We start from the raw sequence: 128,741 nt of genomic DNA on the forward strand, positions 1-128,741 counted from the left end.
ATATTATGAAGTTTTACTAAATTAATTGATAAAAAAATTATTAAGATTCCCATATACCATGAAAAAGAGATTAAAATACATTAATACAATTGTAGAATGTGGTTAGAAATTTTAAAACATCAATAAAAATTATATGCTTCGGTATATAAAACATTTACTAAAAACTCAATATTTTCGTTAACATATAGATTTTGACAAAATTTCAAAAAATATGACAATATTGTTTTAATGCAAAGTTTCAACCTGTACTAACATATGATGACGTTCATAGGGGTTAGTAGTCTTTGTTGTCTCCGTTTTAAAAAAAATAGTGATTTTATAGAGGTTATTCTATCGATTTAGGGAGTATTATGAAGTTTTTCTATATTAATTGATAATAAATTATATTGATTCCGATATTCCATGAAAAGAGCTTAAAATACCTTAATAAATATGCAGAATGTGGTTAGAAATTTTAAAACAACACTAAAGATTATATGCTTAGAATATAAAACATTTACCAAAAACTCAATATTTTTGTAGGGGTTAACACATCGATTTTGAGAAAAATTAAAAAAAATATTATAATATTTTTTTAATGCATAGTTGCATCATGCACTAATATATGATAACGGTCAAAGAGGTTTGTAGCTTTTGTTGTCCCCGTTTTTCAGGAAAATAGGGATTTTATAGTGGTATTCCATCGATTTAGGGAATATTATGAAGTTTTACTAAATTAACTGATAGAAAAATTTTAAAGATTCCATATATCATGAAAAAGAGCCTAAAATACCTTAATACAAATGTAGAATGTGGTTAGAAATTTCAAAACAACACTAAAGATTATATGCTTAATATATAAAATATTTACCAAAAACTCAATATTTTTGTTGGGGTTAACACATAGATTTTGACAAAATTTGAAAAAATATGACAATATTGTTTTAATGCATAGTTGCATCCTTCACTAACATATGATGATGTTCAAAGAGGTTTGGAACCTTTGTTATCCCCGTTTTTCAGTAAAATAGTGATTTTATAGTGGTTATCCCATCGATTTAGCGAATATTATGAAGTTTTACTAAATTAATTGATAAAAGAATTATAACAATTCCCATATACTATGAAATAGAGCTTAAAATACCTTAATACAAATGTAGAATGTGGTTAGAAATTTTAAAACAACACTAAATATTATATGCTTAGAATATAAAACATTTACCAAAAACTCAATATTTTCGTAGGGGTTATGCATAGATTTTGACAAAATTTCAAAAAGTATGAAAATATTGTTTTAATGCATAGTTGCATCCTGCACTAACATATGATGATGTTCAAAGAGGTTTGGAGCTTTGTTTCCCCGTTTTTCAACAAAATAGTGATTTTTACAGGTTATTCCATCGATTTAGGGAATATTATGAAGTTTTAATAAATTAACTGATAAAAAAATTAAAAGATTCCATATACCATGAAAAGAGCATAAAATACCTTAATACAAATGTAGAATGTGGTTAGAAATTTTAAAACAACACTAAAGATTATATGCTTAGTATATAAAACATTTACCAAAAACTCAATATTTTCGTAGGGGGTTAACACATAGATTTTGACAAATTTCAAAAATATGATAATATTGTTTTAATGCATAGTTGCGTCCTACATAAACATATGATGATGTTTCAAAGAGGTTTGGAGCCTTTGTTGTCCTGTTTTTCAGGAAAATAGTGATTTTATAGTGGTTATTCCATCGATTTAAGGAATATTACGAAGTTTTTACTAAATTAATTGATAAAAATTTATAAATTCTCATATACCATTAAAAAGAGCATAAAATACCTTAATACAAATGTAGAATGTGGTTAGAAATTTAAAACAACACTAAAGATTATATGCTTAGAATATAAAACATTTACCAAAAACTCAATATTTTCGTAGGGGTTAACACATCGATTTTGACAAAATTCAAAAATATGACAATATTTTTTTAATGCATAGTTGCATCATGCACTAACATATGATGATGTTCAAAGAGGTTTGGAGCCTTTCTTGTCCCGTTTTTTTCAAGAAAATAGTGATTTTATAGTGGTTATTCCATCGATTTAAGGAATATTATGAAGTTTTACTAAATTAATTGATAAAAAATTATAAATATTCTCCTATACCATGATAAAGAGCATAAAATACCGTAATACAAATGTAGAATGTGGTTAGAAATTTTAAAACAACACTAAAGATTATATGCTTAGAATATAAACATTTACCAAAAACTCAATATTTTTGTAGGGGGTTAACACATCGATTTTGAAAAAATTTAAAAAAATATGATAATATTTTTTTAATGCATAGTTGCATCATGCACTAATATATGAAAAAGTTCAAAGAGGTTTGACCTTTGTTGTTCCCGTTTTTCAGGAAAATAGTGATTTTATAATGGTAATTCTATCGATTTAGGGAATACTATGAAGTTTTACTAAATTAACTGATAAAAAAATTATAAAGATTCTCATATACCATGAAAAAGAGCTTAAAATACCTTAATACAAATGTAGAATGTGGTTAGAAATTTTAAAACAACACTAAAGATTATATGCTTAGTATATAAAACATTTACCAAAAACTCAATATTTTCGTAGGAGTTAACACATAGATTTTGACAAAATTTCAAAAAATATAAAATATTGTTTTAATGCATAGTTGCATCCTGCACTAACATATGATGATGTTCAAAGAGGTTTGGAGCCTTTGTTGTCCTCGTTTTTCAGGAAAATATGATTTTATAGTTGTTATTCCATCGATTTAGGGAATATTATGAAGTTTTACTAAATTAATTGATAAAAAAAATTATAAATATTCTCATATACCATGAAAAGAGCATAAAATACCTTAATACAAATGTAGAATGTGGTTAGAAATTTTAAAACAACACTAAAGATTATATGCTTAGAATTTAAAACATTTACCAAAAACTCAATATTTTCGTAGGGGTTAACACATAGATTTTGACAAAATTTCAAAAAATATGACAACTTGTTTTAATGCATAGCACTAACATATGATGATGTTCAAAGCGGTTTGGAGCCTTTGTTGTCTCCGTTTTTAAAGTAAATAGTGATTTTATAGTGGTTATTCCATCGATTTAGGGAGTATTATGAAGTTTTACTAAATTAATTTAAAAAAATTATAACGATTCCCATATACCATAAAAAGAGCTTAAAATACACCTTAATACAAATTTAGAATATGGTTAGAAATTTTAAAACAACACTAAAGATTATATGCTTAGTATATAAAACATTTACCAAAACTCAATATTTTCGTAGGGGTTAACACATAGATTTTGACAAATTTCAAAAAATATAAAAATATTGTTTTAATGCATAGTTGCATCCTGCACTAACATATGATGATGTTCAAAGAGGTTTGGAGCCTTTGTTGTCCTCGTTTTTCAGGAAAATAGTGATTTTATAGTGTTATTCCATCGATTTAGGGAATATTATGAAGTTTTACTAAATTAATTGATAAAAAAATTATAAATATTCTCATATACCATGAAAAGAGCATAAAATACCTTAATTCAAATGTAGAATGTGGTTAGAAATTTTAAAACAACACTAAAGATTATATGCTTAGAATTTAAAACATTTACCAAAAACTCAATATTTTCGTAGGGGTTAACACATAGATTTTGACAAAATTTCAAAAAATCTGACAACATTGTTTTAATGCATAGTCACTAACATATGATGACGTTCAAAGCGGTTTGATCCTTTGTTGTCTCTGTTTTTAAAGTAAATAGTGATTTTATAGTGGTTATTCCATCGATTTAGGGAGTATTATGATGTTTTACTAAATTAATTGATAAAAAATTATAACGATTCCCATATACCATAAAAAGAGCTTAAAATACCTTAATACAAATTTAGAATATGGTTAGAAATTTTAAAACAGCACTAAAGATTATATGCTTAGTATATAAAACATTTACCAAAAACTCAATATTTTCGTAGGGGGTTAACACATATATTTTGACAAAATTTCAAAAATATGACAATATTGTTTTAATGCATAGTTGCATCATGCACTAACATATGATGATGTGCAAAGAGGTTTGGAGCCTTTTTGTCCCCGTTTTTCAGGAAAATAGTGATTTTATAGTGGTTATTCCATCGATTTAAGGAATATTACGAAGTTTTACTAAATTTATTGATAAAAAAATTATAAATGTTCTCATATACCATGAGAAGGAGCATAAAATACTTTAATACAAATGTAGAATGTGGTTAGAAATTTTAAAACAACACTAAAGATTATATTCTTAGAATTTAAAACATTTACCAAAAACTCAATATTTTCGTAGGGGTTAACACATAGATTTTGACAAAATTTCAAAAAATCTGACAACATTGTTTTAATGCATAGTCACTAACATATGATGACGTTCAAAGCGGTTTGATCCTTTGTTGTCTCCGTTTTTAAAGTAAATAGTGATTTTATAGTGGTTATTCCATCGATTTAGGGAGTATTATGAAGTTTTACTAAATTAATTGATAAAAAATTATAACGATTCCCATATACCATAAAAAGAGCTTAAAATACCTTAATACAAATTTAGAATATGGTTAGAAATTTTAAAACAGCACTAAAGATTATATGCTTAGTATATAAAACATTTACCAAAAACTCAATATTTTCGTAGGGGGTTAACACATATATTTTGACAAAATTTCAAAAATATGACAATATTGTTTTAATGCATAGTTGCATCATGCACTAACATATGATGATGTGCAAAGAGGTTTGGAGCCTTTGTTGTCCCCGTTTTTCAGGAAAATAGTGATTTTATAGTGGTTATTCCATCGATTTAAGGAATATTACGAAGTTTTACTAAATTTATTGATAAAAAAATTATAAATATTCTCATATACCATGAGAAGGAGCATAAAATACTTTAATACAAATGTAGAATGTGGTTAGAAATTTTAAAACAACACTAAAGATTATATGCTTAGAATTTAAAACTTTTACCAAAAACTCAATATTTTGTAGGGGTTAACACATCGATTTTGACAAAATTTCAAAAAATATGACAATATTGTTTTAATGCATAGTTGCATCATGCACTAACATATGATGATGTTCAAAGAGGTTTGGAGCCTTTCTTGTCCCTTTTTCTGGAAAATAGTGATTTTATAGTGGTTATTCCATCGATTTAAAGAATATTATGAAGTTTTACTAAATTAATTGATAAAAAAATTATAAATATTCTCATATACCATTAAAAAGAGCATAAAATACCTTAATACAAATGTAGAATGTGGTTAGAAATTTTAAAACAACACTAAAGATTATATGCTTAGTATATAAAACATTTACCAAAAACTCAATATTTTTGTAGGGGGTTAACACATAGATTTTGACAAAATTTCAAAAAATATGACAATATTGTTTTAATGCATAGTTGCATCATGCACTAACATATGATGATGTTCAAAGAGGTTTGGAGCCTTTGTTGTCCCCGTTTTTCAGGAAAATAGTGATTTTATAGTGGTTATTCCATCGATTTAAGGAATATTATGAAGTTTTACTAAATTAATTGATAAAAAAATTTATAAATATTCTCATATACCATGAAAAAGAGCATAAAATACCTTAATACAAATGTAGAATGTGGTTAGAAATTTTAAAACAACACTAAAGATTATATGCTTAGAATATAAAACATTTACCAAAAACTCAATATTTTCGTAGAGGTTATGCATAGATTTTGACAAAATTTCAAAAAATATGAAAATATTGTTTTAATGCATAGTTGCATCCTGCACTAACATATGATGATGTTCAAAGAGGTTTGGAGCCTTTGTTGTCCCCGTTTTTCAGGAAAATAGTGATTTTATAGTGGTTATTCCATCGATTTAGGGAATATTATGAAGTTTTACTAAATTAACTGATAAAAAAATTATAAAGATTCCCATATACCATGAAAAAGAGCATAAAATACCTTAATACAAATGTAGAATGTGGTTAGAAATTTTAAAACAACACCAAAGATTATATGCTTAGAATATAAAACATTTACCAAAAACTCAATATTTTTGTAGGGGTTAACACATCGATTTTGACAAAATTTAAAAAAATATGATAATATTGTTTTAATGCATAGTTGCGTCCTGCACTAACATATGATGATGTTCAAAGAGGTTTGGAGCCTTTGTTGTCCCTGTTTTTCAGGAAAATAGTGATTTTATAGTGGTTATTCCATCGATTTAAGGAATATTACGAAGTTTTACTAAATTAATTGATAAATAATTTATAAATATTCTCATATACCATTAAAAAGAGCATAAAATACCTTAATACAAATGTAGAATGTGGTTAGAAATTTTAAAACAACACTAAAGATTATATGCTTAGAATATAAAACATTTACCAAAAACTCAATATTTTTGTAGGGGTTAACACATCGATTTTGATAAAATTTCAAAAAATATGACAATATTTTTTTAATGCATAGTTGCATCATGCACTAACATATGATGATGTTCAAAGAGGTTTGGAGCCTTTCTTGTCCCTGTTTTTCAGGAAAATAGTGATTTTATAGTGGTTATTCCATCGATTTAAGGAATATTATGAAGTTTTACTAAATTAATTGATAAAAAAATTATAAATATTCTCATATACCATGATAAAGAGCATAAAATACCGTAATACAAATGTAGAATGTGGTTAGAAATTTTAAAACAACACTAAAGATTATATGCTTAGAATATAAAACATTTACCAAAAACTCAATATTTTTGTAGGGGTTAACACATCGATTTTGAAAAAATTTAAAAAAATATTATAATATTTTTTTTAATGCATAGTTGCATCATGCACTAATATATGAAAAAGGTCAAAGAGGTTTGTAGCCTTTGTTGTTCCCGTTTTTCAGGAAAATAGTGATTTTATAATGGTTATTCTATCGATTTAGGGAATACTATGAAGTTTTACTAAATTAACTGATAAAAAAATTATAAAGATTCTCATATACCATGAAAAAGAGCTTAAAATACCTTAATACAAATGTAGAATGTGGTTAGAAATTTTAAAACAACACTAAAGATTATATGCTTAGTATATAAAACATTTACCAAAAACTCAATATTTTCGTAGGAGTTAACACATAGATTTTGACAAAATTTCAAAAAATATAAAAATATTGTTTTAATGCATAGTTGCATCCTGCACTAACATATGATGATGTTCAAAGAGGTTTGGAGCCTTTGTTGTCCTCGTTTTTCAGGAAAATAATGATTTTATAGTTGTTATTCCATCGATTTAGGGAATATTATGAAGTTTTACTAAATTAATTGATAGAAAAATTATAAATATTCTCATATACCATGAAAAGAGCATAAAATACCTTAATAAAAATGTAGAATGTGGTTAGAAATTTTAAAACAACACTAAAGATTATATGCTTAGAATTTAAAACATTTACCAAAAACTCAATATTTTCGTAGGGGTTAACACATAGATTTTGACAAAATTTCAAAAAATCTGACAACATTGTTTTAATGCATAGTCACTAACATATGATGACGTTCAAATCGGTTTGTAGCCTTTGTTGTCTCCGTTTTTAAAGTAAATAGTGATTTTATAGTGGTTATTCCATCGATTTAGGGAGTATTATGAAGTTTTACTAAATTAATTGATAAAAAATTATAACGATTCTCATATACCATAAAAAGAGCTTAAAATACCTTAATACAAATTTAGAATATGGTTAGAAATTTTAAAACAACACTAAAGATTATATGCTTAGTATATAAAACATTTACCAAAAACTCAATATTTTCGTAGGGGGTTAACACATAGATTTTGACAAAATTTCAAAAATATGATAATAATTTTTTAATGCATAGTTGCGTCCTACACAAACATATGATGATGTTCAAAGAGGTTTGGAGCCTTTGTTGTCCCTGTTTTTCAGGAAAATAGTGATTTTATAGTGGTTATTCCATCGATTTAAGGAATATTACGAAGTTTTACTAAATTAATTGATAAATAATTTATAAATATTCTCATATACCATTAAAAAGAGCATAAAATACCTTAATACAAATGTAGAATGTGGTTAGAAATTTTAAAACAACACTAAAGATTATATGCTTAGAATATAAAACATTTACCAAAAACTCAATATTTTTGTAGGGGTTAACACATCGATTTTGACAAAATTTCAAAAAATATGACAATATTTTTTTAATGCATAGTTGCATCATGCACTAACATATGATGATGTTCAAAGAGGTTTGGAGCCTTTCTTGTCCCTGTTTTTCAGGAAAATAGTGATTTTATAGTGGTTATTCCATCGATTTAAGGAATATTATGAAGTTTTACTAAATTAATTGATAAAAAAAATTATAAATATTCTCATATATCATGATAAAGAGCATAAAATACCGTAATACAAATGTAGAATGTGGTTAGAAATTTTAAAACAACACTAAAGATTATATGCTTAGAATATAAAACATTTACCAAAAACTCAATATTTTTGTAGGGGTTAACACATCGATTTTGAAAAAATTTAAAAAAATATTATAATATTTTTTTAATGCATAGTTGCATCATGCACTAATATATGAAAAAGGTCAAAGAGGTTTGTAACCTTTGTTGTTCCCGTTTTTCAGGAAAATAGTGATTTTATAATGGTAATTCTATCGATTTAGGGAATACTATGAAGTTTTACTAAATTAACTGATAAAAAAATTATAAAGATTCTCATATACCATGAAAAAGAGCTTAAAATACCTTAATACAAATGTAGAATGTGGTTAGAAATTTTAAAACAACACTAAAGATTATATGCTTAGTATATAAAACATTTACCAAAAACTCAATATTTTCGTAGGAGTTAACACATAGATTTTGACAAAATTTCAAAAAATATAAAAATATTGTTTTAATGCATAGTTGCATCCTGCACTAACATATGATGATGTTCAAAGAGGTTTGGAGCCTTTGTTGTCCTCGTTTTTCAGGAAAATAATGATTTTATAGTTGTTATTCCATCGATTTAGGGAATATTATGAAGTTTTACTAAATTAATTGATAGAGAAATTATAAATATTCTCATATACCATGAAAAGAGCATAAAATACCTTAATACAAATGTAGAATGTGGTTAGAAATTTTAAAACAACACTAAAGATTATATGCTTAGAATTTAAAACATTTACCAAAAACTCAATATTTTCGTAGGGGTTAACACATAGATTTTGACAAAATTTCAAAAAATCTGACAACATTGTTTTAATGCATAGTCACTAACATATGATGGCGTTCAAAGCGGTTTGTAGCCTTTGTTGTCTCCGTTTTTAAAGTAAATAGTGATTTTATAGTGGTTATTCCATCGATTTAGGGAGTATTATGAAGTTTTACTAAATTAACTGATAAAAAATTATAACGATTCCCATATACCATAAAAAGAGCTTAAAATACCTTAATACAAATTTAGAATATGGTTAGAAATTTTAAAACAACACTAAAGATTATATGCTTAGTATATAAAACATTTACCAAAAACTCAATATTTTCGTAGGAGTTAACACATAGATTTTGACAAAATTTCAAAAATATAAAAATATTGTTTTAATGCATAGTTGCATCCTGCACTAACATATGATGATGTTCAAAGAGGTTTGGAGCCTTTGTTGTCCTCGTTTTTCAGGAAAATAATGATTTTATAGTTGTTATTCCATCGATTTAGGGAATATTATGAAGTTTTACTAAATTAATTGATAGAAAATTATAAATATTCTCATATACCATGAAAAGAGCATAAAATACCTTAATACAAATGTAGAATGTGGTTAGAAATTTTAAAACAACACTAAAGATTATATGCTTAGAATTTAAAACATTTACCAAAAACTCAATATTTTCGTAGGGGTTAACACATAGATTTTGACAAAATTTCAAAAAATCTGACAACATTGTTTTAATGCATAGTCACTAACATATGATGGCGTTCAAAGCGGTTTGTAGCCTTTGTTGTCTCCGTTTTTAAAGTAAATAGTGATTTTATAGTGGTTATTCCATCGATTTAGGGAGTATTATGAAGTTTTACTAAATTAATTGATAAAAAATTATAACGATTCCCATATACCATAAAAAGAGCTTAAAATACCTTAATACAAATTTAGAATATGGTTAGAAATTTTAAAACAACACTAAAGATTATATGCTTAGTATATAAAACATTTACCAAAAACTCAATATTTTCGTAGGAGTTAACACATAGATTTTGACAAAATTTCAAAAAATATAAAAATATTGTTTTAATGCATAGTTGCATCCTGCACTAACATATGATGATGTTCAAAGAGGTTTGGAGCCTTTGTTGTCCTCGTTTTTCAGGAAAATAGTGATTTTATAGTTGTTATTCCATCGATTTAGGGAATATTATGAAGTTTTACTAAATTAATTGATAGAAAATTATAAATATTCTCATATACCATGAAAAGAGCATAAAATACCTTAATACAAATGTAGAATGTGGTTAGAAATTTTAAAACAACACTAAAGATTATATGCTTAGAATTTAAAACATTTACCAAAAACTCAATATTTTCGTAGGGGTTAACACATAGATTTTGACAAAATTTCAAAAAATCTGACAACATTGTTTTAATGCATAGTCACTAACATATGATGGCGTTCAAAGCGGTTTGTAGCCTTTGTTGTCTCCGTTTTTAAAGTAAATAGTGATTTTATAGTGGTTATTCCATCGATTTAGGGAGTATTATGAAGTTTTACTAAATTAATTGATAAAAAATTATAACGATTCCCATATACCATAAAAAGAGCTTAAAATACCTTAATACAAATTTAGAATATGGTTAGAAATTTTAAAACAACACTAAAGATTATATGCTTAGTATATAAAACATTTACCAAAAACTCAATATTTTCGTAGGAGTTAACACATAGATTTTGACAAAATTTCAAAAAATATAAAAATATTGTTTTAATGCATAGTTGCATCCTGCACTAACATATGATGATGTTCAAAGAGGTTTGGAGCCTTTGTTGTCCTCGTTTTTCAGGAAAATAGTGATTTTATAGTTGTTATTCCATCGATTTAGGGAATATTATGAAGTTTTACTAAATTAATTGATAGAAAAATTATAAATATTCTCATATACCATGAAAAGAGCATAAAATACCTTAATACAAATGTAGAATGTGGTTAGAAATTTTAAAACAACACTAAAGATTATATGCTTAGAATTTAAAACATTTACCAAAAACTCAATATTTTCGTAGGGGTTAACACATAGATTTTGACAAAATTTCAAAAAATCTGACAACATTGTTTTAATGCATAGTCACTAACATATGATGACGTTCAAAGCGGTTTGATCCTTTGTTGTCTCCGTTTTTAAAGTAAATAGTGATTTTATAGTGGTTATTCCATCGATTTAGGGAGTATTATGAAGTTTTACTAAATTAATTGATAAAAGAATTATAACGATTCCCATATACCATAAAAAGAGCTTAAAATACCTTAATACAAATGTAGAATGTGGTTAGAAATTTTAAAACAACACTAAAGATTATATGCTTAGAATATAAAACATTTACCAAAAACTCAATATTTTCGTAGGGGTTAACACATAGATTTTGACAAAATTTCAAAAATATGACAATATTGTTTTAATGCATAGTTGCATCCTGCACTAACATATGATGATGTGCAAAGAGGTTTGGAGCCTTTGTTGTCCCCGTTTTTCAGGAAAATAGTGATTTTATAGTGGTTATTCCATCGATTTAAGGAATATTACGAAGTTTTACTAAATTTATTGATAAAAAAATTATAAATATTCTCATATACCATGAGAAGGAGCATAAAATACTTTAATACAAATGTAGAATGTGGTTAGAAATTTTAAAACAACACTAAAGATTATATGCTTAGAATTTAAAACTTTTACCAAAAACTCAATATTTTTGTAGGGGTTAACACATCGATTTTGACAAAATTTCAAAAAATATGACAATATTGTTTTAATGCATAGTTGCATCATGCACTAACATATGATGATGTTCAAAGAGGTTTGGAGCCTTTCTTGTCCCTGTTTTTCTGGAAAATAGTGATTTTATAGTGGTTATTCCATCGATTTAAAGAATATTATGAAGTTTTACTAAATTAATTGATAAAAAAATTATAAATATTCTCATATACCATTAAAAAGAGCATAAAATACCTTAATACAAATGTAGAATGTGGTTAGAAGTTTTAAAACAACAGTAAAGATTATATGCTTAGAATATAAAACATTTACCAAAAACTCAATATTTTGTAGGGGTTGTTAACACATCGATTTTGACAAAATTTCAAAAAATATGACAATATTGTTTTAATGCATAGTTGCATCATGCACTAACATATGATGATGTTCAAAGAGGTTTGGAGCCTTTGTTGTCCCTGTTTTTCAGGAAAATAGTGATTTTATAGTGGTTATTCCATCGATTTAAGAAATATTATGAAATTTTACTAAATTAATTGATAAAAAAAATTATAAATATTCTCATATACCATGAAAAAGAGCATAAAATACCTTAATACAAATGTAGAATGTGGTTAGAAATTTTAAAACAACACTAAATATTATATGCTTAGAATATAAAACATTTACCAAAAACTCAATATTTTCGTAGGGGTTATGCATAGATTTTGACAAAATTTCAAAAAATATGAAAATATTGTTTTAATGCATAGTTGCATCCTGCACTAACATATGATGATGTTCAAAGAGGTTTGGAGCCTTTGTTGTCCCCGTTTTTCAGGAAAATAGTGATTTTACAGGTTATTCCATCGATTTAGGGAATATTATGAAGTTTTAATAAATTAACTGATAAAAAAATTAAAAAGATTCCAATATACCATGAAAAAGAGCATAAAATACCTTAATACAAATGTAGAATGTGGTTAGAAATTTTAAAACAACACCAAAGACTATATGCTTATAATTTAAAACATTTACCAAAAACTCAATATTTTTGTAGGGGTTAACACATCGATTTTGACAAAATTTAAAAAAATATGATAATATTGTTTTAATGCATAGTTGCGTCCTGCACTAACATATGATGATGTTCAAAGAGGTTTGGAGCCTTTGTTGTCCCTGTTTTTCAGGAAAATAGTGATTTTATAGTGGTTATTCCATCGATTTAAGGAATATTACGAAGTTTTACTAAATTAATTGATAAATAATTTATAAATATTCTCATATACCATTAAAAAGAGCATAAAATACCTTAATACAAATGTAGAATGTGGTTAGAAGTTTTAAAACAACACTAAAGATTATATGCTTAGAATATAAAACATTTACCAAAAACTCAATATTTTTGTAGGGGTTGTTAACACATAGATTTTGAGAATTTTTTTAAAAATACGAGAATATTGTTTTAATGCATAGTTGTATGTTGCACTAACATATGATGATGTTCAAAGAGGTTTGGAACCTTTGTTGTCTTCGTTTTTCAAGATAATAGTGATTTTATTGTGGTTTTTTCATCGATTTAGAGAGTATTATGAAGTTTTACTAAATTAATTGATAAAAAAAATTATAATGATTTCCATATACCATAAAAATAAATTAAATACATTAATACAAATGTAAAATATTGTTAGAAATCTTAAAACAATACTAAAAATTATAGACTTTATTATATAAAACATTTAACAAAAACTCACTATTTTCATAGTTCGTTCCTCGTATGTTTGTTTACTGCAAGGAAGGAGCCACTAATCCTACTTTTCTCTACTTAGCCTTTGGCTTGAAGGAGATCAAGTGTTGAATTATTTTTCTCATTATTTTTCCTCTTCAGAGCTACAATATTTTTGAATGGATAAATATTGAGAGATCATACTACTTATAGATTTTACGACTTAATGCAACTTCTTTTAGTGTTAGAAGACTACACTTTTATGAAATTTCTCACAAACACAATTCTCAGAGAGTAAATGTGAGTAGATCATTTAAAAATTTAAGTTCTGCTTTTATCAGAAGAAAAAGAAGATGAACACAACTAAAATGTATTTCGATAAAAGATTCACGAAAATATGAAAATATCCAAATCCGAATGTAAAACTAGTTGAAAGATACAAGGCAAAGAGAGATTAGGCGTAGTAGTTCAAGCTTGCTTTCTTCTTGGCCTGGACTTGGATGATACCTTCATTGAAGTCCTCATGGTTCACCTGAGAACACGAGAGTGAACCCAATGTTCTAAAAAACCAGACTAAACTTCAATCATAACGTAACTAGAGTCTTGTATCTTATTATTACCTCTGTGGCATCACGACGAAGAGCCAACATACCAGCCTCTACACATACTGCTTTCAGTTGAGCACCATTGAAATCATCTGTTGATCTCGCAAGCTCCTCAAAGTTGACGTCTGGGTGGACATTCATCTTCCTCGAGTGAATCTGATTTCATTCAGTTTGGTGTTAGTTGAGTTATGTTGAGCTTTATAAACTACCAAGGGAGAAACAAACCTGTAAGATTCTGGCTCTTGCTTCTTCTGTTGGATGTGGGAACTCAATCTTCCTGTCTAGTCGACCAGAACGCATAAGTGCCGGGTCCAAAATATCTGCTCGGTTAGTGGCAGCAATCACCTGAAACATTTGAGAGGTTTGATTATCACTATTTCTTTGTGGGTCAATATACAGATAGAGAGAGAGACTCTCACCTTAATACGCTCATCACTACTGAATCCATCAAGCTGGTTAAGCAGCTCCAACATAGTCCTCTGCACTTCCCTGTCTCCGCTTACTTCACTGCACTCTCAGCCAAAGAATGTAGTTAATGAGCTGCTGACGAAAGTTGCATATATAGAAGAATCTGAATCAGTTACCTGTCAAAACGCTTTGTACCAATTGCATCGATCTCATCTATAAAGATGATGCACGGAGCTTTCTCTTTTGCTAGTTGAAAGGCATCACGGACAAGTTTTGCTCCGTCTCCAATAAACATCTGCACACAGTCAGATACAACATACAAACAATCATTACAAAGAATCCTAAAACTCTTGTGGATGCACAAGCTCACTATATAACATTCATATATACCTGGACCAACTGAGGACCTGCCAATTTTAGGAAGGTGGCATTGGTCTGTGCTGCACAGGCACGAGCCATTAGAGTTTTACCAGTCCCTGGAGGACCATACAAGAGCACTCCCTTCGGTGGACGAACACCAAGCTTCTCGAAACGCTCCTTGTGCGTCATGGGAAGCACAATTGCTTCTACAAGCTCTTGGATCTGTTTCGGAAACAAACTCATATCAGATTCAATACAGCAACACACTGAAACAAAGTCAATACGCTAAACAAACCTGCTTCTCCAGTCCTCCAATGTCATTGTAATCTTCGGTAGGTTTCTCATCAACCTCCATCGCTTTAACCCTGGAGTCATACTCTGATGGCAAGGTATCCAAAATGAGATAACTGTCTTTATTTACCCCAACCAAGTCCCCAGGCTTCAAGCTATCGGGGTCCACAAGACCAACAACTGGTAGAAAGATAGTCTGCACTCAAAAGGGGTATCTCAGAAATGAAATGTAAAATTAAAAAAAGGATATGGAAGAAGTCTCACCTGTCGTGTAGAGGTTTTCAAGACAACACACTTTCCCTTCCGTTGAGAGTCAAGATCAATATTAGCACCGTCTTCTTCAGCATCATCTTCCGGATTCATCTCCAATATCTCAACAATGTTGCCAACCAAGTAAGGAAGCTGCTTGTTGAGTTTAATCTTCTCCTGATTCTCTTTAATCTTCTCCTTGTAAGAATCGCATTCAAGATTTGTTCTTTGCGCGTCTTCCTGTATCCATCATTAAAGAAAAACACACAAAGATCAGCAACTTCAACACCATCATACTATACTACTACTGTGTTAAAAATCCAAACTTTGAGATTACAATGAACTCAAACCCTAAATTAGATACCAGCAAGATCTAATTCGAATTTTTTAAGCAATTGGTGAATCCAAAATTGTAACCTAAGGATCAATCGTGTAGTTACGAGGAAGCGATAGAAGCTAAAGGGAGATCGGGAGAGTTATTGGGTGGGGAACCTTGAGGATTCGAATCTCGTTCTCGAGGAGGCGAGTAGCTCTGACGATATCTTCGGTGGACATGGAAGCGAGCTGATCCTCTTCGAAGCTTGACGTGTCTTCTACCATCGGAGTTGCCATGTCGGTAGCCTAATCGGAGAGAGACAGAGATCGCCGGGAAGAAGAGAGGAGAGCGACTGTGAGAGCAAAAGGGGAGAGAAGACGAGAAAATAAATATTTACATTTTATTTAGGAAAACTTGTCCCCAAAGAAATGAATATGGCTAAAACTTCTGAAAGAAACAGAGTCTTTCATACCTTCTCTAATACGGCGCCGTTTAATAGTTTTATCTTTCCCTGTTTTTTTTTTTTTTTAAATCAAGAGTTTCATTCATAATCTCCAGAGTTATACCTCACATTTTTCACAAAGGTATTTCACCCATCAGAAACTATCAAATTGCATGAAAAGACAGTAAAATTCAGATATTACAAGCTGTAAAATAAGCTAGAGAGAATCGGAAAACATTCTCAAGAGCCCTTAAAAATAAATAGAAAACCACAAAGAGAGAGGGTTAGAAGTCTATTCTTGAGGCAAATGAGAAACATATAATAAAGAAGCAATCACAAAGTGCAGCAGCGAGGGAGAGAACAGAGATGTGGAGGTAAGTTCTGAGCAGCTTTCAGTCCGGTAGATACATTTAAAAGTTGTATCAACCACGGCCTCGACCTCCAACTGTTTTTTTTCAACAAGATACTAGTTTAGTTTAACCACAATCAAATATTGTGTAACCAAGACAATAGTAAATAATTTTATTGGGAGAGCCATTATTGATTGTATATCCCATGGAAAGGATGAATCATGTTAAGATTTGAGGGAAATGTACCTTTGTTTCCACCCAAATACAAATTTGTTGTCTTTGAATGTTGTGTCTGATCATTCAACAATTCCGATGTCGTCCAGCGGTTAGGATATCTGGCTTTCACCCAGGAGACCCGGGTTCGATTCCCGGCATCGGAGCTTTTTTGCACTTTTCTAAAATCCAAATATTTATCAGCACTTGTGTGTGTGATGGCTTTAGGAACTAAGTGAACTAAATTATTGGCAAACGGCTTTTTTTCCAATGATTCAACACTTGCATGCGGTTTGTACATTACATTACTTCAAAGGAAGGAAGAAATACACTCGCACCAGAAACAGTAAGGATTATACTTAACTTACATTATGGAATGGAAACACAGAAACTTGGTAACAAAATGGAAACAGAGGAGGCTGAGATTTGATAATTTAGTCTCACTTGCCAAGTCCAAGTTCTTTCTCTACCTCTCTGGTTAGGCTGAACTGTAAAGTGTTCTGCCATGGGAACAGAGTTCTTGTCACTGGTAGTTTCCTCCTCAGATCCTGCAAATATCCCATAACCAGATGGATGAGTAAAGACACACCTCCAGGATCCAAACATTAGGAGTTTCTAGATTTAAGTTGCAGCCATTGGAATAGTTACCTTGAAAGTGTTATCCGGTAGTTTAGAATATGCTACCTAATGATTGGGTCGGAAACAAGATTAGCAACACAAGAAACAACGGTAAAAGAAGGAGATTAAAAATAATGAGTAGCAAATTTGGAGACCTCTAGAGCGGCAAGGTACTCTGTCTCATGGTGCCTGATGATATTGGCTATGGCAATCGCGCAGTCATCCGCAGACTGAAAAAATGTAAACAAGAATTCAACTGCAAGTTTAGTATCAAGGGGTACATTACACATGGTATAGTACATGCTAGCATTGACTTCTTGTGAGATTATTGTATGTGGTATACCTGAAATATTGTCGAATCTTGGAATTCCTTCTTTGCATCTAACTCAACATTTCCTTCTTCGAAATAATGGGCTCCTACCTGAAGAGAAAGATATGATAGAATTTTGTAGAAAACGCTTATTGATATTCCGTTGGCTTTGAATAAGTCACATCCAGTGACAAAAAAAAAAAAGAATAAGTCACATCCAACTTACAGAGAGATAATTGAGTGGCGAATGTTACCTGCAATTTCCCTTTTATGTCAAGCACTTGAGATTCATCCTGAAAATCAATGTTCCATACAGATCTCCAACTTCCATTACTGCACAAAAATTGTCTTTTCAAATTGATTGTTCTTTCTGAACAATGGAATATAGCAGAGACCATATCTGATGTTAAGATTATTAACAATAAGAAGGAGAAGATCATTTTGTACACACCAGAAGTTCTGGGGACTGAGCTTCCTAGCAGTAATTATAACGACGAACTCAAAGTCCGTCCCTGGACCATCAACATCTTTCCCTTTCACACAGTTAACGGCAGACACACCTTTCGGATAAGATTCACTAACGTATCTCTGGATTTCAGCGTCAAGAGCACATCTGTAATGGACAAAACAACATTTTCAACATTTACTACATTGCAAAGTGCGTCTAATGTTTTCCTCTGCTGCCATAAGATCTTAGATGGGCCTATTGGAAATAGAATTTGTGTGGAGTCTGAAAATTTTAAAGTTAAAAGATTTTTAAGAGTTAAAGTAGATTTGATGAATTCTTGCTATATGTATTGTATAAATTGTCATTGCTTATTATTGATTAACATAGATTTCCATATATGTTTTTCTTGATGTTTTGAATTTGTCTTCTTCTTTTTTCTGTTTAAAGTTTTCTAAAATCAACCTATGATTTTTTTCATGATTCTCGATCATGTTAATATTTTTGTTTAAAGTTTTCTTTTTACAATTATCTTTCACATGATAATAAAAATGTAATACAATATTTTGTGTTTGTATATTTGTGTATTTTTGTTACACATATATTCTAAGAATATTATGAGTATAGATGATATTTGTAAAGTTGAATGTTATGAGTAAAACTACGGTATAACCTCTTTAAATACTCTAATCCTAGATCCTCCAGCTAGGTGTAAAACCATACCTGAATTCCTCAATATAGGAAGATGCAAGTTCTTCATCGTCAGCAGGTCGTACTTTCGTACAAATCTAGCCACAGAAAATAGATGCAAGATAAGTATTACATTCACAAATCACAGCACGCTATAACTCAGTATAAGTACAATCAGTAAGAGAACCTGTTGAACGTGATCAACAATGGCAACCTGAGCAGTTCTTGGATCAAGGTACTCATTCTCAGTAATTTCACTGTAAGATGAAACAATCACCTGAGACAACAACAACAAAAAAAATGCACTAAATCTCGCAGCTGATAAGCATTCAGGATTAACCTTAATCCAATAAACTAGAAGAGAGCCAGAAGTCACAGTACAATTCAACTCAGATTAAGAAGATAACTCACATCACCTGCCCTATTAGGCATTTCAAGGCAGATCATATGAGATTTATTGTACACTGGAAACGCCTCCATGGCTGCCTCGTTGTAGACTTCTTCATCGCTCAAAACCGCCTTTAAATCTGAAACAAAATGATCCTCGTAGTATCAATCTACGATCGCTTCAACGTAAATGTGTATGAGTGAGAGTACCTTTCGCGACGTAATTGATTTCGCCAGCTGGAGCGTTGAGGAGAAACCATTTTGCGATTTCCTTCTTCTGATCGTAGCTTAGTTCCGTCTCCGGTAACTCGTCTTCTTCGTCCGCCATAGCTTTCTATCTCTCTAAGCCAAGGGAAGACGGAGATGAGATCGTCGCCGGTTATAAATTGACGGGGCTATATTCGTCATTGTACTAATAAAACTTTAAGGGAAAATCGCATAAAAACACCTCAAGTGTCACTTACTAACACTTTAAACATTTAAGTTTTTCTATTAACACTTTTAATCTTTAAAGTGATATTTTTATCATAAAAAACCTATAAAGAAAAAAAATGACCAACTGAACAGATTACAAACAATTTTTTTTTTCAAAAAATAATTATTTAACTAATAAAATAAACAAAAAAATTAATAAAAATCAAAAAAATTAGCAAAAAACCTCTAAAGAAAAAAATGACCAGCTGAACAGATTACAAACAATTTTTTTTTTAAAAAACTAATTATTTAATTAATAAAATAAACAAAAAAAATTAATAAAAATCAAAAAATTTAGCAAAAAAAACTCATAAATTAAAAAATGAGAAAAATAAATAAAGATTTAAAAAATTAAATAAAAATAACAAAAAATTTCAAAAAATAAATAAGATCAAATTAAAATAGAAAAAACTAAAAAAAATCATAAATTTCAAAAAAAAAATAAAAATTCAAAAAAAAATCATTTTCAAATACATATTTTTTTATCAACATTCATTTTCAAATATAATGTTTGAAATTATATTTGAAAATGAAAAAAAAAAACCTTTTTTGAATTTTCAATTTTTTTCAATTTATTGTTTTCTGTATTTTAATTTGATCTTATTTATTCTTGAATTTTGAGTTATTTTTTATTTAATTTTCTAAATTTTAATTTATTTTTCTTATTTTTTTTAATTTATGAGTTTTTTTTGTTTATTTTTACGTTTTTTATTAATTTTTTTGTTTATTTATTAATTAAATAATTATTTTTTGAAAAAAAAAACTGTTTTAACCTTTTTTCAGTTTTTGGAGATTTTTTATGATAAAAATATCACTTTGAATGTTAAAAATGTTAGTAAAAAAACTTCAAAGTTTAAAGTGATAATAAAAATGATAGTAAGTGATATTTAAAGTTTTTTATGCGATTTTCCCAAAACTTTAATGAGTGGGATCGAGATTTAAATCACAACCGTTGGTTTGTGACTTGAATCCTAACAACGTCGTTTTGGTTAATAGTCTTTATACTAAGTCGTTCTAGTGGTTTATATATTCTTCATATACTACACGAATGCTGATCACACTTTTTTTCGATTTTACGTGTTCAATCACAGGATAAACAAATTAAGAAAAGCTTTTTACAATAATCCCGACGTAGATTTTACATTAGTTTGTGTTATTAAAACGAAAATTCATAGAAACAGAGGAAATAAAAAGACAAAGAAACAAAAGAACCAGCCAGAACCAGGGACAACTTGCTAACCAAGATCCGGTTCATATCAAACCAAACAACACACTACCAAACCCCTCCAAATCAATCAAGAGGATGAAACTCCACAGGCTTGGCCGTCTCAGCCTTCTCCTCGGAGAAAATCTTCGAGATCCTCTCCGTTGGAACCAACGGCATGTACGACGACACCCTGTACCCTTTCTCCGCCGCCTTCACCACCGTATCATTATACTTCTCAGAGCAGAAAGCAGCCGTCGGCACAGCGACTTGAGCCAGCCTCGGGAACAGAGGGAGCTGGTTCAGCTTCTTCCAAGCCGAAACGGCGCACTGCTCTGCCTTCGGCTCGTAGCTCGCGTACAGCTCCTTAGCCGCAGGCTCGTACTTGGTGTAGACGGATTTAGCCATCCCAGAGGCGGTTTCCACAACTCCAGCACGTCGAACCTCGGAGGCGAAGGCACGTGCCACGACGGGTGCGATCTGAGCAGCTGAGATGGCGTGGGCAGAGACTTGCTTGACCACTGGTGGGACGCGGCGGTCAAGTTCATTCACAGACATGTCAACCTGCAACATAACCAAGACGCTATTATTGTCAGCGAACATAACCTTCTACTTAGCGTGTAAAATCAAGAACTAGAGGAATCTTGTTGTACCTTCTGGTCCATGTATTTGAGAACCTCAACGGGTACGTCGTGGTACTTCTGGTAGACAGGACCGACAACAGTCTTGACAGCACCTTCGACGGATTCAACACCTGGCTTCAAAGGACCAGACTTGTCCTTAGCCTTGGCGTAAATGAGAGCAAAGCGAAGCACTGCTTCAACAGCAGCGGCTTGCACAAACTCCAAATACTTCAACCTCTCCTTCTCCTCCTTAGTCTGCAAAATTACAAAAATAGGCACATGCAAATTATTAGCCAATACAAAAAAAAAAAAAATTAAATCTCAAATTCGTTAATCTTCTGAACTATGATCCCTAAAATAAACAGTGTATTATATGAGAAACTTTAATTCTTTAATCTTAATCTTCTACACAAGATCCCTACATCAAACAACATACAATCAATGAATCTCTTCGGTGAGCAGATTGAATTACAGATTATCATCTAATCCTATGCTAATTGCACTGATTAGCGTTAATCAGATCCACAATCATACATGCATGCTCATGTATCTCAATAGCCACCAACAATCAAGAAACCAAAGATTCGAGGCCAAAAATCGATCTAGCTCGCGGAATTGAGATGAGGATGATTACCATATCGAGTTTCGGCTGATTGAGATCGGTTTGAGCCATGATCGCTGGGCTAATCGGGTGTGCAAAGAGGATATCTGAGAAGGCGTTCGTTTGAAGAGAAGAAGACGATTCTTCCTTTTTTTTTTTTTGCTTTTTAAATTGATTTTTGACGAAGAAAACGATGTGATGGATGGTGATGAGGAATTACTGAATTAGAGCTTAACCTAGAGTTGATTATTTATAGCAATGGTTTTTGGCACGTGTGAGGGGTTGTAGATTACGCGTGCGAGCGTGTGTTTCGATTGGGTCGGTTTCTTAACTATGGGCCGTTTACACTTGTGGGTTAAGTAATCGTACGTAGGTAAGAAAAGGAAATAATTAAATATTTTTTCCTGTAATTCCAAGAAAAATTAATAAAAGAAGAAGATTCCAGAAGTGTCAGACAGGGAGATACTGTACTAGTTATGCCAACACGTGACTTCGCTGGTTGAATTTATATTGGATTCTAAATTACACAATCGTATTGGGTTTCTCCATGATGGGTCTCTCCACAAATGTACAAGATACATCAAAAAAACAAGTGCATCATCTTTCTGTATAATGATAATAGAAAAAAGTTATTGAAGAGGATGCGAGTCTGCATGAAACAAAGGGAGCCTATATTAGAGATATAAGACAAATATGGGCTCATATTATATGAAACAACGGAGCCCATTATCTGAGTGGTATAAATTGTGACCTATTTGAACTTTTGAAGGTAGATTATACCAACTTAATCCGGTAATTATGAAGCCAATATTACTGAAAAAAATGCTCAGTAACACACCGATTACACATGCGCATGTTAGTGAGTGGTTGTTAAACGTTAATATGGACAAACAATTAGAACATGACACAAACAATGCAACATTCCAACATATATATCTCGATCAAATTCCTCAATTTTCTTATGAAAACATTTTACTGTTTGGTCAAAGTAAAGAATATTATTACCAAACATCCTTCTTAGTTTGGTCAAAGTAAAGAGTTATTACCAACTTCTTGGTTTAATAGCTCTTTCATTACTTACATTATGTATCCAACTTTTTTAAACTATGTGATCTAACAAATCACATCTTGTAACTTGTCTTTTTAAATTGAATGCCCTTTTTCAAAAAAAAAAACATTTTACTGTTAGTACTCAACATTTTGTATGTCAAATCAAATGTAGCAGGTGGTACATATAATAAATTCAACCATAGTGTATACAAATTCTATGGCTTTATAATTAATCAAAATAAATGCATATTAAATCATATCGGGATAAATAATCACAGCCATGAAAATAATACTATATGAAGAAAATGTTTGAAGTCAAGCGTGCTAGGCTGTTATGGTCCCATGAGTATGCCATCATCACCTTATTAGCCAACAAGCCACTAACAGCTATAAAGGAATTCTTTTTCAGTTTATAATTTTTTTTTACATTTACTTACACAATCAGAAGGTCATATTAATATAGCTCTATTCCAAACCTCATATTAATAAATTGAAATAGTTACTTTGTGAGTTTGTGTTAAGAAACTAAAGTTGTCACAACACAAAACTACGCATAGATCTCAATCACTTTTATCGGACTAATAAACCTATTTTTAATCTGCGCAACTTTGAAATATGTATTTACTGTATATGAATAGTCTATAGTTTTCAATGTGTAAATCAAACCAATCCCGGAAATAAACAAACAAATAAAATAAAAGGCCACCGATCACATACGTTGTGTTAGTGAGTTATTGTTCACATAGTTAATGTAGAATCTGGACAAAAGACTAGAACATGACTAAACAGACAAACTTTGTATTGGTGAATAATGTTCTATCTGTTATTCATTGTATAGGCTTTGCATATATATATATATGCATACAATGCTCCTTAAAAGGATATTCTCCAAATCTTAAGATGATATACACAATATGCTAAATATAAGGAACAATACCACACTCAACATATATCTCGATCGAATTCATCAATTTTCTTATGAATGTTTATTGTTAGTACTCTTGACATTTGTATGTCAAAATTTCTTATAAGTGTTAAAAGCAAACATAACATATTACCTCTAACGATCATGATGACAATCATGTGAAATTCATCACTCAAAAAAAGAATCCATCATTCTCTTCACAGTAACAACCAATTGTGAACTTCTCCTATACTCATGACATACACATATTTTATATGAGCTTTACTCGTCCGATCACTTCACCACCACTCAAAAGAAAGTATTCAAATAAAAACAACATCCCATAAGAGTGTGTATACATCATTTTGTCAAAAAAAAAGAGTGTAATAATCATCATGGTTAACTAGAAATTGCCATCACTTTAATTTTAGAACAACTGTTTTGACGATATACCATGCTATTTATAAAAAGAAACAAAGATTATCACAACTTCTCAAATATACTATTCTTAACAAATATACTATAGCATGGTACATACAGAATAGCAATGTATATGTTAGATAGACTACACGATGGTTGGAACCTAAAGTAACAAGAAGCTAGGGTCCAAAATCTTGTAAAGTGTAATAGTTGAGATAAACGTTTTTATTTGTTGACACAAAAAATTAAAACAAAAAAAAAACAATGCGATTTGAACAAAAAAAAACAAACAACAACAACAATTCTGTTTGACTACAAAAAAAAAAACAAACAACAACAAAAAGAATTTTTTATAATAGTTAGATTGATTAGGAAATACTTAGTGATAAGTGTTAAAAGCAAACAAAACATATTACCTCGTCTGACACGTCTGAACTTGTAAACAAACACTTTGCCACTTTTGATTTAAGATCATTAGCTACACTGTTAGAGGTTATGTCTGAAACGTCAACTAGTTAGCACTTAGCAGCTCGTTAAAACTTTTTCCTCCCCTGTAAATAAAGAAAAGAAACACAAAACAAGATTTAGTTAGGGACTTGAAAATAATAAAGGGTATCAACACGAAATGAAATAATTAAAATTTGCGGTACAAAGGGGACCTTTATTAGAAACAGAAGGAGCATGACTCTTTCGCTTTTTTGGTTATAGACTGACTGCTGTGTATTTCCCAACTCTGTTGCTGATGCTGGTATGAGACTAGGTGTAACGTGCGCTGGAAAAAAAAAAGTAGGACGAGATCATTCTATCTATATCTCATCTTTGAAAATGAGAACTCGCTCTGTATACAAAACAACCAAGTATGGCACAACAAAGAAACTTTAACCATAATGAACAATGAATGTTAAGACAAACTAACATAGTGAGCAATCCAGTTTGTAATAACCCAAAAAAACAAGTAGTAGTACCTGAAGAAGAAACGCCAAATGTTGTTTGGTTGACAAGTAGAAGCAACCATCCTGGAATAGATTTTGTACACGAGTCTCTTTCTCCTGATCAGGCATCGCTTTGTGCTCCTTGAGGCTGATGTATCCGTTTAAATGTGGTATCAAACTGCACGAAGCCTGAGTTATTTATAGATAAATTATTGTACCGTTGAAATAAATATCTCTTCCTTCAATAAATTATTGTACCGTTGAACTCAAATAAATATCTCCTCTTGCAATAAATTATTGTACCGTTGAAATCAAATAAATTTTTTTTTTTGAACAACTGAATATTAAATAATTTTTTTCTAATAATAGATTATCTATTATTTCTTTTTTAAAACTACTGTTATTTCTGTAAGAGAGATATTTCAATTTAAAAGAAATAATAGATGATCCTTTAAATTTTGTTTTTAAAAAAAATCTCTACAATAGTATTTTTTGGTGCGACAATACTCTTTTTTTATTTACAATACTTTGAAATATCATCTCCTCCTGCAATAAATTATTGTACCGTTGAAACATATCCTCCTGAATTAAATATCTCATTCTGCAATAAATGATTGTACTGTTGAACTTAAATAAATACTATCTCCTAATAATATGGTAAAAAAAAATCTCCTAATAATAGATAACTCTTTAAATTTGTTTTTTTTTCAAACTAGAACATGACTTAAACAATACCACACTCCAACATATATCTCGATCGAATTCATCAATTTTCTTATGAATGTTTATTGTTAGTACTTGACATTTGTATGTCAAATTTAGCAGAGGGAGCATATAATAAATTTAACTATAGCATATACAACATTCAATGGCTTTTAGATAAATTCATAAATCAAAACATCAACCGATACTAATTATATCGAAAATGTTTATAGTTTAAGTGTGCTAGGCTTAGGCTGTGATGTGTCCCATCGTCACCTTATTAGCCAACATGCCACCAACAGCTAATACGGGAATTTTTTCTGTTTTCATTCCATTCATATAGTTGATTAATTATACGGTCGATATATTAATACAACTTTATTCCAAAACTCAATCACTTATCGGACTAATAACTATTTTTAATCTTCGCAACTCTGAAATATGTATTTACTGTATATGAACAACCAGAAAAATAACTTGTTTTCAATGTGTAAATCAAACCCGTATATCCCGGAAATAAACAAACAAAAAAAAGAAAAAAAAAGAAGCATACAAGGGCAAAATAGGAATTTAAGTTACTCATGTTCTTCTTCAATCAACGCCTGCATCTCGTGATGGTGCTGCATCCACGGCTGTAAGGATTGGCCTGAGCGCCACGCTGGCAGTTGTAATACGAAGCTCCACGACGTGAGCAAGGCACACTGTTCTTCCTCATCGCACCGTAGCTTACGTACTTCTTCTGCGCTAAAATGCGCCTGCTGATATCCGAATCGAACTCCATTTCCTCTTCCTCGGCGATGCACTCAGCGATCGATCCTTCGCATCCAGAGAAGAGCGAAGAGGATCCGGTCCGTACGAAATCAAGCGAGTGTCCGAAACTGAAGCCGCTTGCGTCGACGGATGAGATTACAATGGCGAGGAGCGCGATGACGGCGTAGATGGCGCGAGAGTTCATCTTCTTCTTTGACCAAACCTTTTGGTTGAGTCAGGGACTTTTCAGATTTCTTTAGTCGCCTTTGTAGATTTGTTTGTCTCTGTCTTCTCTCTCTCTCTCTTTGGAACTTGATTCTGTACTTACGTGAAGACAACAAGTTAAGCATTGGTGTCTAGCTTCTTTATAACGTGATAAATTTATTACAACGAGCTTCTTTGTCGGTACATTAACGAAATTGCCATTGTCCGTTCGTCCATGTGTTTTTTGGTTTTGTTTATTAATTATGAAATTGACTTACACGCAATTGTTCTCATATTATTTGTATTAATACCTTTTTTCTTGTAACACATTTTGTATTAATACATATAGTATGGACAGTTTCTGAAAGTTTTAGATATGTTTTAGTGCACCCACGTCTTGTGACTTGTGTATAGGTGCTAATTAGGACGGCTTCAACTTAAAAACTTTGTAATTTGCAATTTGGTTCTATTGCAAATTGCGACATTCAACAACATGCTTTCAACCATAAAAAATCAACTTCATATACTTGAGTCTTGAGTCTTGAATATTTGTTCACCATAAGACGAAATCTTTGTTACATGATGTAGTCTTAGGTTAACTATCACGATAATTCGATTTTATTTCCTTTGTTTTTTAAAGAGACGAAAATTTAGGTAATGGCATTTGCTTAACTAATGGGTGACACCGTGGGATTCTCTAGGCAAGAGCTGGTTGATTGGTTTGTCTTTTTCATAATTATCGCTCTATCGCCGAAATGGTATGAGCTCAGGTTAGATGGCCATCTAAAATCCGTCCAACGTTCCGTTAAGTTTTCTCCTCTTTCCGATAATGATTTTCCCTTAAAAGTTACATTAATGCATGTCAACCATAACTAAACATTTTATTAGTTTGATCGTTCGGCAAAATGTACAATAAGTTGTAGATATAATCTTATCACGCTCGATAACTCCAAAGAAACATTTGATGTCATCACAACAAGCAGGGCCGTCTAACAGCAGGCGCAAGTGGAACGGTTGAACATAACCCAAAATATAAAAATAAAAAATTTAAGAATTTTAAAAAATATATAAATAAATTATGGTAATAAAACTTTAAAATTTTAGATTTAATGCTAAATTTAGAACTCATAATATATAAAATCAGACAAAGTTATTAGATTTTAAAATTACTTGATAAAATGTACAATTAATATTGTTTTTGAACAGGGTCTAAAATTAATTTGAGACGGCCCTGACAACAAGTGTAAGAGATGTATAAATGGTTTTTTTAATAAACCATGCAGTTTTATTAATTTCTTAACTGAGAGTTTGATTAGAAAAAAAAAGTGTTTCGAGTTTGAGTAACATAAAGGATTCATAAAATTTAGATAAGAGATCCATATGGAGTTTTTTAATTAAAAAAAAAAAAGAAGGTAAATTTAGCGTCTATCTCAGTTTCTTGCATACATATAGATTTGGTTGGTTAAGATCCAGCTTGGTCTTACGGGTGAAAAGCCTACGTGAAGACATGTAAACCGCTCTCCTAACTTTGTCACTGTTTTTTACAAACCACCATACCCATTCATGCATGGGTAGTACTAGCTATAATATTTCTTTCTCGGTACATTTACCGATACCCAAACTCATTTTTCAAATGGAGAGCAACGGCAGTTTGTCTTTTTCATTACAATTATCTCTTTGACTCTTTCCTTCAGGTAATAACATCGACCCCAACCTCTACACGGCCTTAGTGTGAGAGGCAGCGCGTAACGAGCGGCGAAACCGTTATGAACAAGGTGGGTCCAAATCACAGGTCACCAAGGACGGCGTTCATCAAAGTAAGAACCAGCTGGCCGCTTCAACCAATTTTTATATTCATTCAACATTATAATGTAATGTCTAGTCTCTGATGTTAAACATTTGGTTTAATCGATTGTTTTTTCTTGATAGATTGCTTACAAATATATCATATGGTAGTTGATGTTTATAAAATGTAGTAATGATTAGATAGGCGACGACAAGTCTTTTTATATTGTTTTGGAGCAATTTAGCACTAAGGTAAAAAATTATCATACGTAATAATTGATGGAAGGCGCGAAGAAGAGAATACATAACACGAAAACGTAAAGCTCATTTTTCTATGAGGCTATCACGAATAAGATACCAATTATAAGGAAATCAAACGAGAAGAGCAAAGAATCCAAGTTATGGGGACCATCTTTCATATTCTACATCTTTTATCAATTTGAAGAAATTTTTTATTTTCTAAAGAAAGAGCTTTCTTTTTTTTTTGAAATAATGAATGTAACCAGTTCCCAAAGTTCTGAATTTCTAAAAGATTGTAAAAGGATATGGTTATGCGATTGAAACACATGTATGAACACTTTGTTGTGTTTAGAGGTAAAGCAATGAGACAGATAACAAGAGCATGTGTAGATTAAGAGTTTCAAAGTGTGTTGGGATAATGTCAAGTTACAAAGAAAACCAAATAGATTACGGACAAAACATGAGTGAAAACACATCATGCACTCCATAAATGTTGCATGAAAGGGATCAAGTTTGATTATAATGGATGAAGCACCTAACACAACGTATATATATGACAAGAACCATCGATGATCTTTGTGATTGTTAGGGATTTTGGAACATGTTTGTAGAATATTGAGGAGGGTTAGGGGCTCATGCGTCTCTAACTGTATATGGAACTTTTTCTTGTTTTCTTTGTTCAAAGTATAGAGATGTTTTTGGTAGATATATATAGTTTAGTCAGCTGCATTTTTGTTTACTTAGATGTGCTATGTAAAGACAGAGCAACTCCCTTTAAGTTTTATTTTCATTTTCAATGTTCAGGCCCAAGAAAGTTGGATGAGTTAACATGAGTTTTTCTTATTTGAACATCAAATATAATTTCTGACTTCTTTTGCAATCGATATAATGAATTGTTAAATCTCTTAACCGGATAAATTTTTCTAAGTTTGTATCATATCATTCAAACATAGTTCAACTATGTAATTTAATAATTATGTTAAGAAAAAGAAAACTACTAACATTTTCAATCAATTTCAGGAAGAAATCTTCTTCTTGCCAAAGAAAAGAAGTATTACGCTTACAACTCATGTAATTTTTTTTTCTTGCCAAAGAAAAGAAGTATTACGCTTAAAACTGTAAACTTATTTCTTAATTTTTATACTTAAATAAAACTAACATCTTGTCTCCTTGAGTGAATTCTCGTCAATTCTCTTTTTATACTCTCTACCAGATTGAGGGAAGATAGATCAGCTTAAAGAGTTTGCTAATGCAATGGGGGATTTATTTTGTAGTGGGAGTTTTAGATTTTATATGACTTATTGGTCTTTACATGATAGTAATTCTCAAGCTTCCATTCCTATCCCTTATATACTAAAGCGCAAGTCGCACGATGAATCAGAAATTGCCATGTGTAAAAACTTTAAAAGAACAAAAAAAATAATTGCCACATGGAAAATTTTCTAAAAGCAATAAAAAACAATTCCGTTTAAAGAAAATATTAAATGCAAAAAAATAAAAAAATAAAGCTGTTTTGTTTCTTAAACTGTTTCTATTTGTTTTTAATATAGAATAAAAATCTACATCAAATAAAATCCCTTTTATTTCTCACACTACACCATCACGATCTTTGGAACTGTTAATCTTTCTGAGATTTTACTCACTATGGTATAAATTCAAATTTATCTTTACGTACATTCATTGCAGTTTCCTAAATTCTCATGATTCCACTTACTCTCTCTCTAAGTCTGAAGAAATTGCAATTTTAACTAGATAGATGGATTGGTTTCCGACGAGAGTACAATTCTGAATGGATATAATCTCTGGCTAAGCAGTTGAACAGCAATAGTTTTCGAGATAAGTTCTTTTCAAAGAAGACAAAAAACCCAGAATTTCTTTGGCGAAGGTTGCAGAAAAGTTGACGATGAAAGTTGAAACCCAGGTTAGTAAGACTTCGTCACTCATATCATAATTTGTGTAATGTTTTTTTTTTGCTAAACTGGTAATTTGTGTAATGTTAATTTGGTCATGAACCTTTTTTCTTCTATGCTCTCACCTACTTATAGTTTTATTTTTTTTTATCAAACACCTACTTATAGTTTCTATTTCATTTCTTTTGTTGTTCTAGATATTGGGAAATCTACGTATTTTGATGCAGTATCGTGATACAAAAGGTTAACCTAACCAATCAGGTTAATAACATTTGAAAAGTGGAATAAATTAATTCACAATTTACTGAAATATGTTTTTTTTTTGGTGGTGACAATTCAAATAATGAAAGTACAAAGCTCATCTTAATGCACACTTAGTTAGGAGTAACAAGGCCCCTGATAAATTTGAGAAGCACCAGAAGAAAAATTTAATGTGGTTCTTATTAAAAAAAAATAAGTAATCTGGTGTAAAATATGTGACTTAAAAACTTAGGTGGAGAAGAAACAAAAGAAGGGCCTATATCTGCTATTCAGATCAAGACCTTAGCCTCAAGTTCGTCTTCCATATTCATAATCTTATAAAACGTGGCTACATTAGTTTGGTATACTTTTGAATCAATATACCCGTTTGCGTTTTTATCTCATTATGTAATGTTAGCAATTTTTTATAGCAAAAATAAAAACTTCTTAGTAAATATATCACTGAAAATGAAGAAAGACAAAAAAACATAAGAGATGAACAGAAAGACTACAAGAAGTAATGACATCAATAGTCTGAACAAATTATTAACTTTCAAAATAACATTTTTTACATCAATAACATATTTATTGTAAATTCTATATATTATCAATACTATTAAAGCTGGAACATGTCCAGTTGATATTAGTTTAGTCCAATAATTATTTTTAATATCAATATTACATCTATTGATAACTGTATTTACATTAACTTAAAAATATTCTATAACTGTATTTACTTTAACTTAAAAACTAACCACGTTCTCTTTATATAAAGTTCTATAACGAAACCAGTTATGCTTCTTCCTGCAAAAGTCTAACAATCAATTTTTCATGATTTAATAGAGTTGCAGAAATTCAGCAAAAAAAAACAGTCATGTTCTCAGAAATTATTCATGCAGTTATTTGTAAACTATGAGTCTAAGTTTCCTATTGGCAAGAAATTGTGCTTCTCTTCAACTGCAATAGTTGGATTATTGATTAACCTATTTACATATATCGTTCAAAAACATTGAGTGCTAGGCAGTGAAATCAAGTTTATCAAAATCATTCAAGTTTTTGTGTGTTAAGATGTTTAAAACTGGATGATAATTAACAAATCTTCAATTTTGATGCATAAATGAAAAGGAAACATCAAAAAATTAGGTCGATTATGTTTGCGGCGGTGGAAAAAAATTGCAGAAAGATAGAAACCTTGATAAATGGAGAAGATAAAGTATTTACATATTTGCCATTAGCGAGAAAAAAAGAAATAAAAATCTAAAAAAACAGATCATGCTGCGAACCCATATAATCTTTGATAATAGCCGTGTCTTCTACCACTATACCACAATGGTTCATTGACTTTTGCATCAAGATATACATATATATATATACATATATTTTTTTGTAACAAAATATATAAAAAATTAATTTTTCAAACATTTTTCCGTTTTCGGTGTAGGTTGGGTTTGATATTGGTTTTCGGATATAATATTTTAAAAACTGTTTGAGTATATATGCTATTAGATTATGAGACTTTAATTTCCGGGATGATTTCGAATTGGTTCTTTTTATACGAATATTCTTAACTAATTATGATAGGTAACTATTAAGAAAATATAATATTTTGCAAATTTTTGGAATAAAATTAAAAAATAATTTCTAAAATGTATATGACATAAGTGTATAATTATGGAACTTGATATATTTAATATAGTTATCAAAAATTATATTAAATTAAATTATGATTACAAAAAAACATAAATATTTTTTCTAACGGTTTTACAAAAAACATAAATACCAAAATTAAATTTCTTAAAAAAATTAAAAAAAAGTATACCCGCCCTTCAGAAGGGCGGGTCAGAATCTAGTATAATTTTAAAATTAGTAAATAATAATGCCCGGTGCGTAGCACGGGAGACATACTAGTTTTTTATAAGAGATTATACATGTGCACTGGTCCATGCGTCAGTTAATTTTCAAACTCTATAATATAACAATAATCAGTTTGTTTAGAAGAATCAAGAATACAATATATTTCCCTTGTTATCAAAATAAACTATCGCTGATCTATTCAAAATAATTTATCATGATCAATCATCTTTGACCTAAAAAAAATATGGAAAATAATAAGCTATGGGAAATATTAGAAAAAAATGATTTCTCAAGCATAGATATCGCCTTCACAAGGAGCAGATGGCACATCTTTAATAATTCCCCAAGCTCCTAATCTACAATCCTCACAAACCCCAACATTACTATCCGAGTCACAACCGCTAATTTGTCCCTTAAAAACACTCCCAAAACTAAACCCTAAACATATACAACCCTTTGGTTTTCCAGACTCGGTAATCACCTGATAATCGATTTTGGTATGCTCAGTTATAGTCTTCTCTTCATTCAAGTGAATCAATTGCTTTAACGGTACGAAAAGTTTTCCAATAACTTCTGTAGACCCATAAAACTTCTTAACCTTGATTTGAAACACAAACACTGAGTCATTCCTTTGAATCTTGTCGTCTTCTATATAAAATTTCATACGATGGTTCCATCGTAAGAGTTTCTTCTCGCAAACAGCAGCTGGTGTGACTTGCTTGTCACGTGAACCACGTGTTACCGAGACGGAAACATAGACGGTTGGTCTGAACAAAAGGTTTATGGAGTCGAGATCTTGAGCCGAGACTATGTTAATCTCTACTGGTTGGTAGTAATCGATCATCGTTTGTGTGAAGAATCAATAGAAGAATGAACATAAAAGAGAAGAGAGAGGAGTACTTCGTTAGAAACATGAGATTTGATGAATTAATTAATATATTTATAATTTGTTATAATGGTTGTTTTGATTCTTTAGTGGATTAGGATTTATTCGTATCTTTATACAAAGAGAATCTAGAACTCTAGAATTTATCGCTTAAGTTATATGATGTAATTATTTCAATAGTATTTATTTATTATGTACTTGTTTTTCAAAAAAAGAAATAGCCCAGCAATACCGAAAGCTGGCTACGTTTGTTTGAAAAAAAAGAAAGTTGTATACAAAAATATTTTCTTATAAATACACTATTCTATCTAGTGATAAGTTGTATAACAGAGATATAACACGAATCATAAGTAACATAGAAAAAAAGGCTAATATAAAGCTCAAAAAAGGAAGGGTAATGAAAGATCTTACTGGAAGAAGAAACCAAAAAAAGAAAAATACAAACTATGGCGAATCATCATCCTTCTCCTGAGGGCTTCCAGCAAGCCAACCCCAGACACCACCGGAGCTCTGACGTTTAGCGTTCGTTGATGCTTGTTCAGAGGCAGCCTTTTGGCGTTGGAGGAGTTCCAGTTCCTTTTGTAGTGTTTCCAACGTTTGAAGCTTTTGCCTTAGCTCTGCAACATCAACCTGCACATTCAATAGTAAGGAGATCGAGTTAGGTTTTGCTAAATCTGCTTTGCTTTTTGCTCCTAATAGCCTGATGAAGCTTATCAAACAACAGATGACAGAGATTGATTCACATGGCTTTTACTTAGATTCTATCTTCTGTAAGTCATGGTATGAAAGAGATGTGGGTTATGGAATATATACCTCAAGTTTAAAACATCTTGATTGTTCCGCTTGAAGCTGACCACGATCAGACTGAAGTTCCTATAGCACAAAGATAAAATGTCAACAACAAACAATGGCTTATAAACAAACGGTTCACCAATTTATTTTTTTTTGTTTTTGGGCTTTTGTTTCCAAGAAGGGTGAAAATGTTATTTATTTATTACCTTGTGCAAATCTGCATTTCGTGATTCGGCTTCTGATAACTCTTGCCTTAGTTGTTGAGTCTGCAACTTCTCCTTGTTCAGTGATGCCTCCAGCTCTTCCTTCTCCGATTTAAGAGTCGCAATAATGTGTTCATTGTTTACTTCAACCTGAAGGAGATTCATTACCAAACATCAACATAAGAGAAAGAAATGATGATAATCTCGACTTGGGTAACTATATAATGTACGGTACAATCACTATCAGCAACCTATCAACAAGCTAGCTAACTGGATAACACTGATCAAGATTGAGGGAAGGTACCTTTGATCCAGGGCTAACATTGTCCATGGCAATTTCCCGTACTCTGCCTTCTTGGCTCACCTCTGACTCGATGTCTCTGGTTGTGGCGTTGTTAACAGCAGAAAGACTACCTGGCAAAGGCGCTTCTATAGTCTTTTGTTGCAGTGTTGATTTGTGGCTTGGTTTAAGTAGATTAATCTAACGCCAGAGGAGTAATTATAAGCAGAACTGAGGGTAAATTCAAGAGAATGGTACTCTTATGGTTTTACAACATAGTTCCCTACCTCATTGTTGTAACGTCCATTGTATCCACCAAAAGCTACTAGTACATCTTCACCGTTGTATGAACTCACCACTAAACTTAATCCCTGTCAATATAAAAGAAAATGAAGATTTGCCCTTTATTATAATTATCTGGAAATTAAAATTGATAAAGCCTATTCGTTTTACTACCTCGCTAGCTAGAGGTACACGTCCTTCAACTGAAGCAATTACCGACCATGAAAGAGTTGACATGTTTAGTACAACACTTTCAGATGCCCCTGCAGTGATTTATCAGGTCGCAGCACAATCAGTCAGCACAAACACGAATAAACAAAAAGCCAAAGTAGAAAAGAGAGAATCTCCGAGGAAAAATGAGTAAACCTACCGCTCTTGTTATCACCGCCACCAACAATAAACCAGTTCTCCCCAATTGTCACGCCAGCATGTCCAGATCGGGCAGTTGGTGCCTCGCCTTGTTGTGCTGGTCTTGACCACTCCATCTATATGTGATAGTTATGTCAGATGCTGATAAAGAATGTCCGAAAGGATGCTGATAAAGAATGTCCGAAAGGATGCTGAAACAATATAAGCTAAGCTTAACTTACAGTCTGCAAATCGAGGACATGCAGATCACCAAAACATGTAGCATGTGAACCCCCGCCAAATATAAGAAGGTAACGTTCTGCATGCACTGCAGCAGCATGATCAGACCTCGGAGACGGAGATACACCTCTGCAAGTTGACAACAGTTTAAACCCTGATTGCAAATCTTTCATTAACAATGTTAAAGGAGTAAGTGGTGGCTTTCTAAAATCTTTTGCTTGTTATATATCTAATCTTAAATGGGTTTGACTTCTTCGAAAGAGAGAAAAAATGCAGAAATGTTTTGAAACCTTACATGGAATCTACCTCATCCCAGGTCATAGTTTCTAGATCAAGTACATGCAAATCGTTCAGAAGTGATCTCTTTGCATCTTGTCCACCAAATATCACCAAGGTTTTACCCACGACTGTGACTGACTGGCCTCCACGTGAAACCTAAAAGCAAGAGAAAATGACAAACAAAGTTTCAGTTCAAGAAACCAAACAAATATTTGTTCACCAAGACTGGAATATTCCATGCAACGAAATGTGAAAAAATTGAAATAACATGAGAGAAGTGAAGATATACCGGTGGTTTCCCATATGTCTTCAACATTGACCATGTACAGGTATGGGCATCGAAGACCCTCACTGTGACAGGAAACAGTAGAAAATTGATTGTAATAATTAAGATCACAGAAAGCTCCCATAAGATATTTGCAAATAACAGTCTTGGAAGGTATATAAACGCTTACCTTGCATAGATTCTGAGGGATTCTTAGTATGACCACCGATAGACAGCAATTTGTTGTCCCATGGTATCTACAAAACAAACAAAGAAGGCATGAGAAAAATAATAGACCAAGTGGATTTCATGAAGAGTCAACTTTCCTTTATAGTTGAAACCGCTTTCCTGAATATTTCTAAGCCGCAAACCCAAAAGGTCGAAACCAATACAAAACGCAACGAAGTTAAAAAAAACTCACCAAAGAATGACCAGCACAAGGAGATAGTAGTGTTGGAAATGTTTCCTCTGATTCAGTTGCAACCTTGGTTTCACCTCTTGACCAAGTCCAACTTTTTAAATCTAGAACCTGTATACATTCCAGAGAAGATTGTTAGCGGGAACTAAAATGAAACTGAATACTTGAACTAAACCATCGGCTTATGTTTATGCATCATCTGAGTTGCTTACATGAAGATCACCAAGGTAACGGCCATTGTGATTTCCACCATATATATACATCTTATCTTGAATAACTGCTGCTCCATGCTGAAGCAATATGATAATCAATAGTTAGAAAGTGCAAAGGATTCATGAATGACAGACCTTTTACTTTTATTCCAAAACTGGGAGAAAAGTATTACCTCATAACGGGGTTTCGGCCGCTGACCTGATGTTTGGGGTGCAGTCCACTGGTTATATACAAAAACAGTATTTGGGTCTTCCGAGACTACATCTTTATCTTGGGTTTCTGCCAAATGCCCATTCTCAGCAGAAACTGTCTTTGTCTCGCTAAATGAGTTCCCGTTCTCAACAACAGGCTCATCTTTTGTTGTCTGCTACAGGGAACGATTGCACTTAAAGACTCAATATCTTTTCTTCCCTAAGGAAAGGACACAGAATCCCATGGAATACAAAACTCACACTGATCTGAACATCCACGACAGGATCTGGAATATCATTAGATGCCCTCGAATACCAGCTAGGATTTTCTTCCTGAAATAAAGTGAGCAATAAGAAAGAAAGTAAGCCTCTGCTCCAGTCAAGTCTAAAAACTTAGCCCATAGTCATTAGGCTCTGTCCGTTTACCTCCAGAACTTTCACAAACAGACGCATTGCCTCAATGGAGGGCATGGTTCCAAGCCCCTGCCAACTAAATAAATATGTAAATGATTTAGAACAAGCTCGGTGGTCCTAGAATAACGTTCCATGCCTGTCTCCCTTAAAACGATCCTAAGCAATAACAAGCTTAATGATGTAGAATTGTAACGAAATCATAGGTAGGCAATCCCAACCGATGGATGTAAATACAAATAAAAATTCTTCTACTTTAATAATTGATATTGATCACAAAGCTTCTTCCTAGAAGTATGATTCCAAACTCAAGCATATACACAGCAAAGAATCAAAAACCTTTGCCACTTGCTTTGCTCCACTGGTCTCCACGCACTAGGTTTCGGAGTGTTGCACGGTCCTACAGTAGCCTGTTTACATATTAATCACTTAATTAGCACAATACATAACAAACACTAATCAGCACCGATGATACAAGAACGCTACATAGTCACGTGTTATATAACCAATCAAGATCTAAGTAAACTACAATTCAAGGAGATCATCTGATTAATGAAAAAAAAATATTACGATCTCGTTTTCGATCAAAATCGATAATCAAATCTCAAGGCAACATTTAACTAAGCAGAGTAACTTGATAACATTTTGGATGAGATCAAACAACAGAGATCTCGTGAAAATTCACAATCGTGAGTGTGGCTGACCTGCTGGTAGAGCGCGTAGAGAATTAGTGAAGTGTCGTCGGAGAATTTCGAGCTGACGTGTTTCGCCGAGGAGTCAGATCCGTCGAAGCCGACGTAAGACGCGGCGGCGTAGAATCTCTCAGGGTAGGCGGGGCCAGACGTTGCCCTAGCCATAGCCATTTTGTGTGTCTCCTTCGGCCGCGGATTTGATCGGTGATTGAGAAGCCGAGGAGGAGGAGGAGAAATGCGCGTTTTTCTAAGAAATAATATCACTCAGAGTCACTTTTCATCTTTTAATATCATGATAGGTCACTTTCTTCTACAAGGACACTTTATTTCAACTTTGTAGTTCATTGTTAACTGATTCAATTTAATCTTAAAGACATAGTTGACTAACCTAACTACACATGTGGCGGGACTTAACCTCAGCCACACATCTCTCATACCTCTCAACGGCTAAGATCATCCATTCCACATCTTGACAAGACATATATCTGTCTAATTTTTCAACCATCAGATTTACTTTTGTTTTTTTAATATGAATGGTCAAGATAAATCCAATGATATTTAGTTAATTACTCTTGATTCATCTTCTTCGTCGTTACTTTTTTTTTACAGATGAATCCAAAATCTTATATTATTGTCCATAATCTCTTAGATAATTGTTTCTAGACTTGATGTGTAGTAACATAACAACGACGCCGCAGCAAAGAAGTCTCATCGTCACCAAATTCTTTACCGCCATAGACGCCATCTCTCCACTTGTGGAAGCTAAAGGCTACCGCCAAGTAGTCAACAGCACCGAAAACTTAGCAGTCTATGCTTACGGATAGTGTATGGAAGATCTTCACAAGAAAGAGTTGGACTTGTGTTTTGCTCAGATCAAAGTTAAATCCCTCGTTGCTTAATCGTGTGAACATGTTTAAAAATACATTTGTATGTGTACACCAAGAATATATATTTGTATGTGTACACCAAGAATATATATTTCAATATATAATCGTGTACATGTTACACAAATAAAATTGTGTACAGTATAACTATAACGATTGTACATATGTAGACATATGACATAGTCATGGATATTGTTATAAGGTTGTACATATGGATACCTTATAACAGTGTACATATAGATACTACTATATGGTTTTGTACATATTTGGAGGCTATTTCATTTTACAGTAAGTTTTATTTTTTTATCAGTATCAATCATTTTGTTTAGACAGCTTCATACTTAATAATTTATTCATATGTAAATTGATATTGACTAAGAAAACGTGTCATACAAAAATAATGATGCTTTCTGAAATATCAAATGTATCAAAATTGCAAATAGTGTACACAACTAATTCAAAAAGAAAAGTATTGAAATTGCAGTAGTTATTGCTATACATAGAACTTGAGGCACATTAACTTCACCTCCTCTTGAACAGTGCTAAGAGTGATTCCACTACTATCAACAACGTTTAGCTGATAACCAATCATGAGCTGGACTCAAAACAATCTGCATTTTCCATGAACTTTACAAGCACCTTTTGATTCTGTACACACATACACATAATATCATACAATGGTTGTACATGTGGATATCATTATAACCGTGTACACATGGATATTATTATATGGTTGTACATCTATTTTCACATATACTTATGAGACAAAGGTTTCACACAAAAGTAATGCCGCTTGCTAAAACATCATGGTACATATCAACACTCAAAAATGTCTACACACCAAGTTTTTTACATGTGTACACGCACACATACAAGCTCTAGTATACTGTTTACATATCCACACTCAAACATGCATGCCTACATACTAAGTTTTCTACGTGTGTACACGCAGACGCTACTAAATATGTACACCATCGCGCAGACACTATAATTTGAATATTAACAAAACAATAATACAACAGTCACTTTACAATTGCAGAAACACCAAAGGAAATTGAACTCTTTTATGCTAAGAGACTACGAGTTATAGAACCAACAAAAAACCAATAACTGACTTCTTCTACCTTAGTTGATAACAACAACTAGCAAGAGTGTTTTTGACCAAAGAATTACATAAGGAAGATCCACCAAAAAAAAACGAAGACAAAACTCTGCACATGATAAAACTTTAGGGACAAAACAAAAAAAGGAAGAACTTGAAGGACTAACGGTTAAATTATGAGAAAATTATCCATTGTCGCTGAGCTCTCGATCCAGAGAACCCGAGTGACGACGACTCTGGATGGCAACGGCGGTGGAGCTGGGCGCGGTGGAACGACGTGGAGGTATTGCTTGTACGGCGGATGAGGCAGCGACTAGGAGATCCCATGGTGGAGAAGTTTGCCATGGCAGATTGGCGCAGACGTGAGTCGGCGGTGAGAAGCAGGTCACGGAGGAGGGTCAGATAGCACGGCGAGTAGGAGCTGTGGTGTATACAACAGGTGGAACCAAGAATTGAAGACCATAGAGCTTGGCGTGGAGGAGCTATGGCGTAGACGAGAGAGGAATCAAGTAGACGAGATGTTATTATCAAACAACGTCTCCGTCGTCGTACTTTTGTTTCCGGCCGATAACTGCGTTTACATTCTTTGTCTTGGTAATTGTGATAAGAAGATAAGAATTTGTAGTTAAAAAAAATGTCGTGAAAATTAAAAAATTTATTATTGTTTTGGTTTCACCATTTTAAACAAATTCAAAATTCAAATTATTCTAACTGAAAAAAAAAAGTAAACCGAAAGTCATCATCTAGTTTCGCTTAGTTGAGGGCAAGAGGGTCAATAAACACTAAAAACTACCTCCGTAGTAATAAGTGTCTTAGAATGTAATAAAAAGACATAAAGTGTCTTAGAATGAAAATAACTCTTTTTCTAATTAGTTTATGTTTTTTTTTTTTAAAGATTCACATGTTTTCTAGACTTTAATATATATATATTCTTAATTAGTTAAGAAATCGACATTTAATTAATGGAAAATTAAAAAATAAGCTAGATGCAGTGTTTATATAGCGGCACGATTAATAAGACGACATGGTGATGGTCGATATATTTTTTTGTTTGAATAGAAAATATTATTTTATAGACAATTCTCTCAAATAATTTTTTTTTTAAGTTTTTGTCATAAAAATAAATTTAAAGAAAGAAATGACCAAAATAACTTCTTTTTATTTTAAAAATTTTAATTTTAATCTTTTAAAATTTGAAACTCTATACCCAAAACTTCAAAACTCTAAACCGTAAGTAAATATTAGTTAAAAATATATTGATAATTTTTTTATTGAATGTTACTTTTGTGACAAAATTTTTTAAAAAAACTATCCTAAAAAATTTATCTTATTTTCATTTCATGGTCGATATATTTCTCATGTCATTTTTCGACGTAATTATCCACAAGACATGATAATTAAGCTGGTTTAGATGTGATTTCTTTGGTTACATTTTCTGTGAAATGGAAAGAGAAGGAAGTGGAACCCGGTGAAAGGGATGGAAAGGGAGAGCTACGGAGAGGAAGTCGGGGAAAGGGTAGGGTGAAATGGGAAAGGAAGGAAGTGGAACGCGGTGAAAGGGGTGGAAAGGGAGAGCTACGGAGGGGAAATCGGGGAAAGGTTGGGGTGAAATGGGAAAGGAAGGAAGTTGAACGCGGTGAAAGGGATGAAAAGGGAGAGCTGCGGAGGGGAAATCGAGGAAAGGGTAGGGTGAAATGAGAAGTGAAAGAAGTGGAGCGCGGTGAAAGGGGTGGAAAGGGAGAGTTGCGGAAGGGAAGTCGGGGAAAGGATGGGGTGAAATGGAAAGGGAAGGAAGTGGAGTGTGGTGAATGGGGTGGAAAGGGAGAGTTGCGGAAGGGAAGTCGGGGAAAGGGTGGGGTGAAATGGGAAGAGAAGGAAGTGGAGCGCGGTGAAAGGGGTGGATAGGGAGAGTTGCGGAGGGGAAGTCGGGGAAAGGGTGGAATGAAATGGGAAGGGAAGGAAGTGGAACGCGGTGAAAGGGGTGGAAAGGGAGAGGTGCGGAGGAGAAGTCGGGGAAAGGGTGGGGTGAAACGGGAAGGGAAGGAAGTGGAGCGCGGTGAAAGGGGTGGAAAGGGAGAGCTGCGGAGGGGAAGTCGGGGAAAGGGTGGGGTGAAATGGGAAGGGAAGGAAGTTGAGCGCGGTGAAAGGAGTGGAAAGAAAGAGTTGCGGAGGGGAAGTCGGGGAAAGGGTGGAGTGAAATGGGAAGGGAAGGAAGTGGAACGCGATGAAAGGGGTGGAAAGGGAGAGGTGCGGAGGGGAAGTCGGGGAAAGGGTGGGGTGAAACGGGAAGGGAAGGAAGTTGAGCGCGGTGAAATGGGTGGAAAGGGAGAGTTGCGGAGGGGAAGTCGAGGAAAGGGTGGGGTGAAATGGGATGTGAAGGAAGTGGAGATGGCGGGTGGAAAGCGTGGGAAGCGAGAAGCCGTGCGGGAGTGGCGAAGAAACACCGTGGCGATTCGAAACATTTTGAAAAGTGGGGACAAGTTAGGTTTTCGTTGTCTTTTGATTAAAAAGATGAGTGTGAAAAGTTGAGTGTTACCTTATATAGAGGCAGAGAGCTAGTTCAACAAGTGGGATGCTCACTAGGATTGTGGGCTGAGCCATGGAGCAATGAATGTGGGCTGGGCTGCTTCTCAAGGACGCATCAAACTCGCCAGATTGTGGGCTGGGCCATGAAGTAATGATTGTGAGCTGGGCTGCTTCTCAAGGACGCATCAAACTCGCCAGATTGTGGGTTGGGCCATGGAGAATTGATTGTGGGCTGAGCTGCTTCTCACGGACGCATCAAACTTGCCAGATTGTGGGCTGGGCCATCAAATGATGGCCCATTGGGCTTCTTGGTGGATCGCGGGTCATAGGAGTAGGGTCATAGGAGTAGCTTTGCGGATCGCGGATCATCATAGGAGCAGATTGGGGAGCAAAAGAATCATATAGACACAAAGGAAAATAAAACAAGAACAACTCAAATTCAAAAAAAAAAAAAAAAAGAGGTGGAAAGGGAAAGCTGCGGAGGGGAAATCGGGGAAAGGGTGGGGTGAAATCGGAAGGGAAGGAAGTTGGGCGCGGTGAAAGGGGTGGAAAGGGAGAGTTGCGGAGGGGAAGTCGGGGAAAGGGTGGGGTGAAATGGGAAGGGAAGGAAGTGGAGCGCGGTGAAAGGGGTGGAAAGGGAGAGTTGCGGAGGAGAAGTCCGGGAAAGGGTGGGGTTAAATGAGAAGGGAAGGAAGTGGAGCGCGGTGAAAGGGGTGGAAAGGGAGAGCTGCGGAGGGGAAATCGGGGAAAGGGTGGGGTGAAATGGGAAGGGAAGGAAGTTGAGCGCAGTGAAAGGGGAGAAAAGGGAGAGTTGCGGAGGGGAAGTCGGGGAAAGGGTGGGGCGAAATGGAAAGTGAAGGAAGTGGAGATGGCGGGTGGAAAGCGTGGGGAGCGAGAAGCCGTGCGGGAGTGGCGAAGAAACACCGTGGCGATTCGAAACATTTTGAAAAGTGGGGACAAGTTAGGTTTTCGTTGTCTTTTGATTAAAAAGATGAGTGTGAAAAGTTGAGTGTTACCTTATATAGAGACAGAGAGCTAGGTCAACAAGTGGAATGCTCACTAGGATTATGGGCTGAGCCATGGAGCAATGATTGTGGGCTGGACTGCTTCTCAAGGACGCATCAAACTCACCAGATTGTGGGCTGGGCCATGAAGCAATGATTGTGAGCTGGGCTGCTTCTCAAAGACGCATCAAACTCGCCAGATTGTGGGCTGGGCCCTGAAGCAATGATTGTGAGCTGGACTGCTTCTCAAGGATGCATCAAACTCGCCAGATTGTGGGTTGGGCCATGGAGAATTGATTGTGGGCTGGGCTGCTTCTCACGGACGCATCAAGATTGTGGGCTGGGCCATCAAATGATGGCCCATTGGGCTTCTTGGTGGATCGCAGGTCATAGGAGTAGGGTCATAGGAGTAGTTTTGCGGATCGCGGATCATCATAGGAGCAGATTGGGGAGCAAAAGAATCATATAGACACAAAGGAAAATAAAACAAGAACAACTCAAATTCAAAAAAAAAAACAAAAAAAGAGGTGGAAAGGGAAAGCTGCGGAGGGGAAATCGGGGAAAGGGTGGGGTGAAATCGGAAGGGAAGGAAGTTGGGCGCGGTGAAAGGGGTGGAAAGGGAGAGTTGCGGAGGAGAAGTCGGGGAAAGGGTGGGGTGAAATGGGAAGGGTAGGAAGTGGAGCGCGGTGAAAGGGGTGGAAAGGGAGAGCTGCGGAGGGAAAATCGGGGAAATGGCGGGGTGAAATGGGAAGGGATAGAAGTTGAGCACAGTGAAAGGGGTGGAAAGGAAGAGTTGCGGAGGGGAAGTCGGGGAAAGGGTGGGCTGAAATGAGAAGGGAAGGAAGTGGAGCGCGGTGAAAGGGGTGGAAAAGGAGAGTTGCAGAGGAGAAGTCAGGGAAAGGGTGGGGTGAAATGGGAAGGAAAGGAAGTGGAGCGCGGTGAAAGGGGTGGAAAGGGAGAGCTGCGGAGGGGTAGTCGGAGAAAGGGTGGGGTTAAATGGGAAGGAAAGGAAGTGGAGTACGGTGAAAGGGGTGGAGAGGGAGAGCTACGGAGGGGAAATCGGGGAAATGGTGGGGTGAAATGGGAAGGGAAGGAAGTTGAGCGCGGTGAAAGGGGTGGAAAGGGAGAGTTGCGGAGGGGAAGTTGGGGAAAGGGTGGGGTGAAATGGGAAGGGAAGGAAGTGGAGCGCGGTGAAAGGGGTGGAAAGGGAGAGCTGCGGAGGGGAAATCGGGGAAATGGTGGGGTGAAATGGGAAGGGAAGGAAGTTGAGCGCGGTGAAAGGGGTGGAAAGGAAGAGTTGCGGAGGGGAAGTCGGAGAAAGGGTGGGGTGAAATGAGAAGGCTAGGAAGTGGAGCGCGGTGAAAGGGGTGGAAAAGGAGAGTTGCGGAGGAGAAGTCCGGGAAAGGGTGGGGTTAAATGGGAAGGGAAGGAAGTGGAGCGCGGTGAAAGGGGTGGAAAGGGAGAGCTGCGGAGGGGAAATCGGGGAAAGGGTGGGGTGAAATGGGAAGGGAAGGAAGTGGAGATGGCGGGTGGAAAGCGTGGGGAGCGAGAAGCCGTGCGGGAGTGGCGAAGAAACACCGTGGCGATTCGAAACATTTTGAAAAGTGGGGACAAGTTAGGTTTTCGTTGTCTTGTGATTAAAAAGATGAGTGTGAAAAGTTGAGTGTTACCTTATATAGAGACAGAGAGCTAGGTCAACAAGTGGGATGCTCACTAGGATTGTGGGCTGAGCCATGGAGCAATGATTGTGGGCTGGACTGTTTCTCAAGGACGCATCAAACTCGCCAGATTGTGGGCTGGGCCATGAAGCAATGATTGTGAGCTGGGCTGCTTCTCAAGGACGCATCAAACTCGCCAGATTGTGGGTTGGGCAATGGAGAATTGATTGTGGGCTGGGCTGCTTCTCACGGACGCATCAAACTTGCCAGATTGTGGGCTGGGCCATCAAATGATGGGCCATTGGACTTCTTGGTGGATCGCGGGTCATAGGAGTAGCTTGGCGGATCGCGGATCATCATAGGAGCAGATTGGAGAGCAAAAGAATCATATAGACACAAAGGAAAATAAAACAAGAACAACTCAAATTCAAAAAAAAAAACAAAAAAAAAGGTAGAAAGGGAGAGCTGCGGAGGGGAAATCGGGAAAAGAGTGGGGTGAAATGGGAAGGGAAGGAAGTTGGGCGCGGTGAAAGGGGTGGAAAGGGAGAGTTGCGGAGGGGAAGTCGAGGAAAGGATGGGGTGAAATGGGAAGGGAAGGAAGTTGGGCGCAGTGAAAGAGGTGAAAAGGGAGAGCTGCGGAGGGGAATTCGAGGAAAGAGTGGGGTGAAATGGGAAGGAAAGGAAGTTGAACGCGGTGAAAGAGGTAGAAAGGGAGAGCTGCGGAGGAGAAATCGAGGAAAGGGTGGGGTGAAATGGGAAGGGAAGGAAATTGAGCGCGGTGAAAGGGGTGGAAAGGGAGAGTTGCGGAGGGGAAGTCGGGGAAAGGGTGGGGTGAAATGGGAAGGGAAGGAAGTGGAGCGCGGTGAAAGGGGTGGAAAGGGAGAGCTGCGGAGGGGAAATCGGGGAAATGGTGGGGTGAAATGGGAAGGGAAGGAAGTTGAGCGCGGTGAAAGGGGTGGAAAGGAAGAGTTGCGGAGGGGAAGTCGGAGAAAGGGTGGGGTGAAATGGGAAAGGAAGGAAGTGGAGCGCGGTGAAAGAGGTGGAAAGGGAGAGCTGCGGAGGGGAAATCGAGGAAAGGGTGGGATGAAATGGGAAGGGAAGAAAGTTGAGCGCGATGAAAGGAGTAGAAAGGGAGAACTGCGGAGGAGAAATCGGGGAAAAGGTGGGGTGAAATGGGAAGGGAAAGAAATTGAGCGCGGTGAAAGGGGTGGAAAGGGAGAGTTGCGGAGGGGAAGTCGGGGAAAGGTTGGGGTGAAATCGGAAGGGAAGGAAGTTGAGCGCGGTGAAAGGGGTGGAAAGGGAAAGCTGCGGAGGGGAAGTCCGGGAAAGGGTGGGGTGAAATTGGAAGGGAAGGAAGTTGAGCGCAGTGAAAGGGGTGGAAAAGGAGAACTGCGGAGGGGAAGTCCGGGAAAGGGTGGGGTGAAACGGGAAGGGAAGGAAGTGGAGCGCGGTGAAAGGGATGAAAAGGGAGAGCTGCGGAGAGGAAGTCCGGGAAAGGGTGGGGTGAAATGGGAAGGGAAGGAAGTTGAGCGCAGTGAAAGGGGTGGAAAGGGAGAGTTGCGGAAGGGAAGTCGGAGAAAGGGTGGGGTGAAATGGGAAGAGAAGGAAGTGGAGCGCGGTGAAAGGGATGGAAAGAGAGAGCTGCGGAGGGGTAGTCGGAGAAAGGGTGGGGTGAAATGGGAAGGAAAGGAAGTGGAGTGCGGTGAAAGAGGTGGAAAGGGAGAGCTGCGGATGGGAAATCGGGGAAAGGTTGGGGTGAAATGGGAAGGGAAGGAAGTTGAGCGCGGTGAAAGGGGTGGAAAGGGAGAGTTGCGGAGGGGAAGTCGGAGAAAGGGTGGGGTGAAATGGGATGTGAAGGAAGTGGAGATGGCGGGTGGAAAGCGTGGGGAGCGAGAAGCCGTGCGGGAGTGGCGAAGAAACACCGTGGCGATTCGAAACATTTTGAAAAGTGGGGACAAGTTAGGTTTTCGTTGTCTTTTGATTAAAAAGATGAGTGTGAAAAGTTGAGTGTTACCTTATATAGAGGCAGAGAGCTAGTTCAACAAGTGGGATGCTCACTAGGATTGTGGGCTGAGCCATGGAGCAATGAATGTGGTCTGGGCTGCTTCTCAAGGACGCATCAAACTCGCCAGATTGTGGGCTGGGCCATGAAGCAATGATTGTGAGCTGGGCTGCTTCTCAAGGACGCATCAAACTCGCCAGATTGTGGGTTGGGCAATGGAGAATTGATTGTGGGCTGGGCTGCTTCTCACGGACGCATCAAACTTGCCAGATTGTGGGCTGGGCCATCAAATGATGGCCCATTGGGCTTCTTGGTGGATCGCGGGTCATAGGAGTAGGGTCATAGGAGTTGCTTTGCGGATCGCGGATCATCATAGGAGCAGATTGGGGAGCAAAAGAATCATATAGACGCAAAGGAAAATAAAACAAGAACAACTCAAATTCAAAAAAAAAAACAAAAAAAGAGGTGGAAAGGGAAAGCTGCGGAGGGGAAATCGGGGAAAGGGTGGGGTGAAATCGGAAGAGAAGGAAGTTGGGCGCGGTGAAAGGGGTGGAAAGGGAGAGTTGCGGAGGGGAAGTCGGGGAAAGGGTGGGGTGAAATGGGAAGGGAAGGAAGTGGAGCGCGGTGAAAGGGGTGGAAAGGGAGAGCTGCGGAGGGAAAATCGGGGAAATGACAGGGTGAAATTGGAAGGGAAGGAAGTTGAGCGCAGTGAAAGGGGTGGAAAGGAAGAGTTGCGGAGGGGAAGTCGGGGAAAAGGTGGGGTGAAATGAGAAGGGAAGGAAGTGGAGCGCGGTGAAAGGGGTGGAAAAGGAGAGTTGCGGAGGAGAAGTCGGGGAAATGGTGGGGTGAAATGGGAAGGAAAGGAAGTGGAGCGCGGTGAAAGGGGTGGAAAGGGAGAGTTGCGGAGGGGAAGTCGGGGAAAAGGTGGGGTGAAATGGAAAGGGAAGGAAGTGGAGCGCGGTGAAAGGGGTGGAAAGGGAGAGCTGCGGAGGGGAAATCGGGGAATGGCGGGGTGAAATGGGAAGGGATAGAAGTTGAGCACAGTGAAAGGGGTGGATAGGAAGAGTTGCGGAGGGGAAGTCGGGGAAAGGGTGGGGTGAAATGAGAAGGGAAGAAAGTGGAGCGCGGTGAAAGGGGTGGAAAAGGAGAGTTGCAGAGGAGAAGTCAGGGAAAGGGTGGGGTGAAATGGGAAGGAAAGGAAGTGGAGCGCGGTGAAAGGGGTGGAAAGGGAGAGCTGCGGAGGGGTAGTCGGAGAAAGGGTGGGGTGAAATGGGAAGGAAAGGAAGTGGAGTGCGGTGAAAGGGGTGGAGAGGGAGAGCTACGGAGGAGAAATCGGGGAAATGGTGGGGTGAAATGGGAAGGGAAGGAAGTTGAGCGCAGTGAAAGGGGTGGAAAGGGAGAGTTGCGGAGGGGAAGTCGGGGAAAGAGTGGGGTGAAATGGGAAGGGAAGGAAGTGGAGCGCGGTGAAAGGAGTGGAAAGGGAGAGCTGCGGAGGGGAAATTGGGGAAATGGTGGGGTGAAATGGGAAGGGAAGGAAGTTGAGCGCGGTGAAAGGGGTGGAAAGGAAGAGTTGCGGAGGGGAAGTCGGAGAAAGGGTGGGGTGAAATGAGAAGGCTAGGAAGTGGAGCGCGGTGAAAGGGGTGGAAAAGGAGAGTTGCGGAGGAGAAGTCCGGGAAAGGGTGGGGTTAAATGGGAAGGGAAGGAAGTGGAGCGCGGTGAAAGGGGTGGAAAGGGAGAGCTGCGGAGGGGAAATCGGGGAAAGGGTGGGGTGAAATGGGAAGGGAAGGAAGTGGAGATGGCGGGTGGAAAGCGTGGGGAGCGAGAAGCCGTGCGGGAGTGGCGAAGAAACACCGTGGCGATTCGAAACATTTTGAAAAGTGGGGACAAGTTAGGTTTTCGTTGTCTTGTGATTAAAAAGATGAGTGTGAAAAGTTGAGTGTGAAAAGTTGAGTGTTACCTTATATAGAGACAGAGAGCTAGGTCAACAAGTGGGATGCTCACTAGGATTGTGGGCTGAGCCATGGAGCAATGATTGTGGGCTGGACTGCTTCTCAAGGACGCATCAAACTCACCAGATTGTGGGCTGGGCCATGAAGCAATGATTGTGAGCTGGGCTGCTTCTCAAGGATGCATCAAACTCGCCAGATTGTGGGTTGGGCCATGGAGAATTGATTGTGGGCTGGGCTGCTTCTCACGGACGCATCAAACTTGCCAGATTGTGGGCTGGGCCATCAAATGATGGGCCATTGGACTTCTTGGTGGATCGCAGGTCATAGGAGTAGCTTGGCGGATCGCGGATCATCATAGGAGCAGATTGGAGAGCAAAAGAATCATATAGACAAAGGAAAATAAAACAAGAACAACTCAAATTCAAAAAGAAAAACAAAAAAAGAGGTAGAAAGGGAGAGCTGCGGAGGAGAAATCGGGGAAAGAGTGGGGTGAAATGGGAAGGGAAGGAAGTTGGGCGCGGTGAAAGGGGTGGAAAGGGAGAGTTGCGGAGGGGAAGTCGGGGAAAGGGTGGGGTGAAATGGGAAGGGAAGGAAGTTGGGCGCGGTGAAAGAGGTGAAAAGGGAGAGCTGCGGAGGGGAAATCGAGGAAATAGTGGGGTGAAATGGGAAGGAAAGGAAGTTGAGCGCGGTGAAAGAGGTAGAAAGGGAAAGCTGCGGATGAGAAATCGAGGAAAGGGTGGGGTGAAATGGGAAGGGAAGGAAATTGAGCGCGGTGAAAGGAGTGGAAAGGGAGAGTTGCGGAGGGGAAGTCGGGGAAAGGGTGGGGTGAAATGGGAAGGGAAGGAAGTGGAGCGCGGTGAAAGGGGTGGAAAGGGAGAGCTGCGGAGGGGAAGTCGGGGAAAGGGTGGGGTGAAATGGGAAGGGAAGGAAGTTGAGCGCGGTGAAAGGGGTGGAAAGGGAGAGCTGCGGAGGGGAAATCGGGGAAATGGTGGGGTGAAATGGGAAGGGAAGGAAGTTGAGCGCGGTGAAAGGGGTGGAAAGGAAGAGCTGCGGAGGGGAAATCGAGGAAAGGGTGGGATGAAATGGGAAGGGAAGAAAGTTGAGCGCGATGAAAGGAGTGGAAAGGGAGAACTGCGGAGGAGAAATCGGGGAAAAGGTGGGGTGAAATGGGAAGGGAAGGAAATTGAGCGCGGTGAAAGGGGTGGAAAGGGAGAGTTGCGGAGGGGAAGTAGGGGAAAGGGTGGGGTGAAATCGGAAGGGAAGGAAGTTGAGCGCGGTGAAAGGGGTGGAAAGGGAGAGCTGCGGAGGGGAAGTCCGGGAAAGGGTGGGGTGAAATTGGAAGGGAAGGAAGTTGAGCGCAGTGAAAGGGGTGGAAAAGGAGAGCTGCGGAGGGGAAGTCCGGGAAAGGGTGGGGTGAAACGGGAAGGGAAGGAAGTGGAGCGCGGTGAAAGGGATGAAAAGGGAAAGCTGCGGAGAGGAAGTCCGGGAAAGGGTGGGGTGAAATGGGAAGGGAAGGAAGTTGAGCGCAGTGAAAGGAGTGGAAAGGGAGAGTTGCGGAAGGGAAGTCGGGGAAAGGGTGGGGTGAAATGGGAAGAGAAGGAAGTGGAGCGCGGTGAAAGGAGTGGAAAGAGAGAGCTGCGGAGGGGTAGTCGGAGAAAGGGTGGGGTGAAATGGGAAAGAAAGGAAGTGGAGTGCGGTGAAAGAGGTGGAAAGGGAGAGCTGCGGAGGGGAAATCGGGGAAAGGTTGGGGTGAAATGGGAAGGGAAGGAAGTTGAGCGCGGTGAAAGGGGTGGAAAAGGAGAGTTGCGGAGGGGAAGTCGGAGAAAGGGTGGGGTGAAATGGGAAGGGAATGAAGTGAAACGCGGTGAAAGGGGTAGAAAGGGAGAGGTGCGGAGGGGAAGTCGGGGAAAGGGTGGGGTGAAACGGGAAGGAAGGAAGTGGAGCGCGGTGAAAGGGGTGGAAAGGGAGAGCTGCGGAGGGGAAGTCGGGGAAAGGGTGGGGTGAAATGGGAAGGGAAGGAAGTTGAGCGCGGTGAAAGGGGTGGAAAGGAAGAGTTGCGGAGGGGAAGTCGGGGAAAGGGTGGGGTGAAATGGGATGGGAAGGAAGTGGAGCGCGGTGAAAGGAGTGGAAAGGGAGAGCTGCGGAGGGGAAATCGGGGAAAGGGTGGGGTGAAATGGGAAAGGAAGGAAGTTGAGCGCGGTGAAAGGGGTGGAAAGGGAGAGTTGCAGAGGGGAAGTCGAGGAAAGGATGGAGTGAAATGGGATGTGAAGGAAGTGGAGATGGCGGGTGGAAAGCGTGGGGAGCGAGAAGCCGTGCGGGAGTGGCGAAGAAACACCGTGGCGATTCGAAACATTTTGAAAAGTGGGGACAAGTTAGGTTTTCGTTGTCTTTTGATTAAAAAGATGAGTGTGAAAAGTTGAGTGTTACCTTATATAGAGGCAGAGAGCTAGTTCAACAAGTGGGATGCTCACTAGGATTGTGGGCTGAGCCATGGAGCAATGAATGTGGGCTGGGCTGCTTCTCAAGGACGCATCAAACTCGCCAGATTGTGGGCTGGGCCATGAAGCAATGATTGTGAGCTGGGCTGCTTCTCAAGGACGCATCAAACTCGCCAGATTGTGGGTTGGGCCATGGAGAATTGATTGTGGGCTGGGCTGCTTCTCACGGACGCATCAAACTTGCCAGATTGTGGGCTGGGCCATCAAATGATGGGCCATTGGACTTCTTGGTGGATCGCGGGTCATAGGAGTAAGGTCATAGGAGTAGCTTTGCGGATCGCGGATCATCATAGGAGCAGATTGGGGAGCAAAAGAATCATATAGACGCAAAGGAAAATAAAACAAGAACAACTCAAATTCAAAAAAAAAACAAAAAAAGAGGTGGAAAGGGAAAGCTGCGGAGGGGAAATCGGGGAAAGGGTGGGGTGAAATCGGAAGAGAAGGAAGTTGGGCGCGGTGAAAGGGGTGGAAAGGGAGAGTTGCGGAGGGGAAGTCGGGGAAAGGGTGGGGTGAAATGGGAAGGGAAGGAAGTGGAGCGCGGTGAAAGGGGTGGAAAGGGAGAGCTGCGGAGGGGAAATCGGGGAAATGGCGGGGTGAAATGGGAAGGGAAGGAAGTTGAACGCAGTGAAAGGGGTGGAAAGGAAGAGTTGCGGAGGGGAAGTCGGGAAAGGGTGGGGTGAAATGAGAAGGGAAGGAAGTGGAGCGCGGTGAAAGGGGTGGAAAAGGAGAGTTGCGGAGGAGAAGTCGGGGAAAGGGTGGGGTGAAATGGGAAGGAAAGGAAGTGGAGCGCGGTGAAAGGGGTGGAAAGGGAGAGCTGCGGAGGGGTAGTCGGAGAAAGGGTGGGGTGAAATGGGAAGGAAAGGAAGTGGAGTGCGGTGAAAGGGGTGGAAAGGGAGAGCTACGGAGGGGAAATCGGGGAAAGGGTGGGGTGAAATGGGAGGGGAAGGAAGTTGAGCGCGGTGAAAGGGGTGGAAAGGGAGAGTTGCGGAGGGGAAGTCGGAGAAAGGGTGGGGTGAAATGGGAAGGGAAGGAAGTTGAGCGCGGTGAAAGGGGTGGAAAGGAAGAGTTGCGGAGAGGAAGTCGGAGAAAGGGTGGGGTGAAATGAGAAGGGAAGGAAGTGGAGCGCGGTGAAAGGGGTGGAAAAGGAGAGTTGCGGAGGAGAAGTCCGGGAAAGGGTGGGGTGAAATGGGAAGGAAAGGAAGTGGAGCGCGGTGAAAGGAGTGGAAAGGGAGAGTTGCAGAGGGGAAGTCGGGGAAAGGGTGGGGTGAAATGGAAGTGAAGGAAGTGGTGATGGCGGGTGGAAAGAGTGGGGAGCGAGAAGCCGTGCGGGAGTGGCGAAGAAACACTATGGCGATTCGAAACATTTTGAAAAGTGGGGACAAGTTAGGTTTTCGTTGTCTTTTGATTAAAAAGATGAGTGTGAAAAGTTGAGTGTTACCTTATATAGAGACAGAGAGCTAGGTCAACAAGTGGGATGCTCACTAGGATTGTGGGCTGAGCCATGGAGCAATGATTGTGGGCTGGACTGCTTCTCAATGACGCATCAAACTCGCCAGATTGTGGGCTGGGCCATGAAGCAATGATTGTGAGCTGGGCTGCTTCTCAAGGACGCATCAAACTCGCCAGATTGTGGGTTGGGCCATGGAGAATTGATTGTGGGCTGGGCTGCTTCTCACGGACGCATCAAACTTGCCAGATTGTGGGCTGGGCCATCAAATAATGGCCCATTGGGCTTCTTGGTGGATCGCGGGTCATAGGAGTAGCTTGGCGGATCGCGGATCATCATAGGAGCAGATTGGAGAGCAAAAGAATCATATAGACACAAAGGAAAATAAAACAAGAACAACTCAAATTCAAAAAAAAAAAACAAAAAAAGAGGTAGAAAGGGAGAGGTGCGGAGGGGAAATCGGGGAAAGGGTGGGGTGAAATGGGAAGGGAAGGAAGTTGGGCGCGGTGAAAGGGGTGGAAAGGGAGAGTTGCGGAGGGGAAGTCGGGGAAAGGGTGGGGTGAAATGGGAAGGGAAGGAAGTGGAGCGCGGTGAAAGAGGTGGAAAGGGAGAGCTGCAGAGCGGAAATCGAGGACATGGAATCCATGAAGAAAAATGTTGTAAACAGCCCTCAAAAATCAAACTAAAAAAAAAAGGATTCGTCCCAATTAGCTGTTTGTAGATCTGAAACAACCTTCAAAAGTCAAAACAAACGGGGTGAGTTTGTAGATCTGGAAAAAGGGATTAGAAGAATCGATAATACTATACAGAAAAACGATTATCAGACGATCACAAAAATAAAAGAAGAAAAACGATTGAGTTGTAAGATTCGTCCTCTGTATCAGACTAAATCTTAACTCTCTGACAAAAAAGCAAAAGGAGAGAAAGTACACATATTACATATATATAGACAAAAAGTGGGAATTAGGGTTTCGGTGTAACAAAAACTGGGCCAGATTTTTATAATAGGTCCAGTGAAAGCCCTAAATATCACTATATAGTCCAACCCTACACGTATAGTAATTAATTTCTTTAAAAAAAAAGGCATTCTTTTTTTTTTAACTGGCTTTCATATTAAAACAGAGAAGAAGGTTACAGAGTTTAACATGAGAAACAGAAACAATAAAACAAAACAGCTGAGAAATAAGAAAAACAAAGACTCTAAATCCGATTTGAAACAGCCCTAGAAGGGGATAAACAGAGGCTCACAAGAAAGACCCAAGTAAAATGGTACGACAAACAGCAGACAGCTCTAAAATGGTTTGACACACAGACAAGTTGAACATGCAACTCCGGGTCTTACATCCTAATGTCGTCACGCTGCTGTTAATCCTGAGAGGAGCTGGAGCTACCTCACTCAAGTCCATACTTGAAAAACCTCTGACGAATAAGCACACAGAAGGAGAGGGGCTTCATACCTGAAGGGCACGAGACACAGGCAAACCCACTGGACGAAAAACGGGCGTTAAGGAAAGCTGCTTGATGAAAGAGACTACAAAACCTGCACTGAGAGGAACAAGACTGTATCTGCCAAGGGCAATCAAATGAGGCACCTCGACACTGGGATGATACATCCTTAATCGCGCCGTCCAGGAGGAGAAAAACGGGGCTCCATGACCACGAACCCGATAAGACACCACCCACGATACTTCTCTTAGAACAAGAGAGAGTTTCCTCACATGAAAAGGGGACAGTCGAGACAGAATGAATGACCACGAAGATGAAGAACAAGATCCTGAAAAACCAAGAAACCCAGAAAGCTCACAGCCAGGAGACGGGCACTCAAACACCAATGCCGTGAACCGGAGAGGACAAAGAAGGAGCAGCTTGACGAGACAGTTGACGCCTAAGTACCAGACACCTCCACGTGCCTAAAACCATCCTTTAAGCTACACGCGCCGCCGGGAGAATACACCTGACACCGCCAAGATTTTCAACACCGTCGCGCACCAAGCGAGCAAAACCCACGAAGTCCAACTTGGGGATGATTGAAGAAGCTGCTACCCCCGAGACACCAAGGGAGAGAGCAATACCCCACGACCACCTCCCCCTGCTGACACAGACCGGTGAATCAGATCTGCCACAAAAGAGCCTACTCCAGAGATCACGCGCCATCAGAACCAGCTAAGGATAGATCTCACCAAATAGATCTAAAATGAAAGATCTGAACACCTAGCCACCCAAAAAGCCGACTCCGCAGCCTGTCGCGCCTCCACGAACCTCACCGTCCCACCAAGGCAACTGGTGACTACAGATCTGGAGAAACCGCCATGGTCGGACCCCAATTCCGTCTTCAGACATGAAACCTCAGGATTTCAGTATATCAGCAAGGGAGAGGAGACAGAGAAGCGAAGCAAACAGAAAACAAGAGAGGGAAGGAAGAGAACTCGATGCTGGCGGCGAGCCGCCTACGCCGGTGACAACGATGGATTTCTTTTTCTTTTTTAGAGAGAGGCGAGAGGCTTTTCTGAGCTGTCTAAATCCCTTATATATTAATTGAGGAACATTTCAAAAGATATAACCTCAATTTTGTATTAATTAAAAGAAGCCCCAATGCATAGGTGGCACTCAATTAGGTAGTCAATTACATTCAATTGAAAAATAAGTAGGTCCACATTCGATTTTTATATGTTGTTAGATACATAAGTTGGTCAAACTATATGATATAATGATATGATATGATATTTTCTTTCCTTAAATAAAACCTACGGAATTACCATAAATGACTAATATATATATGACAATTAATGAGTTTAATAATAAAGATTTGATAACAATGTATATCTCCTCCATCATTTTTGTTTAATTTTATATTATTAAAATAAATTAAACAATCAAATTAGCTATAAAAATAAAATTTAGATTTTTTCGTATATGTTATATTTTGAATTTTTAAAAACGACAATAAATGACTAAAACTATTAAAATTATTATGTTAAAAATTAATGATCAATGGTTTAACATTTTTATTATAAGAAGATACACATGATTTTAAAACCATATGAGTAAAAAATATCATTTAATAAAAAATAAATATATATATATATATATATTAAACACTATATACCATAAGATTACATAAATATTTTAATATTAAAACTTTCAATGAATTTGCAAGAACATTTATAAATTATAAACTTATTAAAGATTTCAGATTGAAAATTTTGTTATCGATGATTTAAATATTTTGTTATAAAACGATATGAATGATCATAGAACCGTATGATTATAAATTCTTATTTAATAAATAACTATACAAAATATACTATTCTAGAAAAATAGGTTGGTCCATCTTAACTTATATTGCACTTTTTATTAAACTAACTATCGAATTGATAAATAACGTACCAAAAAATGTTTTGCACTTTCCATTAAATAAAAGCTACGAAATTACCTAATATGATTAACGTATATGTGAAAATTAATTATAATGAATAATAAATATTTGATAACAATTTTTGTATCTTAGTTCTTTTTTTAATTTTATATTATTAAAATATATTTAAAAATCACATTAAATATATAATAAAAAACATTTATAATTTTTTTATATGTTATATTTTGAATTTTTCAAAACGTCTATAAATTATTAGAAATTTGAAGATCCCCACTCTGAAAATTTTGTGATCAATAGATTATTTTTTTTTGTCATAATAAGTTACAAATGATCATAAAATTGTATTAATATGAACTTTTATTTAATATTATAAGAAGATACACATTATTTTACACCATATGAGTAAAAAATATCATTTAATAATAAAACATATATATTTATATATATATATATAGATTATACTATATACCATAAGATTACATAAATATTTTAATATTAAAACTTTCAATGAATTTTCAAAAACATTTATAAATTATAAACTTATTAAAGATGTCACATTGAAAATTTTATTATCGACGATTTAAATATTCAGTTATAAAATGATATGAATGATCATAGAACTGTATGATTATAAATTCTCATTTAATAAATGACTATATAAAATATACTATTCTTAGAAAAATAGGTTGGTCCATCTTGACTTACATTATATTTTGTATTAAACTAACTATCGAATTGATAAATAATCTACCAAAAGTTTTTTTGCACTTTCCTTAATTAGAAGCTACGGAATTACTTAATATGATTAACGTATATATGAAAATTAATTATTATGAATAATAAATATTTGATAACAATTTTGGTATCTTAGTTCTTTTTTTTTTAATTTTATATTATTGAAAGATATTAAAAAATCACATTAAATATATAATAAAAACATTTATATTTTTTCTTATATGTTATATTTGAATTTTTCAAAACGTCTATATATTATTAGAAATTTGAATATTCCCACTCTGAAAATTTTGTGATCAATAGATTATTTTTTTGTTATAATAAGTTACAAATGATCATAAAATATAACGCATATGAATTTTTATTTAATAAATATTCAAACTAAATAATATATATATATATATATATATATATATATAAACACTAATGATTTAAAACAACAAGATTGGCTGATCAATTTAGTAGTCCAGTTGAAATCTTTCAAAAGTATGTGAAAGACTAAAGTCAAAGTAAATATGGATTTAGAATAGTAGTTATATTTTACTAACCAAATACCGAAAAAAACCGAACCGAACCGAAACCAACCCGATATCCGGATTGAACACCCGTAATCCAAATGAAGCCAAACTATTGTTTCATTCTCCAAAATATAATAAAAATAATAACTTAATTCCGCGCAAGGCGCGGGTCTTATCCTAGTGTATCGTTAAAAAAAAAGGCATTCAACACGTATAGTAATAATTAATGAAAAACGTTCCCTAAATTATTGCGTGAATCTTAGATTTTGGTTGACAAATTATTCATATCCCAAATTGGACAAATATTGAAAAACGTTCTCAATTAATCCCTAAATTATTGCTCACATAATCGTAGTCGACGATCTATTTCTATATATTTTCCTTATTTGCACCATATTCATTTCCGTCTTCACTAATTTCGGGATAACAATCATGTGAGCATATAGAAAGTGCAAAACACTCAACCAATCACGTGCGCCCTCAATAAAATTTATGCTTGAAAAAATTTCGCCTACAATTTGATCATATTAGTTTCCTTATATGTCCCAAGTAATCACATCAATTCAAAATATGAACCTACTGAATTTTCAAAATCATTGTCATCTAGCTCTTAGTGGTAAAACGGATCTATGCTATCATTTTCTAAGCAGCAGTATCACGTAAGAGATTGACCGTGGTTAATTATGGATATAATTTAGGTGTCTACCAAATAACCCAAATTAATATCTTGCTACGCATCATATATATAGAATTTGCAATTCTAACATAATGCCTGTAACTTACAATTTGAATAATAAAAATATACAAATACGATATATTTATATACAAATTTATAATTTATTTATATATTATATCACTGATCCTTTTATGATACTTTGTTTTTATTTACTATTAATAAATCATGGAAAATATGACTATTTATTTTTAAAACAATTTCATGTCATAAATTTAGCAAATGGATATTCAAATCATTTTAGGTGACTTTATGTTTGTTTAGTCATGTTTATTAAATATTTTTTTGTCATCTTATAAATTAATTAATAATATTATACATTAATATATCTAAATCGGTCTTTTGTCATATTTTTATATTTGTTTGCTTAATCAATATAACATGAATTATTTTTTTTCATGTATATTAGTTAGTTATTTCAAATTTAAGTTTTAGATTAATGAATTTAAAAATCGTGTATGTTTTATAAACTTTTATTTGAAAAAATAATAAATGCTAAAACAGGATCACTCTTATTTGTTACCCTCATAATACCGTATCCAATTGTCTGCCCTATTGACCAAGTATATGGAATTTATCTTTTTTTTTTTTTTTTACATATGGAATTTATCTACTGTGTCAAAAGGAGAAGGGTAAATCAAAATACGAACATAGTAACAATGATGTAGAAATATAAAATTATTTATTCAATACCAGCTAGGATTTTCTTCCACCGCCTAAACCTAGCAAACCGGTTGGATCCAGTGAAAAGAACTTCGTTATCGTGACCACAGCCCAAAGCGACGTCGTTCACCTAACCTTCCTGTTGGTTTCAAACGTCACCGAAGGTGAAAGATCCGTAACTTGGTAGAGACATTTGTCTGGGCGACAAGCGGAGACTTCTAGATTAGCGCACTGTGGAAGTGAAAGATCTGAACGTCCGGGTCGGATTGTTGGTAACAGTCGGAGCAAGGTTGGCATTGGATCCAGTTAATACTTAATACCCTTTATGATGAGAAAAATAAAAAAGAAATTGCTGTGGTTATAAAAGCTACGTACGTCAATAATCTAATTGCATTAACATGTTTCTCACTGAGGATAAGGAAGAGCCTCTGATCAACATGTTTCTCACTGAGGAGATAAGAAAGTACATTACCCCCAAGGAGAATCTTGTTGGGAAGAAGATAAACATATGTTTGGAACAGAGAGAGTTTACAACACTGTGAAGATGGAGCTAGAGACGTACATGGACTATGCGATGATGATTGGAACTTAGCACAAAACCTTATAGTCAACAGGTGTGACCCGTTTGCCTACAAGCCGGTGCTTAACAAGAGCTTCCTGATGATAGAAACGTAAGGTGGGGAAACAACTTTCTATGTTTTGTAATCCATTTGCTTGTCTTTTGCTTTATTTTGAAACCAATTGTAACATTTCCAGTTATGTTTGACTTTAACTAGTTGAGTTGAAAGTGGCCAAAAAGGACATTCATGGAATATTATAATAAAAACCATAAGCATCAGATTTTAAGTTACAGAACCAATGGTGCAAACTACCATCATTCACCTCTAACACCATTTTCTCAGGTGATAATGCCATCATCTACTCTAAGTTAAAAACAGAATGGACTTACCTAATGAGAAAAAAAAAAAAAAAAAAAAAAAAACACTAACCCAAGTGAATTGGCATTTTCAACTTGGTACTAGAGACATGATTTGAGTCTTGATTCGTCCCATACACATTTGGATTTCTCTGTAGATCGGTAGATTCTGGGGGCATCGAGGCTGCAAGCTTGTGACTGCTGTGTCCATAAGCTGCGCTACATCAGCTGGAGGGTACTGCCTCTCCGTGCACATCTGCAAGTCACGAGAAAAGCAAAGTTCAATGTCTTACTATGACAATGCAGTTTGACTCAGTTTTAGGATGAGTGATACTTCCAAGCAATTTTTCCATTACCTGAATCATGATCCAAGTGGCAACACAGGACGTGATTAACTCTGAAGGCATTTGAGCCTCTTTTTTCTCTGAACCATTTTGTGAGATCGAATCGTTGTTAGCCATAGGCTTTGATGCGTCTGAGGGAGATGGGTTGTGATGATGATGCTCAATGCTGCCACTTGCGTTCTCTTCCTGTTTGACTACTATAGAGCTGCGTAACGGCTGATGTTTGCCAATCATGTCTAAGGCTTCTTGGATCATTTTGATGGCATCTTCTCCTTCCTTCACAGATGATGCAGCCTAGAACCGTAGAGTGATAACAAATCAGCAAAAACATATGTAATGTTACAAGAGAATATATAAAAGTGGCTGAATCAATACCGTAATAGCTGCATCCACCATTGCTTTCGCTCTTGTCTTTGAGACCTTGACAATTTCTAGCATCTCTGGCTCCATTTCCTGTCACACAGCACAAATATAAGCTAACTAACGTTAATCAGAAGGTAGAGTTTCCGTGGGCGACACAATATCTACAACTATGAACAATTCGAGATCAGTAGTTCATTACCTTTTCATCTAAAGCATGCTGTAGAGCAAGTGCTCGCTGAATCTCAGCTTCTCGTCCTTTGCTATAATCTATGATACATGACTGATTAGTCTGATGTGGGATACTAGTGTCGGTTGATACTTTACCATGCAGAATAGGAGCATTCATATCACCCTGTAGACAATTAATGGGTCAGGCAAACATTTTAAGCATTTGACTCAGAAATAGTCAAATCCATCTCTCTCTACCTGATTCAGAGAATGACTCATGGAACAGTCAGCATTTTCAAGTCCATATGGAGGGAAAATAGCAGATAAACCAAGGTTTGGATTCCCATTTTGTTGTGCTTCTTTCTTCATGGATAAACACTTATCAATCTGCCTCCTTAGACCTTCTGGCATGTATTCCAATGGATTTGAAGGCATGCAATCAATGTCCTGTTAAGAAAAAAAACAATGGTTCAACGACTGAGACCTTATCATCAATATATAATAAAAGATTAATTACCTTAACTAACTCAACGCCCAAGTCATCGAACAGAACATTGCATTGATTATGGTCAACAGTGAGAATTTTCCCATCATGAATCTCTCGTGTTATGGGATGGATGGCAATGACTCTGTTACCAACTGCTAATGGCCGAGCCAAATCTGTAGGAAGCCCTTCCCTAGCACCAGTTCGAAGCTCTGTGTAATGCTTTCTCACAGACTCACGGTACTGCTTGAGTTTCTCCCTCTCTTCCTGTAAGAATCTCTCAGAGAACCTTCGAGCTCTACCAAGAGAGCTACAAAAAAGAAGAGTAAGCTTTAAAATCTACAAATGTTCTCTCAATAACAAAACTTGAACAAACCTTTTAATGACACTCCATTCAAGACGAGTGAGTCTTGGAACGTGACCAAGTCCCACGTGATTTAAGTAATCGACGAACACCATCTTTGCAAACCAGGGATGGTCGATAGCACTATAAAACCACTCAAATATGCACCTTCGACGTGCCAAGGGATACGACATATAAGTAGAAAGCTCATCCTGAAAATTGGAATTTAAAAAAATATCAGAACCAGAGTTTGAATGCTTTCATAAGAGAAGTTGAAGTTAGAGGCTACTCCACCTTTAATAACAACTCCTGTTCTGAAAGAGATCTGGAACTACGAGGAACTTTATGAACGGTTTCAGAAGATTTAGCTCTTTCTTGTAAGCTTTTCTTCAGACTCGCCTTACGCCTGTTTGGAGGTTTCTGTGGTGGTGAAGTGGCTGGACATGAATCAGAATCTTGTTTAGTTGACACTACTACATCCATAGCAGAATGTTTCTTATCGCTCATTGTAGTAGATTCCTCCAACTCCTTAGCAGTTTTCAACTGTTTTGACTGAGAGGGACCTTGACCAGTGCGTTTTGTTCTAAGATAGGACTTCATATTATGGTTTTCTTGAGCTAACTCCTGTCACACAATAAACCAAATTATATGTCAAGGATCTCTAACTTGATTCAAAGGATAGTAATCACAGATCACAGAGCCTAACTAAGATTAAAATTTAATGTACAAATGAAGCAATATAGAGATACCTTTTTGTTTATGGATTTGTTCTGAGAAGAATCAGGTGGTGATTCATCTCCTAGCTTCTGAAAATTAAAAACAATTCATATGTTAAGCTAAAAAGATGAAAAAGAAAAGGAGATTAAAAGAATTATCTTGCTACCTTTGGTTTGCGTTTTCTTCTTAAACTAGCACTAGTAGGTTCCGGCTGTAGCTTCCCAGCATTACAATCAGTTGAAGCTTGCGTTGAAGGTTTTGGTTTTCTATTGTAAACAGCATTCCCAATAGCAGAGATTGCATGTAGCAGACTCTCATCTGGTTCTGAATTTGCTTTTTCCCCATGACTGCTGGTGGACGTGGTAGCTTCCGGTGAGCTAGGTTTCTCGTCCATGTCGTTTTCTATTCTCTCTTCCTTCACCTGAGGAGATGATTCTGCAACCCAACGCAATATAGTAAAATTAATAAAAAGTAATGGCAGGCTCTTCTTTTTTAACCCAATCTACATACTCATTGCCAAAATATAGAAGGAAAAAAACATAAAAATTCAGGTATATTCAACCAAACATAGCTCACCTGATTCCATCAATGCTGAAGGAAGAAATGAAGCTGATAATTCAGCTAAAGCTTGCAGAGCATCAAATTCATCTACACATGAAAAATACAGGCAATAAGTTTCAGACTCTGAAGAAGACGGTGATACTTATTTTAAAATGGGCAATGCAGGACTAATAAATATTCAAATCTCACAATAGTAAAGCTGTAAACGAAAAAATATGTAAGAGCCTATAATAGATGATAACTACTTCCAGCTTTCCTGATAGAAAGAGATAACCAGTGTTCTAAAAATCAGATTTTTTCAACTTCAACAATTGATCAGACTCCTACTAAATAATAATTCTCTATAAAGGCCTAACAACCTTTAGCGATTTCTAGAACATTGGGGATAACACTGGAACATATTTTTGGAAGTTGTAATGAGGCATCAAGTTAAACTATTACTGGTTATTACCTCCGGAAGTAAGTTTGTTATCTATGTTCTTTGGGCTGCGCGGTGAATATGTCCCTCTTGAGGCTTCACGACCAGCCTTTCGTCTCTTTGATTTAACTCTGAGCCCCTCAGTAGCACTGCTTGCTCCTCCGTTGTCATCAGAAGAATCACCCTCTGCTTCTTCGACTTTTACTCTCTTCTTGTAGACCCTTTTCCCCTTCCGTGGAACCTCCATTTCCCCAACCTCTTCCATATCAGATTCACGCTTCTTTTCTCGGCTACTTCCCACCCATGATTGAGCTTTCCTCGTCCGTGACTAGTCAATGCACAAAGTTAAGTTCAGTAAATCAAGATTTGGCAGAAAAATAAATAAAAGGATAACTGCTCAGGAGTTACCATTTTCTCCCAGTTCTTTATTGGTGAGTTGTCGCTGAGGTCTTTTGGAGACCCTCCTCCCCTTCTGGATGCTTCTATTAATGCTAACTCTAAATAACGCTCAACATCATCATTGGCATCACGTTGTTGCTTTCTGGCTCTTTTATTTGGTGGAGTAGAGCCTTCCCCATCATCCCGTGAAGTCTGTACAGGAACACGAGGTGTACGTTTGCCAGTGGCACGTCGATGAGTTCCTACATGAATTACCAATCAAATTTACACATTCTTGAACGTATTGATTTGGCTTCTTCAGAAGAGAATAATATTTAGGAGAATGATGAGTTAGGCACTTTACCATTACCTCGTGCTTGCTTCAAAAACTTGAGACATCCGTCAGTGGAGGACGCAACTGGATGATCTCTATCAACTTCCTCTCGAGAATCACTAAGCTGAGGCTTTGCACGTTTGCGCTTTTTCTCTTTCTTCGGTGTTTCTGAAACATCAGGGCCTTCTCCTTCACTGCCACTCCCTTCCTAGAAGAAAATACCATTAGAATGGGATACAAACCAGTCCACAGAACTTTCTTAAATACAAAAACTGACCCCAACAGATTAGCCACTCATAGTTGTTTTACTCATGTTTTAAAGTCTCACGTTAATAACTAGAGGTTAACAAACCACATTTTCAACCGGAAGATTTCATTTTATCATTGGTGTGCCAGGCAGCACGTAGTTAAATAGAGTTCTCACCATGACACTGTAATGATCGGTCATCATAGCAATAAGGCCAGCTACAGAGGCAGTTCCTTCCGGAAGAGACAAATATGCCTGGAAGAAGAAGAAGCCAAGTTATATAGTTTTCACATCAAATACTAATTAAAACTGAGATACAAGATTGTCTTGAATCATACCTTATTCATATTAAAGAGAGCTTCCACCATCTCAACATTCCTGCTATTCCGAATAGCAGCAGCCACCTGGACAAAAAAAAAAAAAAAAACAGTCTTAAAGAACTCTAATGCCAACTCATGTGATGTGAAATAGAGACAGTTGATTTTACCTTTCTCCAGTCCTGTCCGTACTTCCGGTAAGAGTCATAGAACCGCTCAAGCTCTGCTTTGGTCCATTGAGATCCCAGCTTATCAGACAATTTCTTCTTCTAAACAATAAGCAAAAAAAAAGGATAGTTAATACATCACAGAGTAGTAGTAACACAACTGATTAAAAAATGTCAAGAAGAATACTCACACGCAGCTTATTCTCTCTAGAGCTCCTCTTTGGCGAGGGTTGTTCATTAGTGAAACGCTTGTTCACACTCCTCGACTTCCTAACCGTCGGTGCCATTTCTCTGAAACAAAGATTCTCAAAATATATTTATAAAAAAAAAAAGACAACTTTACGAGACTAAATCGATAATTATTCACAAAGTCAGAAGCTTTGAGCAAGATTTCGAGGAAACGAGTTGAGAAATTTAAAATTGAAACTCAAAAAAATCGAATCGAAACTCCTCAAAATCTGAAACCGATTCGCTCAGAAGAAGAAAAAAAACTACAAAAGGAAGTAGATTCAAAACGACGTAGCTTTGGAGTGAATAACTTAGACACGAGTGTAGAGAATTCAAAACGGAAGAAAAAAGGAAAAACCTTTGAAAAACCCTAAATCGAAGCAGATCCAGTGACGATTCACTTACCAGTTCCGTGTTAATAGACGCCGAAACACATAGAGAGAGAGAGAGAGCGCGAGACGAAGCAGGAGGTTTGAGAGCCTTTTGTTTCAAAAAGAGAGATCGATTATAAATTTCAAATCGAGGGTTTTTGGAGAGATAAGTAATTATTAAAAAAAAAAAAAAAAGGAGAGAGAGTGATTGATATAAGGTGTTGCCGCGAAACTTGAACAGCCAATAAGAACTCCCCCTACTCGTCATTTTCATCTTTTTTTCTCTTCCTTTATTTTGTTTCTTGTGCAATGTCTAATACGAAGCCCAATTTCAAATTTATGACATAAAGGCCCATCTTTAATGTTCAATACCCAACCTGAAGTTTGAGAGAACGTGTCTCCGCCACCCTTTGACCATGTGGCTCCGCCACTGTGTGAAACCAAAAATCTCTGTGAAGAAGAGAATGTGTGGTGGGCTAAAATATATATATAAGGTTGAAGGAATGAGTCAATATTGGTTTATGTGGACTAAGTCTATGGCAAATGGCACAAAGTACAAACCATGGACCTTATAGAAGTTTAAAGATTTTGAACAAATAAGCTCCATATGATTTGATGCAAGACTTGCAAAAGTCAAATAAAATCTTGACTTTTTTTTATGAGAATCATAACTTGTTACTTACCACACAAAACGCAAACAAACCAAAAAAAAATGGCAATGATGATTCCAAGCCAATCTTATAGCTATTCTTGTATTGTAATTTCCTTGTATTATTCCCTCTTCTTGATTTCCTTCGTTCTACATACTCTTGCTTCTCCTACGCTCCATCATTGCCATCACAGCCAGAGAGATGCTCTTCTCGAGTTCAAAAACGAGTTTCATTCAGATGCAGCGTTGCATTCATGGAACAAGAGTAGAGATTGCTGTTCTTGGAGAGGTGTCACGTGCGATGCTAAATCTGGAAAGGTGAATTCGCTTTACCTTGATACCATCTCTTTAAACAACTCTTTGAAACCAAATAGTGGTCTTTTCAAACTTCATCATCTTCATAACCTATCCCTTAGAAACTGTAGTCTCCATGGAGAGATTCCTTCTTCATTAGGAAACTTTTTACAACTCACACTTCTTGACCTTTCCCATAATTATTTAGTAGGTCAAATTCCACTTTCAATAGGGAACCTTTCTAGTCTCATAGTTCTTGATCTTTGGGGTAACAATTTAGTAGGTCAAGTTCCAGTTTCACTAGGAAACCTAACCCAACTAAGATACTTGATCCTCTCCCACAACAAACTAAATGGCAATATTCCTGTTTCATTTGCCAATTTAACAAAGCTATGTGAACTATATCTTCAAAACAATTCCTTGGGCTCCACGCTTCCTGACATGAGTGGATTACACAACTTAGAGTATTTTGATGTAAGTGAAAATTCATTTATTGGACCTTTTCCCACATCTTTATTCACAATACCTTCTCTAATATCTGTTAACTTGGAGAGAAACCAATTTAAAGGAGCTATCAAGTTTAGGAATATGTCTTCATCATCTAGGTTTAAGTTTCTAAACTTTGCTCAAAACAACTTAGATGGTCCAATCCCTGAACTGATATCTCAATGCCATAACCTAGAAGAGTTACATCTTAGTTACAACAATCTCAATGGGTCAATACCAAAGTCTCTATCAAAATTATTCAAACTCGAATACTTTTGTCTTACCAACAACAACATGGAAGGGGAAGTACCAAGTTGGATAAGGAGATTGACTATGGTGGCATTTTCTAACAACTCTTTCAACAGTTTTGGAACATCATCACAAGTTCTAGATAAAACACAAGTCAAGTGGTTGGATCTTAGCTCAAATGCTCTCCAAGGACCGTTGCCTCGTTGGATCTGCAAGCTTACATCAATAGAGATCTTGATCTTGTCCAACAATCTACTCAACGGCTCAATCCCTCCATGTTTAAAGAACTCCACAACTTCTCTTACAGATTTGGTTCTACGTAACAATAGCTTCAGTGGGACACTTCCAGATATATTTAGTAACGCCACCAAGTTAATATCACTTGACGTCAGCCGCAACCAGCTAGAAGGAGAGCTTCCAAAGTCCTTGATCCATTGCACTCGTCTTCAGCTTCTGAACGTGAGAAGCAACAGAATCAAAGACACGTTTCCGTTTTGGTTGGGATCTTTGCCGTCATTACATGTACTCATCCTCAGATCAAACAAGTTTCACGGACCGCACGTGTCTACAAAGTTCCAAAGCTTAAGAGTCATCGACGTCTCGCATAATGACTTCACTGGAACTTTACCAACTTTCTACTTCTCCGAGTGGCTTGAGATGACCACGGTGGGGGTTGAAGACGACAGCTTCATGATCTCTGACGTTCCTTACATGGGGAAGGTGCTGAACGCTACCGCCTCGTACATTAGCTCAATGGAGATAGTTAATAAAGGAGTGGAGATGGAGTTTAAGAGGATCAACCAAGACTACAAGACCGTAGACTTCTCCGGAAACAGATTCTGTGGGAACATCCCTGAGTCTATTGGACTGTTGAAGGAGCTGCGTCATCTCAACTTGTCGGGAAACGCGTTCACAGGCAACATACCACAGTCTTTGGGAGATTTGACAAAGCTCGAGTCGTTAGACTTGTCCAAGAATCAGTTGTCTGGTCAAATCCCTCAAAATCTTGGTGGTCTCTCGTTTGTGTCGACAATGAACTTCTCTCATAATCTTCTTGAAGGACCAGTGCCGAGAAGCACACAGTTTCAAGGCCAGAGTTGCTCTTCCTTCATGGACAACCTTAAACTATACGGTCTTGAAGACATATGTGGAGAAACTCACATGAAGAATCCTGTATCAGAAGTGCCAGCAGAGAAGGAAGAGCAAGTGGTTAACTGGATAGCAGCGGTAATAGCTTATGGACCTGGTGTTTTCTGTGGATTTGTGATTGGACATATCTTGACTTCACGTAAACGTAAAAATGTAGTAACCAAAAGTGTTTGTTAAAGACCTTCTCTTGTAGTTTTCTTACATGTACTGTCAAATTACGTTCACAAGCAGAGGCTATATATGATGTTATAGCTGAACTGTTTCCTGTTATGGTAATGAAGGTTACTACAGCCTACAGAGCTTATAAGAATCCAATTCCAGAGGGTATAAAATTTTATTTTGGTAGCCGAAGATAAATGAAAAGAGGCTTATTGTTTTTATTTGGACAAATCTACTAAAAACACCATAAACAAGTTTTTATGAACAAAATAACACACAACGAATAAAATTACCAAAATAAATTTTATTAAAATAAAAAAACTAGTTACCATTAACAAATAATACATTTAACAAAATTAAATATTTTAACAATTATTGTTTAAAAAAATTATATTCTAAATTCTAAATCTTAAACCTTAATCTTCAAACCTTAAACCTTTTTGTCAAAAAAAAACTAAACCCTAAAGTTTACATTAATTAATCCAAAGATCTATGTAAACTTATTTTTATCATTTTCTTATGTTGTGTTATTTTATGATAAAAACTATATTTCAATTTTATTTCAGTAGCTGAAGACCCTCTAAACGAGACAGAGGGTTATTGTGTCGTCTCTTTCTCTTTATGATCCCCGTTTGATATCTTGGACATGTGTCTGGTCATCAGTTAACGCCTCTAAAAGTCTCAAAAACTCTTCCGAGGACAGAGAAGGGTAAGAGAGACGCAATGGAATGCTTCCGTGTATCCCCTCCGATTCCAAAACTCTCTTTCTTCTCCAACTCAAGAAACTCAACTTCTCAACGATTCATCATCCCCAGTTGCAGAGAGAGAAGAAACAGAGATGAACCACTCTCCACCTCTTCACCATACTCCATACTCGGCGTGGAGCCAAACTGCTCATCTCTCGAGCTAAAAGCAGCTTTTCGCGCCAAAGTATGAATCCAAGATTCAAATCTCTTTGCTTTTCCTTTTTTCATGTGTTGACTTACTTTGAGCTTTTGTGAAAGGTGAAACAATACCATCCTGATGTAAACAGAGAAGGAAGCAGCTCTGATGTTATGATCCGTCGCATAATCCAAGCTTACGAGGTACTAACAAACACTAGCAGAGCAGAGATCATTGAAGGGTACACACTCACTCATTCATAATACACTTTCTCTTAATACAAAAAAAAAACAGAATAAACCAAGTAATGTGTTTTTTTTCCTGTACTAGAGAATGTTTGGACCCTTTTGATAATCCAGAGTGTGAGGCGCTTGATGTGTTTGTGAACGAGGTCCTCTGCTTCGGAAAAAGTACAGAACTTTCCTGTGGATTGAGCTTTTTTTTTTTTTTTTGCTCTGTTTCTTCTTGAACATGTGTTTCTGTCTTATTGTAGGATGTTCGTACCCATGTTTTAAGACAGCATCTCATGTCTTTTCATGTGATTCAACTGGAACAGCTAGAGCAATGTCTCAAGGTGTGTATCCTTCTTTTGTTTCCTTTGTATTCGCCTTCTACTTATAGCTTCTAATAGTGTATATGTGACCAGGGCGTGGAGAAGATTACCGGGTACAATCTGCAGTTAACCAGTGTCCTAGAAGTTGCATACATTATGTCACACCTTCCCAGAGAATTATTCTAGAAGAGTTACTAGACAGGTATCTGATTCATTCTCTCTATCGTCCCTCTTGAGATATTCTATGTGCTTGTGAATGTTCACTAACAAAGTCACATATCGTTCATATTTCCACAGTGTTTTGGACAAACCTTATGATTGTTCTGCGGAGGCAGAGTTGCTCTATGCTCTTATAGTCAAAGCTCAGTTTGAGAACAACCGGTACAGGAAACCAAAGAAGAAACAACCTGAATCTTCAAGCAAACATGTAGACTGGCTCTGAAGCTAGAGTTAATCCGAATTAGTAATTATATCTTCTTTAGCAAAATGCATTCTTGACATGAATGAATCTGTAACAGCTCCTTCCAACTGGAAAATGAAAACAAAAGCTATCAAAATTTGTATACAATAAGAAGTGTTACTAATACTATCTCATTGAAAAGCTGAAATCTATACCTACATGTTGCCCAGACACAGGTCTAAACCTAAGCCCAGGCCCAATATGTCGCTTTAATTTTAGACCTAAGTCTTATAAAGTGAAAGTTATATATACATCAGCTATATGCTGATACTGTAGTTATAGCCACTAAATTATTTGGCCTTTTTAAAGTAGCCGTTACGTGTAAAATAGACCGTTGAACGAAAATTAAATTAAATAATAAAAGTAAACGAAAGATCCGTTACGAAAGTAAACTCTTTTATCCGCTCTCCTCTCTCTCATTTCCCGTGTCTGTTTGACTTTACGTTCCGACAATCACCAGTATCAGACAGAAGCAGAGTTCGAAGCGGAGAGATTCTTTTTCCTGTCTGAATGTTAAAAAAGTCTAGAAAGAGAGAGAGAGAGAGAGAGAGAGAGAGAGAGATAGACAGATCTGGGTTTCTAGAAGCCAAAGAGAGAATTCAAGTCAAAGAGTATAGGAAGATGGTTGCAAGAACCCCACAAAAGCAGAGGAGAGTGGCGATGGTGGCGCTTCCTCCTCTCAACTCAGAACTTCTCAAGGAAACAATCAACAAGGTATCTTCTTCATCTTGGTCCAGTTAAATAGACATGATTAGAATAAAGTTTACGACTTTGTCCCCTTTTAATTTAATTCTTACCAAATTTTGCAAACGCTCCTTCCCATTATAGCTTGAAACTTTACTTAATTAGTACACTAATTGAAACCCACTGCTAATAAAATTGTCTGTGGGCCCCAAGTTCTATCTTTTAACTGATTATAAGTAGTGTGTTTTCAGTTGAATTGATTTGCTGTATTGCAAAATGATCTTATGTTAGTTTCCATTGATCAGATCTTGTTGGTCCATTTTCTCTATTAATAACATTGGAGGGCCTTTTGGCTGATTTTGTCAATTTTGGTATGATATGGTGAAAGGTAGATAAATGTATGGAAAGACTGCAAGAGCTGCAGTACACAATAGCAGGAGGAACCAAAGTTGTCTCTGGTGTGAACCTTAGCCCTAGAAGCACTAGAATTTATTTGAAGACTAGCCTTAGATGCAAGCAAGAAACCTTAAGGTAAACATCCAGAAAAAAAAAAAAACTCAAACCCTTTTTTACTTTTTATAGAAACATCTATGTTGATCCAAACACAGAAACTTCATTTATCTCCCTTATTATTCATTTTTGTTGTAGGATCAAGAATGCTACTAACAAGAAATCTCCATTAGGAAAGTTTCCAGCTTCCTCACCAGGTAAAATCTCTATTCCCTCTCTCACACACACATTCATTAGGCAAAGATACTTGTGTGTGTTGGAGAATTTTGATTAAAAGATGCTTCAGTACCAAGGTTACAATTATTGTAAAAAATGATTTTTTTTTCTGAATTAATTTAGCATTCATTAAAAAAAAAAGAATTTTGATTAAAATTATCCTATTTGATGGATTCTTGGATCTAAAGTTTCTGTATTTCAGTAATGTATAATGTATTTGCCAATGCAGGAGACTGGAGGAAAATGTCACTACCTGCAATGCTACTAGGAGAGACAGTAAACGAAATCTTACAAGCCTCACAGGTCACTAGAGACATTGTAGACGCCCTTGCACCAAAGAAGAGTAGAAAGTCAGAAGAAGACGGTTGCCCGAAGACACCTGAGACTCAACAGAAATCACTGGAACCAAACCCTAAAACTGTCAGCAGTAATATCAAAGCGAGAAGGAAGAAAGAGAAGCAGAAGAACAAACGTTCAGAACCAACTTCTCCTGCTTCTATACATAAGGCTCGTTCAAGAATTGTGTTCAAGATTGTCTCTCCACAGACAAAACCAGAGAAGAAGGCTCAAGTAAAAGGGGATGGTGAGAATAGTTTTAGGCATTTGGCTAATAGGGTTTCGCCAAAGCACAAACCTTGGGTTAAAAAGGCTGTTCTTTTCCCTAACCCTTTGTTTATCTCCGGTTCCTCTACACAACAAGCTAAGTTCAGTAGAACTATGTCTCCTGTCATAGCCAGAAGCAACAAAGAGACGCCACAGAAGTTCTTGATCAGGTCTCCTCCTTCCACGTCAGCATCAAAGTTTCAGGTCAAGATCAAGAGTCCACCTAAAGTCTCGGTTTCTCCTAACAGAAGCAGAAGTAACTTGGCTCGCAAGTCACCGACAAGAAGTGTAACCTTGGAAAAGAAGTCTCCAAAGCTATATACAGCTGCAAAGATCAGAAGATCATTCACTCCTACGAGAAATGGAAGTAACGTGTCACGCAAGTCATCTGTTTCTCCAAAGAGAGTCACGCTTCAAGCATTTATATCTCCATCAAGAAATGGTGGTGACGTGGGCAAGAAGTCACCAAAGCCTTCGATTTCTTCGACTAGAGTGGGCAAGAAGACATCAACTGCAGCAAAGCTGAGGAGGTCATTTTCGCCATCAAGACTAGCGATGAGGCTGGTGTCTCCACTGAAGAGCAGGAAAAGTGTTGGGAAGTGTGATGATCATGATGAGATGGGGATGATGGTGAGCGGCTTGAAACAGCGTCCTGTTATAGTTCCTAAGAGGTTCTCGATGGGGAGAATCTAATAAGAGAGACTTTGAAATGAAATAAGATACCTTTTTAGTACAAATAAACTTTTTTTCTTTTATCAGTTGATCAAATAGCAAGTTGAAGACTTTTATATCTTTTATCAGATGATTAAATAGTAAGTATTGAAGATAGAAGACCTCTAATAAGAGTTTTAGAGTGTGATTGGTTACATAGGGGAGTAAAAGTGGGGAAAATAAAGTAGAAATATGAGGTATGAAAATTAATAAATCTAGAGTGAACTTTTTCATTTCATAAAAGGTTGAGAGAAGATTTACTCTTTTTTTTTTTTTTGTAACACGAGAAGATTTACTCTATTTTTACTATTTTCTCACTTTTTAGAATAAATGAACTGAAACAATTTTTTATTCAATTGACTGAAATCAGTGTAAGTGAGATGACATAAAATAAATTTTCAACTATTTTATTTTATTTTAAATATGTCATACAGGCACACCTTTAGTGTGTGAAGAAGTATAGACGAGTGAAAACATAAAATCAATCAAGTGTGTGGTATTAGAAAAAAAAAGAACAAAAAAAGCTTGCAATAATATAATTATTATCGTTTAATCACTATGTTTAAAGTCCTTTATTACTAATTTTAACTAGTTTAATAATTACTTATTCTTGGGTTCACTCCCTAGGGTGAACCTGTAGGTTCACCAACCAATAAGATTATGTTATTTCAAATTTGATATCTTTTATAAAAGGAAACAAAATATTGTCAAGTTATATTATGTTTTTAAAATAAAAAGATAAAAATTAAAAATAAAAATTGTAGTAATTACAAAAAATATTTTTAACGTCGTCAGAAAAAAAAACTAAACCCTAAATCCTAATCCCTAAACCCTAAATTCGAAACCCTAAACCCTTGGATAAACCCTAAACCCTTGGATAAATCATAAACACTAAATCAAAAACACTAAACACTAAAACATTCAAGGGTTTATGATTTTTGTGTTTAGTGTTTTTGATTTAGAGTTTATGATTTATCCAAGGGTTTAGGATTTACCCAAGGGTTTATGATTTACCCAAAGGTTTAGGGTTTAGGGATTAGGATTTAGGGTTTAGTGTTTTGCTGACGACGTTAACAATATTTTAAAAAAAAATCTTTTTTTTTGTAACTATTATTTTTTTTTACCTTTTTATTTTAAAAACGTAATATAACTTAACAATATTTTGTTTCCTTTTCTAGAAGATATCGAATTTGAAATAATGAAATCTTATTGGTTGGTGAACCTAGAGGTTCACCTTAGGGGGTGAACCCAAGAATTACTCTTTAATAATATAATTCTATCACAAGTTGGAAAAATGTTGAACGAACTTTCCATGCAACTTTGTCTAAAGTTTGGCTACCAATTAGGCAATTGCTTCATTTTGCTTTTTTCAAGTTATCACTTCTCGGTTTATCTCTTGCCTTTTTCATGACACATAAAAGCAGTGAAGATGAAATTTGATTAATACTTCCTTATTATCAATTTGGTATGTTCTTCCTTCTTTAAATAACTTTAGGTCTCTAATTGTGTAAACATGCCTCTTTGAGTTTCTTGCAAGTTCAAATGTCCCAAACAAAATGATTTTGTTCAGATAGATTCAGTCTCCTAGTGAGAAAATAAGAAAGCAAACCTTAACATATATTTGGCTCGAGCCTTACTACTATGTACGTATGCATGTTTCAACTTGAGTTTTAGGATTCAGACGTAGATTGACCACATGGTTCTATAAACCAGGCTGTGATTAATCCTCCAAAACAAAACAATCACGGGTCCCACTCCCACAAAAAAAAAACCCTACATACACAATAATACACACGTAACTTTCTCTCAAAGCAAAGAATCTAAAGTTGCAAAACTTTTAAAAGAAAGCATTCAACTTTGCTTCTCCCACTCCACTTACATTCCCTGTGCTTCCTCAAGCCAAGAACAACCATAGAGGTTTTCAAAAGCATTCTCAGTTTCGGTTTCAACACAAAAATGGAAACTTCTAGCAACTCCACCAACTCATCGCTCTTTCAATGGTTAGGTCTTATAGAAGACTACGATCAGCCTTCTACTTCCACCCTTCCTCATGTCATCACCCTTCTCGCCTCAGTTCTTACGAAGATGATTCAAAAGAACGAAAAGCCATTCCACACAAGACGCAACAAGTTCAGTTTATTCAATATGTAGAAATGAAATTTCTCTATCCTCTCCGATCTCTCATGTTTGAATCTCCTTTACGATCAACAGGGACGAAGAGATCACTATGTTCCATGGCTCAAGATCACCCTCCATGAACATCCAACGTTACACAGAGAGAGTCCACAGGTACGCTCGGTGTAGCCCTGCGTGCTTCGTTGCAGCCTTTGTTTACATCATTAGGTATCTAGAAATACCAGTGGCTACAAGCACGACTCGTCGTCTCACGTCACTTAACGTTCACCGTCTTCTCATCACCAGTCTCTTGGTCGCAGCAAAATTCTTGGATCGCAAGTTAGTATCTTCTTAACTAGCTAGACCTAAAATTTTCGTAGTCTATTTGCTTATAATTCGAGCCTGTTATCTTGTTTTTTTATGGAGTTTAGGTGTTATAATAATGCTTATTATGCGAAAATTGGAGGAGTTAGCACTGAAGAGATGAATAGGCTAGAGAGAACGTTCTTGTTCGATCTTGATTTCAGATTAAATATTACAGCGGAGATGTTTGAGAAACACTGTCTCATGTTGCAGAGACAAACGGTGCCTTGTGGTTCAAGAAGACTTAGAACCGCTCTTGAAGAGATGACTTGTGGCTGCCAAGCGATCTAACAAAGCCCATAAGATTTGCTTAGTTCTTCTTTTCTTCTGTACCACGTTTTAAAACTAATAATGTATTTTCTCATGATTAATTGAAGAAATAGATCAATGTAAACTAGTTAAGCTTGCAATCAAAACATGTCTTTTCTTGATATCGATCCATTGAGAAACATGGCGATAAAAAAATTAAACTTGGGCTACTAAATGTTGGTCTGAGTCATATCCTTCTATTTATTGTTGGGCCAAACCTGACCCAAAGATCATTAGCAAATGCTATTATTGTGTAACGGATATATGAATAAGAATATTGCAGCTTAACAACACATTTTGCATATTTTTGATAGTATTAGAACTTTGGATTACTACTAGAGAGAAACCAGATCTTCTTTTGGGTCCGGCGGACAGGCGGCGCGTGAGCGTGCGTGCCGTCGCTGGAGCCCCTCAAGCTACCGTTTCAGCCTTCGATTTCGCTTTGCTCTAGTCCCCTCTCTCTTCCGCCTTGCCTGAGCTCTGGAACAAGGCCGCATGTGGCGATTCTGTTTCTGGCGTAAGGGCGCGGTCGTATTGAGGAAGGCGCGGTGAAGCCCCTTGTTCGGCTTTTTGGTTTTACCTCCGGGAGGCGGAGGCTCTCCTAGCTTCGTCGACGCCGGTTCCTGTCCCCGAGAGGTGGAGGCTTCGTCAGCTCTGTCCTCGTCAGTCTAGATCACGGGGGGTGAAGGCGTTTCATGCCTTGCCTCGCCGTCTGGTGTTTCCCTAGTTCCGTTTTAGGGTTCGTCTGTTCTTTCCTTTTAGTTTTACGTTTTTGGTTTGGGTTGGATTGGGTGACGACGACGTCGGAGGACGATCGAAGCTCGACCTTGGTTAACGATAATGGTTCGCGTGAAGCCTTCCTCTCGGTGATTGTAATGAATGGTGACGGATGAGATCTCGAACAGTCGATTGATTCTCTCTGGATTGGGTTTCACTTGACTTGAAGACGTTTGCGGTGAGATGGTGTGGAGTCAGTGAGTTCCGGTGGATCCGGGTGAATCGACGGTTGGTTACCCGGTGGTCTTTCGAAACGAGGACGACGTCGGAGCCGCAGCGTTTGTCCGCGCGGCGGCGGAGTCTCGTGGAGCCTAGGGTTTTCGGTGTTGGGCCTTGGATCCGGAATCTTATTTTAATTTTTGGTCCGTCTTTCTTGGGCTTATGTATGTTGGACTATGGGGTTTTTTAGGCCCGTTAATCAAATTTCTAATCGAGGGGAAAAAAAAAAAAACAACACATTTTGCATAACTACAAAAATTATTTTTATACTATATAATAAAGCCTCTTCCACGGTATTGCTCTTGCGTTTATGACGGCTACGGGTGGGGACTATCGACTATTACGCATATGAACACGGTGGATAAATGTAATGCCGTATTAGAAAATCATGCGTTGAATACGGCGTGACACATTCGAAAACAATGATAGTTTCAGGACGTTAACTATAAGCTCGTAAATTTAAACAGAACGCGTGACATTAGAAAAGTATATATTCCACCAAACTCTAACCATTTTATTCAAATATTAAATTCAGTCTTTTACCTATATTCACAAGATTTGTCGTTTAAACTTTCGCTTTTTGCACTTTTCTCCGTGATTCTGCTCTGTTCTGTTCAAGAACCTTCCTCACCTCCCGTCTATCTCAATATTTTCAAATATACAATCTCTTCTTTTTTTTAAACATCCCTTGAAACCTCAGTTTGCATATTCTTCTTGTCAGTGGCTACGATTGGCTGGATTCTATTTATCTGACATTTTTCTAATTAGCCTTTTTGGATTCTCTCTTTGCTTTGCTTCAAAGCTTTCTCCCAAAAACACCCTAATAATCCGTGATTAGAGCGATTTATCGTAATTTTGTTTTAATTTGTCTAGTAATCACGATACTGGCAGATTAGGCAAAAACAAAAATCAGAAATTAAAAGTAAGGTAGGTCAAAATTCTTCCTCTCGTCTAGGGTTTTATTCCTTCTGATTATTAGCCTATTTAGACCTAGAAAAGATGCGATTTTTATTTAATCCTGATCATTAAAATAGATTCAAAATCGATCATGCATGTTAATATGTTATGTTCTGGGACCGTCCCAGATTTTGAATAAAGTTTCAATCTTTTAGGGTTCTTATCTCTTCAATGCATACTCTGTTTTTGATTCTTGCAGGTTTCTAACGTCGTCGACTCAGACCAAGATTTTGATGTTGGAGAAGAAGCTGAATCTGAAGTGATTAACAATGAATTCTCAGTTTAGTTCCAAGAATCTAAGACTCTTTTCAAAATCTATCACTTGCAAATGCCTTGTTCTTGTTGGCATTGCTCTGTTCTTCAGAGCTCTGTCTCTCTCTTACTCCACCAGAAACAGTAGCTTCTTGTTTCGAGCCCGTTACATGTCAGATTCCTCCTCAACAGCCCACAAGTTCCTCGAGGTTCCTCAGATCGTATGGGGACTAAACAACCAGAAGATAGCTTTCGCAAGAGCTTGCTTGACCGCAAGAACCATGAACAGAACGCTTCTCATGCCTAGCCTAAGCGCTTCCTTGTTCTACAAGGAAGTAGACAAGCTCCGTCCCATCCCCTTCGATAAAGTCTTCCAGTTCCAAAGATTCAACTCTCTCTGCAAAGGGTTCGTGCGGCTCGCTCGGTTCTCCGACGTTAGAAACAGAACACATTCTTTTGACCTAGAGAAAGGCAGTGGAAGGAGGTGGACAGTGGAGAGAGACTTGCAACAGCTGAAACAGTCCGCAACTAATGAGTTTGAAGTGGTCCGTGTCGTAGGAAAGAACCCTTTCTTGTGGCATGATCATTGGCCTGTTAAGGACTATGCTAAGGTCTTTGAGTGTATGGTTGTGGTCGATGAGATCTCGAGAGAAGCAGATAAAGTGGTGACGAGAATCAGACAAGGAGGGGGAGATAATAGAATCAGGACGGGTCTTGTCCCTTTTGTTGCGGTTCACATGAGGATAGAGATAGATTGGATGATACATTGTAAGAAGCTAGAGCAAAGGCTAAAGGTTTCAGAGATTTGTAGTAGCAAAAGAGAGATCATGGAGAGAGTAGGGAACATATCTGGTTTAAAGACTCCAACAGTTCTTTACTTAGCAGTAGCAGATAGTCTCTTAGATGAAAAAGATGAAGAATCATCGGTCTTAAATGGTTGGAGAGACGGTTTAGTACCTTATGAGAAGAAGAAGCTTGGGGTTAAAGAGGAGGTTTATGGGAAATATTCTTATTTGATACAATCTGCTATAGATTATGAGGTGTGTTTAAGAGCTGATGTGTTTGTTGGTAATAGCTTTTCGACTTTCTCTAGTCTCATTGTTCTTGAGAGGACTCAGAAGATGAGAAGGTTAGGTTTTGTGAGTTCTTGTGAAGATGGTGAGAACGAGTGGAGATCATATGCATATAATCTTGCTGGAGAATCAAAGGGAGTTCCAAGGAGATGGATGACTAATATGACTCATTCTAGTTTGGAGGCTATTAGCTATGGCTCTAGTTCTGTTTCTTGTTCAAGTGAGTGAAGTTGTGAAACTTTAGAGTTAGGTTTTGGTCTTTTTATACAATTCTTTTTTTTTTTTTGTGGTACAAAGCTGTGTAGTTACGTCTTTAGATCTTTCCTTCATTTTGTTCTTTAATTCTGACTTCTACTGGTAATTATTGAGAGTAAACAAAATGAAATTTATAGAAAACAATCCTTTAATTCTTAAACAAAGCATCCATGAACAAATAACTTAAACACACAATCTCTCCAATACAGTTTTGAATCTTTCTTTAGCAGCTGTCCAACTATGAATCCATACATATTATGATGAAATACAGAAGCATTTGACCCAACATTCTGGAATCCAAGAATTGATTAGCTTGAGGACCCTTTTCCTCTTTGACTCAATCTTTGGAATACACAAATGAGGATGCTCAGCCGCTGTTAGTATCTTGTGAAACAAGTTATCGACATTTCCAAGTTTGGAACTGATTGGTATTGGAGCTTCAATCCCTATCTCTTGTGTAGCCTGCAAGATCTCATTTACATGAAAACATTATTATTACATAATCTTTTGATGATTATTAATCAATAAGGAAGATCAGTACTTACCCTAGTGGATTCTTGAATTGCCATTGGGAATGAGTCAAGATCCATTTTAGCTGCAACCATTAGACAAGGAAACACAAACCCTGCGTCTTCACTAATTGTTGCAACCTCAGAAACCATATAAATGGCTCTCTTCCAAGAAGACTCATCAGAAGAATCATAAACAAAGACTGCTACATCACAAGAAGCCAATGCTTCATCTGATAATAGGAATCCATCTTCTTGATATTGAATCTCCTTCATCACCAGAGTTTTCTTTGTACCTCCAGTTACACCAGAGTTCCCAACCATATTAACAGCATAACGCTCCTCACCTAATCCATCTCTATTGTCATCATCATATGGCCTAAGATCATATACAATCAGACATATATTTTATGTTGTGTAAAATCAATTTTTCTTGACCTGAGTTTTAAAACAAACAAACCTTCCAATAAATCCATTGAGCAGTGCAGACTTTCCAGCATTCTTAGGTCCAAAGACAAAACACTGAACAACTTTTCTTACAGATGTTTGCTCCTTGCGGTCTAGCTCTCTCCTCCTAGTAACATGAACTGCTGAAGATGGATCATCAGGGTGACAAATGCAAATGAAATATTCAAGACTCCTAGCCGGATCTAGTAGTGTCATCAATGACCACTGCAAAGATAGAAATAGTTTTAAAGATTTAGGACAAATTGTAAACATTTGATATGGGATCTTCTTGAAACCGTTCTTGATTACCAGTGAGAGGAAAGCTTCAAGTGATAATCCTCCATTGCTAGTTTTCTCTGTAGCATCTTTATAAGGAGCTCCATTCCAAGGACTGTTATTAATGAATCAAATCAATGGAGTTACACATAAGTAGATACAAGGACTACATTATATTCAAAATTTGCGCTCTTTTTGAAAGTGAAAAGGTTACCTTTCAGGTGCAGTTTCAAAGAGAGATTCCATCATTTGAGGTCCCAACTTATCGAAACGGTGATAGGCTCTCTTTAAGGATCCAATAGCTTGATCTGTCAGCTCAACACTCTGCACAAAAGCCAAATCAGAACAGCAGCAAATAATCACAATAGAGTGCTATATTTCTGAAGATGTTTACCTGATCAGGCATGCGTTTGAATGATGAATAAGGAATCATCTCATGTACAAGTCTTAAATCATTGTTATATCCTAGTGTCCTAAGAATAGTCCATAACGTTCTGAGTTTTCTATCGTTGATAAGCTTTGTGATTAGAACCAAGAAGCCATCTATTGTGAGTCCGTTCTCTTTGACTCCTAGTGGACACAGTTCTTGAACAGATTTTATTAATTCTCTACTACGAGAAGGCATCACTGGTATACCAAAGCTACGAACATTCATATCGCTTAACCCGTCATCACTGAGAATGTAATCATTGTTACGCGCATATAGATCAAATATACGTTTTAAGGCAGCAACACAGCGAGGCTTCAGTGAATTGGTTACTCGATCATACACTGGTCCTATTGGGTACATAGCCGATATTTGCGCTTGCACAAAAACCGCTTGAGCCTGCACAAAAATCAGTTTGGTCGTTTTCAGACATGAAGTATAGTAAAAGGTTGAAATGCTTTAAAGTGTTAAGATCTCACTCACAAGCCAACTGATATCAGATAGCCACGGAGCAGACCACTCAATGCATATCTCTATCTCTTGACATTGTTGCCTTATAGGTAACGTTATTTCTTCAATGTTGACCGGATTATGTTCGTTTTTGATAACACTATAACATGCTACTACGATAGGGACTCTCACCTATGTAATAGAAATGTCAGAAGACAAACATTTAATAAGAAAAATTACAAAATTGATTGATGAAGAGATAAAAAAAGAATGAAACTAAACCTCTAGTTGTCGGAACAGAGGAAGCCAATATTCACTTAAACGGTCCAAAGTCTCTTGTCTATCTATTGCAAACGTCAGAACTATTGCATCTGCTTCCTTGACTTCTCTAATGACATCTCTCTTGTCTTCTGGTCTGCAAATGTTATTAACAAAGACATCAATAGAATAAAAACCATTATATTTAAATATAAACCTATCTACAGAATATTATATTATATACATCCCTTAATGATGTCAATATATGCACAAATCATAATAAACATTTACCTTGAAGAAGTGTCGATAAGGGTAACCGGAACATCTTCAGAGCAATATTCAGAAGGTAGTTTTGTATAAGGTAACATAGGAGGGATGTTAGGTTCAGGATAGTAATGATCAGTTACTGCAGCCATGATCAAACTTGTTTTCCTAGTTTCTGTCTCACCAACTACAACGATTCGTACAGGTTTTTTCGAGCCATTTGAGTCTCCCAAACCAAAACCAAAACCACTCGTCATCTTATGCTGCAAACAAACATCAAAATAATTTTAAGGATAAACATATACATGTCTTGTAAGATGACATCTGAGAAGATCTATGGCCTTAGAGGCTTAAGAATCAAGTCTTAAGGGCATTGTATGTTGAAAAGGACAAGACTTTTTCACAACCCACAAGATGAAATTACTGAAACAGAGATAGACTAGATGATCCATCATAAAGATGCACACTTTCAGAACCAAAAGTACTCATCATCTGATTTTGCAAACAAACATCAAAACACTTTTCAGAATAAGACTGAACTATGGCCTAGAGGTTTAAGAATCAAGTCATAATGGCATTGTATGTTGAAAAGGAGAAGACTTTTATACAACCCATAAGATCAAATTACTGAATTAGAGTCAAAAACAGAGAGAGGGTAGATGATCCATGCATACTTTTCAGAATGATTCAAAGGCTCAAAAGCAGTAAGAGAGATTTTACCTTGAAGGTCAAAATGCAAATAAAGACGAGATATATGGTAACTAAGCTTATGAAAGATGAGAATTCAAAGTAGCATTTTCATCTCTATTTATATTACTGGTCGATTCCAAGTAGCATATCCAGTACCTTAAGCCAAGTGTCACGTCTTAGTGTGATATTTGCGTTTGTGTGAAAGGATCAACGGATGAGATTGAATATCTAGACATTGATACAATTGGTCTTCTTGTTTCTGTTATCTTGTTACCTTTTTGGGTGTTCAAAGCTTTTAATTACTTGCATTAATTTGAATACCCTATTGTTGAATAGAAAATCCTTTCCTTGTTAACATTTAAACAATTCAAGCATTCGTGTTGAATAGAACTGCATAACATTATTACAGTTTAACCGTACGTGCATCATGCTATTTCATTACATTTTGATTTTTGACTATATAACAATTAATTAGAAAACGCGTGTGATCTTTATCATATACTTTCCACTTAACGCAATTAAATTTGTTACCAAAAATAATTTTCCTAAATCAATTACCAAATAATCATAATCATCTAATTAAAACATTTCTATTAACCAGATAAATATGATAATTTCTGTTTTTTTTAAATTAAATTCGAGAAAAGGTATATAAACATCAAGTGGCACGAAACCTTCTAAATGAAAAAGAAGGTTACCCTCTGTTACAAAGGCGAGTTTCTTCTCGATTCCTGAGAGACGACGAACGTGAGATCGACAAGGAGATCAAGATGATGACCGGCGGGAACTACACGACGATCGACAGCCAGAAAGTCTCTGGATCTGTACCTGTAAGTTCACTCCTCCGATTCGATTGTTATACATGAGTATCATCTACGTCTGTACTTCCTCCGATCTGATCTCGTTTGTGTTGATCGTAGTCCGTTCCAGATCCAGGCCACACCACCGTCAAATTCGCAGGTAAAACATTCGATTTTGATTGTAGAGCGGTTAGGTTTGAACGAAATTGATTTGAAATTGAAGCTAAAGAAGAAAGCAATTTGCTATGGATTCTTGAAAGAATCTAGGTTTAGCTGGAATCTAAATGCATTGTTTGTGTTGCAGAATCAAATCTTCAAACATTTCCTCCATCTCAGGGCAAGATCTCTGGTGGGAGTAATCCCCCTCGTGATGCTGATGGTATGGAGTTTTTATTCTATATGAAGTTATAAGATGTGGAAACGTATGATTGAGCTTTGATTTGAACACTGGTGCAGATACATTTTCTGGACCTGGTAACGGTAGTAGTAGTAGTACAGATGAACCTCAGTCTGGTGGCTGGCTCCATAAGTTTACTGTTGGTGCTTACAAGCCGTTCTTCGACGTCGACACTTCGGATGTCTTGGACAGACTCAAGGAATCTCTCTTCCCGTTCCGCGGAACGTTTACAGAGAAGACTGCTGATAAGCCTGACTTGTAAGAGTTGTAGTCTTTTTCTTTTTGACTTTACGAATGAAACTCGGTTGATTTGTGTTTTGTTAGGTATGGTCCGTTCTGGATATGCACGACTTTGATATTCGTGGCGGCGTCTATCGGCACGTTTGTCACGTACGTAGCGCATAAATGGAAGAAACAAGAGTGGAACTATGATATCAATCTGGTGACTTGGTCCGCTGGTGTTTTCTATGGCTATGTCACGCTGGTTCCTCTCGCGTTATATGTGGTTCTCAAGTACTTCTCTGCACCTTCGGGGCTAGTCCAGCTCTTTTGCCTCTACGGCTATTCCCTGTTCATCTTCATCCCTGCATTGGTACCAATACTTCTCCTTCTAAATAAAAATCAAAACATCTGTATATGATGAATGAGACTTTGACACTTTTTTTTTATCGGTGTGTGTTGAACTGCAGTGCCTCTCGGTGGTGCCAGTGGAGATCTTCAGATGGGTCATCGCGGGTGTAGCAGGGTTCATGTCTGCAACATTTGTGGCTCTGAACCTCAAAGCGCATATCAATTCCGCTGGGGAGAGATCGATCCTGATAATCGCAAGCATCTTTCTTTTGCAGCTGGGGCTTGCGGTTGTGCTGAAGCTCTATCTGTTCACAGTCACAGTATGATTATTCATAAAGGTTTTTAGAAATTTTGTTTTTATAAACTAAGGGTAATGTGTTTTTTTTATAATGTGTTCTCTCAGATTTACTAATTTTTTGTACTGTATTAAGAAAGTCGCATTTGTTTACATAGAAATCAAACATGGCCATTTTAGACTCTTTTCTAAACTGATATCCATTAAATTAAAACGTGATGTTTCGTATAATTACAAAAAACGATACAAATCTCAAGTTCAAGAGTTTTCTGTGGGTGAATCAGGAAAGCAATAGCTAATCCCTTCATTCACTAGTTTGACCTTCGGATAAATATTTCATATATGACCGAAACAATAGCTAATCCTCAAAGGTTTTTATCATCCACACCTTTTTCAAAAACAACATAATCAACTCAGCACGGATCTTTACAGATCAAATTTTATAGGATTTGTTATGAAAGTTAGTAGCATACTATAACAAGTTGACCTGCTCTTGTACCTACTATTAGAGGAGGGAGCTGCATAATCCATCATTTTCACACACAGAAAAACAAAGCTAAATAAATATCTTACTTTGTAACCATCTTTTACCAAACTCGAGATATTATAAACATCATGCCACCAAAAAAGAAATTATTCATATCCTAGGCAGAGTTAGAAAAGAAAACGACAGCTCCAAAGAAGAAAATAACACAAGACTCCTAAGATTAAGATAAAACATATTCAGATCAGGTTTGTCTACTTAACATAACCAAAGATCACATGATACTACAACCAGCTGGATTCTCATCGCTGAACATATCAGTATAAGGACCCGAGTGTGGAGGCGGCATTGGCGGTGGATGAGCATAATTCACTGCTGGATATGGCCGAGCATACATCATCGGGTGGTACATGTCTCCACCGTGACCACCACCATATCCTCCATGAGCTGCAGCAGCTTGTTGTTGTTGTTGTTGCTGCTGGTGCATCATCATTTGCATGTACTGTTGTTGGTTCATTTGATGATTTGCCTGAGGTGGTTGTGGATAATATCCTCCTCCTCCTCCACTCATCGGCAAACCTTGTACCGCCGGGTAGGAGCCGCCGCCTTGATGTCCCATTGGACCACCTTGACCCATCATCCCCATTGGACCACCTTGTCCCATCATACCCATGGGACCTCCTGGACCCATTGGACCACCCATCCCCTTAGCACTATGATTATGATTCCCCTTGTTACCTCCTCCTCCGCCTGCTTTGTTGTGTTTGATGAGCTCTTCAATATCATGGGCCCCATGGGCTCCTCCTTTCGATTTACCTCCTCCCTTTTTAGGCCCACTATCATAATGATGAACTCCACCTCCTCCCCCACCACCAGAGGATTTTACCTTATCACCCCCACCACCACCACCTTCTTTCTTACCACCTCCCTTCTTCTCATCTCCTTTTCCACTTTTAACATTTTTGAAAAACCCTAGAAGGCCACCACCACCACTTTTGGCTTCTGTTTTCCCCGTTTTGCCCCCACCTCCCTTTTTATCTTTTCCTTCTTTCTTACCCTTCTCACCTCCTTTCTTTCCCTCTTTTCCCATTTTACCCTCACCCATTCCCTTCATTTGCACCGGAATCTCAAACCCACCACCTCCTCCGCCTCCTTTCTTCCCCGCTCCTCCACCACCACCACCGGCTTTGAACCCATTCATCATCATCATAATCTCATTAGGCCCCTTAGGCCCACCACCATGCTGACCCATTTGTGGCATCTTGTTAGGCATCATCATCATCTTATTTGGAGGCATGTGATGATTACCTCCTCCTGCTCCATGACCATGTCCTCCCATTTCACCATCCTCCTCATCGAACTCATCGTCATCATAATCATCCTCGCTGAACTCATCATCATAATCATCATCACTAAACTCATCATCTTCTTCAGCAAACTTAACAGACTTCTTCTGATCCTTAGACGCCACAGGAGGCATCATCATCTTCATATCCTTCCCACCACCACCACCACCACCTTGAGCAGCCCTCATCATCATCATCTGTTGAATCTGCTGAGGAGTCAACTGCATTGGTTGACCATGCCCTTGATTCTGACCACCACCACCACCGTTACCTTTCCCCTTTACTTGGTTGCTCTCTTTTCCACCTTTGCCCTTACCGTTTCCATTCATACTGAGATTAGCAAACCCTTTTCCTCCTCCTCCGCCGCCACCACCGCCTATGATCTCGGCGTGTTTCCCTGACTTGCTCAGCTTCTTAACGAGAAGAGCAGGGTCAACGTTCCCTGTGACAGTGACTTTCCCCTGTTCCACATCTGCTTTTACAGAGTACACTCCTGATAATCAAAAACCAAAACCATTTCAGATTCTTCCCCAATGCTTAAAATCTCAAAGCTTTGAACTTTATAAAGTAAAGTAGAAACAGAGTACCACCAGAAGATAAAATCTCAAAACTTTGAACTTTATAAAGTAACATAGAAACAGAGTACCACTAGAGAATAAATCTTAAAACTTTGAACTCAATAAATTGAATTTAAAAAGTAATATATAAAAACAGAGTACCACAAGAAGATAATCTCAAAACTTTGAACTCCATGGTCGAATTAAGAAAGAAACATAGAAACAGAGTACCACCAGGAGATAAATCTCAAAACTTTGGACTCTATGTTTTATAAAACAGAGTAAAATTTTCATGTGAGAGAGGAGAGCAACAAGGGGAACTCAATAAATCATAGATCTATTTGTTTTCAGAGAAGAAAGAACACAAACCTTCGATTTTCTGCAACTGTTTCTTCACTTTATGCTTACAGCCTTCACAGTGTACGTTCACTTTCAGAACACAAGTCTGCCCAAAAAAAAACACAGCAGTAAACAGAATTAGCACACACAGACACAATCTTGAAGGGAGAGAAAAGAATAGAAGGAGACGTGTACCTGAAGCTTCATAACATCTTGTTTATTCATAACTTCTCTTAGATTTGTGGGTTTTTACAGACAAAACTATGGTTAGAGAGAGAGAGAGAGTTTCTGTCTGAAACTCTTATTTTGAAGGGAACAGGGTAGTAGATAAGAGATTATAAGAAGGGGGTATGTTGTGTAATAAAGGCGGTTGTTGTTGCTCAAGGACAGAAACAGAGAAAGAGAAAGAGAAAGAGAAAGAGAAAGAGATTAAAAACACGCTGAACACTTGTGTCTTGTTTAATATCTCTGTATCAGGGTTTCTTATTTTCTATGTCTGTAAAAGAGAGCGGTGGTGGCACAAGAAGCAAGGATATCTTTCATTTTGATTTTGCAAATAATCTTTTTTAATTATCATTACTTTACTATTTTCTTAATTATTATTCGTTTTGTTTTAAAAAAATTAATTATAAAGTTTGTACTTTTTCTTCTGGTACAGAGTTAAGAGAAAGAAGAAGCTTGAAGGCAGCTTCTTTCACTTTGGCAGAACTAAGTACAGCCTCGCTTCGTCACTGTACTTAGCTGTATTCATCTTCTGGAATACGATTGATTAACATACAATTCGAATATTTAAGATTCTTTAACTACAATACTTAGCTGTATTAATGTTCAATAATTAGATTTACTTTTATTCGTAATTTCGTAGATATTATCTAATGTATTTTCATAAGTTTTTTTTTTTTTTTTTTTTGCAACTGTATTTTCATAAGTTCATCTTACTGATCATAGCATATCTTATTTCCTTGTAGACTTATTACATTACAATAGTTTTATGTAGACACTGATATTAACATCAAATTTTCGGGATCACAATAATGATTTGTGATCAATGATTTTAATGATTGTTGACTAGAGAGGGTTTTGGATCCAGTCACAAGCAAGAAAGCGGTCTTTGTCATCAAGATGGACTTGTTTAAACTTTAAACAACATCACTTACGCAAACAAAGAAGCTACAGCTACTGAAATTCAAACAATAATTTTAAACTCCTATAATGGTAAATTGTGCGATCTAGATCTTTCGTATATACTACTAATACACCACATACGAAATGTTTCTTAAAGACTGTTGGATTGTCAACATAAATTGGTTGGCGATATGATTTAATTTCTCGTAGTATCAACCCAAATCTTTTTGAAAGTTTATTAAGAAAAAACAATAATAAATTAATTTGATTCTAGTTTTATGATGGAAACTACTGAAAATTTGATTTGGTAACTTTTCTCGTCGAAGATATTTATACATAAATAAAAATATACATATTTATAGTCTAGGGGTGTTCAATCCGGATATCAGTTCGGTTTCGGTTCGGTTTTTTTCGGTTTTCGGTATTTCGGTTAGTAAAATATAACTACCATTCTAAATCCATATTTACTTTGGTTCGGTTTGGTTTATATACCGTCGGTTTTCGGTTTATTCGGTTTTATACCAAAAAACATAATTATTTTGTTAGAGATCATATTATATGAATTTTAGAGTCATATTGTCAACACATTAATTTATTAAAAATAAATTACATGTTCAAATAACTGAACAAAAAAGTAAAAATGCTTCTACCATAAAATAAAATAATCAAATCTATAACTAAAAGCAAAGCTTAAAATTTTGAAAATAAAAATATGAAACAGAACCGAAACATGAAATAAAGTTTTTCCACTCTTCCATATTTAGTGTTCATTAAAGTCATGCTTTTTCAATTAAAAATTTTCTATTAATTATTTTTCATCAAATTTATAATCTTCATATTAATTTAGTGAAGACTAAAATAAATCAAAAGATCAAAAAAAGACTTAGAAAATAATATGTATGAATTGCGATGTAATGTTATTAAGTTATAGTTCAAATGTTTTACAAATTATGGTTTTTTATTACTATAAAATTATGGTAATAGTTATTAACACAAATTTAACTTATGTAACAAATAGATTTTTATGTATTGTTATAAAATAGATATATATTTACATGTTTCTACTTTTAATCGGTTTTGTTCGGTTTATTCGGTTTAATCGGTTATATACCAAACCATATTCAAATCCTACGGTTTTTATAAAATTATATCCATTCGGTTTATATGGTACATACCAAAACCAAACCATATTGTCTATTTCGGTTCGGTTCGGTTCGGTACGGTACGGTTCGGTTTTACCATATTGAACGGCCCTAATTTATACATAAAACTTAGAGGGTTTTCTATATGTTTTTCATGGAATGGTCATAGAAAATTCAATCACACAACATACAAATATATGTTATTGATATGAATACATGAGACAGAGAAAAAGGGAAGAACAATTATATCGATTCCACTCTTTGCTGTGAATAGAGCTCTCTTAGGCCAGCTTTCAACCACCAACACAAGTCTGAAATTAGATAAACTATTAGTAAACTACTTCTTAATTAGCTAGTTGAAATATCTTAGAGGTTTTGTGTTAGAAATAAAACTTGACTTAATTTGCTAGTGCATGTGGCGCATGTGCACCACTTCATCAGTGAGATAGTATCATAATAGTAAGTGGCTTTCTTCAAACAAATCCACAATAGTTTTATACACACCATGAAGGATAGAGAAATACTATCAATAGTAATGCCATTGTTATTAATTCACATCGTGCATTTTTAAACTAAGCATAACTTTTGACTGTGTGTTTGATTAAAATAATAGCCATACTAACCGTAGATTATAGATATATATACACAGGTAGGTTCGACCATAACTAATGTTTAGATGTAACGTTACAAACTTACAACTTACGTGACTCTAGGGACCTACGGTTACACACTAGGCTTTTTTTTTTAAAGTACGTCGGAGGTCGGTCCATGGCAACCTCAGAAAGTGATATATTTCTCCGACCAAAGAAAACAAATAAAACACGCACAAAAGCATTGATCCAAAAAAAAACACGCACAAAAGCTATTAAGAAAACTAAAAGAAAAGATGAGATAAAAATAACAGTGTCTTAAGATATTTTGATCAATCATTTTCAGAGATATTTTAGACCCTTGTTTTTTCTAGATAAATAACTTTCTCTGTTTCTTTCGTCTTTTCTCTACGGAAAACCAACCTCGTGACGAACATTGTTGTCAGCTTAATTTTATTTGTCAGTCTGTTTTATTTTCAACCTCTTTCACGCTTATCAGTTTCATTCTGATTGTTTGAATTCACTGCTGTTAAAAGAGACTTTGGAACTCGTTAAGCAAATTTGTAATGTAGTTTAAACAAACAAAAAACAATTGTTATGTGGGATTAGTTTATTATTGCATGTAGTAAGACTCTTTTTAATAAAGAGAAAAGCTCAACTTCTAGTATTTACATGAAATATATATTAACAGTTAGACATGGAGATACAGAATGACACAGATTAATAGCATAGGTTATAAAAGATACAGTTGAAGTTCTTTTAATTTATGTACGGAGAAACTAGGCTTTACTTTTCCTTTATCTTTTCCATAAAATTATCCATAAAATTATATTTTTGTTTGCTTTTAGTACCACTTCTTCTATACACATTTGACTAATAAATAAAAATCGCAAATATTTTGGACTCATTAGATGATGTGGGTCTTTTTAAAGCACATGCCGATGAGTACTAACTGTTGTTTTGGCGTTTTGGACGCTGGACCTCATCTACTCTTTCAAATCCAATGTAGTAAGTTTTTGTTAGCTACGTTTATTTTTTTAAAGAAAATGTTATATTTTGATATAAATGTGTCTTCATTGCATGCATTATATTGGTATCCTCTGAGTGATTTATATTAATCAACCCTCCTGGAAACATGGATTTGATACTGACCACCAAAAAGAACAAACATAAGAACTAACTGTATCACGCGTTATGTTTGATTCCGAAGGTCAAATGACGAATGGGAAGATACGTGTGAGAATTTAGACGAAGTTTGCTTGTAGTCTAGTAGTCGATGTCTCAAACAAGTTATAAAAGCAAATAAACATTTTTCGTCTTTAATAAAAAAAACATTTTCGTCTTACTTTTTAGAAGTTGTTTTTCTTACAATACAAATAAAATTAAAATATATATTGATAATGCTTTTTGTTAATTGATAATTCCTCAATACAATAGAGAATTACCGCTCATTTGTAATGACAAAGACTAAAGATATTCATGTTTTAATTAATCTGAATGTCTAATAAATTATGAAATTAAAATGCGAGGCTACGAAGAGGTAAACAAACTAAGCTTTGATTGATATCATGGGGCTTTATGTCGACGTACGGTGATGTAACCCCCACACGTTTCTAACACATTCATAAACCTAAATTCACTAGCTTATTTCTCTATCGAATTAAGTTAACATAACTTCTGTTGAATTGATACGCGCAATAAGCAAAGATGTAGTGTAACTTGTAAGGATGTCCAGAGGTGGAGTCTATGGACTTCATATCCAAAATTGGTTCACATAAACTATATGGCAGTCTCTATGGTATCTACCAATGTGTCTATGCATTAAAGAAAGATTTGTATTGTTTTGGTAGGTACAAATACAACTAACTTTTGAATTTATATGTATGTGCATATATATATAAAATAGACATATATACCCTTGTTTGTAACACACACATAATGACAAACCACTAAAAATATCTATATTTCAAATGACTCAATCTTGTTGATGATAAGATTATGAGTTCAGTGGTTCTTGTTGTTTCATTTATTTTCTTTCCTTCAATCTTGATTCAGTTTCTACTTTATCGAGTAAATTAACAAGAACGAAAGCACTAGGGCACTATATAGACATGATTTGTTAACAATTTTGTAAGCGACAAAATTAATATCGTGCAATATATATTCTATATTATCAACATAAAAGAGTTAAAATCCCATACATTTGGTTGGAAACGAGAAATATCGTGGAAGTTAGGTGATGGGAAAAGTTAGAGCGCTTCAATTAATTGTCACAAATTATAATAGTTCTATGGACGTTAAGATAAACTCTGTTTTAACACATAAACTAGATTTTGACCCGCGCTTTCAAAGCGCGGGTTTATTTTTGTTTTTTTCTTCAATTGATAAATATTTAGTAAATGTCACATTTTCATATATTTGTGTTTTATTTTATAAAAGACTTAAAAATTTTATCTTTATTTATCGTATTTCATTTTAAATGACTATTTATGTTAAAAAAATTAAACTTTATTTTTTTAATGAATTAAGTTGATATAACTCTGATAAATTAATTTTATTGTGGGGTTAATATTTTAATTAAAAATTATATACTTTTAATAAAGATTTATACTTTTCAATAAAAAAATTCAATTATTTTTATGAATGCTTAAATTATATTAAGAAAAGAAAAAAATAATAATTAAGAATAGTTGAAAAAAAATTATTTGAACTTGGACTCAATGGCCCAAAGAAAAAAAAAAGTGAGAATTGAATCTGATTTTTTAATAGGTCCAAATGGCCCAAGAGAGATTTGATTTGGGCTGGATCCAAAAATAATGACCCAATATAGATTTGTTATTAATATTACTTAATTACCCTTAATGAAACATGTAATGTTAGTGAAGGAAACATGCCCCTAAGGTAATTATGACAATAGGATCCTGCTTTAATAGTATAGATCAAACCATCATGTTTCTTCCAGCTTTAAGTAAGAAAAGGAGATCAGTGGGGGTAAAATCGAAATAGATCAAATCCCAAGGATCAAGAAAGAAAAGAGCAGTAAGAGGAAGGAAAAAGCTTTATTGGTTGGGGTTGACAAGACATGAAGCAGATTGAAAACATCTGCTTTGGTCCGAAAAAGAGGGAAGTTAGATTCCCTGAACTGCACCTACATTGGTCTACAGACACACACATTCATGTATATACTGTTATGTAATAATCATAACCCATTCATGTTTTTTAATATGACTGATCTCTGTTTTCCTCCATCATAGACTTTCACTTTTGTCCCCTTCATCATGGTACAACATCCTCAGTAACTTGATTTACTTTATATATATACAATAATGCACATTCGCGTTTAGGTCATAAGATGTTTGTTACAGGCTGGTTTGCAAAATTGTTTAGATTTCAAAAAAAAAAAAATTTGTTTAGATTTAATACTGAACCAAATGAACCGGCAATCTTTCTGGCTGATCAGAACATTTTTATTAATATTCTTATGAGAAAAAGAAAATTCAACTTTTGCTTTTTAGGTTACTTGTTTACAGTTGCACAAAAAAAAAAGGTTACTTGTTTACCTGTTTACCCGATGTCCCTCATGAGCGGTTTACTCACAGTTCAAATATTCTCTGCACTTTTCTTTATACCAGTCTCTTGCAACTTTGCTTTTTTTTGTCGATGGCAATCTTAAACCATTTACACCGAAAGATTTTCTTTTAATGTATAAAACGAAAAGAAGAATAAATGGACATTAATTCGTTGAGTGGTGCACAAAGTTCAAGTGTTTTGTGTCTATGTTCGACAAGACATTGACTATAACGCATTTTCAAACATGTCAACAAAACTTTAATTCAAAAATATCTAACTGTAAGAAACTTTCTAAACGGTCGAAATGCATATAACACGCAGTTTATGTCTCTATACATAGCAAGTTAGCAACCTAACTAAACCAAACTGAGCTATACAAAGAAAGCTATCGTTTCTTAATCAACTTAATTCACGAGTAAACTACATTGTTAATGATGATCAATTTATTTAAAGCATGTCCTCTTATTAACCAGCTCGAGTTTCTAACTTATGTTACAATTCTAGGATTATGGCCACGATTACAGTGGCCTTAGCCAGTGAGCTAAATCATATTAATTTTGATGGGATTCAGCATTTGACTCTGTTGTTGTATCTATCTCCTTTTTCTTGCCGAGTCTATCCGAGTATCAAGCAAAAACCAATTAGGATCTGGGTTTTGGGCTAGTTAGCTTTATTGGGTCTTAGTCGTACGAGCTCAAATCCCAGTAGATGGTACACTAGAAATAATGTTTATGGGGCTATTCAAATATTGTCTCGTTCAGTCACATGATATACGTGAACAGTCTTGTATGAACTCTAATAGTTATATACTCTTAAGCCTCGCAAATGGTCCACTTAACCATAATTAAAAAGATCTTTGACAAGTCCAGTCGTCACAGCGTGCAAACATTAACTGTTTTTGTTTGTCGTCGATAAACATAATTTGGGCGGTTCTAATGTATGCATTTGTTGCGCATAAGCACATGTGAAAAATAGCATTGTGCATTAACAACGAATATTTAATTATGTCCTTCTGTATTAACATTGACTAATGATTATTCAGACGCCATGAGAGTCCGTGATCTGACCGGAGGCCTAGTGGCGGTCAATAATTTTCCATATAATATCAAAAAAAAATTTGAAGTTAACTGTAATAATATATTCTTCTCAAGAAGACAATTATTCGAATTCGTACAAAATAATGATCAAACTCATATAACGTTTTGTTAGCTCATGTAGACTTTTGTATAACTGTCAAGTAAACTCTGGCTATAAACCATTCAAATAGTTCATGTCTATCTCCTTGAGTACTACTTTTCTGTACATGAAAGTGAGTATATAACTGTTTTTTTTTTGAGCAACTGTGAGTATATAACTATATTTCGTCTGATAAAAACCAGAAAAAATAGAAAAACTATATTCCATTCTCTTATTTATCATGCAGAGAGCTATTTTTTGTAGTCGAATAAAACCTTTTTATATTTCAAGAACCCAGAGACCTACCTGCACCACACCGCACCTCACCTCACCTCGCATCACCACTATCTGTTGTTTATTGTTATCTACCTGTTTTAAAAGCTTTTTATAAAGTAGATCTCTTATCTGGATTTGACTTTGATTAATATGTACGTTTCAGAAACTCAAGAATACAAAATTAACAATTTAAAAAATAAAGGAAAATGTATTGCGTGTTTATAAACAATCCCATACAAAACAAAAATGAAAAAGATAAGAAAAATGTAGGTACAGCTACAAAAGAAAAGTCAACTAAACCGGTAATCTCATCGAACCGCTAGTTGAGCCACCTGTACCGGGCGGTTTAACCGAAGTTCCTTCGCCGTCCTTATTGACTCCTCCCTTATGTACCGAAGAGTTCCTCCACAACAACGACCCGTTTCTAAGAAAAGCCCACCGGTCCGACCGTGTGGACTCACCGGTTGAATTCGACACATTGGCTCGAATACTACGGGTAGAACCTAGCCTAATCGAACCATCATCACGGCTCCTCCACATAAACGACGGCGTTTTACGGAACAACCAACGATCAGACCGAGCCCTTGATGGTTTACCTCTCCTTGAACTTCCTCCCCTAGGAAGAGCCACAAGACTACCAGACCGGTTTAGTCTCCAATTCTCCATCACCCTCTTCCTCACATCTTCCGGTAACCGGAGAGTAAACCGCTCGGTACATTCTCCCGGTTGAACCACCGAGTGCCCGGTCGTATGCGATCTCGAGAACTTCACTCGTTTGATATCCACCGGTACTCCAGGTAGTCTCCTCGAATCGACTTCAGTTATAACCGATTGTTCCGGTACAGGAGAATCAACCACCGGTTCGGGATTCACCGCCACCTCCTGTAATTCAACATCCGGTTCGACCGGTTCTCCCTCAGAGAGATTAGCCCTGCAAACAGGGCAAGTAACGTGAGCCTCAAGCCACGCGTCTATGCAGTGAGGGTGAAAGACATGATCACATTTAGGCAGCAAACGCAGCGTTTCATCGTCTTCGAACTCGTTCAGACAGATCGCACACTCAAGCTCCCCTTTCCCGAGCTTCTGAGTCTTCACCTCCGAGTACACGAACGTCGGGAAAGTCTCCAACACCGAAACGTCGAGTCCACGCGCCGCTGCGGTGACGGTTCCTCTGGATCTAACCCCACCAGCAGCAGCAGGGGAGGCGCCGGGGTCGACTAGGCCGGAGCAGGAGCGGAAGTAGATGGAGAAGAAGCCCATAAAGAAGAGAGCAGCGACGAGGATCACGACGATCACCGCCAAGGCGGGACTCACCCTGCCGTAGTTGTTATACATTTCATTTCTATTAGCAGGCGGCGGCGGTCCTTGGCCCGCCGCGAGCTCCGCCGCTGATAGTATTAGCAAGAAAACAATCGGCAAAACGCCGGAAAAAGTCAAGGGGTCAGATCTTCTCATGCTTCTTCGTGTGTGTGTGTTTTGCCTCTTCGATGAGATGAAAGTGAGTTTTAATGTTAGAGCGTTCTTGCAGTGACGTCAGCAAATGTGTCAGTTCTGACTTCCACGTGGCAATACAAGCTTCGTTCAATCGATAAACATATTTTTCAACGGAATCAAGATCATGCATCGTTTTCATATTACAGTTTACAATTTAACCTTTATATATCTAATTATTTCAGACATCACATAACGAGAAGGGTTGACTCTGACTATGTCTTCGATAATATTTCAGACAGCTTTTGTACTTGTGTTTTATTGTTCAACAACTATGCTAAATAGCCTAAATTTCGTTACATTGTATGCGGCATAATAAATGTCCATGACTTCCTAAACTTACATAATATAGGGGTTGCATAATATAAATCTGATGCGTAGACACCATGCTGATATATTGCATTGAAGTCTAAAATTTAACAAAATTAATGATTGAGCTAAAATATCATTTATTCGAGATTAGAAAAAACAAACATGGCCTTTGATTCAGTTTATCTCGTGAATCCTTCACATGAATGAATCATGAACTCTTTAATAATTTCCATAAATGAAATGGCAAAAGATCTAATCTCGAGATTGTGTGTAGTCTCGATACGTGGTCGCTTTTATTTATTAATGGTCATACTTTTCAGTTCTCACGTTGGGTCAAACAAAGAACGCTGAATTAAATATAATTTGACCGAGTAGTGCCTTTCTAGAAGTTAAAGCCAAGACGCACTTCTTTATTACCACCACTCTTTTTTGGTATCTCAGGCTGCTTGGTATGTGGGTATTAGCACACCTGAATCCTCTGTCAGGTTTTTGTAAGCGTTTTGGAGTGTTCTTGTTACCGGTCCAACTTTTCCTTCACCAATCACACGTCCATCGATTTGCACAACCTGTGTAACAAAAGAGCTTATTATTGTCTTATTGTGATTAGAGATTAATTTATTTGTTAATGGTTAAGTAAGATCCCCTGAAGATTTCATCAAGAGCCATGAGTTACTAACTGGAAACTCCCTATCTACAAATGTTTTATGAAAAGATTGATGTTTGAATGTCAAAGATTCAGGTGCAAAATGTTAGAGGATGCTTTATTTTAGTAAGCTAATAAAGACTGTACGTACCGGGCTTAGTTCTCCCATAGTTCCTGTTGTCCATACCTGAAAAGCATGCATTGTTAGATTTTGTTAGAGGAAGAGACACACACATAATGACCTTGACGAAAATGATCATTTGTAAGCTGAAATGACCTCATCTGCTGTATGAAATTCCGAGAGACTGATTCTTCGTTCTTTCTAAGATGAGGTTTTCTTTAACCACAAGTTCCATAACCTTGAAATATTATAGGAAAAATGCAAAAAATGTTTTATATCAAGTCTATTACTGAGATGTTTCTTAACAAAAGTATGTGAGTTTTTTTTTTTCCTTACGGTAGCTCTTGTTATTCCAGGGAGACAGTAATCTGCATGGGGAGTCAGAACACGTCCTTTCTTCACCATAAACTGTATAGCATAAAATAAATATGTTAACAACATGAACTTCTCTGTAAATTAAAACTCTATCAAAGTCTTTCTTACAATGTTGGTTGCATTGGTTTCAGATACAAAACCATCTTTGTCAAGCATTATGGCATCCGCGGCCTTCGCATTGCTACTTTCAATCTGTTTTTATTTTCAATATATATAAAGAACATTAATCTCATAAAACAATGTCAATTCTTGAACTTTCTTGATTTGAAAAACAATACCTTTGCTAGTATGTTATTGAGAAGGTTGTTATGATGAATCTTGGAGTCCAAGTTCTGAACGAAAGCAAAAAAGATAAAAAACAGACTTATTCATAGTTATATCATGAAGAGAAGTCTTGAGTCAAATTCATACATTAGGCGAGTTGCGGCGTGTGGTTGCAGTCACCAACACAATCCCACCATCATTGTCATAGACTGGAGGCTTCCATTCCGCAAGCACTGCAACGAACAAAGTTTAATTTGCATGTAAAGTGTAATCTCATTAGTCATTACCAACCTTAGTTGTTAGGATAAAGATGAAAGGTTACCAATAAGAGTACATCCATATCGATTGAAGGTAGGGCTCATTCCAGAAGTTACCTTAAACGAACCAGTTGCATAGTTTTTTAAGACTAAGAAATGAAAACGTAAGTTTCTTAAAGAAACTTAAAATATACTTGAAATAAACGCAATACCTTTTTGCCACGAGTGAGAGACAACCTGATATGTGTATTGTCAAACATACCATTTGTTATGAGAGTTCTGAAGATAGCTTCTTTTATCTGTATGGTGTACCATAATAAAGCTATGGTGGTAACAATATTGTTTCAACAGAACAATGGTCGTAACATTCAAGATGCTTTACCTCTTCACGAGATGGAACATTGTCGAAAGCCAGAGCCTTAACTGAATCAAACATTCTAATCAAACATTTCAACATATAAAATAACATTGCTTAGAAAAACTCTTTTACTTGCTTCTTAGTTTCTTAAGCATTTTGAATGTTGTTATTACCGATCAAGATGTTCTTCAAGCTTGAATATCTTTCCCTTGTAAATCCTGAGTCCTTCCCATACTGAGTCACCACCTTGGACAACCGAGTCAAAAACTGAAACCTAAAGAATAAGAAGAGGAAGTATAGCACAATCAGCTTTTAAAATGAAAATCACAAAACAGCAACTCGTTAATATTTTCTTCAGCATATAAAGCACACCTTTGCCATCTCACGAGGTAAGATCTCGTCACCAACCCATGCAAGAAGTTTGGCGTTTTCAGGAACCGGGAGACTAGGAGGAGGCAAGGGACAACTCAAGAGTGAGGACTTGTGCTTCACGTGGCTCCTAAGAATGTTGTAAAGTGGTAGACTTTGCTCCAGCAAATCGTAATGTGACAAAGGGAATATCTGTGAAAACAAAACACACCTTAAACTGAATTCAAAACCATAACCGAAACAAACCAGAGACTTACACGTGGATACTTCTTTGGAGATGAGAAACCTGTTGACTCATGCACACTCTTGTACCACCATGGTGCCCATACTCCATCTTCTGGTATAGGACCAGCCTCCCATCTAAACAAAACACAACAAACCATATAGTTATTACAATCTTAACATTTATAAAAACAAAAGAGAATGCAATAAGAGGACTTACTTAAGCATAGAGGCCTGAAATGGAATCTCCAAATCATCGCAAAGACCGCGTAACGTGTTCTGTATATGTATGAATGTCAAAACATGCAAGGACTAGAGGTTAAGAGACATAGACATATTACAGAAACAAAACCTCAGGATCTCGTTGAAGCTCATCAGCATCGATGACTGGTGGTGGTGTTCCCATCTGACAAAGATCACTGTATATCGACACTAGTTCCCCCAAGCCTAGTTCAAGAAACGATGGAGGTTGTACCTTCTCAAAGGAAGGCTGAAAACATAGAAGAACAGTAGATGAAACATTGACTAAAAAGCTGAGATCTAATAAAAGAACCTTTAGTGAGAAAGCTAACCAGTATGTTAAGTGGATTTCTTATTAATATGAAGTGTTTTCCTTTACTCATTAGTTCAGTTGGTAAACCGAAAAGCCGTTGTTTCGAGATATGCTGTTCAAATGAAACACAAGAACGCACTATCTTAGCAAGAAACAACAAAGAAAGCTCTTTAATAGCACGGTTTTTGAAGCTTCCAAGAAAACAATCAGCGTTTCACCTTACAGTACCGGTACTTCTTTGATCCAGATCCATAAATGGTATCTTTCACTACCTTATGTCCATTGTACTCCTATGGAAAACAAGAGACGAAGAATTAAAATTTGTTTTATTTCTAAAGCAAGACTAAGTATGACCTAAAGTCCTAACCAGTTACTAACTTACTATTTATAGTAAACATACCATCATAGAGAGAACCTCGTCTCTGTATGGCCTATCAACACGTAGCTTTGAGAAATGCTGCATACAAGGGCTCGTCGACAACTTCAGTGTCATCTCTCTGAAAAAAATTGGACATAAAATCAATGTCTGAAAACTTTACTCCTATTGTGGATGCAAGTAAGGTTTTGAGCTAAGACCTAAAAGGAGAGTGGTACCTGTGCAAAGGAGTACATGAGGCTGGTGCTGAGTGACCTTGGGGCAGACCATGAGTGAATCACTTCAGGTTCTGTCATTGAGGACGATGATGAAACCAAAGGGAACTCTAAACTGTGGTCTTTTTGATCACTTTTGTTATATCACCACTCTTGAGTAAAGTGCATGAGTGTTTGTGGACCTGTAAGAGTCTTGACATAACAAGAATCTACCCCTCTAAAGAAAGAAAAGGACAAGAATTTGGATAGCAACTTGCACGCATATCAAGTCTCTGTTTGCTTGGAAGTTAGTAATCCCTAGAAAGAAAAGATACCAAAACCACTATAAAAAATACTTTACTTTAAATGGAATAAGTCCGGTTTGTAGTACCTTGAACATCAACACACTTAGAGGAATTGAAACAGAGAGGGCTTGAGAGAAAACTCTGGGGATCCGGCGGTCGGTCGGCGCGTGAGCGTCTGTGCCGCCGCCGGAGTCCTTTCTTCTTCCAGAATAAATCGCCAGTCCCTGTTTCCTCCTATCCTTTTCCGGTTTCTGCAGTTCGGAGCTCTGGTCAGCCATCAACCGCCGGGGTTGTGGTTCTGGAGTCACGATGCGTTGGTGGGAAGGATGGGGGGGTTTAGTTGTGCGTTCTTTGTTTCTGGGAGACGGAGGCTCTCACAGATCCGTCGCCGCCGGCTCTTGCATCCGTGGCGGGGAAGCTTCCTCAGTTCCGCCGTCGTCGGCTCTAGTCCCCGGGGGGTGAAGGCTATCACAGTTTCGCGTCACCGGATCTCGTCCCCTAGTTTTTTAGGGTTTGGTCTTTTTAGTTTAAGTTTTTCTCATCGCTTAGTCTTAGGGTTTGTTTTTGTGCTCGCGTCGTAGGAGAGAGGAGCTCTCCGGTGAAACGGTTATGTTGCATGCGATATTTTCTTTGGGTGGTTGTCGTGAATGGTGGTGGAGGTGATCTCGCCATGGCGATCGATCCCTTCCGGTTTTAGAGGCCCAAAGACGCTTGCGGTGAGGTATGGTGGAGCTGCAGAGCTCCGGTTTGGTCGAGAGATCCGAAGGATGGATCTCCGGCGAAGTTGAGAGGTGGTGGAAATGAGACGCCCGTGTGACACGTGCCCCCTCGTCGTCGAGGATGGCAACACGTGTCTTTGTATCGAAACAGCTGAAACTCGAGGCGGCTGCTCTCTCGCCAGTTTGGGATTAGGGTTACTCAAGTTGGGCTGGTGGGTTTTGGGCCCATTTGGGAATCGAGTTTGGGTTTCGCTATGGGCTTTTATTGTAATTTTTTTGGGCTCGGTCCGTTTTCATTAATATTAAAAAAAAACATATTGACGGGAAAAAAAAAATGGAATAAGTCCTGAAAATTAATGTTCAGTATTTCAATTTAGTAACTTTGTTCTATAGTCATGCGTGTTTCGTCGTCTTCACACTCTTTATATTGTTTTCAGTCAATTTTATATCTAGTAGTATTGATAATTAACAGTTCCAACCCTTCATATTATTTTCAGTCAATTAAATATCTTGTAATATCGACCAAGTCATCTCTAAGTCTAGCCAAAAAAATAAAACAAGAGAGTGTCACGAGAGGAACACAATCATATTGTTTCTTTCCATATTTCCAAGCAAACTCTGTTCTAGTTTCGTTAAACTATACACAGTACCAGTGTCGGGCTTACCTCTAGAGATCTAAGACAAAACTGAAAAATCCTTTATCACAATCATTATATTAAATTAGAATTGTGCAAATAATGATAAATAAATGTGAATTACTTTATACAACCTGAATATGAATATCAAGTAGTGTTACTAGATATAACTTTTTTTTTCCTTGACGACTATATGATTAACTAGATCAATGAAGTATTAAACTTAAAGACTCAGTAAAGACATAACTAACTTCAGTTTATAAGATCAAAGATGAGAGATTTTGTTGTGCTTAAAATTGGGCCTTTTTATGTAGGGGAAGCAATTGGTCAACCCGGCCTTATTTGGATTCGGTAAGCAAACAAAGTTACCTGAGAGGCTGCAATTTTGCAGTGGCTGGATCAACGATTCAGAAAAAAAATGCTGCACCCATTAGCCTTTTTGGTTTTGGTGTTCCAGTCTCTCATTTGATCACCTTCAATCCAAAGTTGTTTGAATCGTATATAGTAATGTACCAGTGTTTTTAATTGTTTTTCAGATGAAGCGATACTTACCTACGGAATATTTTTTTTTAAATGGATTGTTTATGTTTGATGTCGGACAAAATGAACTTGCCGGTGCATTTTTCAACAAGACACTAGATCTAGCTTTTGGTAACATTCCTAAAATCCAGATAAATTTCAAGATGGAATAAAGGTCAGTATTCACATGGTGAGTTTAATAGTCGCATGCACAGTAATCTCACATCAAATTTACGATAAATCAGTTTTATAAGAACGATAGAGTACACACAATTGGTGGTTCACGAAATCTGACCAACTTTTCTTACATCTTTGAACCCGCTATAGAGAAATTTGACAACACTCTTCATCCACATTCAAACCTAATTATACTTAAAAATTATATTTAGTATGTTCATCATTTTTTTTGTTTCTTATGTTTAATAATATATATTGTTTTACCTAAAAGCATGTAGATTAAAATAATTATTAATCTTTGACACAAAAATAATTATTAATCTTTTAGGATATAAACGAAATCTAATTTGACCAATTATAAAAACCCAACAAATTATAATTGGTTACATTACACAATATTCAAAAAGATAAAATTACACTGATAGATAGAAATATGAAAATAATCTATATTTTGAAGCCAAAGTACATATAGCTATATGAAACTTGTCTGAAATTATTTTTGAGTAACACTATTATCTATTTATAAAAGAAATAATAGGTCGTTAAGTAACAACTTTTAACAAAAATGAAGCCTCGTTTTCTGACTTTTGTTCGACTCTTCAATCTTCACCTACCCAAAACATGGTCTTTGATTAACATAATTACACAATTATATCGATGATTGACAAAATGACAGAATTATATCGATGATTAACACAATGACACAACGATATGGATGTGAATTCCGTAAAACCCCAAAAAGATAAAATAAAAAAGTGTTACGGGAGGAACACGATCATATTCTTTATTTCCATATTAAAAAAAAAAACTCCATTCTATTTTCATTAAACTATACATTGTACACACATACACATTTCTTATGTATACATACAAATGCATATGTATATATTTGTATGTGCATATATAAATATAAGCAATAATGAGAAGATGAAAGTATACTAAGCATTTGACCAAGAAAAGGAAAAATATACTAAGCAATGGAAACCGTTTTTCACTCTCTTCTCATATTGTTATCATTTGTAGCCATCTCTCATACTCAGCCTCTTCTGGCCGGTTCTTTTCCAATTTCTCCTAATTTTGCGGCAGTTTTCAACTTCGGAGACTCTAACTCTGACACCGGAGAACTCACCTCTGGTCTTGGTTTCCGTCTCCCACCTCCCAATGGACAATCCTTCGTCTTTAAACCTCCATCTACTGGAAGATTCTGTGATGGACGTCTCATCGTCGATTTTCTAAGTAATTCTTCATTCCTAAATCCTAACCTTTTCCTTTATTTACTTTTTTGTACAAACAACTTTTTAACGTATAATTATGTACCACGACAGTTTTGGTGTGGTGTTGTTATGGTTATCCACACCAAAATAGTCCACCAAAAACATGACTTTCTAGACTCCGCAATATTTTCTTTGTGGTAGATTAATTTCCTGCATGTTTTCTTGCTAAACGTGTTGCATGCACCATACCAAACTAGTCCACTAAAAACATGACTTTCTAGACTCCGCAATATTTTCTTTGTGGTAAAATTAATTTTTACAAGACGAAATTATTTGATCTTTTCTAATGCGGCTTTCACGCTCACGTTATTCACAGTGTAGTTATTAAATTCATATGAACCGTAAGACCCCAAACACCTTCGCTTAAAGGAAAAATAAGAGTTGATTTAGTGTTCTTAAATCAGTTATGACATTTATATTGCGTATGTCATTTGAAACATTTTTTTCTCTCTAGGATAAGTCGTTTTGCTCAATAGAAAATAAATACCCTTGTTAATTGTTATTGTCAGTAGTTTTTATGAAATGATGTTTTTTTTTGTTATTTCCTTTTTTGGACGACAGTTATTTTTTATTTTATTTTTTTTGACGACAGTTATTTCCTAGTTTATACTTTATATTAATGTTGTGCAAAAAAATACTTATTATGCCAAAAGAAAATACTTTATATTAATAAATTTGGAAAGACTGGTCTAGTTGAAGAACCAGTGGTACAAAGAAAAACCAGATTTTTCTTCTTCTTATAAACTATAAATTTAAAGACTAAAGACATAACTTACTCTTGTTTATAAGATCAAAGCTAAGAGGTTTTTGTTGTTATGAAAGTAATGACTTATGAGAAGTTTCTAATTAAAAAACGTGCTTTATGATGTGACTCTTATGTAGTGGAAGCAATTGGTCGACCCTACTTGAGACCTTATTTGGATTCAGTTAGCACACAAAGCTACCTGAGAGGCTGCAATTTTGCTGCTGGTGGATCAACGATTCAGAAGGCAAATGCTGCATCATTTAGCCCTTTTAGTTTTGCTGTTCAAGTCTCTCAATTCGTCACCTTCAAATTTAAAGTTCTTCAATTAATACAACAAGGTAACTATAATAATAATCCTCAACATTATATAAACTTGTCTGGTTCATATAGACATATGTTTATTCAGCTGTACCAACATATTTTTTTTTCAGATAAAACTCTCGAAAACTTACCGTCGGAAGATCATTTCAAAAATGGATTGTACATGTTTGATATCGGACAAAATGATATAGCCGGTGCAATTTACGGCAAGACAGTAGATCAAGCTGCTGCTGTCATTCCTACAATCATAAAAACATTTCAAGATGGAATAAATGTCAGTATTTACATGATGAGTCTTTATTATCATTGTTGTAAAAAAGTTGCTCTTCTCTAATAATTTTTATTTCTTTTCTAGAGACTCTATTGGGAAGGGGGTGCGAGGAACTTTTGGATACACAACACAGGACCAATTGGGTGTTTAGCTCAGATGGTGTCAATATTTGGGAAAGAGAAATCAAAAGTTGATGAGTTTGGTTGTGTCATTGGCCATAACGAAGCTGCTAAGCTCTTCAATTTACAGCTTCAGGGTCTTGTCAGAAATTTTACTCAACAATATCGTGATGCTAATTTCACGTACCTCGATATCTTCTCGATCAAATCCGACCTCATCCAGAATCATTCCAAATATGGTATGTATTCTAAACTGAACATAAGGCTGGTATGTCCCAAAATTTTGGGAACAAAACAATTTAATAGAAAAATTTAAAATAAACTGATAATGTATATTAACTCTTAAAAATATAGGGTTAAACCAATGTTTCACTTATGCTAAGAATCGACTATGTATATACCTAACATTACTTGTAGTTTGTAAATGAAAACTATTTTTGGGTATTGGTAACAGGTTTTGATCAGTCCATAATGGTATGTTGTGGAACCGGAGGACCGCCACTGAACTACAATGATCAGATTAACTGTGGTTCAACAGGGACATCAAACGGTACGACAGTAACATCCAACGCATGTAATGATAGTTCCAAATATGTTAACTGGGATGGAATTCACTATACCGAAGCTGCAAACCGGTTTGTTTCACAGAAAATTCTGTCCGGTACATATTCCCAGACGGTGTCGTCTTGAAATCAGAACCTCTAGTGGGTCTTTTGTTGTTTTTTCATGTGTGATAAAAGTTAAAACAGAGCATTCTCTAATAACTTTCCTTTCACAACGATAAATGCTCTGATTCAATAAAAGTTCTCTTGTAATGTTATCTTATAGACCACACACAAGTTTGTACAACACTTACCCACTAACTATCAGCTGCATTGTCCATTGCATAACTCCTCATTGTTATCTTCCGAGTTCGTTAGTAGATTTAACTTGTCTTCTTCAGTAGCATCAGTCTCGGATTCATGATCTGAATCAGCCATATGATCAAAGAAATCACCAAAGTACCACTTACAATCTTCTTTCCATTCGCCTTTATGAGCATTAACCCGCCATTTCTGATCTGCAATCATCTCCGGTGACAAACCCCATCTCTCTAACTCTTCCTCCGTGTGATGAATCGCCAAGCTGTAGTCACCGCCTTGTCCTAACTCCATAACTCTGATCTCGCTGTTCCCGGGATTGTTTAATGCCTCAAACTGTTCCACGGTCCACTTGAACCATTTCATCAGAAACACACGCGATGTTAACCCATGAGAAACAATCACAAAGTTTAGCTCATGAGTCGGGTTCATGTGAAGTCTGTTCATGTCGATGTCTCTCCATAGAGACTCAAGAAAGCCTGTAAAGAGGGAAACACATAAGAGACAAGTTCTTGAAACACTTGCTGTTCATTCAAAGAGAAATAAATGAAAGAACACAAATTAAAGAGAAGACAAAACAACACAAATGTAAATTATATAATAATTAATTATTGTTATTGTCCTAACGGTTAATAGTAAATTCCTCAAAGCATATGCATCTACACAATCAACAGTGTAGATTAGTGTTCTAAAAATCGCTCTAGGCGGCAAATCGAAACAAAATGATTTTTCTTAAACCTTTTTTTGTATAATCAATAATCTTCTATAAAGCCTCTAGTTACAGCCTAACAATTTGGAACAAGCAGGGAAGTGGAAACATACTGGAGACGCGATCAAAGACGTCGGCGGCGGATTCACCCTCCGGGAACCGATAAAAGAACCGGCCAAACCTCTCTCTAACCTTCTTGGTCGCTCTCATCCTCTCTTTAACCTGAAAGTTCCCAAAATCCTGCTCCCTGATCCGACATTCCTCTCGAACGCCGATCACGCGGCGGCGCGAGAACGACCGTCCGATCTCACGGAGCGTAGAACGCGTCCGATCGTAAGGGGAGACGTAGAAGCAGACGCGCCACTCCGGCGAAGAAGGATTGGAGGAGAGCAGGGAGCGGAGACGCGCTCCTGCTTCTTGCGCCTGAAGCAAACCGGATTCTGTTAGCTGGATCTTGTGATCAGGGGTTGTTGTGTATGCCGACGTGTCGAGGTTTCCTTCGGATTCGCCGTGACGTACGAGGATGATTCGCTTCGGAAGTAGTTTGTTATCTGAACTCATGGAGGATGAACAATTTTCTAGGGATTTTTTCCGGAATCTGAGTATTTGATTTATTGGTTCAGACAATTAATTAATGTTATTGTTGCTATGTCATAGCATAAATGAAGCGTATATTCAGACATACGTTATGTATTTTTTGTCGGAATATTAACAACTAATTGTTTGTTTAGCTAATAAAGGTTATTATCCACGTCTTCTTGTTCATTGCAGTTGAGAGAAAGTAATCATTATGTTTTGAATTTTATTTCAAAATAGAGACTTAAAAGGATCAATCTGGAAATGTCCCAATGTGGCATACCACCATGGCACCATCTCCGTCTCTTTATAGAAAAAAAAAAGTTACTAATAAAGTCAGTTGATATTTTAGTATTTAGTTAATTTATTTTAGTAGCCCAATAAAAGCTTTTTGGATCTATAACTAGCCCAAAAAAATAAGTTAAGAGATGAAAAGTGTCAGCGCATTAGTAAAATTTTAAAGTCTCGTTGGGCTTTATCTTATTTTTACGCCTGTACTAATGTAACCTCAACCTTATTAACTAAACTAAGAGCATATTTATTGGAGATTCTTAAATTGAGATTTTTAGCAGAATATAAGAAACCGTCTCTTAACTTTTAACTAAAAAAGTTAAGAACCGGCTCTTAAATAAGATATTTAAGAACCAGTTTTTATTTTTTTTAGTTAAAAGTTAAGAGACGGTTTCTTATATTCCGATAATAATTCCAACCTAAGAACCCCCAATAAACATACTTTAACGACTCTCAATCTCTTTGGTTTGTGTGTAGTTAAGCATGCCTTTGGAGTTTGGAGAAAGTTTGCTGAGGCCGAGATAGAAGAAGCCATTCCAGTTAGTGAATAGGATTGCTTCTGAATCAAGTTAAGTGTAACTTCCTTTTAGGGCACACTCTTTGTATGTGTTAATAGTACCAAATACTCCTTGAACATTATGATACAACATACTTCTCTCTTTCTTGAAAATGATATTCATTCTGAATTTTTTTTGGGAACCAAAAGATTCAGGAGACGGATAGAAACTCGTGGATACAGATACTACTAAACCACTAGGACGGGGACAGACCCACTTGACACATTAAAAAACATAATGAAAACAACAAACTCATCAAAGCCTTGCTCTGTTTTTTATTTTGAGGGGTAAACTAAAACTTGAAGTTACTTCTTGGCTTGCATGAGCTCTTCAATGAGTTCAGCAGCTTGCTCAACTGTTGCAATCTTCTGTGCTTTCTCTTCTGCCATTTGGATCCCAAACTCTTCCTCTAAACCCATCACAATCTCAACCTGCATGCAAAACACTCAGTTAATACAAACTCTACAAGTTCTGATTCACAAAGAGAATGGTTTGGTTGATGAATTACGTACCGTGTCGAGAGAATCTGCTCCAAGATCGACAAATTTGGTTTCTGCAACGACTTGTTGATCGTCTTTGAGTGAGAGTTGCTTCTTGACTATCTCAGATACTTTCTCTACTGTCTCTTGTTTGGCCTATAAAGACAAAAGTACTAAGATGTCAACAAACACGAGAAAATGGTCAAGTGGTGTACAAAAAGAAAACAGAACATACCGCGCAAGAGATTGAAAGGCGAGTGCGGCTTAGGTTGAAGGAGAGATTAGTCCTTCCATGGTTGGAAACCAAAACTGGCTTTTGGAAACTAATCCTCGTTGTTGTGACCTGTTATTCATCAATACAAGGAGCGTTTTCATTCAAACCACCAACTCATGACTATTGTTCTGTAACTTTCACAACCATATCCAACAATCACAGCCTTAAATCACACAAAACGGTTTCTGAAACGCATTGGAATGTAAATGAAATTGAAATGATCATATCATTAACGTGCGTCCAAATTTTTAAACTGTGACAGACGGCTAATGATGTAACATCGTAACGGTTAGCGAACGATCTGGAAAATAAAGTGCCAATCTTGAAAAGAAAAAGATTATTACCAGAGAGGTAGCTTGCATGGAGACTGAAGCGCTGAAAGTGGTCGCCATTTTCGTTATTCACGAGAGAGATGGAGAGAGATGGCGGAGTGTACAAAGAGCGTGATGTCCCATGGTAGCTTGCTACATTTATAAGCTTGGTGCACTCAGAAACGACGTCGTTTGCGAAGAAGAAAACATGGGCCTCGTTCCCATGCAAATATTCGATCCATAGATACTCATGCACGAGCGAATGTAGCATAACGTCGTGCCAAAATGAATTCAGTGACTTTACACGGTTATCGAAGTTTAATAACAATGTACCTGTCAAACCGGTTCTTAATTGAATTGAAGTGGACCTGTCAAACCGGTCTTTACCATTTTACCAAACGAAATCAAAGCTATGGTGGACCACAGTGTCCACTAAATAGTTAGCTACAGTATGTACTTCTTGTCACACCTACCCTTCATTCTCATATATTTATTACAGCCTTTTACCATTGGCCAAAGTTTAACCAAACAGTACCCACAACTTACCAATCAGATCCTATAATAGCAAGACACAAGTCAAGTTCCTAACTAACACAACAAACCCCATGAGCCAAAAGTAAAAGCACACACAAATACTCTTGTTTTGTTACTTAACAAGTTACAACCAATACTAATTAAAAAAACACCACACGTCTCCCAAACTGTTAGAAGTTTCTTCTTCATGACTATAAGAGGGAAGAAGTTTTTGGTTTTCTGAGAAGTTTCTGTAAGTTTTCTTAAGCTTTACTGAGATCATGGGTGCCTCTCTCGGTCAGAGAACCAGGGACAAAAGGAACAAAACCAAACATAACTATGTGCCTGAATTACATTGACAGCAAGTTCTCCATGAGTACCATCTCCAAGGAAGCAAAAACTAAAAACTTTACATATAATGTAAGGTGCCCTCATTTTGAATGTTATTTTCAATACACAAATAAGAAACATATAACCCACCAAAAAAGCAGCACTGTTTTTCTTCCCAAAGTATCTATCAAAAAGGAATAATAATAATAATAATCTCATTAAACAACGATTCTTTTCCCTTTAAGCTTAGCAGCCATTCTTCTCTCCTTGTTAACATCCTTTCTCCTCTGTGAACTTGAGTCAGACGCTCCAATGGGAGCCAAAGGGCCTGACCAAGTCTGAAGCGGCTCTTTGGAGTAAGAAGCAGTGAACGAGTTTGAGCTAAAAGGTATCTCTGATGGATCAAGTCTCCGTGAAGATCCCACTTGAAAACCAAGCGCCCCGTCTTGATGCGGTGGAGGAAACTTCTCGCTCTTGCTCTTAGCATTCGCATGCGTGATCATACGCATCCTCTGTTTCAAATAAAAAGATTCAGACACGAACTGAGAAGTAAGATAATATTGTTTCGTTTCTTACATCAATGTTGGATTGATTCTCGGCATTGGCTTCAGGAGCAGCCATTGCTCTTGGATGAGCTCGTTCTCGAGGTAGTCTGATTCTTCTTCTGCTCTCTCCTTGAACCTTACGTGCTTCCCTTTGTCTGCAGACACATGAATGCATCTCTTAGGCAAACAGAAACCAAACATAGTCACAAGAGGAAACTTTACCTCCTAAACTCTTCATCTCGTTTCCTGGCATCAATCTCTTTACTTGGAGGATACTTAGGTAGATCAGAAGGTTCACATGGAAATGGCTTTGTCATGAAGAACTGTACAGCAAAAAAACAAATCAGCCATAGAAGTTTGAACCATGATCACGCCTAAAGACTCAAAGTAGGCCTGCGGATTTTGTCCAAACCGAACTAGCCAAACCGAACCAAAATTTTCGGTTTTTGGTTTGGTTACGGTTTTGAGTTCGGTTTAGTGCAGTGGAGTTTTGAAAAATAATTAGGTTTTCGGTTCGGTTTTCAATTTAAAAATAAATAACTAAATAACCGAAAATAATCGAATAACCAAACTAACTGAAATGACGAAAATAAATATCCTAATTTTAAATAAAATTATACTAAATTCTAACAGAGACAAAAGAAACGGCTATTTGCGGAAATAAATTTAAAAGCCAAAATTAACCGAAAACCGAAACCAATTTTTTCGGTTTATTTCGGTCAGATTGTGGCGGAACTGAACTACCCGAAACCAAAATTTCCCAACCCGAACTAACCGAATCCGCAGGGCTACTCAAAAGGCTCAAACTTATCACTGTAAAGAAACTTACATCACTCATCAACGCATCTGAAGCTGTCTGACGCTCAGAAGGATCAATAGCCAGAAGAGTATCAAGCAAAGAAAGCGCCTGAGGAGAGAAGTCTTTAAAAACCTCTCTCACTTTTCTTTTGAACTGAGGCAAAGGCTTGTGATGAGCATGCCTCTGATGAGAAGGAAGCCTAATCTTCCTCCAATACTCTTCAGAAGGCGACCCGCACAGCTTATATATCCTATGCAACTGCTCCACCTCGTTGCGACCCGGCATGATCGGTCTACCTGATAACAACTCGGCTAAAATGCAGCCTGCACTCCACAGATCAATGCCTACGTTATACTCTTCGACACCGTGAAGAAGCTCAGGTGCTCTGTACCATAATGTAACAACCCGGTTCGTCATCCTTTGCCTTTTAGTGGAATCGTAAAACGTCGCGAGACCGAAGTCGCCTATCCTAAGAACTCCTCCGTCGTCTATAAGGAGGTTTGATCCTTTGATATCACGGTGGAGAACTCCTCTGTTGTGGCAGTGTTCGAGCCCCGAGAGGAGTTGCTTCATGTAGCATTTAACCTGCAAAAACATAGCAATTATTACCAACACGTGTTACGGATAATTATGCTATTACAAACTATCAGTTTCTGACCTGTTGCTCGGTGAATGTTATGTCCGGGCTTGCAGCTAGACCAGCTAGGTCGTGATGCATGTAACGGAACACCAAGTATAAACTATTCGACATCCTCGAAGTAACCAAACCTTCTAGTTTGATGACATTGGGATGATCTAATCTCCTCAAGATCAGAATCTCTCTAGCCATGAATCTCAAACTCTCACGTTCCAAAACATCGCACCGCACTTTCTTTAATGCTACTATACTTCCTGTTAATGAATCTCTCGCCTTGTACACATTACTATACGTTCCTGATCCAATCTACACACATGAAGCAACAGACTTTAACTACCCAATGGCAGAGAACAGAGCACAAAAACAGAGTTTTTATCTACACACACAAAGCAACAGACTTTAATAACCCAACATCATGCCAAAGAACACAACACATAAACAGAGTTTCTCTGTTCTACACACAAAGCAACAGTCTTTAACAACCCAAAGAACAGAGCACAGAAACAGAGTTTTTATCTACACACACAAAGCAACATACTTTAATTACACAACATCATGCCAAAGAACAGAACACAAAAACAGAGTTTTTCTGTTCTACACACAAAGCAACAGTCTTTAACAACCCAAAGAACAGAGCACAAAAACAGAGTTTTTTTTATCTTTACCTTCTCAATCTTCTCAAAGGAATCAGCTTTTCTTGGAAGCCATCCGTTAAGAGCTTCACCGCAGACTTCAGACAGCCACGGTGGCCATCCGGCAGCAACTTGCTCACCGAGCAAGTTCTTTGGTGGGTTGCTACGTCTCGGGTCAGGCTTACTAGACCTTCTTCTTTCGCCTCTAGGTTTCCTCTCTCTGGTGCCATTCTCTTCCTTGTGATTCTTCACAACCTCCTCACTAGTAGAAGCAGAAGCAACAACTACACTAGTGGTTTGTATGGTTTCGGTTTTAGTCACGGAGACATTGTTTACTTCCTTTCGATTAGACTCGATCCTTGAGCTAACTACTGATCCTGGCGATCCGGGTCGACCCAATACACAACCCATCTCTCATCAAACTAACCTTCATTTGCTCATCATGTTTCTAAAAAAAGAGATCTCTTTTGAATCAACTTTTAACTGCAACACACACATAATTGGACAACTCAAATCCCAGCAAGTGTTTCATATCGAAAATCAGATTTCAAAATTTGGAGAAAGTTACTTACTTTATGATCGAGGAGGAGTGAAATTGGAGACCCAGATGGTCAAATCTGAAACTTGAACAGACAAGAACCTAGTTTTTCAGACAGGATGATGTAAGGTTGTGGAGACAAGTCAAAAGATCTGAAAAAAAAAACTTGTTTAGAGAGATAGAAAGCTGACTCAACACTCAACAGAAAGAGGACAACAAACAGATGGATCAATGAGAGATTTTTCAAAATTTTCACAAAGAGAAAAGGGATATGTGACGCTCAGAAGATTTTAAAAATCAAACCTTTAAAGCACACAAAAAAGAAAAGATAAATCAATTAAGGCTATGGAGACAAAAGGCAAGGTGATACATACCACCAATTACACTAGAGTGGAAGAGCATTAATAAGAAGAAAAAAGGAAAAAGAACCAACCTTCTGAGTAAGAATCTGAAGAACAAGGGATTGGTTGAACTGCTTTTTTTTTTAGTTACTCCAAAACTAATGTTTTGTTTTTCTTGTTTGGCGTTTGAATCAGACAAGAAAAAGGAATAAAGAGAAACAGACGAAAGATCTGTTGTCTGTGTTTTAATACGTGTAATTGTTTTTGGACGCAACAGGTCAAAAGGCTCAAAGTTACTACTCTCCAGCCCCCACCAACCTTAGAGTGACCACTATTTAATATTTTACTGGTCCTCTCTTCTCTCCTTCTTTTTAATTTGTAGACCATAAAGTTTTGGTTGAATTAAAGTGTGTTTTTCTTTTAAAACATTCCATTCACAGTCTCATTTTTAATGTAGGATCTAATGGTGCTACAGAAGTGGATGTTTTTTTCAGTGACAATGGTCAAATATATGAAAAGAATAGCTTGAGCTATAGTATAGTTGGTCAAACAATATTAGTTTAAACATAAGAAAACAATATTTGGTAGACATCCACCTAATATGTTGGAATGAATCACTAAAATAATACCATGATTTTAATAAAGTTAAAATGGGAATTATAAAAGAAGAATAATTATGATATGTATAATGAGAGTTTACTTCATCTCTCCAATCAAAGAAGTTCCTTTATCAAGACTCTTTTGTAAACCAAACAAGGAACAAAAGCTCAGAAACTTGTGATTGCTCCTGTCCAAACCATTTTTGGTTTTCTCTGATTTAATTAAATGAAAGCTTCGTATACTTTTATGTATTTATTCATTCCAACGATGCTAACTTACAATATTTTTGTTATCTTCTAGACAATAGTCACAACTCACAATACATTTTTATGATTCGTAACATCAACTTGTGTTTTAAGAAACAGTCAGTAAGGTTTTTAAGAAGGTTTGAAAAGCAAATCAAAGAATCACAGATGGCTGCGTTTATAAAAAGGGCTTTTCCACCTTATGGGCCCAAGAGAATGATTTAGCTTGGCCCATTCTGGTCTTTCTTTCACTTTGTTGTGTGAATAGAGTAGCTTCCCTAGTGCTTTGTTTTTTCCTCGCTATTATATTCACTCCGTTTAAAAAAAATTATATGATGTTTTAAAAGTTTATGTTATTTCAAAATATATGATGTTTTGAGATTTTAAAGTTAACTTAAACTTTGTTAGAAAATGTTCAGCCAATAAAATTTTACGGTCTTTTTATAATTGGTTAAAATTTTTTAAAATTAGATCTTTAAAAATATTATTTAGAAAAATATAATTTTCTTAATTTCTGTGCATTAAGCCAAAACATCATATATTATGAAATAAATGGAGTACTATATTTCACCAGTTATACTACATATTTTTTAGGTGATTGGTTCATTGCTTGATTGTCTGAAGGACAAGAAACAAGAGTATTGCCTCCTGACCAATCAACAAGGACCGGGGGGGGGGGGGGGGGGGGGGGGAGGGGGGGAGGGTTGTTAAGATGATCAAATGTACAACATCACAAGATTCAACACAGGATCCTAATTACTAATCATCCCTATACAGTTTAATATTGAGTGTGAGAAAAAAGTCCATACCCAATCAACATGAAACTCAAACGTAGCTGAGCAAAAGGTAGCATTCTCATCAAAATGCCCATCTCTTGAGTGTACCATCACGGCTTCCGGTGAAGAGATAGCTCTTATCACTAGAAACAGACGAGTTCAAGACATCCAAGCAATTTATGCCAGCACAATGCTGCAACGTGCACATTACATAAAAAAACATCATGATTGAGTTGACAAGGAGATGACTATAACTTCAAACTATTTTAAGCCCTTGTATATTTTTCTTAGAGAATTGTCCATTATATAAATCTTCTATTTTTCTATTGGTTGAATGCCTTCAAACTTTAGTTACTATTGGTTTTTAAAGTTATTAACATTAAAGTTTAAGACAGAGATCAAAAGAAAAAAAAGACTATAAAATTATGGGAAGTTTACTCAAACATTACATATTTTAGGACAATTGACTAGAATCATACAAATCTTTTTTTAATTACTGCCATTTTTTATATCAAGTGTGCCTTTTTTCCGTTATGAGAAAAACGTATTTACAAGAATGTCATTACCTTTTAATGCCACATAATCAAAAATTTGGCGCCACGTAGGAATTCGGTTCTGTGTTTTTATTAAGTCAGCTGTAAAGCGTTATATACGTCGTTATAGTTGAGTTATTGCTACGTTGCGGCTGAATTAAGCGGCTGACTTAAGAGTAAACATCTGACTTAAGAACATAAATGAGCCGTTAGTTACGGCTGATTTACAGAAATCTAGCTGATTTATGGGATAACGGTTGACTTATGTACACAAGTTATGACTGACTTATACATCGACGGTTTGATTTCTGGAATATTTGGCTGAGTTGTAGTTAAGACACATCTGAGTTATGTTTCCGCGGCTGAGTTAATGAACATTGACTGACTTAAGAGTAAACATCTGACTTAAGAACATAAATGAGCCGTTAGTTACGGCTGATTTACAGAAATCTAGCTGATTTATGGGATAACGGTTGACTTATGTACACAAGTTATGACTGACTTATACATCGACGGTTTGATTTCTGGAATATTTGGCTGAGTTGTAGTTAAGACACATCTGAGTTCTGTTTCCGCGGCTGAGTTAATGAACATTGACTGGCTGATGTGGATAATTAATTAATGACGTGGATTTATTGTTTTAAAATAGAGTAAATTAGCTAAATATACTAACAAAGGTGGGATATCATTGAATGGGGGGAAAATGGTAATGTTGGGGGGAAAAAAATTGGAGGGATATAGAGTATGGAGTGCAAATAGGGGAAAAGTGGTGTGTAGGGAGTACAAATTCTCTTTAAAATAAACTAACCAAAGACCGTTATTGTCATATACTAGAGGTATACAAATATTTTAATAATTTAAGAAGATGTATAACACTCTAGTCATAAACCAACTTTTCGATAACATTCTAGTCATTTTCTCTAAAATTATTAGATGTAATAACCATTTATTATTAATTTAAATAAAAGTCAGGAGTATAGTATACATGCTAATTTTTTTTTTTGAAAAGGACGAGGAGGGGGGGGGGGTTAAGATGATCAAATGTACAACATCACAAGATTCAACATGGAGCCTTTGTTGTCTCTGTTTTTCAAGAAAATAATTATTTTATAGTAGTCATTTCATTGATTTAGGGAGTATTATGAAGTTTTACTAAATTAATTGATAAACAAATTATAACGATTTCCATATACCATGAAAAAGAGCTTAAAATACATTAATACCAATGTATTAAATGTACAACATCACAAGATTCAACATGGAGCCTTTGTTGTCTCCGTTTTTCAAGAAAATAATTATTTTATAGTAGTCATTTCATTGATTTAGGGAGTATTATGAAGTTTTACTAAATTAATTGATAAACAAATTATAACGATTTCCATATACCATGAAAAAGAGCTTAAAATATATTAATACCAATGTAGAATGTGGTTAGAAATTTTAAAACAACATTAAAGATCATAGGCTTTAGTATATAAAGTATTTACCAAAAACTCAATATTTTCGAAAGGGTTAACACATGGATTTTGAGAAAATTTCAAAAAATATGAAAATGTTGTTTTAATGCATAGTTGTATCCTGCACTAACATATGATGATGGTGAAAGAGGTTTGGAGCCTTTGTTGTCTCCGTTTTTCAAGAAAATAATTATTTTATAGTTGTTATTTCATTGATTTAGTGAGTATTATGAAGTTTTACTAAATTAATTGATAAACAAATTATAACGATCTTATATACCATGAAAATGAGCTTGAAATACATTAATACAAATGTAGAATATGGTTAGAAATTTTAAAACATCACTAAAGATTATTGGCTTCAGAATATAAAGTATTTACCAAAAACTCAATATTTTCGAAGGGTTAACACATGGATTTTGAGAAAATTAAAAAAATATGACAATATTGTTTTAATGCATAGTTGCATCCTGCACCAACATATGATGATGTTCAAAGAGGTTTGGAGCCTTTGTTGTCTTCGTTTTTCAAAAAAATAATTATTTTATAGTAGTTTTTTTTTTTGTGAAACACTCATTCATTAACTAAGAGGAAACGAGTTAGTTGGGGGTAGTAACTACTCCACCAACCCTTAATACATTGGCTACAGCTAAAGCATGCTTTGCCATAATGTCAGCCTGAACATTTTGATCGCGAGGGATCCAGGCAAAAGAAACGAATTCCAAATCATCAACAAGAGAGAGGATATCAGAAACATTCCATAGAGATCCGGAGAGAAACTCCCCGATCGGACTTCCTTCACTAGTTGCAGAGAATCAGACTCAAAGCAAACTGAACTCAATCCTTCTTCCTTCGCCATTTTCACCGCCTCGAGGAGAGCGAGCCCTTCCGCCATTAGAGTCGAGCTCACAAAAACTGCACTCAAACTAGAAGATCTCGTACCTGCAGGTGACAACAAGAACAAGCCCAAACCAGCATTTGTTCCTCTCATATTCCAAGCAGCGTCAGACCTTATTGTACTCGCACCCAAGGGAGGGGAGGGAGTAGGAACTCGGATAATCTTTTTAACAGGTTCCTTCTGCTGCTTGTTTAAACTCCATTCTCTGGCTAGTCGTATTGCTTTAGTTAAGGTTTCCTCCGCTGAGGCAGAGCTCCCTTCAAACACAAACTTGTTGCGTTCCTTCCAAATGCTCCACAGGATCCATGGAGCTAGAGAACCCGAGGTGATTCCCGATGGAGGTAAGCAAGTTTTAGAGCACAGATCAGACCACAAACCCGCCAAATCTAGCATTCCACTGTAATCCGTCGTCGATGAGAAAGGGGCCAGCTGCCAAACCTTCCTCGCAAAAGGACAATGAAAGCACAGATGAATAATAGATTCAGCTTCACCACATCGCTTACAAGCAGAGTCAACTGGAATATGTCGCGCTAAGAGTCTTTCACCCACACTATTATGAAGTTTATAGTAGAGTCAATTATTTTACAAGCAGAGTCAATTATTTTATAGTAGTTATTTCATTGATTTAGGGAGTATTATGAAGTTTTACTAAATTAATTGATAAACAAATTATAACGATTCCCATATACCATGAAAAAGAGCTTAAAATACATTAATACCAATGTAGAATTTGGTTAGAAATTTTAAAACAACACTAAAGATTATTGGCTTCAGTATATAAAGTATTTACCAAAAACTCAATATTTTCGAAGGGGTTAACACATGGATTTTGAGAAAATTTCAAAAATATGACAATATTGTTTTAAAGCATATTTGCATCATAAACCAACATATGATGATGTTCAAAGAGGTTTGGAGCCTTTGTTGTCTCCGTTTTTCGAGAAAATATTTATTTTATAGTAGTTATTTCATTGATTTAGGGAGTATTATGAAGTTTTACTAAATTAATTGATAAGAAAATTATAACAATTCTCATATACCATGAAAATGAGCTTAAAATACATTAATACAAATGTAGAATATGGTTAGAAATTTTAAAACAACACTAAAGATTATTGGCTTCACTATATAAAGTATTTACCAAAAACTCAATATTTTCGAAGGGTTAACACATGGATTTTGAGAAAATTTCAAAAAATATGACAATATTGTTTTAATGCATAGTTGCATCCTGCACTAACATATGATGATGTTCAAAGAGGTTTGGAGCCTTTGTTGTCTCCGTTATTCAAGAAATAGTTATTTCATCGATTTAAGAAGTATTATGAAGTTTTACTAAATTAATTGATACACAAATTATAACGATTCCCATATACCAATACCAATGTAGAATGTAGTTAGAAAGTTTAAAACAACACTAAAGATCATAGGATTCAGTATATAAAGTATTTACCAAAAACTCAATATTTTCGAAGGGTTAACACATGGATTTTGAAAAATTTCAAAAAATATGACAATATTGTTTTAATGCATAGTTGCATCCTGCACCAACATATGATGATGTTCAAAGAGGTTTGGAGCCTTTGTTGTCTCCGTTTTTCAAGAAAATAATTATTTTATCGTAGTTATTTCATTGATTTAGGGAATATTATGAAGTTTTACTAAATTAATTGATAAAAAAATTATAACGATTCTCATATACCATGAAAATGAGCTTAAAATATAATAATACAAATGTAGAATATGGTTAGAAATTTTAAAACAACCCTAAAGATTATTGGCTTCAGTATATAAAGTATTTACCAAAAACTCAATATTTTCGAAGGGGTTAACACATGGATTTTGAAAAACATTCAAAATAATATGACAATATTGTTTTAATGCATAGTTGCATCCTGCACTAACATATGATGATGTTCAAAGAGGTTTGGAGCCTTTGTTGTCTCCGTTATTCAAGAAATAGTTATTTCATCGATTTATGAAGTATTTTGAAGTTTTACTAAATTAATTGATAAACAAATTATAAAGATTCCCATATACCATGAAAAAGAGCTTTAAATACATTAAGACCAATGTAGAATGTGGTTAGAAATTTTAAAACAACACTAAAGATCATAGGCTTCAGTATATAAAGTATTTACCAAAAAGTCAATATTTTCGAAGGGGTTAACACATGGATTTTGAGAAAATTTCAAAAAATATGACAATATTTTTTTAATGCATTGTTGCATCCTGCACCAACATATGATGATGTTCAAAGAGGTTTGGAGCCTTTGTTGTCTTCATTATTCAAGAAATAGTTATTTCATTGCTTTAGGAAGTATTATGAAGTTTTACTAAATTAATTGATAAACAAATTATAACGATTCCCATATACCATGAAAAAGAACTTAAAATACATTAATACCAATTTAGAATGTGGTTAGAAATTTTATAACAACACTAAAGATCGTAGGCTTCAGTATATAAATTATTTACCAAAAACTCAATATTTTCGAAGAGGTTAACACATGGATTTTGAGAAAATTTCAAAAAATATGACAATATTGTTTTAATGCATAGTTGCATCCTGCACTAACATATGATGATGTTCAAAGAGGTTTGGAGCCTTTGTTGTCTCCGTTATTCAAGAAATAGTTATTTCATCGATTTAGGAAGTATTATGAAGTTTTACTAAATTAATTGATAAACAAATTATAAAGATTCCCATATACCATGAAAAAGAGCTTAAAATACATTAAGACCAATGTAGAATGTGGTTAGAAATTTTAAAACAACACTAAAGATCATAGGCTTCAGTATATAAAGTATTTACCAAAAACTCAATATTTTCGAAGGGGTTAACACGTGGATTTTGAGAAAATTTCAAAAAATATGACAATATTTTTTTAATGCATAGTTGCATCCTGCACCAACATATGATGATGTTCAAAGAGGTTTGGAGCCTTTGTTGTCTTCGTTATTCAAGAAATAGTTATTTCATCGATTTAGGAAGTATTATGAAGTTTTACTAAATTAATTGGTAAACAAATTATAACGATTCCCATATACCATGAAAAAGAACTTAAAATACATTAATACCAATTTAGAATGTGGTTAGAAATTTTAAAACAACACTAAAGATTATAAGCTTATGTATATAAAGTATTTACCAAAAACTCAATATTTTCGAAGGGGTTAAAAACACATGGGTTTTGAGAAAATTTCAAAAAATATGAAAATGATGTTTTAATGCATAGTTGTATCCTGCACTAACATATGATGATGGTGAAAGAGGTTTGAAGCCTTTGTTGTCTCCGTTTTTCAAGAGAATAATTATTTTATAGTTGTTATTTCATTGATTTAGTGAGTATTATGAAGTTTTACTAAATTAATTTATAAACAAATTATAACGATCTTATATACCATGAAAATGAGCTTAAAATACATTAATACAAATGTAGAATATGGTTAGAAATTTTTAAAAACAACACTAGATTATAGGCTTCAGTATATAAAGTATTACCAAAAACTCAATATTTTTGTAGGGGTTAGCCAATAGATTTTGAGAAAATTTCAAAAAATATGACAATATTGTTTTAATGCCTAGTTGCATCCTGCACTAACATATGATGATGTTCAAAGAGGTTTGGAGCCTTTGTCGTCTCCGTTTATCAAGAAAATAATAATTTTATAGTGGTTATTCCATCGATTTAGGGAGTATTATGAAGTTTATTAAATTATTTGATAAAAAAATTGAACGATGCTCATTTACCATGAAAAGAGTTTAGCATACATTAATACAAATGTAGAATATGGTAGAAATTTTAAAACAACACTAAAGATTATAGGCTTCAGTATATAAAGTATTTACCAAAAACTCAATATTTTTGTAGGGGTTAGCCCAAGATTTTGAGAGAATTTTCAAAAAATATGACAATATTGTTTTAAATGCCTAGTTGCATCTTCCACTAACATATGATGATGTTCAAAAGAGGTTTGGAGCCTTTGTCGTCTCCGTTTATCAAGAAAATAATAATTTTATAGTGGTTATTCCATCGATTTAGGGAGTATTATGAAGTTTTTATTAAATTATTTTGATAAAAACAATTGAACGATGCTCATTTACCATGAAAAAGAGTTTAGCATACATTAATACAAATGTAGAATATGGTAGAAATTTTAAAACAACACTAAAGATTATAGGCTTCAGTATATAAAGTATTTACCAAAAACTCAATATTTTTGTAGGGGTTAGCCCATAGATTTTGAGAAAATTTCAAAAAATATGACAATATTGTTTTAATGCCTAGTTGCATCCTGCACTAACATATGATGATGTTCAAAGAGGTTTGGAGCCTTTGTTGTCTCCGTTTATCAAGAAAATAATAATTTTATAGTGGTTATTCCATCGATTTAGGGAGTATTATGAAATTTTATTAAATTATTTGATAAAAACAATTGAACGATGCTCATTTACCATGAAAAAGAGTTTAGCATACATTAATACAAATGTAGAATATGGTAGAAATTTTAAAACAACACTAAAGATTATAGGCTTCAGTATATAAAGTATTTACCAAAAACTCAACATTTTTGTAGGGGTTAGCCCATAGATTTTGAGAAAATTTCAAAAAATATGACAATATTGTTTTAATGCCTAGTTGCATCCTGCACTAACATATGATGTGTTCAAAGAGGTTTGGAGCCTTTGTCGTCTCCGTTTATCAAGAAAATAATAATTTTATAGTGGTTATTCCATCGATTTAGGGAGTATTATGAAGTTTTATAAATTATTTGATAAAAACAATTGAACGATGCTCATTTACCATGAAAAAGAGTTTAGCATACATTAATACAAATGTAGAATATGGTAGAAATTTTAAAACAACACTAAAGATTATAGGCTTCAGTATATAAAGTATTTACCAAAACTCAATATTTTTGTAGGGGTTAGCCCATAGATTTTGAGAAAATTTCAAAAAATATGACAATATTTTTTTATGCCTAGTTGCATCCTGCACTAACATATGATGATGTTCAAAGAGGTTTGGAGCCTTTGTCGTCTCCGTTTATCAAGAAAAATAATATTTATAGTGGTTATTCCATCGATTTAGGAGTATTATGAAGTTTTATTAAATTTTTGATAAAAACAATTGAACGATGCTCATTTACCATGAAAAGAGTTTAGCATACATTAATACAAATGTAGAATATGGTATGAAATTTAAACAACACTAAAGATTATAGGCTTCAGTATATAAAGTATTTACCAAAAACTCAATATTTTTGTAGGGGTTAGCCCATAGATTTTGAGAAAATTTCAAAAAAATATGACAATATTGTTTTAATGCCTAGTTGCATCCTGCACTAACATATGATGATGTTCAAAGAGGTTTGGAGCCTTTGTCGTCTCCGTTTATCAAGAAAATAATAATTTTATAGTGGTTATTCCATCGATTTAGGGAGTATTATGAAGTTTTATTAAATTATTTGATAAAAACAATTGAACGATGCTCATTTACCATGAAAAAGAGTTTAGCATACATTAATACAAATGTAGAATATGGTAGAAATTTTAAAACAACACTAAAGATTATAGGCTTCAGTATATAAAGTATTTACCAAAAACTCAATATTTTTGTAGGGGTTAGCCCATAGATTTTGAGAAATTTCAAAAAATATGACAATATTGTTTTTGCCTAGTTGCATCCTGCACTAACATATGATGATGTTCAAAGAGGTTTGGAGCTTTGTCGTCTCCGTTTATCAAGAAAATAATAATTTTATAATGGTTATTCCATCGATTTAGGGAGTATTATGAAGTTTTATTAAATTATTTGATAAAAACAATTGAACGATGCTCATTTACCATGAAAAAGAGTTTAGCATACATTAATACAAATGTAGAATATGGTAGAAATTTTAAAACAACACTAAAGATTATAGGCTTCAGTATATAAAGTATTTACCAAAACTCAATATTTTTCTAGGGGGTTAGCCCATAGATTTTGAGAAAATTTCAAAAAATATGACAATTTTGTTTTAATTCCTAGTTGCATCCTGCACTAACATATGATGATGTTCAAAGAGGTTTGGAGCCTTTGTGCTCTCCGTTTATCAAGAAAATAATAATTTTATAGTGGTTATTCCATCGATTTAGGGAGTATTATGAAGTTTTATTAAATTAATTGATAAAACAATTGAACGATGCTCATTTACCATGAAAAGTTTTAGCATACATTAATACAAATGTAGAATATGGTAGAAATTTTAAAACAACACTAAAGATTATAGGCTTCAGTATATAAAGTATTTACCAAAAACTCAACATTTTTGTAGGGGTTAGCCCATAGATTTTGAGAAAATTTCAAAAAATATGACAATATTGGTTTAATGCCTAGTTGCATCCTGCACTAACATATGATGATGTTCAAAGAGGTTTGGAGCCTTTGTCGTCTCCGTTTATCAAGAAAATAATAATTTTATAGTGGTTATTCCATCGATTTAGGGAGTATTATGAAGTTTTATTAAATTATTTGATAAAACAATTGAACGATGCTCATTTACCATGAAAAAGAGTTTAGCATACATTAATACAAATGTAGAATATGGTAGAAATTTTAAAACAACACTAAAGATTATAGGCTTCAGTATATAAAGTATTTACCAAAAACTCAATATTTTTGTAGGGGTTAGCCCATAGATTTTGAGAAAATTTCAAAAAATATGACAATATTGTTTTAATGCCTAGTTGCATCCTGCACTAACATATGATGATGTTCAAAGAGGTTTGGAGCCTTTGTCGTCTCCGTTTATCAAGAAAATAATAATTTTATAGTGGTTATTCCATCGATTTAGGGAGTATTATGAAGTTTTATTAAATTATTTGATAAAAACAATTGAACGATGCTCATTTACCATGAAAAGAGTTTAGCATACATTAATACAAATGTAGAATATGGTAGAAATTTTAAAACAACACTAAAGATTATAGGCTTCAGTATATAAAGTATTTACCAAAAACTCAATATTTTTGTAGGGGTTAGCCCATAGATTTTGAGAAAATTTCAAAAAATATGACAATATTGTTTTAATGCCTAGTTGCATCCTGCACTAACATATGATGATGTTCAAAGAGGTTTGGAGCCTTTGTCGTCTCCGTTTATCAAGAAAATAATAATTTTATAGTGGTTATTCCATCGATTTAGGGAGTATTATGAATTTTATAAATTATTTGATAAAACAATTGAACGATGCTCATTTACCAAGAAAAAGAGTTAAGCATACATTAATACAAATGTAGAATATGGTTGAAATTTTAAAACAACACTAAAGATTATAGGCTTCAGTATACAAAGTATTTACCAAAAACTCAATATTTTGTAGGGGTTAGCCAATAGATTTTGAGAAAATTTCAAAAAATATGACAATTTTGTTTTAATGCCTAGTTGCATCCTGCACTAACATATGATGATGTTCAAAGAGGTTTGGAGCCTTTTTCGTCTCCGTTTATCAAGAAAATAATAATTTTATAGTGGTTATTCCATCGATTTAGGGAGTATTATAAAGTTTTACTAAATTAATTGATAGAAACAATTGAACGATGCTCATTTACAATGAAAAAGAGTTTAGCATACATTAATACAAGTGTAGAAGATGGTAGAAATTTTAAAACAACACTAAATATTATAGGCTTTAGTATATAAAGTATTTACCAAAAACTCAATATTTTTGTAGGGGTTATCCCATAGATTTTGAGAAAATTTCAAAAAATATGACTATATTGTTTTAATGCTTGGTTTCATCCTGCACTAACATATGATGATGTTTAAAGAGGTTTGGAGCCTTTGTCGTCTCCGTTTATCAAGAATAATAATTTTATAGTGGTTATTCCATCGATTTAGGGAGTATTATGAAGTTTTACTTAAATTATTTGATAAAACAATTGAACGATGCTCATTTACCATGAAAAAGAGTTTAGCATACATTAATACAAATGTAGAATATGGTAGAAATTTTAAAACAACACTAAAGATTATAGGCTTCAGTATATAAAGTATTTACCAAAAACTCAATATTTTTGTAGGGGTTAGCCCATAGATTTTGAGAAATTTCAAAAAATATGACAATATTGTTTAATGCCTAGTTGCATCCTGCACTAACATATGATGATGTTCAAAGAGGTTTGGAGCCTTTGTCGTCTCCGTTTATCAAGAAAATAATAATTTTATAGTGGTTATTCCATCGATTTAGGGAGTATTATGAAGTTTTACTTAATTATTTGATAAAAACAATTGAACGATGCTCATTTACCATGAAAAGAGTTTAGCATACATTAATACAAATGTAGAATATGGTAGAAATTTTAAAAAACACTAAAGATTATAGGCTTCAGTATATAAAGTATTTACCAAAAACTCAATATTTTTGTAAGGGTTAGCCCATAGATTTTGAGAAAATTTCAAAAAATATGACAATATTGTTTTAATGCCTAGTTGCATCCTGCACTATCATATGATGATGTTCAAAGAGGTTTGGAGCCTTTGTCGTCTCCGTTTATGAAGAAAATAATAATTTTATATTGGTTATTCCATCGATTTAGGGGGTATTATGAAGTTTTATTAATTAATTGATAAAAACAATTGAACGATGCTCATTTACCATGAAAAAGAGTTTAGCATACATTAATACAAATGTAGAATATGGTAGAAATTTTAAAACAACACTAAAGATTATAGGCTTCAGTATATAAAGTATTTACCAAAAACTCAATATTTTTGTAGGGGTTAGCCCATAGATTTTGAGAAATTTCAAAAAATATGACAATATTGTTTTAATGCCTAGTTGCATCCTGCACTAACATATGATGATGTTCAAAGAGGTTTGGAGCCTTTGTCGTCTCCGTTTATCAAGAAAATAATAATTTTATAGTGGTTATTCCATCGATTTAGGGAGTATTATGAAGTTTTATTAAATTATTTGATAAAAACAATTGAACGATGCTCATTTACCATGAAAAAGAGTTTGCATACATTAATACAAATGTAGAGATATGGTAGAATTTTAAACAACACTAAAGATTATAGGCTTCAGTAA

General features: G+C 35.9%; 23 protein-coding genes, 1 long non-coding RNA gene and 1 other non-coding gene across 40 annotated transcripts; 10 read left to right on the top strand and 15 right to left on the bottom strand.

The window, feature by feature from the left end:
- The first annotated feature begins 91 nt into the window (after positions 1 to 91).
- Positions 92 to 1,964, top strand: LOC117134125. The gene is made up of 2 exons (XR_004458282.1): positions 92 to 1,321; positions 1,667 to 1,964. It is a non-coding gene; the product is annotated as an uncharacterized LOC117134125 (long non-coding RNA).
- A 12,036-nt stretch (positions 1,965 to 14,000) lies between these two features.
- Positions 14,001 to 16,369, bottom strand: LOC103848939 (26S proteasome regulatory subunit 6A homolog). The gene is made up of 9 exons (XM_009125770.3): positions 16,107 to 16,369; positions 15,630 to 15,854; positions 15,370 to 15,561; positions 15,105 to 15,296; positions 14,891 to 15,009; positions 14,726 to 14,813; positions 14,532 to 14,651; positions 14,322 to 14,462; positions 14,001 to 14,233 (listed from the first exon to the last, which is right to left on the bottom strand). Exons 1-9 carry the CDS (start codon positions 16,224 to 16,226, stop codon positions 14,156 to 14,158), a joined length of 1,275 nt encoding a protein of 424 aa, XP_009124018.1. The 5' UTR covers positions 16,227 to 16,369; the 3' UTR covers positions 14,001 to 14,155.
- A 661-nt stretch (positions 16,370 to 17,030) lies between these two features.
- Positions 17,031 to 17,102, top strand: TRNAE-UUC. The gene has a single exon. It is a non-coding gene; the product is annotated as a tRNA-Glu (tRNA).
- Positions 17,103 to 17,180: 78 nt separating this feature from the next.
- On the bottom strand, positions 17,181 to 19,809 carry LOC103848940 (F-actin-capping protein subunit alpha). Its single transcript, XM_009125771.3, has 10 exons — positions 19,596 to 19,809; positions 19,410 to 19,525; positions 19,186 to 19,275; positions 19,032 to 19,096; positions 18,315 to 18,476; positions 18,118 to 18,196; positions 17,897 to 17,974; positions 17,709 to 17,783; positions 17,584 to 17,619; positions 17,181 to 17,483 (listed from the first exon to the last, which is right to left on the bottom strand). Exons 1-10 carry the CDS (start codon positions 19,711 to 19,713, stop codon positions 17,376 to 17,378), a joined length of 927 nt encoding a protein of 308 aa, XP_009124019.2. The 5' UTR covers positions 19,714 to 19,809; the 3' UTR covers positions 17,181 to 17,375.
- A 1,135-nt stretch (positions 19,810 to 20,944) lies between these two features.
- Positions 20,945 to 22,577, bottom strand: LOC103848941 (REF/SRPP-like protein At3g05500). The gene is made up of 3 exons (XM_009125772.3): positions 22,321 to 22,577; positions 21,717 to 21,941; positions 20,945 to 21,627 (listed from the first exon to the last, which is right to left on the bottom strand). Exons 1-3 carry the CDS (start codon positions 22,357 to 22,359, stop codon positions 21,151 to 21,153), a joined length of 741 nt encoding a protein of 246 aa, XP_009124020.1. The 5' UTR covers positions 22,360 to 22,577; the 3' UTR covers positions 20,945 to 21,150.
- A 641-nt stretch (positions 22,578 to 23,218) lies between these two features.
- On the bottom strand, positions 23,219 to 28,237 carry LOC103848943 (protein RALF-like 22). Its single transcript, XM_033291751.1, has 3 exons — positions 25,627 to 28,237; positions 25,321 to 25,433; positions 23,219 to 25,212 (listed from the first exon to the last, which is right to left on the bottom strand). The coding sequence occupies exon 1, from the start codon at positions 27,248 to 27,250 to the stop codon at positions 26,891 to 26,893; it is 360 nt and encodes a 119-aa protein (XP_033147642.1). The 5' UTR covers positions 27,251 to 28,237; the 3' UTR covers positions 23,219 to 25,212; positions 25,321 to 25,433; positions 25,627 to 26,890.
- A 1,215-nt stretch (positions 28,238 to 29,452) lies between these two features.
- On the bottom strand, positions 29,453 to 34,184 carry LOC103848944. The gene has a single exon (XM_033291650.1). The coding sequence runs from the start codon at positions 34,120 to 34,122 to the stop codon at positions 33,568 to 33,570; it is 555 nt and encodes a 184-aa protein (XP_033147541.1). The 5' UTR covers positions 34,123 to 34,184; the 3' UTR covers positions 29,453 to 33,567.
- Positions 34,185 to 34,382: 198 nt separating this feature from the next.
- On the bottom strand, positions 34,383 to 44,084 carry LOC103848945 (acyl-CoA-binding domain-containing protein 4). 4 transcript variants are annotated; one of them, XM_033290789.1, is made up of 18 exons: positions 43,301 to 44,084; positions 38,426 to 38,496; positions 38,102 to 38,165; positions 37,937 to 38,008; positions 37,657 to 37,848; positions 37,484 to 37,561; positions 37,275 to 37,382; positions 37,044 to 37,110; positions 36,878 to 36,939; positions 36,605 to 36,744; positions 36,312 to 36,438; positions 36,092 to 36,206; positions 35,896 to 35,984; positions 35,727 to 35,810; positions 35,464 to 35,640; positions 35,163 to 35,309; positions 34,978 to 35,037; positions 34,383 to 34,794 (listed from the first exon to the last, which is right to left on the bottom strand). In XM_033290789.1, the coding sequence occupies exons 3-18, from the start codon at positions 38,144 to 38,146 to the stop codon at positions 34,609 to 34,611; spliced, it is 1,749 nt and encodes a 582-aa protein (XP_033146680.1). In that variant the 5' UTR covers positions 38,147 to 38,165; positions 38,426 to 38,496; positions 43,301 to 44,084; the 3' UTR covers positions 34,383 to 34,608. The 4 variants fall into 4 exon arrangements, with proteins under 4 accessions (XP_033146680.1, XP_033146676.1, XP_009124023.2 ...); XM_033290785.1 differs by having other exon boundaries at positions 37,657 to 37,851; XM_009125775.2 differs by lacking the exon at positions 43,301 to 44,084 and adding an exon at positions 38,791 to 39,048.
- On the top strand, positions 41,005 to 52,599 carry LOC117127173 (collagen alpha-1(VII) chain-like). The gene is made up of 8 exons (XM_033276614.1): positions 41,005 to 41,126; positions 41,204 to 41,358; positions 42,215 to 42,400; positions 42,464 to 42,661; positions 46,404 to 47,030; positions 47,115 to 47,197; positions 50,639 to 51,524; positions 51,609 to 52,599. The coding sequence occupies exons 1-8, from the start codon at positions 41,005 to 41,007 to the stop codon at positions 51,905 to 51,907; spliced, it is 2,556 nt and encodes an 851-aa protein (XP_033132505.1). The 3' UTR covers positions 51,908 to 52,599.
- Positions 52,600 to 60,661: 8,062 nt separating this feature from the next.
- Positions 60,662 to 66,468, bottom strand: LOC103849006 (protein ALWAYS EARLY 2). Of its 4 annotated transcripts, XM_033290650.1 has the most exons (20): positions 66,264 to 66,468; positions 65,822 to 65,921; positions 65,634 to 65,732; positions 65,485 to 65,550; positions 65,324 to 65,401; positions 64,930 to 65,107; positions 64,596 to 64,828; positions 64,221 to 64,515; positions 63,785 to 63,856; positions 63,375 to 63,643; positions 63,241 to 63,297; positions 62,786 to 63,115; positions 62,525 to 62,703; positions 62,182 to 62,458; positions 61,923 to 62,111; positions 61,832 to 61,848; positions 61,696 to 61,798; positions 61,509 to 61,586; positions 61,146 to 61,427; positions 60,662 to 61,045 (listed from the first exon to the last, which is right to left on the bottom strand). In XM_033290650.1, exons 2-20 carry the CDS (start codon positions 65,915 to 65,917, stop codon positions 60,881 to 60,883), a joined length of 3,063 nt encoding a protein of 1,020 aa, XP_033146541.1. In that variant the 5' UTR covers positions 65,918 to 65,921; positions 66,264 to 66,468; the 3' UTR covers positions 60,662 to 60,880. The 4 variants fall into 4 exon arrangements, with proteins under 4 accessions (XP_033146541.1, XP_033146527.1, XP_033146534.1 ...); XM_033290636.1 differs by having other exon boundaries at positions 61,696 to 61,848; XM_033290643.1 differs by having other exon boundaries at positions 60,881 to 61,045; positions 61,696 to 61,848; positions 65,634 to 65,729.
- A 369-nt stretch (positions 66,469 to 66,837) lies between these two features.
- On the top strand, positions 66,838 to 69,576 carry LOC103849005 (receptor-like protein 31). Its single transcript, XM_009125834.3, has one exon. It carries the CDS (start codon positions 66,888 to 66,890, stop codon positions 69,231 to 69,233), a length of 2,346 nt encoding a protein of 781 aa, XP_009124082.1. The 5' UTR covers positions 66,838 to 66,887; the 3' UTR covers positions 69,234 to 69,576.
- A 279-nt stretch (positions 69,577 to 69,855) lies between these two features.
- Positions 69,856 to 71,239, top strand: LOC103849004 (chaperone protein dnaJ C76, chloroplastic). Its single transcript, XM_009125833.3, has 6 exons — positions 69,856 to 70,145; positions 70,220 to 70,338; positions 70,428 to 70,507; positions 70,591 to 70,671; positions 70,744 to 70,852; positions 70,948 to 71,239. Exons 1-6 carry the CDS (start codon positions 69,939 to 69,941, stop codon positions 71,090 to 71,092), a joined length of 741 nt encoding a protein of 246 aa, XP_009124081.1. The 5' UTR covers positions 69,856 to 69,938; the 3' UTR covers positions 71,093 to 71,239.
- Positions 71,240 to 71,379: 140 nt separating this feature from the next.
- Positions 71,380 to 73,947, top strand: LOC103849003 (microtubule-binding protein TANGLED). 2 transcript variants are annotated; one of them, XM_009125830.3, is made up of 4 exons: positions 71,380 to 71,824; positions 72,183 to 72,325; positions 72,443 to 72,501; positions 72,750 to 73,947. In XM_009125830.3, the coding sequence occupies exons 1-4, from the start codon at positions 71,621 to 71,623 to the stop codon at positions 73,814 to 73,816; spliced, it is 1,473 nt and encodes a 490-aa protein (XP_009124078.2). In that variant the 5' UTR covers positions 71,380 to 71,620; the 3' UTR covers positions 73,817 to 73,947. The 2 variants fall into 2 exon arrangements, with proteins under 2 accessions (XP_009124078.2, XP_009124080.1); XM_009125832.3 differs by having other exon boundaries at positions 71,492 to 71,824; positions 72,187 to 72,325.
- A 1,018-nt stretch (positions 73,948 to 74,965) lies between these two features.
- LOC103849002 (cyclin-P3-1) lies at positions 74,966 to 76,620 on the top strand. Its single transcript, XM_009125829.3, has 3 exons — positions 74,966 to 75,963; positions 76,046 to 76,288; positions 76,381 to 76,620. Exons 1-3 carry the CDS (start codon positions 75,791 to 75,793, stop codon positions 76,601 to 76,603), a joined length of 639 nt encoding a protein of 212 aa, XP_009124077.1. The 5' UTR covers positions 74,966 to 75,790; the 3' UTR covers positions 76,604 to 76,620.
- Positions 76,602 to 80,290, top strand: LOC103849000 (O-fucosyltransferase 23). Of its 2 annotated transcripts, none has more exons than XM_009125826.3 (2): positions 76,602 to 78,544; positions 78,774 to 80,290. In XM_009125826.3, exon 2 carries the CDS (start codon positions 78,844 to 78,846, stop codon positions 80,125 to 80,127), a length of 1,284 nt encoding a protein of 427 aa, XP_009124074.1. In that variant the 5' UTR covers positions 76,602 to 78,544; positions 78,774 to 78,843; the 3' UTR covers positions 80,128 to 80,290. The 2 variants fall into 2 exon arrangements, with proteins under 2 accessions (XP_009124074.1, XP_009124075.1); XM_009125827.3 differs by having other exon boundaries at positions 76,612 to 78,539.
- On the bottom strand, positions 80,069 to 83,863 carry LOC103848999 (mitochondrial Rho GTPase 3). Of its 3 annotated transcripts, none has more exons than XM_033290796.1 (9): positions 83,506 to 83,863; positions 82,813 to 83,048; positions 82,546 to 82,678; positions 82,297 to 82,455; positions 81,781 to 82,212; positions 81,601 to 81,710; positions 81,124 to 81,501; positions 80,700 to 81,042; positions 80,069 to 80,616 (listed from the first exon to the last, which is right to left on the bottom strand). In XM_033290796.1, the coding sequence occupies exons 2-9, from the start codon at positions 83,040 to 83,042 to the stop codon at positions 80,410 to 80,412; spliced, it is 1,992 nt and encodes a 663-aa protein (XP_033146687.1). In that variant the 5' UTR covers positions 83,043 to 83,048; positions 83,506 to 83,863; the 3' UTR covers positions 80,069 to 80,409. The 3 variants fall into 3 exon arrangements, with proteins under 3 accessions (XP_033146687.1, XP_033146693.1, XP_033146688.1); XM_033290802.1 differs by having other exon boundaries at positions 81,124 to 81,335; positions 81,420 to 81,501; positions 81,781 to 82,270; positions 82,331 to 82,455; positions 82,813 to 83,863; XM_033290797.1 differs by having other exon boundaries at positions 81,124 to 81,335; positions 81,420 to 81,501; positions 82,813 to 83,863.
- Positions 83,864 to 84,105: 242 nt separating this feature from the next.
- LOC103848998 (protein YIPF1 homolog) lies at positions 84,106 to 85,723 on the top strand. Its single transcript, XM_009125824.3, has 6 exons — positions 84,106 to 84,305; positions 84,396 to 84,435; positions 84,580 to 84,654; positions 84,732 to 84,930; positions 84,997 to 85,264; positions 85,362 to 85,723. The coding sequence occupies exons 1-6, from the start codon at positions 84,246 to 84,248 to the stop codon at positions 85,566 to 85,568; spliced, it is 849 nt and encodes a 282-aa protein (XP_009124072.1). The 5' UTR covers positions 84,106 to 84,245; the 3' UTR covers positions 85,569 to 85,723.
- Positions 85,724 to 86,088: 365 nt separating this feature from the next.
- On the bottom strand, positions 86,089 to 88,805 carry LOC103848997 (heavy metal-associated isoprenylated plant protein 34). 2 transcript variants are annotated; one of them, XM_033290876.1, is made up of 4 exons: positions 88,459 to 88,805; positions 88,294 to 88,369; positions 87,718 to 87,860; positions 86,089 to 87,678 (listed from the first exon to the last, which is right to left on the bottom strand). In XM_033290876.1, exons 1-4 carry the CDS (start codon positions 88,486 to 88,488, stop codon positions 86,296 to 86,298), a joined length of 1,632 nt encoding a protein of 543 aa, XP_033146767.1. In that variant the 5' UTR covers positions 88,489 to 88,805; the 3' UTR covers positions 86,089 to 86,295. The 2 variants fall into 2 exon arrangements, with proteins under 2 accessions (XP_033146767.1, XP_009124071.2); XM_009125823.3 differs by having other exon boundaries at positions 86,089 to 87,860; positions 88,459 to 88,800.
- A 7,513-nt stretch (positions 88,806 to 96,318) lies between these two features.
- On the bottom strand, positions 96,319 to 97,851 carry LOC103848994 (E3 ubiquitin-protein ligase ATL6). The gene has a single exon (XM_009125822.3). It carries the CDS (start codon positions 97,595 to 97,597, stop codon positions 96,437 to 96,439), a length of 1,161 nt encoding a protein of 386 aa, XP_009124070.1. The 5' UTR covers positions 97,598 to 97,851; the 3' UTR covers positions 96,319 to 96,436.
- A 310-nt stretch (positions 97,852 to 98,161) lies between these two features.
- LOC103848993 (branched-chain-amino-acid aminotransferase-like protein 1) lies at positions 98,162 to 102,024 on the bottom strand. Its single transcript, XM_009125821.3, is given in 21 exon segments — positions 98,162 to 98,511; positions 98,740 to 98,775; positions 98,866 to 98,907; positions 98,909 to 98,947; positions 99,046 to 99,117; positions 99,193 to 99,276; positions 99,363 to 99,416; positions 99,496 to 99,581; positions 99,671 to 99,722; positions 99,818 to 99,904; positions 99,988 to 100,042; positions 100,137 to 100,237; positions 100,336 to 100,524; positions 100,590 to 100,692; positions 100,775 to 100,833; positions 100,907 to 101,044; positions 101,127 to 101,219; positions 101,326 to 101,397; positions 101,508 to 101,547; positions 101,549 to 101,604; positions 101,702 to 102,024. Coding segments are annotated over 21 exon segments (1,665 nt in total). The 5' UTR covers positions 101,780 to 102,024; the 3' UTR covers positions 98,162 to 98,382.
- Positions 102,025 to 103,055: 1,031 nt separating this feature from the next.
- Positions 103,056 to 107,580, top strand: LOC103848991 (GDSL esterase/lipase At3g05180). Of its 2 annotated transcripts, XM_009125818.3 has the most exons (5): positions 103,062 to 105,268; positions 106,189 to 106,389; positions 106,483 to 106,646; positions 106,728 to 107,001; positions 107,217 to 107,580. In XM_009125818.3, the coding sequence occupies exons 1-5, from the start codon at positions 105,010 to 105,012 to the stop codon at positions 107,450 to 107,452; spliced, it is 1,134 nt and encodes a 377-aa protein (XP_009124066.1). In that variant the 5' UTR covers positions 103,062 to 105,009; the 3' UTR covers positions 107,453 to 107,580. The 2 variants fall into 2 exon arrangements, with proteins under 2 accessions (XP_033146970.1, XP_009124066.1); XM_033291079.1 differs by having other exon boundaries at positions 103,056 to 105,268; positions 106,189 to 106,646.
- Positions 107,497 to 109,225, bottom strand: LOC103848992 (phosphoglycerate mutase-like protein AT74). Its single transcript, XM_009125819.3, has 2 exons — positions 108,445 to 109,225; positions 107,497 to 108,101 (listed from the first exon to the last, which is right to left on the bottom strand). The coding sequence occupies exons 1-2, from the start codon at positions 108,890 to 108,892 to the stop codon at positions 107,629 to 107,631; spliced, it is 921 nt and encodes a 306-aa protein (XP_009124067.1). The 5' UTR covers positions 108,893 to 109,225; the 3' UTR covers positions 107,497 to 107,628.
- A 614-nt stretch (positions 109,226 to 109,839) lies between these two features.
- LOC103848990 (acyl carrier protein, chloroplastic) lies at positions 109,840 to 110,962 on the bottom strand. Its single transcript, XM_009125817.3, has 4 exons — positions 110,853 to 110,962; positions 110,470 to 110,577; positions 110,268 to 110,390; positions 109,840 to 110,186 (listed from the first exon to the last, which is right to left on the bottom strand). Exons 1-4 carry the CDS (start codon positions 110,898 to 110,900, stop codon positions 110,061 to 110,063), a joined length of 405 nt encoding a protein of 134 aa, XP_009124065.1. The 5' UTR covers positions 110,901 to 110,962; the 3' UTR covers positions 109,840 to 110,060.
- Positions 110,963 to 111,651: 689 nt separating this feature from the next.
- On the bottom strand, positions 111,652 to 116,243 carry LOC103848989 (probable serine/threonine-protein kinase At1g54610). Of its 4 annotated transcripts, none has more exons than XM_033290870.1 (8): positions 115,247 to 116,243; positions 114,848 to 114,965; positions 114,309 to 114,723; positions 113,665 to 113,949; positions 113,037 to 113,591; positions 112,430 to 112,530; positions 112,239 to 112,362; positions 111,652 to 112,174 (listed from the first exon to the last, which is right to left on the bottom strand). In XM_033290870.1, exons 3-8 carry the CDS (start codon positions 114,684 to 114,686, stop codon positions 111,881 to 111,883), a joined length of 1,737 nt encoding a protein of 578 aa, XP_033146761.1. In that variant the 5' UTR covers positions 114,687 to 114,723; positions 114,848 to 114,965; positions 115,247 to 116,243; the 3' UTR covers positions 111,652 to 111,880. The 4 variants fall into 4 exon arrangements, with proteins under 4 accessions (XP_033146761.1, XP_009124064.1, XP_009124063.1 ...); XM_009125816.3 differs by having other exon boundaries at positions 114,309 to 114,758; positions 114,848 to 114,898; positions 115,247 to 116,239; XM_009125815.3 differs by having other exon boundaries at positions 114,309 to 114,758; positions 114,848 to 114,915; positions 115,247 to 116,239.
- A 3,171-nt stretch (positions 116,244 to 119,414) lies between these two features.
- LOC117127175 lies at positions 119,415 to 120,056 on the bottom strand. Its single transcript, XM_033276616.1, has one exon. It carries the CDS (start codon positions 120,054 to 120,056, stop codon positions 119,415 to 119,417), a length of 642 nt encoding a protein of 213 aa, XP_033132507.1.
- Between the last annotated feature and the right edge of the window lie 8,685 nt (positions 120,057 to 128,741).

Source organism: Brassica rapa, chromosome A01 (assembly GCF_000309985.2).
Source record: "Brassica rapa cultivar Chiifu-401-42 chromosome A01, CAAS_Brap_v3.01, whole genome shotgun sequence".
Classification (NCBI taxonomy): domain Eukaryota; kingdom Viridiplantae; phylum Streptophyta; class Magnoliopsida; order Brassicales; family Brassicaceae; genus Brassica; species Brassica rapa.

Bases quoted from the DNA above. Each gene is read 5' to 3' on its own strand.
- LOC103848939 (XM_009125770.3), bottom strand. From the start codon at position 16,226: ATGGCAACTCCGATGGTAGAAGACACGTCAAGCTTCGAAGAGGATCAG. The intron at 15,010-15,104 runs GTATATATGAAT...GACTGTGTGCAG, and splicing joins CAGGTCCTCAGTTGGTCCAG to ATGTTTATTGGAGACGGAGC. The intron at 14,463-14,531 runs GTTTGTTTCTCC...GAATGAAATCAG, and splicing joins CAAGAGCCAGAATCTTACAG to ATTCACTCGAGGAAGATGAA.
- LOC103848940 (XM_009125771.3), bottom strand. From the start codon at position 19,713: ATGGCGGACGAAGAAGACGAGTTACCGGAGACGGAACTAAGCTACGAT. The intron at 19,276-19,409 runs GTGAGTTATCTT...TTGTTGTCTCAG, and splicing joins TGCCTAATAGGGCAGGTGAT to GTGATTGTTTCATCTTACAG. The intron at 17,484-17,583 runs GTAACTATTCCA...GGATATTTGCAG, and splicing joins TACCGGATAACACTTTCAAG to GATCTGAGGAGGAAACTACC.
- LOC103848941 (XM_009125772.3), bottom strand. From the start codon at position 22,359: ATGGCTCAAACCGATCTCAATCAGCCGAAACTCGATATG. The intron at 21,942-22,320 runs GTAATCATCCTC...GTAATTTTGCAG, and splicing joins ATCAGCCGAAACTCGATATG to ACTAAGGAGGAGAAGGAGAG. The intron at 21,628-21,716 runs GTACAACAAGAT...GTTATGTTGCAG, and splicing joins TCAAATACATGGACCAGAAG to GTTGACATGTCTGTGAATGA.
- LOC103848943 (XM_033291751.1), bottom strand. From the start codon at position 27,250: ATGAACTCTCGCGCCATCTACGCCGTCATCGCGCTCCTCGCCATTGTA.
- LOC103848944 (XM_033291650.1), bottom strand. From the start codon at position 34,122: ATGATCGATTACTACCAACCAGTAGAGATTAACATAGTCTCGGCTCAA.
- LOC103848945 (XM_018655978.2), bottom strand. From the start codon at position 38,949: ATGGCTATGGCTAGGGCAACGTCTGGCCCCGCCTACCCTGAGAGATTC. The intron at 35,985-36,091 runs GTAGGTTTACTC...AAATCACTGCAG, and splicing joins TGGCGGTGATAACAAGAGCG to GGGCATCTGAAAGTGTTGTA. The intron at 35,811-35,895 runs GTAGTAAAACGA...TTATATTGACAG, and splicing joins GTGTACCTCTAGCTAGCGAG to GGATTAAGTTTAGTGGTGAG.
- LOC117127173 (XM_033276614.1), top strand. From the start codon at position 41,005: ATGGCAACGGCGGTGGAGCTGGGCGCGGTGGAACGACGTGGAGGTATT. The intron at 41,127-41,203 runs GTGAGTCGGCGG...TGTATACAACAG, and splicing joins CATGGCAGATTGGCGCAGAC to GTGGAACCAAGAATTGAAGA. The intron at 42,401-42,463 runs GTGAAAGGGATG...GGGTGAAATGAG, and splicing joins AAGGAAGGAAGTTGAACGCG to AAGTGAAAGAAGTGGAGCGC.
- LOC103849006 (XM_033290636.1), bottom strand. From the start codon at position 65,917: ATGGCACCGACGGTTAGGAAGTCGAGGAGTGTGAACAAGCGTTTCACT. The intron at 65,402-65,484 runs GTATGATTCAAG...TTCTTCTTCCAG, and splicing joins CTCTCTTTAATATGAATAAG to GCATATTTGTCTCTTCCGGA. The intron at 63,116-63,240 runs GTATCTCTATAT...ATTGTGTGACAG, and splicing joins ACAAATCCATAAACAAAAAG to GAGTTAGCTCAAGAAAACCA.
- LOC103849005 (XM_009125834.3), top strand. From the start codon at position 66,888: ATGAGAATCATAACTTGTTACTTACCACACAAAACGCAAACAAACCAA.
- LOC103849004 (XM_009125833.3), top strand. From the start codon at position 69,939: ATGGAATGCTTCCGTGTATCCCCTCCGATTCCAAAACTCTCTTTCTTC. The intron at 70,508-70,590 runs GTACAGAACTTT...GTCTTATTGTAG, and splicing joins GGTCCTCTGCTTCGGAAAAA to GATGTTCGTACCCATGTTTT. The intron at 70,672-70,743 runs GTGTGTATCCTT...ATATGTGACCAG, and splicing joins AGCTAGAGCAATGTCTCAAG to GGCGTGGAGAAGATTACCGG.
- LOC103849003 (XM_009125830.3), top strand. From the start codon at position 71,621: ATGTTAAAAAAGTCTAGAAAGAGAGAGAGAGAGAGAGAGAGAGAGAGA. The intron at 71,825-72,182 runs GTATCTTCTTCA...ATATGGTGAAAG, and splicing joins TCAAGGAAACAATCAACAAG to GTAGATAAATGTATGGAAAG. The intron at 72,326-72,442 runs GTAAACATCCAG...TTTTTGTTGTAG, and splicing joins TGCAAGCAAGAAACCTTAAG to GATCAAGAATGCTACTAACA.
- LOC103849002 (XM_009125829.3), top strand. From the start codon at position 75,791: ATGGAAACTTCTAGCAACTCCACCAACTCATCGCTCTTTCAATGGTTA. The intron at 75,964-76,045 runs GTTCAGTTTATT...TACGATCAACAG, and splicing joins TTCCACACAAGACGCAACAA to GGACGAAGAGATCACTATGT. The intron at 76,289-76,380 runs GTTAGTATCTTC...TATGGAGTTTAG, and splicing joins GCAAAATTCTTGGATCGCAA to GTGTTATAATAATGCTTATT.
- LOC103849000 (XM_009125826.3), top strand. From the start codon at position 78,844: ATGAATTCTCAGTTTAGTTCCAAGAATCTAAGACTCTTTTCAAAATCT.
- LOC103848999 (XM_033290796.1), bottom strand. From the start codon at position 83,042: ATGACGAGTGGTTTTGGTTTTGGTTTGGGAGACTCAAATGGCTCGAAA. The intron at 82,213-82,296 runs GTGAGTGAGATC...ATTTTTGTGCAG, and splicing joins TATCTGATATCAGTTGGCTT to GCTCAAGCGGTTTTTGTGCA. The intron at 80,617-80,699 runs GTAAGTACTGAT...GAGATCTTGCAG, and splicing joins CAATTCAAGAATCCACTAGG to GCTACACAAGAGATAGGGAT.
- LOC103848998 (XM_009125824.3), top strand. From the start codon at position 84,246: ATGATGACCGGCGGGAACTACACGACGATCGACAGCCAGAAAGTCTCT. The intron at 84,931-84,996 runs GTAAGAGTTGTA...GTGTTTTGTTAG, and splicing joins ACTGCTGATAAGCCTGACTT to GTATGGTCCGTTCTGGATAT. The intron at 85,265-85,361 runs GTACCAATACTT...GTTGAACTGCAG, and splicing joins TCATCTTCATCCCTGCATTG to TGCCTCTCGGTGGTGCCAGT.
- LOC103848997 (XM_009125823.3), bottom strand. From the start codon at position 88,488: ATGAATAAACAAGATGTTATGAAGCTTCAG. The intron at 88,370-88,458 runs GTACACGTCTCC...TTTTTTGGGCAG, and splicing joins AAGATGTTATGAAGCTTCAG to ACTTGTGTTCTGAAAGTGAA. The intron at 87,861-88,293 runs GTTTGTGTTCTT...TTTGATTATCAG, and splicing joins ACAGTTGCAGAAAATCGAAG to GAGTGTACTCTGTAAAAGCA.
- LOC103848994 (XM_009125822.3), bottom strand. From the start codon at position 97,597: ATGAGAAGATCTGACCCCTTGACTTTTTCCGGCGTTTTGCCGATTGTT.
- LOC103848991 (XM_033291079.1), top strand. From the start codon at position 105,010: ATGGAAACCGTTTTTCACTCTCTTCTCATATTGTTATCATTTGTAGCC. The intron at 106,647-106,727 runs GTCAGTATTTAC...TTTCTTTTCTAG, and splicing joins CATTTCAAGATGGAATAAAT to AGACTCTATTGGGAAGGGGG. The intron at 107,002-107,216 runs GTATGTATTCTA...TATTGGTAACAG, and splicing joins CCAGAATCATTCCAAATATG to GTTTTGATCAGTCCATAATG.
- LOC103848992 (XM_009125819.3), bottom strand. From the start codon at position 108,892: ATGAGTTCAGATAACAAACTACTTCCGAAGCGAATCATCCTCGTACGT. The intron at 108,102-108,444 runs GTATGTTTCCAC...CCCTCTTTACAG, and splicing joins CGTCTTTGATCGCGTCTCCA to GCTTTCTTGAGTCTCTATGG.
- LOC103848990 (XM_009125817.3), bottom strand. From the start codon at position 110,900: ATGGCGACCACTTTCAGCGCTTCAGTCTCCATGCAAGCTACCTCTCTG. The intron at 110,578-110,852 runs GTAATAATCTTT...GATGAATAACAG, and splicing joins CCATGCAAGCTACCTCTCTG to GTCACAACAACGAGGATTAG. The intron at 110,187-110,267 runs GTACGTAATTCA...TTTTGCATGCAG, and splicing joins GAGCAGATTCTCTCGACACG to GTTGAGATTGTGATGGGTTT.
- LOC103848989 (XM_033290870.1), bottom strand. From the start codon at position 114,686: ATGGGTTGTGTATTGGGTCGACCCGGATCGCCAGGATCAGTAGTTAGC. The intron at 113,950-114,308 runs GTAAAGATAAAA...TCATGTGTGTAG, and splicing joins CCTTTGAGAAGATTGAGAAG to ATTGGATCAGGAACGTATAG. The intron at 112,531-113,036 runs GTAAGTTTCTTT...TTTGCTGTACAG, and splicing joins CAGATGCGTTGATGAGTGAT to TTCTTCATGACAAAGCCATT.
- LOC117127175 (XM_033276616.1), bottom strand. From the start codon at position 120,056: ATGCTAGATTTGGCGGGTTTGTGGTCTGATCTGTGCTCTAAAACTTGC.